The 115,590-nt window shown below is 39.5% G+C and overlaps 1 protein-coding gene and 1 long non-coding RNA gene across 4 annotated transcripts; one reads left to right on the top strand and one right to left on the bottom strand.

The window, feature by feature from the left end:
• Window positions 1-41,421: 41,421 nt before the first annotated feature.
• Window positions 41,422-74,894, bottom strand: C2H21orf91 (chromosome 2 C21orf91 homolog). 2 transcript variants are annotated; one of them, XM_055567781.1, is made up of 5 exons: window positions 74,772-74,894; window positions 73,396-73,529; window positions 48,354-48,890; window positions 47,063-47,125; window positions 41,422-45,635 (listed from the first exon to the last, which is right to left on the bottom strand). In XM_055567781.1, the coding sequence occupies exons 2-5, from the start codon at window positions 73,520-73,522 to the stop codon at window positions 45,469-45,471; spliced, it is 894 nt and encodes a 297-aa protein (XP_055423756.1). In that variant the 5' UTR covers window positions 73,523-73,529; window positions 74,772-74,894; the 3' UTR covers window positions 41,422-45,468. The 2 variants fall into 2 exon arrangements, with proteins under 2 accessions (XP_055423756.1, XP_055423755.1); XM_055567780.1 differs by lacking the exon at window positions 74,772-74,894 and adding an exon at window positions 74,468-74,613.
• Window positions 74,895-74,917: 23 nt separating this feature from the next.
• LOC129643373 (uncharacterized) lies at window positions 74,918-102,593 on the top strand. 2 transcript variants are annotated; one of them, XR_008710252.1, is made up of 3 exons: window positions 74,918-75,055; window positions 75,613-75,745; window positions 102,310-102,593. It is a non-coding gene; the product is annotated as an uncharacterized LOC129643373 (long non-coding RNA). The 2 variants fall into 2 exon arrangements; XR_008710253.1 differs by having other exon boundaries at window positions 74,939-75,055; window positions 75,608-75,745.
• The last annotated feature ends 12,997 nt before the right edge of the window (window positions 102,594-115,590 follow it).

Here is a 115,590-nt window from a genome sequence, read left to right as displayed (position 1 = left end):
CAGACTCTTTTGTTGACTATGATGACTCTTCCATTTCTTGTAAGGGATTCTTGCTCACAGTAGTAGATATAATGGTCATCTGAGTTAAATTCACCCATTCCAGTCCATTTTAGTTCACTGATTCCTCAAATGTCGACATTCACTCTTGCCATCTCCTGTTTGACTACTTCCAATTTGCCTTGATTCATGGACCTAACATTCCAGGTTCCTATGCAATGTTGCTCTTTACAGCATCAGACCTTGCTTCTAAAACCAGTCTCATCCACAACTGGGTGTTATTTTTTCTTTGGCTCCATTTCTTCATTCTTTCTGGAGTTATTTCTCCACCGATCTCCAGTAGCATATTGGGCACCTACCAACCTGGGGAGTTCATCTTTCAGTGTCCTATCTTTTTGCCTTTTCATACTGTTCATGGGGTTCTCAAGGCAAGAATACTGAAGTGGTCTGCCATTGCCTTCTCCAGTGGACCACATTTTGTCAGTCACCTTTGGAAGGCAGAAATAGATAGGAATAAATCAGGACAGGTTGTAGCTATACTGAAATTGTGCAGCATCCAAGTGACATTTGAGGTGCTTACTTCAACCTATAGGCTTATGATATTTTTTTCTTTGTCTTAGTTCAGATTTTTAAATATCATTGAATTGAATTCCCTTAGGTAAAAGATGTACCCTTCAGTTTGCCATGGTCACACGCATTCCTTGTTATATGACAACTGTTTCATTCCTGAAGGCATTTGAGTTTGAGACTTTCTCATTACCTGGGAAACAAAGAACCACAGTCAGCTGAGTGAGTGATGTGAGTGAGTGAGCTGATATAAAAAATAAAGTTTTGTAAGTTCACATGAGATATATCCAAATGTGCGCCATTGCCTCAAAACTAGGGACAGATGACTGCATCCTCTTATTTGCTCAATTAATATCCCTAGTACCCATTTGTCATTTTTTTAAAAATTGAAGTGTAGTTGATTTACAATATTGCGCTAATTTCTGCTATACAGGAAAGTGATTCAGTTATACATCCATATGTTCTTTTTCATATCCTTTTCCATTGTGGTTTATCACAGGATAGTGAATGTAGTTCCCTGTGCTATATAATAGGACTTTGTTTATCCAGCATCTGCTAATCCCAAACTCCCAGGCTTTCCCACCTACCCCCATTTGCCTTTGAAAAAATAATAGGCCTAGAACCTCCTTCTTAAGAACTCAGTTGTTTAAGGACTCCAGCCAGGTTGGTTATATTTGTAAACACCAGAATTTCCAAACACTTATCAGAGACTGATGATTCAGTTGGTTGACAAATTTCTCTTGATGCTTACTTACAGGCTTAAGCACTTCCAAACACAACTGTTGAGGCCAGATTCATCAGCTGCACACTGTGCTGAAACCAGCGCTTTCCCCATCTCCATCAACTTGGTCCAGTTCCTTCACAGACCCCAGGTCCTTCCCTCCAGGTTACTGTCTCCAGGACCACCCTAGTTGATCCAGAGTTTTCTTAACTTCAAGACTCCAGGAGCAGAGTTGGGCTATTGAAACCTCTCCCAGAGGCTCTGGATTCTTTGTATAAAAAGACTTATTTCCTTCCAAGTGACAGCCTCACTACCTGCTGTTTCCTTGAACTAGAAAACCTTGCTTGAAAAACAGAAGCTTTGGGACTTCCCTGGTGGTCCAGTGGTTAAAACTTCCGCTTCCAGTGCCTGGGCTGCTGGTTTGATCCCTGGTCAAAATGTTTAGATCTCAAATGCCTCCCAGCCAAAAAGCTATAACATAAACAACACAAACAATATTGTAACAAATTCCATAAAGACTTAAAAATGGTCCATGTTAAAAAAGTCTTTAAAAAAAGAAAAACAAAAGCTTTATTCCCCCGCACTTTGGAGCCCTTCACCCTCCCCGTGTGGGCCAATTTCCCCTTGTTATTTAACAAAGGCAGACTCCTCAAATGCATCCTAAAACAGAGAAGATTTGCTTCTGGGTGACTTTCTCTAATTAAACTACATCAACCATCCTGTTTCCTCTCTGCTCAGTCTCTCCGACAGCATTCACATTTTTCATATGAAACTTTGCATTGACTCAAAAACTCGAGTATAAAAAAAAAATTTTTATGGAAAGATGATCAGCTCTAGTAACCCAGGCAAGTTCTGTAAAACACCTGAATTATAAATGATGTAAGAGAGACTGTGGAAGCTCAGTTCTTACAAGGCTCTCTTCTACCAAATGTAATAATTCAGTCAATTGCCAGAACTTTGTAAATGCTGAGCTGCTTTCCAACAGGGCCTCATTTATGCTCCTTCCTATTTTATCTGTGATAGTCATTCAGTTGTGTTTGACTCTTTGCGACCCCAGGCTCGCAAATGTAGCCCACCAGGCTCCTCTGTCCATGGGATTTTCCTGGCAAGAACACTGGATTGGGTAGCCATTCCCTCAAGGGGTTGAACCTGAATCTCCTGTATTGCATATGGATTCTTTACCATCTGAGCCACCAGGGAAACCCAAGACAGTGGAGTTACAATCAAACTCATTTTACAAATGAGGCATGGAGTGAGGATGGTCAAATCCATTTTATACACGGGGACATGAGGCACCTGCCCAAGGCCACACTCCCAGCTAGCAGCAAGAGCATCCAAACCAGACAGTGTGCTTCCAGGCTGGTGGTGTGCAGTCGCTAAGTCATCTCCAGCTCTTTGCGCCCCCATGGGCTGTAGCCTGCCAGACTCCTCAGTCCACAGGGTTTTCCAGGCAAGAATACTGGAGTGGGTTGTCAGGACCTCCCCTCTAACCTATGCTCTGTGGGGGAGATGCTCAGTCTTGAAGGATGAATGCAAAGTGATGAAGAGGGGGGGACAGAGTCTTAGTATGGCATCCAACCCTCCAAACCCCACACCTCTTGGGGAACAAGCTGTCCACTAGGGCCACCTGGGAAGCCAAGCCCTGATTTGCATAAGCTTAATAGAGGTTTCTTTTTAAAATTTTTAAATTATTACTTAAAATAGTAATGAATCTTCTTAGTTAAAAATACCTATAAAAATCTACTCTGAGCAGTATCGTTCCTATCCATCATTACTTTCCCTAGCTGGCACACTCTTTCCAGTAGGGTAACCACACTTTTAAAATTAATGCTGAAATTTTTATTATGTTTTATGGGCGGAGGGGGAAGAAATGGAGGAGGGAGAAAGGAAGACGGACACATGGAAATTAGGTTTATTAAGTACAAATGTTATTTTCTGCCCTTTTAATATAAATGGCAGGTAGCATATTATATAAACTCTTTGACATCTTTTTTCATATTAATATTTTTTGCAGATAATTATATAATAGTACATAAATAACTTCATTTGTTTTCTAGTTACAAAATATTTTATTGGATTGTTTCCAATTTTTTGCTATTACAAAAAATGCTTCAGTGAGAACCTGTGTATGTACACCATTTTACATACATATAGGTATTTCTGTAGAATAAAATGTTAAAATTAGAATTGCTAATTGCAAGAATATAATAGGAATTTGTTATTCTTGTAGATGTTGTCCAGTATTCCATTAGGAGTTGTGACAAGTTACAGTGCCCCCAGCAATTCATGAGAGTGCCCATTTTCCTGCAGTTTAATTAATACAGTATATTATCAAACTTCTGGCTTCTTATTATCTGACAAGTAAAAGTGACAGGTAGTTCTGATCCATATTCTTTATGTTACAAGGGAGATTACACATCTTTTCCAGATATTTGAGACACATTTATAATTTCTTTTTGGTGAATTGTCTATCCATACCCTTTATCTGGGGCTTCCCCCATAACTCATTATTAAAGAATCCGTCTGAAATGCAGGAGATGTAGGTTTGATCCTGGGGTTGGGAAGATCCCCTGGAGGAGGGCATGGCAACCCACTCCAGTATTCTTGCCTGGAGAATCCCCATGAACACAAGAGCCAGGCAGGCTACAGTCCATGAGGGCACAAAGAGTCAGACAGGACTGACACTACTTAGCATGAACACACGCACATCCTTGCCATTTTTATTGTTTTTTTTCTTATCTGTTGAAATGTACTTTATATTTTACAAATGTTAGGCCTTTGTCTACAGTAAATTTCAAATACTTTATCAATTTGTCATTGTCTTTTGATTTTGCTTATTAAGATTTTTGGTTTTGATTATCTGATTTGTTTTGTTTTGTCACTTTGATTACATAGTTGGTTATATAGAAATTATCAGTCTTCTTTTAAGACTTTTGCATGTTGGGAGTCATAGAAACATCTTTTCTTGTTTTCTTCTAGTACACTCATACCCTTCTTTTTATAAAAAATTTTATTAAGACTTTTTCTAGTGTACATTGTGAGATTTGAGTTCTATTTTTTTTCTCCCAAATGGCTTCCCAGGTCTCCCACCAACATAAATTAAATTGCTTATCTTTTCTGTATTGATCTTAATTGTCATCTTTAATCCTCCTATGTATTTTGACCTATTTTTAGACATTCCATTCTGTGACTTGGTCTATTTATTCGAGTCAGACAACACTGCTGTAACTGTTAAGGCTTTATAATATATTTCAGCTTACCAGGTGGCCTTAGTGGTAAAGAACCCATCTGCCAATGCAGGAGACATAAGAGACGTGGGTTCGATCCCTGGGTAGGGAAGATCCCCTGGGGGAGGGCCTGGCAACCCACTCCAGTATTCTTGCCTGGAGAATCCCATGGACAGAGGAGCCTGGCAGGCTCCATCGCAACAGTCCATTGGGTTGCAAAGAGTCAGACATGACTGAAGCAACTTAGCTTCAGAGGAAAACAATAATGGAAAAGACTAGAGATCTCTTCAAAAAATTAGACATATGAAGAGAACATTTCATGCAAAGATGGGCTCAGTAAAGGACAGAAATGGTATGGACTTAACAGAAGCAGAAGATATTAAGAAGAGGTGGCAAAAATACACAGAAGGCCTATACAAAAAAGATCATAATTACCCAGATAACCAAGATGGTGTGATCACTCACCTAGAGCCAGAAATCCTAGAGTGCAAAGTCAAGTGGGCCTTAGGAAGCATCACTATGAACAAAGCTAGCAGAGGTGATGGAATTCCAGCTGAGTTATTTCTAATCCTAAAAGATGATGCTGTGAAAGAGCTGTACTCAATATGCCAGGAAATTTGGAAAACTCAATAGCGGCCACAGAACTAGAAAAGGTCAGTTTTCATTCCAATGCCAAAAAGGGCAATGCCAAAGAAAGTTCAAACTACTGCACAACTGCACTCATTTCACACACTAGCAAGGTAATGTTCAAAATCCTTCAAGCTAGGCTTCAACTCTTTGTGAACTGAGAACTTCCAGATGTACAAGGTGAATTTAGAAAAGGCAGAGGAACTGGAGATCAAATTGCCAACATCCGTTAGATAATAGAAAAAGCATGAGAATTCCAGAAATAAACATCTACTTTTCCTTCATTAACTATGATAAAGCCTTTGAGCGTGTGAATCACAAAAAAATGTGGAAAATTCTTAAAGAGATACCAGACCATCTTACCTGCCTCCTGAGAAACTTGTATGCAGGTCAAGAAGCAACAGTTAGAACTGGGCATAGAACAACAGACTGCTTCCAAATTGGGAATAGAGTACTATATATTTTTACCTTGCTTATTTAACTTATATGCAGAGAACATCATGCAAAATGCTGGACTAGATGAAGCACAAGCTGAAATCAAGATTGCCACGAGATATATCTATAATCTCAGATATGCAGATAATACCACCCTTATGGCAGAAAGTGAAGAGGAACTAAAGAATCTTTTGATTAAAGAGAAAGAGGAGAATGAGAAAGCTGGCTTAAAATTCAACATTCAAAAACGATGATCATGGATTCCGGTCCCATCGCTTCATGGCTAATAAATGGGGAAACAAGTGAAAAAGTGACAGATTTTATTTTCTTGGGCTCCAAAATCACTGTGGACAGTGACTGCAGCCCTGAAATTAAAAGACATTTGCTCCTTGGAAGAAAAGCTATGAAAAATCTAGCCAGCGTATTAAAAAGCAGAGACATTACTTTGACAATAAAGGTCTGTATTGCTAAAGCTATGATTTTTTCCAGTAGTCATGTATGGATGTGAGAGTTGGACCATAAAGAAGGCTGAGGGCTGAAGAATTAATGCTTTTGAACTGTGATGTTGGACAAGGCTCTTGAGAGTCCCTTGGACTGCAAGGAGATCAAATCAGTCAATCCTAAAGGAAATCAACCCTGAATATTCATTGGAAGGACTGATGTTGAAGCTGAAGCTCCAATCCTTTGGCCACCTGATGTGAAGAGCCGATTCATTGGAAAAAATCCTGATGCTGGCAAAGATTGAAGGCAGGAGGAGAAGGGAACGACAGTGGATGAGATGGTTGGATGGATCACCGACTCAGCGGACATAAGTTTGAGGAAAGTCTGGGAGATGGTGAAGGACAGGGAAACCTGGAGTGCTGTAGTCCATGGGGTTGCAAAGAGTTGGACATGACTGAGCAACTGAACAACAGAAACAATGTATTTCAACACAAATCAGTCCTCCTGTATTGCTCTTTGTTGTTAGTTTTCCTTGTTGCTTTTGCCTAGTTAATATTTTTAAATGAACTACAGTGTTATCTAGGCTTCCCAGGTGACTCAGTGGTAAAGAATCTGCCTTCCAATGCAGGAGCTGCAGGAGACATGGGTTTGATCCCTGGGTTAGAGAGGTCCCCTGGAGAAGGAAATGGCAACCCACTCCAGTATTCTTACAGGGAAAATCCCATGGACAAAGGAGCCTGGCAGGCTACAGTCCATGGGTTCACAAAGAGTACTGAGTGACTGAGATACTGGGATACTGAGTGACTGGATACTGAGTGACTGAGCACAGTACAATGTTATCTAGTTTTTTTTTTTTTAAGTCATTATTTATTGTATTACAAGGGTTAAAAAAGCATATGGGTAATTGGCATTTATATGATGTCGAATTTTTTTTCAGATTAAATAGAAGCATGCCTTTTCTTTTGATCAATTTTTCTTTTGTGTCCTTCAGAGGGTTTTAAGATTTCCTACCTTCAGTTTTTGTTCATTTCTTGTTAAGATAATTCCTAAGTATTTTATATATTTTTTTCTATTGTAAATGAAACCATCCCTTAAAGCCTGTTGACACATGTAAGGACACAAGTCAAAAGTCAGAGGCTTAATTCTCCTTGTTGAAAAGTAAGGAAAAGATTTCCCTCCCTTTCTTTTTTCTTAGAGCACTTACTTTAGGAATTGTAAGTGGAAGTGGAAGTACTTTCTCGAAATGAATAAATGTTTTTGTGCACTAGATAAACATTTTGTCAACTTTCTGACCCAGGAATGCATTTCTCAGGAACTTGGGAACCATCTTTTTTCCATGTAAACATCCAAGGAAGATAGCTTCCTATCTCCAAGTTTCAGCAGGTGTATAGGAGCCCAACTCTAGCTGACCTTGCTCCAAGCTTCTAACACAAAGATATGAGAAGTTTTTCTTTTACATAAACCCAAGACTCTAACATAGATGAGTATCTCAATACCCAGGTAAATGTAGAATGAATTATGTGAAATAGTGCAGCCAAGTCTTCTGACTTAAGGATTAGTTATTGTTTATCTTGAGAACCTATAGGAAATGGGTCCTATCTGCTTGGTTATACGGGTGAGAGATGGGATTTCTCTCTGTTGTTTTTTTTGCTATTTATTTTTATGTATTTATTTATTTGGCTGTGCTGGCCTTAGTTGTGGCAGGTGGGACTTTAGTTGCGACATGTGGGATCTAGCTCCCCAAACAGGGATCAAATCCAGGCTCTCTGCATTGGAAGTGTGAGTCTTAGCACTGGACTACCAGGGAAGTCCCCATCTCTCTGATTTTTAAAATCTCTTTTTGGATTGCCTGTGTTGGGCATCACATTCTTTAAAAAACATTTTTTTTTTTAGTTGAAGTATAGTTGATTTACATTATTATGTAAGTTTCAGGTATACAGTACAGAGATTCAGTTTTATAGTTATTCATATACATATAGTTATTCAGTTATATATATATATATATATATATATATATATAGATGCTTTTAAAAATTCCTTTCCCTTATATGTTATTATAAAATATTGAATATAGTTCCTAGTGCTATACAGTAGGTCCATGTTGGTAATCTAGTTTATACATAGTAGTATGTATATGTTAATCCCAACCTCCTAAATTATCCCTCTCCCCACTCCCCTTCGTAGAAGGCACTGGCGACCCACTCCAGTACTCTTGCCTGGAAAATCCCATGGATGGAGGAGCCTGGTGGGCTGCAGTCCATGGGGTCACGAAGAGTCAGACACGACTGAAGCGACTTAGCAGCAGCAGCAGCCACTCCCCTTTCTCCTTTGGTAACCATAAGTTTGTTTTTTATGTCTGTGAGTCTCTTTGTTTTGGAAATAAGTTAACCTGTGTCCTTTTTGCTTTTAGTTTCCACATATAAGTGATATCATTTGGTATTTATTTTTCTCTTTCTGATTTACTTCTAGGTTTATCCATCTAGGTTTATCCATCTTGGTGCAAATGACAGTATTTCATTTTTTTTTAATGACATCACATTCTGATGTAATATATATTCAAGAATAAAAGTGTTTTCTTTCTCCACTTCCTTTATGGAGACGATTTCTGGATTGGGAAAAGATTTGTTTTTAATTATATTTTCCCAACACTCACTCTTTCCTCCTCCTGCTACATACTTGGGCATGTTGGCAGAAGTTGCAGCTGCCGTCTTGGACCATGCAGGTCACTTTGCAAATGAAAATCATCCTAGGATGCTAAGGGTGGTTGAGGAACCTTGGTTCCTTGACTACTGAACCACTGTACCAGCCCCGAGCTGCCTATCTTTAGACTTCTTTTACGTACAGAGAAATAAAATTCTCTTATTTCAGTCACTGTTAGTTTGGTTTTCCCATTAAACAAGGCTGAAACTTATTCTGATACAGTGCCAAAAAAAATAAACCTCAAATAAAATATAGCCATATCAGCTTTCTTATTTAAGCATCCTCTAACATTCAACTGGCTTTTGCTTACATGTATGTAAGTCAACTGACTTACAAGTTATCAAGATGTACATTTTGTAATTTGTTTATTTTTGGTCTGTTACCATGAAGCCATTTACTCAAATGTTCTCTCAATACATCTCTGGCTCTACAAAATGACTAAGATGAACTTTCTTTGAAAATTGATCTATTTTTAATTGGAGGATGATTGCTTTACAATATTGTGTTGTTTCTGCTATACATTATTATGAATCATACTTAGGTATACATATGTCCCCTCCATCCTGAACCTCTTTCCCACCTCCCACCCCATCCCATCCCTCTAGGTTGTCCCAGAGCACCAGAGTGAGCTCCCTGTGTCATACAGCAAATTCCCACTGGCTATCTATTTTACGTATGGTAATATACGTTTCCATGATATTCTCTCAGTTTGTCTCCCCCCATCTCCTTCCCCTACTGTGTCCATAAGTCTGTTCTCTATGTCTGCGTCTCCATTGCTGCCCTGCAAATAGGTTCATCAGTACTATAAGATGAACTTTTGATTATACACGTATTTCTCTTTTTCAGGCAAAAATATTGAACTTCAGTCAAGGTTTAAGCATCAGTCCTCCATTCGTGCATATGTTGGAATGGGCCTAAAATGTTCTTAAGGGAAATCTTGACCCTCTTATCAACTCACAGAAGTAGCTAGATCTTCTACTTTTAAAGGGGATGGAAACACTCTTCAGCTTATGTTAAAAGATGTTAATTCAGTGCTTACATTGTTGATGATTAAAACCCATCATTCTGTCCTAAAGCAGCACCTGAAAATGTCCCCAGGCACTTGTCAAGAAGTATAACATTAAATTCCCAGCCACTCAGTATGATACAAAAGTCTGCTGAGGAGAGAGAGATTTTTGGAGGACAACTTTAAAAATATGCAGTCCTCCTTTCCTCAGATGAGCTGAAATCCATGCTTAAGTTAAATGGGTTATGGCAGGGTTGCTTATCTAGATTTCATTGGTTTTTGGTCCTTTGTACCATGGCTTATACTCAGCTATATTTTGTAATTGTGGCTTCTGCCTATTTTTAAAGATATTATAAATAGCAGCACTGTGAGCTTATATTGACTGCTGGAAGGCTACTGTTGGGTCAGTTATTCATCACTTGGCATGGTGTTTTTCTTTATGATGTCACATGCAATGGCTTTCTCTGGCTTCATTACCAAACTCTGTGTGCTCATTGAGCGAGTGACTAATTAATTTGTATTGAACAACTGGTTTATTCTTATGGACTTTGCATTTTTGTGTGGCTTATAATTTGTGAAGTCCAATGAGATCTTTTTCTGAAATGAGGGACATCAAAATAAATACTTGGCCTAATGAATCTTCCTCTTTAACATTTTCATGTGTTTTTCATGATAGCTATTCTAATGACTTTTTTCCTCACTGGCTCATTTCTTTGGCCTTGACTCTTTGGGGTAAGGGTGAAGAAGGAAAATTGGTTTATCCTGTTTTTCTTAGCAGGACATATATATGTTATTTTTAGCATGGAGAAGTTTCATTGAGTTTCTAGAATAAAAAGAGCTTCAAAATTGATAGTGTTTTAGAATGACTATCTTAAGAAAAATTAGAATTTTTTCAGGATAATAATTTAGTCATTTTTAAGAACCTGTTTACAATACTTATTTTACTTATTTTCTTAATTGATACACAGGTCTAAACTCAAAAGAGCTTCATTGGTGGCTCAGATGGTAAAGAATCTGCCTGCGATGTGGGAGACCTGAGTTTGATCCCTGGGTTGGAAAGATCCCCTGGAGAAGGCAACAGCTGCCCATTCCAGTATTCTGGCCTGGAGAACAGTCCTTGAAGAGTCAGACATGACTAAGTGACTTTCACACTTTCACTTTAAACTCAAAAGGAACCAAAGGTTATGAAATGAAATTCTTTTCCATCTCATGTCTTTAAGTTTCTTTAGTTATAGTTGCCAATGTTATTTCTTTTGTTCCCATATTTTTTGTATGCTAAGTCACTTCAGTCGTGTCCGACTCTGTGCGACCCCATAGACGGCAGCCCACCAGGCTCCCCCGACCCTGGGATTCTCCAGGCAAGAACACTGGAGTGGGTTGCCATTTCCTTCTCCAATGCATGAAAGTGAAAAGTGAAAGTGAAGTCACTCAGTCGTATCTGACTCCTAGCGACTCCATGGACTGCAGCCCACCAGGGTCCTCCATCCATGGGATTTTCCAGGCAAGAGTACTGGAGTGGGGTGCCATTGCCTTCTCCGATTTTTTGTATAGATAAATATATAGAAATTCCTTAAAAATTTTTTATAGTAATATACTGATCACAGTGTGCTAGCACATTTGTCAAAACCCGTGTATATTAGAGCCTTCTCCATATCAGTACATAAAGCATTTCTCCCATTCTTTGCTCTGCTTAACAAGTATTTATGGCTATACTTTAGTTAGCCAGTTCCCTATTTATGGTCACTTGGGTTGTTTCTAATTCTTTTAAAAAAAAATATTAATACAAACTATTTTATTGGACAATCTTGTACAGAGCCAATTTGCCTATTTGAGTATACCTGTAAGATAAAGCCCTTGAAATATAATTTTGACTCACATTTTGCATGCACTTTAAGTTTTGATAGGGCTTCCCTGGTGGCTCAGATGGTAAAGAATCTGCCTGCAATGTGGAAGACCCGGCTGCAATCCCTGAAGGGAATGGCAACTCACTCCAATATTCTTGTGTGAAGAATCTCCATGGACAGAGGAGCCTGGCAGGCTATAGTCCATGGGATCACAGAGAGTTGGACACAACTGTACACTTAAGTTTTGACAGGCATTGCCAACATTCTGTTCATAAAAATAGTAGTAATTTACATTTCTTCTGCTATTTTAGTATTGCTCCCGAGGCCCTCAAAGCAGCAAATGACTTTATATCATTCAAGTGTTATTCAAAATTAACCATAGATCCTCTTTGCCCACAAGAACCAACATTCAAAAGAGAGAATTTTTAAAGTATATATATATATACACATATATATATACTATTTGCCTTTTTATAATTTGCCCACAGTTCTTTGCCTAGGCTTATAAAAGTCTAGAAGAGTGATTCTGGAAGAGTGTAATGAAACAGACAGAAACAGCTAGCTAGGTAGTTAACAAATGATAGTCTTCCCTTGCCTCAGAACCCATCATGTTGTCACAGATGTCTCTCATCCCTGGATTTAAAGAGGCCCATGACTACCCATTAGTCCATCCACAGCACCACACAGGAGACGGGAGTGGACGGATGAGCTGGAAGCCTGGTGTCTAAAAGTGGAAGCTTAAACATAGCCTTGTCCAGGATACTTTCCAAACTACAAATTACTCTTGACTTAAAAAAAAAAGTCCTCATTCACCAGGAAGGAATCTGATGTGAAAGAATAAAAAAGGTGACTTACAAATCCTGTGCATTGGCCACAAGAGCCATGAAGAAATATCTAGTCTCCCCAGCAGTGGGTCCAGGAATGTAGCTCTGTCTCCAAATGACTTCGACTCATTCCTGCTCATTCCATTTTTTCCTGTGAAATAGGACAAGTATGCTTTCTCTTTGTCGAAACAGTGTCTCAAGGAGCTTAAGCGCTTTGCTGGTCATCCCAGGTGAAGATGTGGCTGAGATGGAGAAGAACCTGAGAAGCTGGTTCTACTTGCCTCTATTACAGGCCTCGGGACATTGTTCTCACTCATCAGAAGCCAGAACTCTGCCTTGCTCTCAGGACCTTCCCTCCAAAAGCTGACCCCACTCTAGTATTTTGTTTTGCTTTCTCAGATTAATCATTTTCATAGATTCTACACTCTTAATGAAACGGAATTAGATGCTCATTTCTTTTTTTTTTTTTTTAATTTTATTTTATTTTTAAACTTTACATAATTGTATTAGTTTTGCCAAATATCAAAATGAATCCGCCACAGGTATACATGTGTTCCCCATCCTGAACCCTCCTCCCTCCTCCCTCCCCATTCCATCCCTCTGGGTCGTCCCAGTGCACCAGCCCCAAGCATCCAGTATCGTGCATCGAACCTGGACTGGCAACTCGTTTCATACATGATATTTTACATGTTTCAATGCCATTCTCCCAAATCTTCCCACCCTCTCCCTCTCTCACAGAGTCCATGAGACTGTTCTATACATCAGTGTCTCTTTTGCTGTCTTGTACACAGGGTTATTGTTACCATCTTTCGAAATTCCATATATATGCGTTAGTATACTGTATTGGTGTTTTTCTTTCTGGCTTAATTCACTCTGTATAATAGGCTCCAGTTTCATCCACCTCATTAGAACTGATTCAAATGTATTCTTTTTAATGGCTGAGTAATACTCCATTGTGTATATGTACCACTGCTTTCTTATCCATTCATCTGCTGATGGACATCTAGGTTGCTTCCATGTCCTGGCTATTATAAACAGTGCTGCGATGAACATTGGGGTACACGTGTCTCTTTCCCTTCTGGTTTCCTCAGTGTGTATGCCCAGCAGTGGGATTGCTGGATCATAAGGCAGGTCTATTTCCAGTTTTTTAAGGAATCTCCACACTGTTCTCCATAGTGGCTGTACTAGTTTGCATTCCCACCAACAGTGTAAGAGGGTTCCCTTTTCTCCACACCCTCTCCAGCATTTATTGCTTGTAGACTTTTGGATTACAGACATTCTGACTGGTGTGAAATGGTACCTCATAGTGGTTTTGATTTGCATTTCTCTGATAATGAGTGATGTTGAGCATCTTTTCATGTGTTTGTTAGCCATCTGTATGTCTTCTTTGGAGAAATGTCTATTTAGTTCTTTGGCCCATTTTTTGATTGGGTCATTTATTTTTCTGGAGTTGAGCTGTAGGAGTTGCTTGTATATTCTCGAGATTAGTTGTTTGTCAGTTGCTTCATTTGCTATTATCTTCTCCCATTCTGAAGGCTGTCTTTTCACCTTGCTAATAGTTTCCTTTGATGTGCAGAAGCTTTTAAGGTTAATTAGGTCCCATTTGCTTATTTTTGCTTTTATTTCCAATATTCTGGGAGGTGGGTCATAGAGGATCCTGCTGTGATGTATGTCAGAGAGTGTTTTGCCTATGTTCTCCTCTAGGAGTTTTATAGTTTCTGGTCTTATGTTTAGATCTTTAATCCATTTTTGAGCTTATTTTTGTGTATGGTGTTAGAAAGTGTTCTAGTTTCATTCTGTTACAAGTGGTTGACCAGATTTCCCAGCACCATTTGTTAAAGAGATTGTCTTTAATCCATTGTATATTCTTGCCTCCTTTGTCAAAGATAAGGTGTCCATATGTGCGTGGATTTATCTCTGGGCTTTCTATTTTGTTCCATTGATCTATATTTCTGTCTTTGTGCCAGTACCATACTGTCTTGATAACTGTGGCTTTGTAGTAGAGCCTGAAGTCAGGTAGGTTGATTCCTCCAGTTCCATTCTTCTTTCTCAAGATCGCTTTGGCTATTCGAGGTTTTTTGTATTTCCATACAAATTGTGAAATTATTTGTTCTGGCTCTGTGAAGAATGCTGTTGATTGCATTGAATCTATAGATTGCTTTGGGTAGTATACTCATTTTCACTATATTGATTCTTCCAATCCATGAACATGGTATATTTCTCCATCTGTTAGTGTCCTCTTTGATTTCTTTCATCAGTGTTTTATAGTTTTCTATATATAGGTCTTTAGTTTCTTTAGGTAGATATATTTCTAAGTATTTTATTCTTTCCATTGCAATGGTGAATGGAATTGTTCCCTTAATTTCTCTTTCTGTTTTCTCATTATTAGTGTATAGGAATGCAAGTGATCTCTGTGTGTTGATTTTATATCCTGCAACTTTACTATAGTCATTGATTAGTTCTAGTAATTTTCTGGTGGAGTCCTTAGGGTTTTCTATGTAGAGGATCATGTCATCTGCAAACAGTGAGAGCTTTACTTCTTCTTTTCCAATTTGGATTCCTTTTATTTCTTTTTCTGCTCTGATTGCTGTGGCCAAAACTTCCAAAACTATGTTGAATAGTAATGGTGAAAGCGGGCACCCTTGTCTTGTTCCTGACTTTAGAGGAAATGGTTTCAATTTTTCACCATTGAGGATAATGTTTGCTGTGGGTTTGTCATATATAGCTTTTATTATGTTGAGGTATGTTCCTTCTATTCCTGCTTTCTGGAGAGTTTTTATCATAAATGGATGTTGAATTTTGTCAAAGGCTTTCTCTGCATCTATGGAGATAATCATATGGTTTTTATTTTTCAATTTGTTAATGTGGTGTATTACATAGATTGATTTGCGGATATTGAAGAATCCTTGCATCCCTGGGATAAAGCCCACTTGGTCATGGTGTATGATCTTTTTAATGTGTTGTTGGATTCTGATTGCTAGAATTTTGTTAAGGATTTTTGTAGATGCTCATTTCAAAATAAACTCTAAACTTCCCAGGTGGCTCAGTGGTAAAGAATTCGCCCACCAATGCAGGAGAGGCAAGAGATGTGGGTTCGGTCCTTAGGTCGGGAAGATCCCCTGGAAGAGGAAGTGGCAACCCACTCCAGTATTCTTGTCTGGAGGATTCCATGAGCAGAGGAGCCTGGTGGGCTACAGTCCATGGGGTCAAAGAGTCAGACACAACTGAGCGACTGAGCACACAGGCATGCTTGAAATGCACTGTCTTCTTTTTCACTTCTTTTCTTTTTGCTCTTCACATGTCTGGAAGGTTCTCTTTCCCACTTACTACATGTCAAAATTCTAGCTATGCTGTGCATTCATTAAATTTTCCCTAACCCCGCCCCAACATACTATGTCATTTCTGCCTTGGCCAATGTATGCTGCACTTTCTTGAATTTCTCATCCAGCATTCTGGGCAGAGCTATTTATAAATAGCTCTTTATGAATTTGCCTCTTGTCTTCCTCTGCATTAGATTATAAGCTCTTTCATGACACCAACCATTATCTGTATATCCAATGTAGTGCCTGAGTCATCTGAGGGGCTTACATATACACAGAATATATTTAGCAATTATGATTAAAGTAGATGAATGAATAAAACAGTGTAACGTTTCTTTAAGTGGAATGGTGGGGAACATTTTTCATATCGATGCTGTGTATTTTCAACCAAAAGATATCATTTCTTCCATTTCTAATGGCTCCGTGGTTCCTAATGCCATCAGGATCACTTGGATGGATTTCTAAAACTCAAGTTCCTGTCCTTCACCCCCAAATTTGACTCAATGTGTCTGAGATTGTGTATTTCTAACAAATTCCCAGGTTATGCTGATACCCCAGTTTCAGGCATTAGATTTTTAGATCCATTGTAATAAGCACCTGGAAAATCCCGTGGATAGAGGAGCCTGGTAGGCTACAGTCCATGGGGTCACAAAGAGTCGGACACTACTGAGTGACTTCACTTTCACTTCACTTTCAGTCACAGGGTCGGTCAGTCAGTTCAGTTGCTCAGTCATGTCTGAGTCTTTGTGACCCCATGGACTGCAGCACACCAGGCTCCCCTGTCCATCACCAACTCCCGGAGCTTGCTCAAACTCATGTCCCTCAAATCGGTGATGCCATCCAACCACCTTATCCTCTGTCATCCCCTTCTCCTCCTGCCTTCAATTTTCCCCAGCAACAGGGTCTTTTCCAGTGAGTCCGTTCTTTGCATCAGGTGGCCAAAGTATTGGAGTTTCAGCATCAGTCCTTCCAATGAATATTCAGGATTGATTTCCTTTAGGATTGACTGGTTGGATCTCCTTGCAGTCCAAGGGACTCTCAAGAGTCTCCTTCAACACCGTAGTTCAAAAGCATCAATCACAGGCTAGCAACATAATTAAGCCTCTGGTACTTTTGTCCAGTTAGCCCTGATCTGTTTACCCAAGAGGATGGTGGAGAGACTCAGAAACAGTTTGGACTGTGCCAGCGTGTCAGTGGGCTGTGGCTGATGAGAAGACCAACCTTCCTGATGGGCATTGTTTCAGAATTACTGCTCCTTTGAATCTGTGAAGGAATCTAAACAAATCCTTTTACTCTAGGGCTTCCCTGGTGGCTCAGAGGTTAAAGCGTCTGCTTGCAATGTGGGAGACCTGGATTCAATCCCTGGGTTGGGAAGATCCCCTGGAGAAGGAAATGGCAACCCACTCCAATAATCTTGCCTGGAGAATCTCATGGACGGAGGAGCCTGGTAGGCTGCAGTCCATGGGGTCGCAAACAATCGGACATGACTGAGCGACTTCACTTTCTTTCTTCTCTTTAACTCCCAGAGAAAGGACAGTAGCACTCGAAGGCCAGTCACTGTTTAGATATCAGTAAAACTTTCTTGTGATGCAGCGTGGGTGGCCATATACCACAGGAGGGTCATGTGCTGTGCTGACAGAGAACCCGTGTGGTCGTGTTATGGAGTCCAACCTTGTGCTGCTTGCCACATGACAGGCCGATAAATTTGAGAGAAGTATTGGGGGAAAGAACAGAGACTCTATTCAAAAAGCCAGCAGATGGAGACTATGTCAGACTAGTTTCCCAAAGAACCATCTGACCCAAGTTAGAATTCAGGCTTCTTTTATACTAAAAGGTGAGGAAGAGAGTGTATGGCTAGTTGTTACAGACTTCCTGGCCCTGGAATCCTTTGTTATTGCAGCTGTTTGTGAAGGTCTGGTCACAGTGTTCCTATAAAATTCTTATTTTCTGTTCTGCACCTTTTTATTATACCTTATAGGTCAAGCCTGGCAGCAGAGCCTTGAGAATGGGCTATCATGTTTATTTTAGGCTACTGGGAGTCAAGTGTATTCTTCTCTGTTACAGTCCTAGTACCATTTGAAAAGAATGGGGTCACGAGAACATAATTTGTGGGATCCAGTGCAAAATGAAAATGAGGGATCCTTTGATAAAAAGTTACGTAGAATTTCAAGGTGGCAACAGCAGAGCAGAGAGCAAATATGGGGCTCTTCTGAGTGGCCAGGTCACATGTCCATGACATTGGTCTTAGCCTTGGCCACGCAAAGATGCTAGCCATTTTTGGAAGAGAAAACAAATGGCAGGGAAAGACTGAGTGAGGTGTTGTGGGGGAGCTGATGATACAGATATAGATGGTGGAGCAGAAGATTGGTGTTAGAGCTGATTTTCCTGGCCCTTTTTTCTCTCCGTGTTGTTATGGCATGGCTTTTTTATCTCCTTGTAACACAGTGGTGAAGGGTTGGCTTGTCCTTGGGTGTATGTGGACTATGACGGCCTAAGAAAGAATGTTAAGAACACCACGATGTGTCAGTCACCTGCAGTGCCGCAGTGAATAGCTCTGAGAAAGAGGCACCCTGCTGATTGAATGCAAAAGCCCTCCACCAAGAAAGAGAGCTCAACACAGATTAGAGTGGATGCTGTTTTCCTCCTTTACTACATCTTTGTCCTTTTACTTATTTTTTTAAACTACATTTGTTTAAGGAAATTACATTTATTAAAAAAAAAAAAAAGGAAGGAATCTCTATGTTTTCCACTAAACGGTAAACTCCCCGGGAGCCAGTATCTGTCCCATCCATCTTGGTGTCCTTGTTCCCAGCACGGCACTAGATCCCCCAGACAAACAATTATGTTGAAAAATTGAACCAAATTGTTTTTGGCATTGATTCTGGAGCTTCAGATTCTCTTCTAGCATGATGTTATTGTTTAAATATTAAAAAAAGAAAATATCTAATTTTGGCAAACATTTGGTTTATGAGCTAAGGTTTTTACCAAGCTTTATTATGGAATTTTTTTCTTGTTATGATAAAACCCTTTGCTGGATTATGCATCCAAAAATTTTTAAACGCCTTTGAGGAAATGTAATTTGATACCAAGGGGCTTCTCTGGTGGCTCAGATAGTAAAGAATCTGTCTGCAATGCAGGAGTTGTTGGTTCAGTCCCTGGGTTGGGAAGATCCTCTGGAGAAGGAAATGGCAACCCACTCTAGTACTCTTGCCTGGAGAATCTCATGGACAGAGGAGCCTGGCAGGCTATAGTCCATGGGGTCACAGGAAACAGACACCACTGAGCGACTCACATACACACAGCTGTGTGATATGAAGTAGCTGGTTAACAAATGTGGGCCTTATTTTCCTTATGCATTAGTTTATTAATTTGTCACTTAATTGAGCAATCAATTAGTTAATACCCATTTTTTGAATCAGACATTGCTAAGCACAGAGGATCCTTTTTTAAAAAAGTATTTTCTTTTTACTGAGGTAACATTGGTTTGTAGCATTATATAAATTTCATGAGCACTACATGTTCCCTGCCAAAAGTTTAGTTTCCATCCATCATCCTGCAGCTGACCTCCTTTACTCATCACCTTTCCCCCACCTTTCCACTCTGGTAACCACCGCTCAGTTCTTTGTATCAATGTGTTTGTTTTTGGTTTGTCTGGTTTGTTCATTTATTTATTATGATTATATTTTATGTATGAGTGAAATCATATGGTGTTTGTCTTTCTCCATCTGACTTATTTCACGTAACATAATACCCTAAAGGTCCATCCAGGTTGCCCCAAATGACAAGTTTTATTCTTTTTAATGGCTGAATAATATTTTATTGTATTTATAAGCTACATCTTTATTCATTCATCCATTAATGGGCACTTATGTTGTTTCCATATCTTGGCTATTGTAAATAATGCATTGATGAACGTAGGGGTGCATACATTTTTTTCAAATTAGTGTTTTTGTTCTCTTTGGATGAATACCCAGAAGTGAAATAGATGGATCATATTCTGTTTTTAATTTTTTGAGGAACCTCCGTACTGTGTTCCACAATGACAGGACCAGTTTGCACAACAAACACACCAACAGAGCACAACACTCGTTGTTTCTTGCCATTTTGGTGATGGCTATTCTAACATGCGTGCGATGATGTTGCATTGTGGTTTTGACTTGTGTTTCCCTAATAATTAGTGATGTTGATCATCTTTTCATGCAAGCACAGAGGATATAAACACAGAAACAGACATGAGTACTAGTTCATCCCTTCTTATCAACTGGTGCTCATAGACATGTAAAGAAATAATGATGTGGTTGTGACATGTGCTAAGTGGTAGCAACAGAAAGGAGGGCTCTGAGAACATAGAAAAAGAGTCCCTCTCTCTACCTGGGGAGTTAAGACAGATTTCACACAGGGAGGTGAACCTGAGGACTGTCTCCAGAAGTGGTAGATAAGCTTCCCAGAATGGCCTCAATTTTTTCCTTCTAATTTGTCAAGCAGAATGGAAGAGTCTCTATAGGTCTTTCCAGGGCTACCATGTTAAGATACAGTAGCCCTACCTTATCTGTGGGAGATACATTCCAAGACCCCCGGTGGATGCCTGAAATTACGGATGGTACACAACCCTACATGTACTATGTTTTTTATTAGTATGTGTGCATGTGCTCAGTCACTCATTCACGTCCGAGTCTCTGTGGCCCCATGGATTGTAGCCCACCAGGCTTTTCTGCTGATGGAATTTTCCAGGCAAGAATACTGCAGTGGGTTGCCATTTCCTACTCCAGGGATTTTCCCAATCCAGGGATCAAATTCTCATGTCTTGCATCTCCTGCATTAGCAAGCAGATTCTTTATCACTAACGCACCTGGGAAACCTATGTTTTTTCCTACATAACATACATATCCATGATAAAGTCTAATTTATAAATTAGGCACAGTAAGGGAGTAACAATAGTAACTAATAAAAAATAGAAAACTTATATAATAGTATACTATAATAAAAGCTATGTGAATGTGGCCCTTCTCTCTCCAAATATATTATTGTACACATTCAATGCCTTTTCCACCTTAACTAACCATTTCTCATGCGCTGTGGCCCGAACTTCTGCACTTGGAAATACGACAGCAGAACAACAGCACAGATTTCTTTTTCCTTCTTCATAATTTCACGAATAGAAGACTCTTTCTTTCCATAGGCCTTAGGCATATGTTCTTTCATTCCATAGGCAACCTCAGCATACACTTTTTTCCTTGAAGTTGAGAGCTTTCACCTTTTCACTTAAAGGAAGACTTCATGGCTTCCCTTTGGCATATCAAAATTCCTAGTGTCATTACTCTTTCACTTTGGGACCATTATTAAGTAAACAAGGGTTACTTGAACACAAGCACTGTGATGCTGTGACAGCCAGTCTGATAACCCAGTGATTCACATCCCTGGTGGAAGGGAGCAAGACCAATGACAGCTCATCATGCCACTCAGAAGGGACCTATTACTTAAAACTTATACATTACTTAGTTCTGGAATTTTCCATTTAATATTTTTGGGCTGCACTTGACCAAGGGTAACTGAGACCATGCAAAGCAAAACCATGTGTAAGGGGGGACTACTGTGTTAGGATTTAAGAGGTGGCCTAAAAAATGTTTGAGAGCAGTGATTGTTTCTGTATGCTCTTATTTTTTCTATCCGCCACTGTCTTTCTCCCATTCCAAGACGTAACTGTTTTGACTACATGGTTCTATTTGTTGTAGTGAACAGATTACTCTTTAACATTTTTATTAAGGAGCATAATTTCTGTCCTCACCACCCCCATATATTGGTTTCTTTCTTTTCTCCACTTTTTTTTTTTAAGATTGTTGAAAAAGCCTTGTTTTACAGAACCCTCTCAAGCAAGAGCTAATTAGTTTTCTCAGCATAATTGCTAGTGCTGCTGCTGCTGCTAAGTCACTTCAGTCGTGTCCGACTCTGAGACCCCATAAACGGCAGCCCACCAGGCTCCATCATCCCTGGGATTCTCCAGGCAAGAACACTGGAGTGGATTGCCATTGCCTTCTCCAAATTGCAGGTGAATCATCTTCAAAACTCACAGACCTCTTGAACTTGTAGAAAGAGTCTGTTGTCTTCTGATGAAGATTTTTGCTGATGGTCATTTGTTATGCAAACAACTTTGCTAACTCTCCAGAAGGTGGAAGGGAATCTATTTCTAAAGAAACTATGTAAGATTTAAGAATTGTATGACTATATTAAGGAAACATTTTAACTTAACAAAATAAGGTATAAAGTTTAGGCCTCCCAATTCTTTACCACCTGAGACCTTGTTTTAAAGGGAAGTTCCCAAATATTCAGAGCTCCTCTGTGCAAACTGCTGGGGGCAGTTTTGACCTTGAACCTCTCTCTGTTCTCAAAATCGCTACAACAGAACTTTTGAAAGTTTGTGGGCTTGGGAAGAACAGCAAATTCTTAGAACCCTGGATTCTCCAGCGAATAAAACCATTAATTTCCATCCTACGATGCATGATAATGTCACTTCAATTTTCTTCCCTTATGATGGACAGGGAGGCCTTGCGTGCTGCAATTCATGGGGTCTCACAGATTCGGACACGACTGAAGCGACTTAGCAGCAGCAGCAGCAGCTGTGACTAGGTGGAGAGCATTCATATATGAGGTTTTGGGTTTCGTTTTTTTTGCTTTTATAGTGTGACACACACACTGGTGACTGCTTGTGTCATTACTAAAGGAAGCAGGGATATTGAAACAAGCAGAGAAACTACCGAGATTTGTGCTTTACTCTTTGGTAGGAAGTTGCTGTGGCCTTCATTTGTCCAATTTTGCTCCAGCTCTTGGGGTGGAAGTGGCTTGAAAAATTAGAAAGAGTTTTGATGGAAGGCCAATACTCTCAGCCTCCCCAGGAACTACCATTCGCCACACCCCTGCCCAAGCCCCCATAGTCTTTATACTCTTTGGCGCAGAGACTGGTTTTTGTCTGTTTTATGACATTGTACTGTCTCCTTCTTTCTCCATTGACTCTTCCTAAAACTTTTGATCTCCATGAGCAAAAGATGCTGCTGCTAACCTTCCGCAGTTCAAAGACAGCTGAGAAGGCTGGAATATTTAAGTCTGATTCTCTCCCCTGTGTGTTTGTCCACAGTTTCAAAAGCAAAATTCTAAGAGTTCCTGAGACAGGGTTACTTGGTAACTGTCAAAACTGCTAGCACACTGGCATCTTCTCAGCTTACCTTCACCCATGTGGAAACTGTTTGTTTCAAAGATTGCTTCTGTTGCTAAACTAAAGACAAAATAAAGATGAACTGTGGTAACACATTTCCAAGAAATGTTTTATTATTTGCTCGTTCAGACTGAGTTAAAATAGATTCGTCCACTTTAAAAACAAGCCAACAAACAAACAAAAAACCCGACCGTGCTCAGCAAAATTTGTTTTTGTTTTCCTCCTTGTAATTTACTGCCTGGCTGTGGTTTTATAACACAAGGCACTCTAGTCACTGTCCCATAAAACTGGCAGACTGAGAAACAGCTGCAGTCAGATACGTTCCCACTCTGGGTCAAGAAATAAAATCCTAATGTTTAATCTTGGTGAAAAGGGAGTTGGGAAATTATGAGGCAAAGAGAGTTGATCAGACATTTTGGCTGAGATAAGGTTGCTAGACATTTCAGCACTTCCAGACCTGCTAGGGACCTCTCTCGCCCAGCACACTCAAATGCTCTCATGTGGTTTAATTTAATACTAACAGCACTTGCTGGTGCTGTTCATATCAGGTGACGCTATACTTCCAGAGTTATGAATGAGTTAAATAGTGCTTCTAGAGGTTTTCCAGTGAAAGCACTTTTGGGTAACAGAAGGGTTAAATCCACAGTGATTTCAATGTTTCTTACTTTCACTTTGTGGGATTAAAGCCAATGCACGGGGTGATGGGATATAAAATCACTGAATTACAGGAGGTCTTTGTTTATGTGCCTGTTACAAAATGGGGAGTTTTCATGACCTAAAGATAAGTTTATGAATAGGCATGAGAAAGATAGTTGAAGAAACAGCATCTTTTATTAGTTCTCTCCTACTTTTTAAATGAAAAGATCATCTCTGTTGTAGTCTATTTAATTAATATTACATAAATATTTATATAATTTCTCCTCTTAGGTAGATACTCTTTAAGATGAGGGCTGCTTGGAGACAAATCTCCTGATGCTTAGAAACCCAGACAAATGGGAAAAATCGTAAGTGATGAAGCGGTACGTTTTCTAAATAGATACTAGAATTGGGTACTGTCGGAGCTGGTGGCTGCAAGCCCAGACACAGCCAGAATGTATGATCTAAATTCCCAGCTCTACCAGGCACAACTGTGCGGCGTGGTCAACTCAGCCTTGCTGTGCCTGCTTCCTACCTGTAAAGCAAAAGTCCCCTCCTCTTGGGTTGATTAAGAGGAATAATTCATTTAATATATGTAAATATTTAGTAATTATTGTATTAGTTTTTGTGATTATTATTTGTCATGATCATTTATTCCAAATTTCTCTGCTCAGATATTCTGATTTTTAGTCTAGTGTTCTTTCTTTTATGCTACTGCTACCCAGAAAAGAACACAAACTGTAGGTTCAAATGTGCTGGTAAACACAGAGACTGAAAGAGTGAGTGTGTGTGTGCATGTGTGTGTGTACATGTGTGTGTGTACATGTGTGTGTGTGTGTGTGTCCATGTGTCTCTGGGTATGGCAGGCTGGACTTCATATAATAGAACCACTTCAAAGAAGTGGCTTTGTCTCCTTTCATCTAGACTATTATAGATGACTCCTAAGTGACCTCTCCTTAGCCATCTGTCTTGCCCCTCTGTCCCAGAACAAGCTTTCATATAAACATCAGGCTTTTTCTTCAAGTAGAAGTTTTAAGGTCACCAGTGATACAGTTAGCACTTAAAATTCTCAAAGAAACATTTTGGCTGAATAGCTTGTTACAGGCTCTGTTTGTACAAGTCGTCTGTGTGGGACTTAGGAATCTGGCAGTTCATCAGCACTAATGATAGTCAGATATACCAGCCCAAGACCGGGAACATGCCTCCAAAAAAAACTACAGTTTTGTAAGTGATACTAGGTTTTCATCACTGACCACAGTCAGCATCAAATTTACTGTTTTAGTCTTCAAGACTGTTGCTCTGTTCAGAAAATAAAAAAGCGCTTTTACCTTGAGGCCAAAATGTAAATGTGTGACATGTACTTTTCCCCAGGCAACTGACTCACTGCGGATGTAATGACAAGCTATCCTTCAGTTCGATAGTTGATCAGTGAACTGGATGTGCAACTGCAGGAAATTTGCAGGGTTAGGAAATTAGATAAGCATGATTATCACTAAAATAAAACTCTGCTCATTAAAATTATCTACTACTCTGGCCAGAGTTAATGGCCATCAAAATTTGGAAAGAGTATATTCTTAACTTCAACTCACTCCCTCAAAATTAATTTCATGAGCATCTACTAAAGGTCCCTGCACAAGGGTTGTTGTTGTTCAGTCACTAAGTCCTGTCTGACTCTTTGAGACCCTGTGTAGTGCAGCATACCAGGCTCCCCTGTCCTCCACTATCTCTCCACTGAATTATTGATGCTATCTAACCATCTTATCTGTGTAAAGGATGAGGATACAAAGACAAGGAGATATAGTCCTTGCCCATAGGGCATTTTCAGGTTTTGAAGTGAAGTTGCTCAGTCCTGATCCACTCTTTGCGATCCCATTGACTGTAGCCTACCAGGCACCTCTGTCTGTGGAATTTTCCAGGCAACAGTACTGGAGTGGGTTGCCATTTCTTTCTCTAGGGGATCTTCCCGACCCAGGGATTGAACCCAGATCTCTCGCATTGCAGGCAGACACTTGAAGTCTTTCCTACCTTGAGTTTGTGAATATTTGTCTATTTTACCTTCTGGAAGTCCTATTGTTTTGCCTCTAGATAAATTCTCAGGATGGGGGGCAGTGGGGGAATAGGTGGAGAGTGAAGTTTCATTTGTTTCCATGTAGATATATATTTATTGCAGATTTTCTGTACCTACTGCTCTGCAGTAATATTGTTGTAAAGCAAGTATCCCTATGTGTTTCTGGCTTGTCCATTTTATTTCATCCCGCTCATCATACAAGTCCTCTGGGCAACCAAATATCCCTATAAGGAAAAGGAGGTAAGAAAATAGCAGAAAACTTTGCTGATTATATGGCTGAAATTGGTAACTGGGTTAAGATCTTAATTCTGCCACCTACTAGTCCTGTAACATTGGGGTACGTTGTTTGACTTCTCTGGGGCCCCATTTCCCAATCTTTATGTTTAGCTCATAGTGTTACAAGGATTAATGACTGTATATATATATATATATATATATATATATATATATATATATAATGTTTACAACAGTACTTGTACACAGTAGTTCAGTTCAGTTCAGTTGCTCAATCACGTTTGATTCTTTGCAACCCCATGGACTGCAGCACGCCAGCCTTCCCTGTCCATCACCAACTGCTAGAGTTTACTCAAACTCATGTCCATTGAGTGGGTGATGCGATCCAACCATCTTATCCTCGTTGTTCCCTTCTCCTCCTGCCTTCAATCTTTTCCAGCATGAGGGTCTTTTTCAATGATTCAGCTCTTCGAATCAGGTGGCCAAAGTATTGGAGTTTCAGCTTCAGCATCCGTCCTTCCAATGAATATTCAGGACTGATTTCTTTTAGGTTGGATATACTTGCTGTCCAAGGGTCTCTCAAGAGTCTTCTCATATACCACACTTCACAAGCATCAATTCTTCAGTGATTAGTTTTCTTTATAGTCCAACTCTCACATCCATACATGACCACTAGAAAAACCATAGCTTTGACTAGACGGACCTTTGTGGGCAAAGTAACGTCTCTGCTTTTTAATACGTTGTCTAGGTTGGTCATAACTTTTCTTCCAAGGAGTAAGTGTCTTTTAATTTCATGGCTGCAGTCACCATCTGCAGTGATTTTGGAGCCCAAAAAAGTAAAGCCTGTCACTGTTTCCATTGTTTCCTCATCTATTTGCCATGCAATGATGAGACCAGATGCCATGATCTTAGTTTTCTGAATGTTGAGTTTTAAGCCAACTTTTTCACTCTCCTCCTTCACTTTCATCAAGAGGCTCTTTAGTTCCTCTTCACTTTCTGCCATAAGGGTGGTGTCATCTGCCTATCTGAGGTTATTGGTATTTCTCCCAGCAATCTTGATTCCAGCTTGTGCTTCATCCAGTCCAGCATTTCTCATGATGTACTCTGCATATAAGTTAAATAAGCAGGGTGACAATATGCAGCCTTGACATACTCCCACCATGTCCAGTTCTAACTGTTTCTTCCTGACCTCCATACAGGTTTCTCAGGAGGCAGGTCAGGTGGTCTGGTATTCCCATCTCTTGAAGAATTTTCCACAGTTTGTGGTGATCCACACAGTCAAAGGCTTTATTGTAGTCAATGAAGCAGAAGTAGATATTCTTCTGGAATACAATGATGTTGTACAATGATCCAACACATGTTGGCAATTTCATCTCTGGTTCCTCTGCCTTTTCTAAATCCAGCTTGAACATCTGGATGTTCACAGTTCACATACTGTTGAAGCCTGGCTTGGAGAATTTCGAGCATTACTTTGCTAGCAGTGAGAAAGTGAGAAAAGTGCAATTGTGCAGTTGTTTGAGTATTCTTTGGAATTGCCTTTCTTTGGGATTGGAATGAAAACTGACCTTTTCCAGTCCTGTGGCCACTGCTGAGTTTTCCAAATTTGCTGACATATTGAGTGCAGCACTTTCACAGCATCAACTTTTAGGATTTGAAATAGGTCAACTGGCATTCCATCACCTCCACTAGCTTTGTTCATAGTGGTGCTTCCTAAGGCGCACTTGACTGTACATTCCAGGATGTCTGACTCTCTGTGAGTGGTCACACCATTGTGATTATCTGGGTCATGAAGATCTTTTTTGTATAGTTCTGCTGTGTCTTCTTGCCACCTATTCTCAATATCTTCTGCTTCTGTTAGGTCTATACCATTCTGTCCTTTATTGTGCCCATCTTTGCATGAAATGTTCCCTTAGTAGCTCTAATTTTCTTGAAGAGATCTCGAGTCTTTCCCATTCTATTGTTTCCCTCTATTCCTTTGCATTGTTCACTGAAGAAGGCTTTCTTATCTTTCCTTGCTATTCTTTGCAACTCTGCATTCAAATGGATATATCTTTCCTTTTCTCCTTTGCCTTTCACTTCTTTTTTCACATCTATTTGTAAGGTCTCCTCAGATAACTATTTTGCCTTTTTGCATTTCTTTTTCTTGGGAATGGTCTTGATCATTGCCTCCTGTACAATATCACAAACCTCTGTCCATAGTTCTTCATTCAGTCTGTCTATCAGATCTAATCCCTTGAATCTATTTGTCACTTACACTGTATAATCGTAAGGGATTTGATTTAGGTCATAGCTGAATGGTCTAGTAGTTTTTCCTACTTTCTTCAATTTAAGTCTGAATTTGGCAATAAGGAGTTCATGATGTGAGCCACAGTCAGCTCCTGGTCTTGTTTTTGCTGACTGTATGGAGCTTCTCCATCGTTGGCTGCAAAGAATATATTCAATCTGATTTCGGTGTTGACCATCTGTACACAGTAGCACTCAATAAAAGACCTTAAAAGTCTTCATTTGAAGAAAAACATTTTTGTAACTATGTATGGGGACGGATGTTAATTAGACATACTGTAGTCATCCTTTTAACAGTATATGCAAATAGTGAACAGTTATGTTGTACAACAAAGTGAAAATCACTCAGTCATGTCTGACTCTCTGTGACCCCATGGACTGTACAGTCCATAGAATTCTCCAAGCCAGAATTCTGGAGTGGGTAGCCTTTCCCTTCTCCAGGGGATCTTACCAACCCAGGAATTGAACCCAGGTCTCGCACATTGTGGGAAGATTCTTTACCAGCTGAGCCACAAGGGAAGCCTGGTTTTGGTGGAGACTGACCCTAAATAAATGCTTGTCAAAAAAGAGCTATAAGCAAAGTCTTATGGGAGCACAGACACTTGGCTAAATCTTTTCAAAAGATTGGATACTTAGAGTGAGTCTGAACAGGTAAAAGGAAGTTTCTGGAGAGAGAATAGGGGCAGGGCATTCCAGAAATGGCCAGAAAGAATGCATAGGGGCAGAGAGATAGAGGACGTATATCCAAACATTTGTTTGGGGGTGTTGGGGAATTGGCTGGAGAGAACATTTAGAGAAAAGTATAGTGAGAAATAAAGTTAGTAGAAGTAATTGAGAGTCCAAGGGTATGAAGCTTCAAATACCCTCCTAAAGGATTTGAATCCTGCCCTCAGGCAACATACCCTTACATATTTTTAAGTAGGAATATGACATTGATAGGAGAAGGAAATAGCAACCCACTCCAGTGTTCTTGCCTTGAGAATCCCAGGGACGGGGGAGCCTGGTGGGCTGCCATCTATGGGGTCACACAGAGTTGGACACGACTGAAGTGACTTAGCAGCAGCAGCAGCAGCAGCAGCAGCATGACATTGATAAATCTGTCTTTGAAAACTTACTTGGGAGATAGCGTTGAGTATGTATCAGTATGGGGAGAGTCTGTATATCATTTTATATATATGTGTGTGTGTGTATATATATATATATTGTTGTTGCTGTTTAGTCACTAAGTTGTGTCCAACTCTAGGGATAGTATATTAATCAGGCTGTTGTAGCAAATACCATAGGCTGGGTGACTTAAACAACAGATATTTATTTCTCATAGTTCCAGGGGCCTGTAAAGGGCCAAGATCAGTTGCTGGCCATTTGGTTCCTGGTTAGGGCTCTCTTCTGACTTGCAGATGACTACCTTCTCACTTGTGTCCTTGCAAGGCAGAAAGAAAGAGAGAGAGAGATGGAGGGGGAGAGGGAGACGGGAGAGTGCTCTAGTCTTCTTTCCTATAAGGACACTAATACCATCATGGGGACCACTCTCTTGACCTCACATAAACCTAAGTACCTCTCAAAGGCCCTACCTCCTAACACTATCACCCTGAGGGTTAGAGCTTCACCATGTGAAATCTGGGGGTACACGAATATTCAGTGCACAATAGAGAAGAATTAGAGGTCTCCTTAATAACCAAGGCATTAAATAGCAGGGTTAGAGTTAAGGTTGAGATAGTCATGGTGGTAGAGATAGCTGTTACATATGTCATTGCTAGATCTTAGATGACCTGAGGAGGAAAAACACTGAAGGTTAGAGTTTAGGATTAAAACTGTCAGTGTGATTAAATGCATAGGCACAAGAGGGAAACTCCCTGAGTTCATCCCTCTGACTGTGTGATATGGGGCTAGATTTTTAAAGTCTCTACCTCAGTTTCCCCATCTGTACAGTGGGGATAATAATTGTACTCCCCTCATAGCGAAATTGTGAGTTAAACATGATAATGGGTATAAAGCACTAATAAGAGTTTTTCCCCTTCAGTAAGATTGCAGCCATGAAATTAAAAGACGCTTACTCCTTGGAAGGAAAGTTATGACCAACCTAGGCAGCATATTAAAAAGCAGAGACATTACTTTGTCAACAAAGGTCTGTCTAGTCAAGGCTATGGTTTTTCCAGTCGTCATGTATGGATGTGAGAGTTGGATTATAAAGAAAGCTGAGCGCTGAAGAATTGATGCTTTTGAACTGTGGTGTTGGAGAAGATGCTTGAGAGTCCCTTGAACTGCAAGGAGATCCAACCAGTCCATCCTAAAGGAGATCAGTCCTGAGTGTTCATTGGAACGACTGATGTTGAAGCTGAAACTCCAACACTTTGGCCACCTGATGCGAAGAGCTGACTTATTTGAAAAGACCCTGATGCTGGGAAAGATTGAGGGCAGGTGAAGGGGACAACAGAGGATGAGATGGTTGGATGGCATCACCAACTCGATGGACATGGGTTTGGGTAAACCCCAGGAGTTGGTGATGGACAGGGAGGCCTGGTGTGCTGCAGTTCATGGGGTCGCAAAGAGTCGGACATGACTGTGCGACTGAACTGAACTGAAGACTCTACCAGGGCTTCCCACATGGCACTAGTGGTAAAGAACCTACCTGCCAATGCAAGAGAAGTAAGAGACTCAGATCAATCCCTGGGTCGGGTAGGTCCCCTGGAGAAGGGAATGGTAACAAGAACAGAGGAGCCTGGTGGGCTACAGTCCATGGGGTCACAAAGAGTCGGACACAACTAAAGTGACTTAGCATGAATGCATGTTAAGACTCTACAAATGTTAACTAGATAGTATTTTATTACCAACAATAACTCATAATATTTTTCACTAAATTTTTTGAATTGCTTCATTCAAATTGATAACATTTTAAACTCTAAGGATCCGGAGTTTTCTTAAGAGCCATTAAATTGTTTTTTTTTTTGTTTTGGCTTTGTAAAAATTGTTTCATGTTTTTTTTTTTTTTTGGTTTCACATACTATGCTATCATCCAATGGTCATCATTTATAATATTTGTTGTTTATTTTCTGGCTTTCTTAAGACCTAAGAATAAGACCTAAGAAATAACAGATAAGCATTTTTGTTAAAATTTTTCCAATGTAATATTTTTTTATCACAGTTACACATTTATGTTATTTAAAAAATCAATTATACTTTCTTATGAAAAATAGCAGTCCCATGCTTATTCCTATCTTTACCCTCATTCCTGATATGGCTTTATCATTAGATTAAGATCTTTTATTTTTCTTCTCTGTAAATAATAATTATTCGGGGGGAGATAAATTTGAGACGAGGTCGTGAAACTAAGCAGGACTCTGTGGGGCTCGTGGTTATGGTAGCCTTTCTGTCTTCCCCCATTCCTTTTTTCAAGGGAACAAATATCAGCCACTATGACCTTCCTTGAGTCCTGAAGGGCAGATTCAAACAGTTGCTAATCAGGGAAGGGAGGGCAGACAAGGGAGGAGCAGCTAAGAAACAATAGTGCAAACTTGGGGTCCTGGTTCTACTTCAAGGGATACACAGAATAATATACTTGAGCTGTTTATAGAACTAAAACCCCTAGCACATGGACTCAGCATTGTTCATTCTGAAGAGGCCAGAAGGAACCAGAGAAGCTCATTAAGAGATTAGCCGAGCCCAGATTAAATGAGTGCAGGCCCTGCACACGCTCTAATGTTATCAGCAAGCCTGCCCTTGCCTCACTGCTATAAAATGCCTCCCCAAATCCTCCCAGGTCGGGACACATGGTTTCTGAGGCATAAGCCCTCAGTGTCCCTCTCTGCTTGGTAAAGCAATAAAGCTATTCTTTCTATGTCACTCGAAACTCTGTCTCCAAGATTTGATTTGGCGCTGGTGCACAGAGGTCAAATTTTTGGCATCGGTAACTCTCCTATCTCTCACGACGAACTCTCCATTCACTTATTTTTAAAGAAACAGTATGGACACATATTTTTAAATTTTATTCAACTGATTCAACTAATTATTTTGATACTTAAATTGTCTCTTATTTGGTCAGTGCATCCTCTTCAACATAGCTTCTATGTTTTTTGACATGTCCATATCATTTTTTGAGCCCTTTTTGGGGTCAAAAAGGCCCACCTTCTTCTTTCCCTGTGTTTTGCTCTTCGTCCTGTTCACAGTGCCAGCTGTCTTGCTGTTCACACTGCCGGCACTGTTCGCTGAACGCAGGGTAGGCAAGGCATGAGCTGAGGCCAGAAGGCCGGAAGAAGACGCGAGACGCCATGGGAACTGCAGACATGTTTATTCTCTTCTGGCTGGCACGGCAGCCATAGCAGTAGCCATAACGTAACACAACATAACCGCACACACCCTCGCTCCTGGCTGACACGGCAGCCATAAGTCTTCTCTCCTGGCTGACTGCAGCGGCCAGAGCAGTCTTCACGCTATAGTCTCTCCTCTGGTGGCTGACCCAACAGACACAGCCATGATGCAGCGGTGATTCCCGCAGCTTTATGCGTGGAGGTCACATAGGCTTATAGCACACAAAAACCCGTGACCAAGCGAGTACCTCGGGACGCACATGCGCGGTGCTGTAAGTGATCGCAGCAGCTACAAAACGTGCGGCGAGAGAGCCTGAATGTTCCATCTTGGCTAATTTGCTCTTTCCCTATACCCTGTCTCAGCTCCAAAATCATTTCCCCAAAGGGGTGCTGATTTAATGGAGAATGATTTTAGAGAGTAACACTTGAATTCTAGATGTACCCATTGCTTTTGTCTGAGGTCACTCTCTCAGAACTTCTTAGTGAACAAACACAGGTGTGTCCATGGGTATGCATCTGTGTATTTAGGTATCTATTTGAAAATGATGAGTTTACCTTATTATCTTCAATTTCACTTAGATCCACAGGGTTCATTCTAGTTTTTTCCATTTCGAACTCCCTTTCTAACTCCTTCAGGAATGAGAAACCAGGCCCCCATTATCCTTAATATATTTACTTATCTGATCAATCTCTGTGTGTGTGACGATTTTACATTGCCACTCTTTCCTCTCCAGGTGGCCTTTTTAGCCCACTGAGGCTCTGAGCCCCCATATCCAGGCCCTTCTCTCTCCTAACACCCCCATGGTTGCCCTCCTTATCCTTCTGTCAGTCTGACAACCTACATAAGAACCTACTTCAAGTCTAACACCCCCCATCAGCAGTGCCCCAGCGCTGCCCCCGCCCCACCTCCACCCCGCCCCCCGCCCGCTCCCCGCATAGATACCACCCTTGTTTGTCCCACCTAATAGCTCTTGGACTGAATTGTTCCAGAAGGAAAGGAAAAGGGACAACACAAACTTACTGCTCTTTCTTAGGTCATTTTGCTGGTGTATTTCTAGCATCTCTAGTAATGAGATTTTACCTAAGTTGACTGATCAGAACTCAGCACACCGAGATATGTGGCCAAACAGCAGGCTACGGCAGACACAAATTCTTGCTTTCCAGCAGTCTCAAGCAGAGGGTAATTGGATAGGTCCTCCTTTTACTTCTAATGAGCATTAAGTTACTGGAAATGACTAAGAAGAGGGCTATTTAACTAACAGTTTCAGATCTTGTTCAAAGTTTCTTTGTAGCTAACTAGGTTTCCATTTCAAATTCACCTCCATATGAGATTGGAATTAGGTTTCATAATGACCCTTTTTGCTGGGACCCCCTATGTTAGCCTTCTTCTCATTGGTTCTAGGGTATGGTACTGCTGCTGCTGCTGCTGTTGCTTCAGTTGTGTCCGACTCTGTGCGACCCCATAGACGGCAGTCCACCAGGCTCCCCCGTCCCTGGGATTCTCCAGACAAGAACACTGGAGTGGGTTGCCATTTCCTTCTCCAATGCATGAAAGTGAAAAGTGAGAGTGAAGTCGCTCAGTTGTGTCTGACTCTTAGCAACCCCATGGTACAGACGTATGTAATTTCTGCAGAAGAGGTATAATATAACATAATGTAATATATTGGGGGCTTTTACACACTATTAGCATTTCCTTCTGTTGACAGAGGAAATCCCAACACTGTGCACAGTCCCTTGTATGTATGACTATGATAATATATGACTTTATTGCCTCTGCTTTGAAGAAGCAGTCAGGAGCAGTGGAGTGTTTCCCTTTATTTTCTAAGAAAAGCAACGAGCATTTATAAGCTTTGACATTTCCTAGGACTGACTGCTGCTAAAACTGGCTTTTTGATATAAGAAAGGCACTTGCTGTCTTAGGTTCTGATGGGAACTGTCTTTGTAGCCCATCCTGGTTGCGTTCCAGAAGAGGGGCAGATAAGGTCCCCTCAGGATTCACTAGCAGTTGTCATGGTTCAGACTAAACCCTGTTTTGCTTAGCAGGGAAAACTTGCCCCACCTTTTCTTTGCCCTCGGTTTTCCTTTCCTGGCTGTTCCTGTGGTCCCTCAGAGTGTGGAGAAATATCCTATAATTCCCTCAAACAGAAGATCTTGTGTAATAGAAATAAAAGCTAGGAGCCCAGGCAGAGGTGATATCATGTCACAGGAACTCTGGAAATGGAATCAGGAGGTTTGGGGTCCAGTCTTTGCATCTGTGGCTAATAAGGACTGTAGACAGTTTGGAAGTTTCTTAAGCAATTTAGGCCATTTTATGTGGGTGAGACCAGATGAGTTTCTAATGAGTACTTTGTAGCTCCCCAGGCCTGTAGGTCACTCAGAACTGCTTTGGGGGCTCGTGGTGGCAGTTTTGGTGGACTGGGGAAATAGTAACTGAGAAGGATGTGGAGAAGATGTGAAGCAGGCTGTGTTGGATAATCTCCATGGTCTTTCACACAGAGTAGAAGCAGCTCAATTTTCATATATGTTGCAGCTTAGTTGTTCTTAAAGGATTTTTTTTTTTTTTAAGAAAACATTCTCGTAAAAAAAAAAAAGGGCAAATCAAAGAAAAGCTATGAGACCCCTTTAGTGCCACATATTTTGTGGTCTCCTATGACAGCAGACCCCAACTAGACTATGCCAGATTTGTGATTTCCAGACTTATGAGATTCATGGAATATTAAAATAAAAATAGTAACCAACTGTGATGGTTAATTTTATGTGTCAACTGGCCTAGGCTTTGGTGCCTAGTTGGTCAGTGCCAGTTGAGATATTGCTGTGAAAATATTTTTTCGATGTGACTAATATTTAAATCAGTAGACTGTATAAAGCAGATTATGCTTGATAATCTCTGTAGTGTGGGTGGGCCTCATCCAATAAGTTGAAGGCCTTAAGAGAAAAGACTAAGTTTCCCTGAGAGGGAAGGGATTCTGCCTCCAGACTGCTTTCAGGTCCAAGACTGAAACATGAATTTCCAGCCTGTAGCCCCCACAATTGTGTAAGCCAGTTCCCTTAAATCATTCAACCCCTTCCCCAGGCCATCTGTCTTGTCTATCTATGTATCTATCTGGGTTCAATCCCTGGGTCAGGAAGATCCCCCAGAGAAGGGAATGGCTACCCACTCCAGTATTCTTACCTGGGAAATTCTATGGACAGAGGAGGCTGGGAAACTATATCCATGGGATCACAGAGTTGGACACGACTTGAGTAACACTTTCACCTACCTATCTGTCTACCCACCCACCTGTCTACCTATCCTTATTGGTTTTGTTTATTTGGAGAACCCTGAATTATGCACCAACATAAAACTGTGGTTTTAATATTTACCAAGTAAGGACTCAAATTCAAACAAATAAAAATGAAAACCTACCATCTACTGTTATCACTTCATGAAGAAACTTTTCTACTCCCATAATAGAAAAGCTGTAATCTCAAAATAAAGGACAGTTTTATTGACTGAAAAGATCATGTCCTAGCAAACAGCTTCATGCACAGCTTCTCTTCATTTAGTTTTTCATTTTCCAAGCACAGGTGGAAGTGCCTGAGCCAGTCTTTAGGAGCTGTACTGTGGGTGACCCAGCTTTTGATCGTGTGAGAGAAGAGTCTCCCCAAATATTTTCCCCTGATAAAGAAGGTAGGAAAGTAGTGAGGTGTCAAGACTCACAGTCCTTTTATTCTTTCTATAAACAGCATGTAGGGAATTGTAGGGTTGTTTGTGAGCCATGCTCATTCTTGTGTCCTATCTCTTTTGTTACAGATGATCATAGAAATATCTTGCTGTAAAAGCACCTCATGGTTTCTTCTAAATGAAATCACATTTCCTGTGTCCTTTCAGCTCAGCTCTACTGTTCATGCAGAGGCTGAGGAAACTGTCCATCACAGGCTTCTTAAAACTCATTATCCTTACAGAATGTGAGAGCTGAAAGTTCCCCCGAAGATCATCAAGTTCAAGTCCACTTTTGATAGGCAAGATAACAGAGGCCAAGACAGGTAAAGTGGAGCCCAGGAGCGGCAGTGGTGGGTTAGGCCCCAAGTTCCCGAATTTCAGTTCAGCAATGGCCTTGCTCATTTCAGCTTCCTCTTTTGCCTTCATCACTTTCGTTTCACTTGGCTCTTTCCCCCAGAAAAGCCTTTCTCCTTTTACATCTCCTTTCCTTTACTTTGAAGTTACAGATCTGAAACTCTGTGTTTAGCTGTGCCTTGGCTTTCTTCCACGTTCTGTGAGGAGGTTGATGGCCTCTCAACAAACTCCTTTTATCTAGGTTCAAATTTCCCCACTTCCCTCTGCTGAAGCTTGATACCAACTGACCTGTAAGGGCTTGTCCTTCAAAACAGACTTAGGACCTTGCCTGTAGGACCAATTACTGAGAGGACAAGTGAAAATTATTGCTTGCCGCTGATAAGTTGCTTCAGTCGTGTCCGACTCTGTGCGACCCCAGAAACAGCCCACCAGGCTCCCCAGTCCCTGGGATTCTCCAGGCAAGAACACTGGAGTGGGTTGCCATTTCCTTCTCCAATAATTCATTGTTTCCTACATACTATTTATAGGAGCTTTTCAAATGTTTCATTCTCCCCACACTTGAAACTTTATCTATTGGGTAGTGTTTTGTGAATTTTTGAGCCACGAATTTGAGTTTTAGATTCTATTTTCAGTAGTGCTCTCAGTTTACTCCAATTGCAAAAATACTCCTCTGTATTTACAGTAACAAAATCAGAATGCAAATTTAGAGAAATTCAATCAGTGGTGAGTCATGGGTGCCAGTCTCCATTTCATCTAAACAGTGTGGCAACCCTTCCTGTTGTAGCGAGACATTTCTCATTCCTCCAGAAGCAGCTATTTAGCACATCACCACTTCCCTCGAGCTTCTGACCCCATCATCTTTTCCTTTTCTCTCACAGAAAATGGAAACAGCCAGATAGGGACTTTTTCAACTTACTCTCCAATGAAATCACCCTCAGATACGTTCATTTGTGGTTTTAACTTCTCTCCAACGTCAAAGCCTGAGATGATCCTAGACCTCCTCGAAGACAATTCGTTCTAGGTGTGCCGCACTGTTTCAGCACTTCAGTACTACTCTACTCCTTTGATTATTGCTGCCTCTTCATCTTTAGCTCTTCCAGAAGATGTCTTCTCAGTATTTATGCTTAAGTATTGGGTTGCCCAAAAAGTTCTTTCAGGTTTTTCCTGTAACATTCCTAAAAAAATTTTTGGCCAACCCCACCACTTCCCAACATGAAACAAAACCTTGGACCCACTGTCGTGACTTCAACTTTATGGTTAGACTCTAAAGAGCTCATACCCCAAATCTACTATCCTACCTCCCACCCACACTTCATTATGATCTACTTTTGCTCCTATAGGTCCAGCAAAACTGTTCTCATTGAAATCCTGGTGGCTAAATCCAGTAAACCTTTTTTAGTCCTTAGCCTCCAGGCAGACTCTTTTTCAGTTGGCCGATAAAGCCTTGTTGACTTTTATATCTCTCAGACCCTAAGCCTATAGGGTTTGTTGAGTTCCTGGAACACGATCTCAATTTGATGAAATAATTAAAATGGAAAACAGGTGGGAGCCAGGTGATGAAGCCTTCTAATGCTGAGCTGTGAGGACTGATTTTTAATCTCTAGGCAGTAGTAATCTAGAAACGTCTGAGGAGAAAAGTAGTAATGTATCTTTTGTGAAGTAAAGTTGGGCAGTGGATGATTTTGGAGCAGTGGTTTGCAAAATGCCATGTAGATCAGCAGGATCAGCATCACCTGGGAATTCATTAGATGAAATTTTTGGGTTCCACCCCTGACCTAGTCATTGAGAAACCCTGGAGGTGCAGCCGCTTGACATCTGTTTCATGAAGCTCTAAGTTAGAGAACTTACTGGTTTGGAAGGGAAATAGAGACAGAACAAGTGCCAGTCATCAAAGGCTTGAGTCACAGAGATGCTGTGGAGAGTGGGTTGTGTGGAATGTGCAGTATTCAGTCACTGGATGACGGCCTTAGGCATTTATTTATTTTTCCTGTAGCTACTGTCATTGGAAAAGGCCCTGATGCTGGGAAAGATTGAGGGCAGGAGGAGAAGGGGGCAACAGAAGATGAGATGGTTGGAGGGCATCGCAGACTCAATAGAAGTGAGTTTGAGCAAACTCTGGGAGACAGTGAAGGACAGGGAAGCCCAGGGTGCTGCAGTCCATGCAAAGAGTTGGACATGCCTGTGCAACAATGACGACAATTGATATGGAGAATATGCAGGCTTGGTGTGCCTCTGGAGTCTCATCATTCAGTCCTCTATTCAACATATGCTTACTGAGCTGGGGTCATTCACTGTGACCTGAGAGAACACAGGTCAAGCCCAGCACTAAAGTTATGATTAGCATTGTCTCGTATCACTTCCTCCAAGATCCTGGTAGATACAAACATGAGTACTTTCAGTAATTCGTGCTGGAGAATTACTGAGAGAGAGAGAGAGAGAGAGAGAGAGAGAGAGAGAGAGAGAGAGAGAGAGAGAAGAGCTCCAAAGTCACCCTGCCTGTGAACAATCAACACTTTTAACAGGAAAACAGACATCTATGTTACCAAAAGGTTTCTCTTCAGAACCTTCCCATCAGTTGCAGCTGACCCAAAAGGCAGACCATGTGGTCCTGAGGGGCAGCTTAGATAAGGGGTGGTTCTCAGCGGTTCACTTTTAGAAACCAATTTTGAAAGATCTGAGTGGGAGAGCATTGAAGTGAGGCGTAACAGGGTTCTCAGTTGCAAGCCAGAGAAGGCGACTGGTTGATTTAGGCTGAAAAAGAATTGATTCAATGGGCAGAGATTGCCCAGGAAGCTTGGAAACTAGGCAGCAACAAAGGTGATTACTCCGCTACTAGGTTCAAGGTCAAATCCTCTGAACAATGGCTACTCAAGCCCAGATGCCAGGAGCTTACGTGTTGCCTGCACTGGGTATGACACCAGATGTTTTCCCTGTTGCTGGTTAGACGCTGCTGTTCTCATCCTCGAATACCATTTCTTTGCTTCACGAACTAGGTGGAGTGTCCCAGATGCAAGGGAGGTTGGGAGAAATTTTTGCTTCCACAGGTAAAAGTGGTCTGTGCTATCTGAGCACCAGAATAAGATTCAGATGCAGAGCTCATGCCCCTCCCCCCTTCCCCTGAAAAAGTAAAATCCACTGATGTTTATTTGCAAGTCGTGTGGAACCTAAGACAGAAGGGATCTAAGACATCATCTAGATCAGATTCCAAAGATAAAACTTTTAAAAGCCTTTTAACAAATAATTTAGAACACCTATATGTAAACGATGTAAAAGGCGTTGTTCTGCTGGCAGCTCCCCTTTTTTTTTCGTGGAGAGAAGTGCTATCAACATACTTACTGCTACCGGTCAGTCTCTAAAACACCTGTGAAAAATTTGGGGTTCTATAATGACATTTAATAGCAAGGGTGAACAAACCATTTTATAAGTAATTTGAAAATTCTTAAGAAGGCTCAGAACCTGGGCAGGAACAAAAATGATTAAGCAGCATTAGGCTTACATTTTACCAACTGTGTGCTCTAGCTCAGTGAGCTCAGAAAAGTTTATGTGATCAATTTCCCTTAATGTCACAGAATAGTTTAAAGCTAAATAGGAGAGCAGCTTCGCTTGTGGTTTGGTGCTTTTTCCAGTACTTTCTCCAAACCAGACTCTTTTGGTCTTCATTGCCTTTTCTGGAAAACAAAGTGGTCTTAGACTTTGAAGAGAACTTCATGTTTAAGTTCTCAAACACCCGTTATTTTATAATCTACCTCTGATCTCTTGAACAACTGTTTCCTAATTTTAAATTAATACCACAGGTATATAAATTACTTTAAAAATTGTTTGTGGGAAAAGTGGTAATTTGAAAAATATTCATAGTGCTAACCACAAGTAATCTTGAATAATTTGTACTTTAGTATCCTTTTAAAAGCCAATTTAAAATTATTCACAACAGCTTTATTTATAGAACCCTAAATTGGAACAACTCAATGTCCATCAACAGGATGAATGGATAAACAAACCAAAACATACAATAGAAGACTAGTCAGCTAAAAAAAGAGGGAATGAACTACTGATCCTTGCACTAATACAGATGAGTTTTAAAGCAGCCAGTTGAGTGAAAAAAAAAAAAAAAAGCCAGAGGCAAACAAGTACATCCTGTAGAATAACATTTATGTAAAGTTCTAAGGCAGGCAAATGCAAAGTACGGTGACAGAGATCAGAGAACCCTGGAAAGGAAATGGAGAAGGACGAGATATGAAGGGCATCGTAAGAGGGGATGGTTACACAGTTGTATGCGCTTATTAAAACTTTAACACACTTAAAACCTTAAAAAGTTGCACAGGCATCTAGACAGCCACAAGAATCTTATTTTCTGCTTCTGAACTCTTGGGGCAGCGGGAATATTATCAAAGAAAGATTCTCACAAAGAATTAAGAAACTGTTAGATAACCATTCTTAAGTATAGACTTCCTAAACCTGAAAATGAAACTTCTCACTTGGTCAATAATTTAGAGAAAATATACGGACACTTAAAAATAGCCACTAAAGCTAACAGATAATAAAATATTTATTTTATTTTTGTAAAATTAAAAATAGTAGACAAGCATATGTAATTACAGTTCCAAAGCAGAGCAATAGAAATATATAAATTATTGCAGTTTTAAAAGGAAAGTATAACAGCCAAGTAATGTCTAAATAAACTTTTTTGAAACCAACTTGGTTTTCATCACGGCAGCTTCATTTTCTTTTCTCAGACGTCTTAGGCAATTTTGTATGAATTTCTGCTCAAATTTAAAGCAAGGTTAACACACACACACAAATTGTAAAAGTATAAAATAGCATTTAACAGAAGTCACTACTGAACACTTTCTAAAATGCCTCTTTTGGAGGCAGTAGGATGGAAATAAACATTCTATATGTTTGAAAGAAACACATTTACTAAAATTCTTTTTTTGGGTGCAGTTGAGGGAAGCTCCAAGTAACACTTTGTGAAGGGAGGGTGGAGAGCAATACTCACTTGCATGAGTTTTCAATGTTTTAATTTGGTAAGGTTAAAATTGTGGACTAATTCAACATCACTACAATGCATTAATAATCCGAATTCTTTTAAACTGAAAAAGAGTATGAAAACTGTATGTTACAAACTAGGTGTTAAAGATATCTCAGTTTTAGGGACTTGCTATGATCTGGTTCATAGCAAGGTGATCAAGTTGCTTAATAGGTTAGGCTACATTATTAATTAGGGCAGTTATGAAATGATGAAGTGGATGAAAATACCGAGACGCTGGACAGAACTTTGTTATTCCAAGCACAGTATTATAGCTCTTCTCCGAGATACATTTACTTGTGCCAGGGCTTCATTACCTTATTATTTGGTCAATGAACTCTCTCCCATTCCACCACAAATTTCCTCAAATAATTATTTCCACCAACCTAAACTTAAAAATGCAATTGAACACTGAAATCAATTATCTTTGTTTCACAGCCACATCAACAAAAGATACTTGAGTACTAAACTTTTTTTTATTAAGTACTTTAAAAGTACTCAAACATCTTACTTCGGCATAAAAATAACACTACAAGAACTTTACACTGTACCATTTGAAAGTTTTTATGTCACATAACCTAATTTTATGGTCACTAGCCTGAACTGCTTACTGAGCTACACAAATAATTTATTCTTTAAAAGTTCCTACTGAAATTTTGAGCATATACATTTTGTATTACATTTTACATTAATAACACTAGTAGATTTCTTCTAAAACAAAATAAAGCCAAAATTTGTAAACATTAACGCATACACATCTATCCCCCAAAATTCATTAAAAACACACACATAGCAAAAACTGACTGAAGGCAACAGCATAAACACCAAGGTAAAAAAATATATAAACAAAGAAGAATGAGCTCTAAACCCTTTTCAGTGGTAAATGGTAAAATAAAAAACCCGAGAAATCTCAAGATGCCAATATATTTTGACTATATTTCTGAAATCATTTCCCAACATGAAACTTATTTAAAAGTAATCCTCAAATGTATATAAAAGTGGGCACTCTCTGGTGAAATGAACATATAATTTGAAAAACTAAAAACATTTCTTTGCTCCCAACACTGTAAGATGCTACATAATGGACTGGAACACATCTGGCTGCCGGCATGCATCATCTATCACTGGTCTGGTTTGAAAGAGCATGCCTTTCAAAAGACTAATTTGGACACTAAATACTAGGATCAAAGGGTAATAATCGCAAAGTAAACACATTTTTAGCTTAATTAAAAGGCTGACAGCATTTTAAATCTTTAAAAAGAACAATCTTGTGTTGTCAAAATCACTTTCAACTTCAAACTAATTTTTTAAACTTAATTCAACTTGCCTAATTATGAACTCTAAAGTGAAAAAATATTAGTCTTATTTCACTCTCCTTAATCTTATAAGTTATTAAAATGTCAGTAATGGCTGACTGGCAATCTCTTTTTTTGCCATTTTTGAAACTACAAGTATAGGTGAGATTTTCTTCTAAACATCCTCAAAAAGTACTAACAACTCTGCCGAAAAATGGTCAAGTATGGTAACCAATATTTGCAGTATTTCATATTCTCTGAAGGTAGAACTCAACTCTATCCCTTATCCTTACTTTAGCATATAGAATAACTGCATATTCGAGAAAACTAACATAGGAATATAAAATAAGTTTACCAAATATTTGGATAAACTGCTCTGCAAAATACTTTTGTCAAAAAATTTTTTAAACTAGACTATCCATCCAAATCAAGTACTAGTGTGAGTACCAGCACCACAGATGTTTTTTAAGAGCACCGTGCCTTTGAAGAGCTTACGTATAAATATCTAAATGGAGTAAATCAGAGTCTCCAAATAAGACCTTGGTACCTGTATGATCCCATCTAATTGTGCCAAACTCAGTAGTAAAGCTACATATTTGCCAGAAATAAGCAAACACTTTCTTTGGATAACACTGTTGTATTCAGGACTGTACCATGTGCCTGCTGTTCTGGAAACAAGCTACTGCTTCTATCAAAGGCAACGCATCCCCAGTTTTTACGACTGTCCCTAAGTGATCTAAACAGAAGCACAAATGTGTGCAAGCAGCACACTGGCTGGTAACATCCTTAGTGAATTATGCCAAAAAAGGAGAGTGAAGTCAAATTTGAACATCTGTCCATAACAATGAAGCACTGAGATACTTACTGGCATCAGGAAAGATCTCCATTCAACTTACAATTTATAGGGATTTTTGATATTGCACACATTCAATTTAAAGCTTATCAAAACTAAGGCAATGAATTCATTCCCCACTCCTTGGATTTTAAATTCATTTTGGATGACTCAAAGAATCGAGAGAAATGCAAAGTGTCTTTCAAAAGCTCCCTCCAAAAAGCAGTTGTGTCCTATTTCAAAGAAAACAAGACAAAAATCAGTAACATATCATTTAGTATCCTCAGGCAAATTTAACACATTTTACATTTTAGCATGACAAAAACTTGTTTTCTACTAGATGGAGGCGTTTCTTTGCTTGGTCAAATACTCTTTGTGTTCAAGACTAAAATCTGACTGACCCCAGCCAGGGCAGGCTGCCAAATTTAAGGCAGAAGTTATTCATATCTTTGTGTATGAAACTGCCAAGCTAATGGGCTTTTCTGTTGATGCTTTCACGCAAAGGATCCTGTCTCATAAATACATTCTAAGTACCAGCAGCAAACAGAATTTAGAGCCCATTTTAAATCTGCGTCAGTTATAGCATTTACTATACTATATGGTTTGAAAACTTATCTGTTTGAGACAACCTGTTTGTTCAGAACTCTTGGAAACATGAGAAGCAACTAACAAGAATATCTTCTTAAAAAGGAGCTTATTTTTTTGAATTAAGAGTTTTACTTTTCTATCACAAGCAATTTTCTCTTTTCCTTTATATTCTAAAATTTAGAAAATGCTTTCTTTGGGCACGACTATCAATAATGTTAACAGAATTTGGACAGTTGAAGAATTCTTTAACTTTTATCGAGCACACAAAATGATTTTAATTTTTTTCAAAGACAGGACAACAGTTTCACGGCATATTAAATTTGAAGATAGATGCTACATTTGACTTGGAAGTGAGGCTTGACTTAAAATTCTTGTCTAAATTCTAACACATCAAAGTCATTATTGAAAGTAATACTGACTAGAATAGGCTTTTACTTCTATAGAGATGAGCTGACATACAAAAACTAGATTAGTATTTTCTTCCTGAACTCATAATTGCTTTTATTAGAAAAAATAATGTATTTTATTTTCCTGTATACTTGGTTTAAAAAGTTATTAACTCCTCTAGAAGTCAAAACAGTTCAACTAGATAGATTTCTATTCCAAAATACATTTATCTTTGGAAAACAAGATAACAGCTGTAAAAACATTATTAAGAGAATAAAATGCAGTGCTGTGAAATATGGGTAACATATTCACACACGAAGTGTAACTATAATATACAGAGCCATTCAAATACACATTTAAAAAGAGAATGAAAAGGTACCTAAAATAGCATTTTTATATATAAAATTTTCATATTAAAATATTGCTCAATAAATAAGAGGTGATATTATGAATTCCATTTCCCTCTTAAATGTTACCTTCAGTAATTTAGACTAATATAAGAACTGTTAACCTTCCACTGTTTTGACAGGTGAATTACATTAAAACATGTTCAATAAAATCATTGTAACAGTATATTTAAGTAGTCACATGTGGTATAAATTAGGGAGGACTGTTTAGTAATTATGGGAAAACAGATTCCCCAAATGAATCAAAATGATTAACCCTAGCAGACTAGAGTGTACTGGTCTGCTTTATTTGGCAAAGATGTTGAATATTGCCTTAATCTTTGCAAATTTAATGACCATAAAATAATTGACCATAACTTTCTTCAACTTCTTCAAAGTGAATATGCCCAGCAGACCAAAAAATGGCAGAGCATGGGAAGTAAGTGTAAGTTGAGTTCAGTTGCTTATGGGCAGGTGTGACTTCAATCCCGTTCGGCCCATCTGCAGACATGGTAACTTGGAATAGTTCTTGAGAAGCTGTTCGATGGCAACGTGGCGGACATGGAGCTCTGAGGCTAAAGAATCTTTCTCTTGCACTTGGTGGGCTAACTCTTCAAAAACTTCTGTAAAAATTTAAAAGTAATTCTATTTTTAATACACAGAAAGCTATTCTATGATTTATATTTCAAGTACTTTAGCTGAAATGAACACATTGGGCAAATGTTTGTAATGAAAGTAGTTTGAAACCAAGGAAACAGCTGAGTTTTGATCATCCTAGGAAGTTGTACACGTTGCATAGCCAACTGGAATATGGTGTTCTCCCTCTAATGAAACTTGCGAGTCCTAAGCAATGACCCTGATGCACAGCAGAGATGAGTTACAACCACCTCTGAGATCCTTTCCTCACATGGAATACACAGGTTCAATGAATTTCTCATATGATTTATGGACAGTAAAGTGCCTGTTAGTACCCAGGTCTGGAACCTCCTCTAAGAGGCTCTGGAATCAGACTACCTGAATTTTTGAATTTTTGTTCTGACTCTTACGTGTCTCAGGCAAGTAACTTAAACTATGTTTTAATTTTCTCTTATGGAATAACCTCAATAATGAAAGTAAGCACCTCATAGGGTTACTGTGAGGATTAAATAAGATCATACTTGTAAAGTACTTGTCACAGGATAAGTACTTGATAAATGTAAGTTGCTATTATTATGTTATTATCCTGAGAGGCTGTGTGGTCAAGAAAGACCACTACCTTTTGAGTTAAAAGGACAGGAATTAGAATCCTTAATCTGTTGCTTACTGAATGCAAGATCTCTGTAAGCAACTGAAGCAACTGTAAGCAACTTAAGGTTTCTGAAGTGCAGTTTCCTCACCTAAATGAGAATTAATTGTAGGGGAAAAAGAAAAAAAGACAATTTGGGGAATTTGAACACTGTTAACTGTATTAGCATCATACTTGAATGATGTTAACAAACTACTGTTCTTTTTTTAAAAAGATGAGGTTGTGATTGCCTAAAAAAGAATGTTATCTTTTAGAGAAAATTCTAAACTATTACATTTATGGACAACAAAACAAAATATTGTCTGGAATTTGTTCCAAAATAATCCATGCTGGAGGTGGGGGTAGGGGAAGGAAAATGGGTACAAGTAGAGAAGAAGGAAAATTAGCTAGCTGAAATTGGAAAAGAGGGTTTCACTACATTATTCTGACTACGTTTGTGTTTGGAAGAGTTAATAATAATTAAAAAAAAAAAAGGGGGGCCAATACCACCTGCCTTAAAAATCTGCTAAGGAGCACACCTGTGCAGTGCCTTGCACAACAGTAGGTAGTAAAAACATGTTAGTAAGAGATTAAGTTGTAGTCTCTGTTTTCACCAGAAAAAGAAGAATCTACTTCACCAGCAGGTCACAGAGAAGACTAAGAAAAATTCTTTTTGCTCTGGAAACTCTAAGAGGATCATTTCTAAATTTAAATGCAAATAATGCTAATAAGGGATTTTCTGTATCAGAACTGGCACATGTAAAAAGTACTGACATGAGTCTTTACCCTGTATTTGCTGTTGGAGCTCTGCATTCAGTTGCTTTACCTCACCAAGAGTCATCGAATTCACTGAAACATGAAAATACATTCATTACTACCATGACAGCCTGGGAAAATAAGTTATCTACACCATCAACACAACATCCTATTTAAAAAAAGTATCTGCACTTGTTTCTGAACATGACATTTAACAGGACCCTAGGATTCATTCATTAACTCCTAAAGTGCTGGGTTTTCAAATTCTGCCCACAATTCACAACCAGTCTATTCACAACTGGTCTATCTCCACCTGAAATAAAAGGTTCACTGAAAAATTCTTAGCATTAGATCCAGTGGGTTCTGATATTTCTCATGCTGTTACAGTTTTTAAAAAGGGCTAGTTACTACCCATTGAGTTGACTTTGCTAAAGCGCCACACACTTCATGATGTGTAGCTTGAAAAAGACTAACGTACTATGAAAACAGTTTGAAAATCAATTTATCTAGCTATATGTTGTTGTTAAGTCACTAAGTTGTGTCTGACTCTTTTGTGACCCGATAGACTGCAACCCACCAGGTTCTTCTGTCCATGGAATTCTCCAGCCAAGAATACTGGAGTAGGTTGCCATTTCCTACTCTAGGGGATCTTCCCACCCCAGGAACTGACTTTGTCTCCTGAATTGGCAGGAGACTCTTCACCACTGAGCCACGAGGGGAGCACCGTCTACGTATACAACTGGAGAGAACTCAGATGTAGAATCAAGGAGTTATATAAAAATATACCCAAGGGCCCTTCTAGCCCTAAGATCACTTGATTCTAAGGTAATTAAAATTAACTCCGCTCCTGTGTGTTTTTGAAGAAATAGATGCAGACTGAATGAGTCACTTTTTCCAGGTGCACATGTTACCTTTAGCCTTTGGTAAAATGTCAGATTTCTGCTTTTGAAATACCAGCCCCAATTAGTCTTGTAGGGATTAGCAACGTGACAGTGTGTGTTTGTCAATGGTGGAGGCTCTACTTCTAAACTATATGAACCCCAACTTTCTAATTCCCAATCTGTTGATTCCGTTCTGTTAATCATTTGAAATGGCAAAACAAATGATGGGACTGTAGAATTCCAGTGGTTTTAGGACATACTAAGGAATATTCCAAAGAAATGATGGCATTTTTGCTAGGGGGAACCTGTCATTTAAATGCTAAATTAACCAAATCTGTACTTCCACAGCAAAATTCCTGACACATCACATATATAAAACATTAAAAAAATAAAAAAGAACCAACAGAACTCCAATCTTTACCCCTTTTCCCTATACTTACATTCCTCTCTGCTGTAATGTGGATGCTGGGTCTGGACATGAGCCTCTGGACCAGAGATTGTCTTTTCCTTTTTCTGTTCCCGGTTGTGACTATGAGGCCACAGTACACTGTTATGGCATAAAGTGGTACCCGAATCTTGTAACACAGCAAGCCCAAAGTTTGTGTTCTCCTTCTGTTCCAACATTCGTTGTGTACAGTTTGAGAGGCCACCTGCATTTCCTTCTATCCACTTTGCAGAATACTTTGGTACTTGAGAGTCAAACTGTGGGAGTAACTTTTTATCTGGCTTATGCCTGAAGTTAAACAGGTGATGCTGGGGGTTTTTAGAACATTCGGAGTCTGAATCCAGATCCTTATTTTGTGCATATTGTACAATCCAATTTATCTTCTTACTCAAAATAGTTTTAACTTCTTCATAAGTACTTTTTGAAAGCTTAGATCGAGGACAATCCTGGTTTGCAATCAAATGATATTTTTCAAAGCAGTCTTTATGGCCCCTTAATGATTTGGTGTGCAGGAGATCAGATTTTGGTATTCCTAAAGAAAAGAAAGAAGTAAGACTTGACACAATTTTGTTTTTTATAAGCTGCATTAAAAAATACAAATCTTAGTAAAATACCGAGTCACTGATTAATTTGCAAATTAGTGGAAAAATGCTAAAGAATATTAATATTAATAATATACATGTATATATTACAATAATGATATAGCCTAATAATTTATGCTTCAGTTTAACTATATATTCAATAAATTCTGAATAGCAGAAATATTAAATTCTTATGAATAGCAAAGCCTTTCTTAAGGACTTAATGATTCAATTTCAACCTCAGTCCAGAGGCATGTTATTGCATAATATTAAAAAATACCACTGAACCAGCAATCTATACTTACAGAATCTTGACCTGTACATTATAAAGCTTTCTTCACTAGCTCTCCTGAAGTTACACATTTGTAAAAATTTTTGTTATAGGTTTAATAAGAGAAATGCTTCACAATTTTTTCCCTAACAAAAAAACATAGTAAATCATGATTTAAAATTAACTTATATTTTTACTGGGGAAAGATAAACCAGAATCAGAAAAATATACATTAATAAAAGCCTCAAAAAGTCAATGAACTGTTTCGATTTTTTCAAGTAAGAAAATAAAAACATCTAAAATGTTTTTACATGTTTAATACTTCCTAAACCTTTATCAAGATAATTTTATCTCTAGAAGAAATGCACTACACACAGTTCTTATTCACTGAGCAACAAATTCAATCTACCAGGATACAATAGCCAATATAATTCTTCAACTCACAAATGTTCATTACGTACCACAAATCATGGAAAATTTTACACATTTACATTTCCAGCTTTTAGTAGAGCTCAAGTATGCTATCTCTATTGTTTTTTAAAAGAGAGAATACATTTTCAAATATACAACATACTTTGAAATATGGAATACATTGATACATTTTGTAAGTTCAAACTATTTAAAATAAAACAGCAGTGCTTTCATATTGAAGGTGAACATGGGATGTGGAATGGAAAATTAATGGCTGCAAGAATTAACCAGTCTAAACTGCTTAGCTTTGAAAACAGGAAGTTGAGAGCCACTCAGGTGTTAGTTTAAAAAAGAAGTTTTAACTGACTCATCAGAAAACATTACATTCTGTATTCATCCTTTGTTTTAAAAGCTGAAGTTGTAATAATTCACTGACTTGCAAACCCTGGCTAATACTAAAATAGTGATGTATTTGTATTTTAACAGTATTAAATCAGGTGCAAAATACTCACAAATTCTAACTTGTTCTAAAACAACACCACATCAGCCAGTGGTGGGTCCTGCCAAAACCAGTACTAACTGGGCTGTCAGTTCCCTCACAAGTAAGCTATGGGGGTACCCCTCTTAAATACTAACAGTCTAATTAAGTAGACGAGCCTCACCAGGTAAACTCAACTATCTCAGTCTTGTTTCTTCCACTGAGTGTAAAAACCAAACTTAAAACAACTGCATACACATTTTATTTACCCCCTTGGTGCCTGTGCTGCAATTGTGTGTGTATATATTTTTTACCAGTTATTGTCTGGTTAGGTCAAATTTCCTGCAAAATTAAAATATTCAAGCACAAAACTTCAAAGCTCTATTTGACAACACTGTGTATGCCTTCGAAACCTTAACATAAAAAGGAAGTGCACAAATCTTGATTAGAAAGAAACCATTAAAAGTATTTTATAATATTATGTATGTTTTAATATCATAAATAAGACAAAAACATAGTATCAATTACAGATAAAATAAGAAATACTTCCATTCTGCTGTTTGATTCTAATACTGATTGCTAGGCAGAGAGAACCTGAAGCTCGCTTATTTTACTAACTTTGGGAAATTCTTTAAAGAGCTTTCTTACTCTCTTAGGGCTCACTGCCAACAGATAGCTGGCCAATCCCTGAAACCATAAATGGTCTCATTCTCAGTCCATTGCCATAGCACTAATCTATGTAGCCATGGTTTGCTGCTGCTGCTGCTAAGTCGCTTCAGTCGTGTCCGACTCTGTGCAACCCCAGAGACGACAGCCCACCAGGCTTCCCCGTCCCTGGGATTCTCCAGGCAAGAACACTGGAGTGGGTTGCCATTGCCTTCTCCAATGCATGAAAGTGAAAAGTGAAAGTGAAGTCGCTCAGTCGTTCCCGACTCTTAGCAACCCCATGGACTGCAGCCTACCAGGCTCCTCTGTCCATGGATTTTCCAGGCAAGAGTACTGGAGTGGGGTGCCATTGCCTTCTCTGAGCCATGGTTTAGCTGAATCCAAACGTTGTAAATTCTGTTTCTCCTCCTCCATCCATGGGATTTTTCAGGCAAGAGTACTGGAGTGGGGTGCCATTGCCTTCTCCCTCCCTTACTATATATGAGAGGAAATCCTTCTGTGTATAAAAAGGATTGTAAACTAGGCTATGTGCGTTCGCGCTAAGTTGCTTCAGTTGTATCTGCCTCTTTGTGACCCCAAGGACCACAGCCTGTCAGGCTACTCTGTCCCTGGGATTCTTCAGGCAAGAATACAAGAGTGGGTTGCCATGCTCTCCTCCTGGAGATCTTCCCGACCCAGAGATTGAACCCATGTCTCTTATGTCTCTTTCCATTGGCAGGTGGGTTCTTTACCACTGGTGCCACCTGGGAAGCCAAAAGAAAGTCATTATTCTTTGCTGCTAGTTTTTTTTGGGTTTTAAAAATTTATTTGGAATGTTCAGAAGTTGTATTAAAAAAAAGACAAAAAAATGAAACAACAAATTTCCCGATGTGCCCCAGAGTTTTAATAAGTCAATATAATAAATGTTTATTTGAAGAATAATGTGGGCTTTTAAAGTTAACAATTTTTTTAATCCAATCTTTCTTCTTAGTAATTTATGTAATAGAACTTTTTGTTCTCCAGAAATAATTTTTTATTTTAAGTTTTACTTAAATCCCCACCCAAAGGAATGTTTGGAGCCCAGTAAACACATAATTATATGCGTACTGGTAATCATCTGAGATGAAAAGCAAGTCAGAGAACAACAATATTCAATTTACTGTGAAAATATGTAAATGTAAATTTCAGATTCAGACACTCAAGTGAAAAATCCCCTATAAAAGACAAAAAAATGTCATGACAGGAAGAGTTCTGAATGTGGGAGTATTTCTACTTAGATGTCTCATGTGCTTATTTGCTCAGTCATGTCCAACTCTGTGATCTCATGGACTGGAGCCCGCCAGGCTCCTCTGTCCATGGAATGCTCCAGGCAAGAATACTGGAGCAGGCTGCCATGCCCCTAGAGGTCCCAACTGCTCCTTACATTCACCCTGCCTCTTCCTCCATTCTTGCACCCACACCCAATCCCCCTCCAGAGTCTGGCACACCCAACTGCTCAAGGAGGAAATCTGGGTGTCCTCTTTGACAGTTCCTCTTTGCGCCTCATCCCAGATGTTTTACTGTCCACCTTACTAGACTTCTTCACCCTAAAATCTAGCATATTTAATATTCCTTCACTCCATTACCACTCCCACTATGTTATTTGGGTCTTCATCACCATCCCCTCTCTAGTTCTTCCTTCCTCTAAGAAGCCTTTCTAACCAGTTGCATCTCAGCTAATGGCACCAGATTTTAAAATTGCTTCTTCACTGGCCTTTATCTCCTGCTAGAGGTAAATTCTGTGAGAAAGAGCACCATCTGTATTATGTACATCCTTATTATCATAGTGCCTAGCACATAGCAAGTACTCAAGAAAAAGTCATTACATGAATAAAGGAAAATTAAAATTGTATTTAAAAAGCAAACCTAAAACTTATTACCAATTATTATTTGAGGTCTACTGCAATGAAATTTTGCCCATCTGCAAGGTAACTAGGCTGTGCAGCTTTGCAGGCTCTCAGAAGTTAACTGGGCTTCCCAGGTGGCACAGTGGTAAAGAATTCGCCTGCCAATGCAGGCGACCCAAGTTCAATTCCTGGGTTGGGAAGATCCCCTGGAGGAGGAAATGGCAACCCGCTCCAGTATTCTTGCCTGGGAAATCCCATGGACAGAGAAGCCTCGTGAGTTATACTCCATGGGGTTACAAAGAGTTGGATATGACTGAGCGAACACACACACACAGAAGTTAATTAAAGACATCTTCCAGTGAAGTTACTCCTACGTTTGGTTTAATATGACATTAATCCCAAGAACTGATGAGTGGCACTGATATATAGAGATGCATTCCAGTGGCATCATTCAATCTGCCAAATAAAATCAGGAACTTCTACTCAATTACTTACTTTTATTATAAATATACATACTGTGAATATACAAGGCTGTTTTATGTAAACTGTAGCTCATTCATCCAGATCTGTATCTATACCTTCTTTAGCTCACTAGAACTTTAAAACCTGAATCAGTTTTAAAGTTTAATTTGAAAATACTTGCCTTGTAAAGATAGTTTAAAATACCCAATTCATAAAATTTAATATACTGACACTTCATACACTTTTTTACTAGAAAAGAGTGTGAGTAGCCCACTCAATTTGTATCAACAATATATGTGTCATTTTATAAATTCCTGAAGTGATTTTGTTTTTTTCACCTCATCAGTTTGAATTAATATAAGAGAAACAACCACTGCTATTATCAGAGATCCCAGTGAGTTTTCAATTGACTTTATAAATTTTAATTGCATTTACAAGTGTTAACAGCTCTGAGCACTAATTTGTTTCTTCAGCAGCTTTTCAAAGGAAATGAATCTAAATGCAATTAAATGAGTTGGTACTTTTCAGAAACTGAGTTACAAGTAATTTCCAAACCAGTTTCACAAAAACTGTACTACAACTTCCTAATAAAACTTCTGAGGACCAATATAATTGACATCCTGCTGCTGCTGCTAAGTCGCTTCAGTCGTGTCCGACTCTGTGCGACCCCATAGATGGCAGCCCACAAGGCTCCCCTGTCCCTGGGATTCTCCAGGCAAGAACACTGGAGTGGGTTGCCATTTCCTTCTCCAATGCATGAAAGTGAAAAGTGAAAGTGAAGTCGCTCAGTTGTGTCCGACTCTTAGCGACCCCATGGACTGCAGCCTACCAGGCTCCTCCGTCCATGGGATTTTCCAGGCAAATTGACATCCTAAGTATTAGGAAAACTTTAAAACATATCACACAGATGGCTACGTAACTTTGGGTCTTGAGTTCCTGATTAGTAGAGAACCAAGACCTTACTTGGCAACCACAATTGACAATATTTTGGAAATTTATTTAGGTGGACATTTCTGTATGAACAGTGGTATTTTAAAAAATTAAGCTGTTTCTATTCAATAGTTTTCTTTATAACATCTTTCCCCACTTCCATTTCTGATTCTGTTATACCATTCTCACATACTTTGAAAACCCTCCCACTAACCCATCTGCCGTGCTATCTCCATTTCTATTCTTTAAGTTCCTTTCTAGGATCAATTTGCTTTAAGAAAACTTGGTTAAAGCCATAAAGGGCAAAAGCCACTCAAATGTAGACCTTCTTGTTTGCTTATCATTGTCACCCTTTTAAAATGAAGATGTTTCCATGCATATATTTAATATGTTTATTGTAGTAATAGTTTGTCCTCTCACAAGATGATACTCCAAATGGCACTAAAAAACAGCCACAGAACCCCAAACACTTAAGTTTTACGACATGTTCCATCACCTTCTGCTTTTCCCTTTTAGCCTCTTGAAGATCTTATTTATGGGTTGGTGGTAATTAGAGAAGCAAAGCAATCTTTTCCTGCTGGTTCCCCAGCTGGTCCTATCAAACAGTACCATCTCTCAGCCAACTACACTGATGTTACATCCCTTATTTTCACAGGTTCTCGACTCCTATCATCTGACTGCCATATGCATATTTACTCTGCAATTAGTCTTCCTTCTGAATGTGACTGCTATATTTCATTTCTCAGTCAAAGGACTAGCTTCATATAATTTGGTATTCCATAGGTTGAGCAAATAGAATACAACCAACTGTTGGATGTAAAGCTGTAATACCTGTTATCATATCAGCAGGAGACTGGAAAGCTCTAAGGGAGTGAGCATTTTAACTTTTACTACAGCTTCAAAATAAAAAAATAAAAAATTAGAGAACTGGCAGTATTGGTTTTCCAAATGGTAGGTTTGTGTATTCTTTCTTAATTTTAAAGTAAGGTAAGATAATAATTTAGTTATGATTCAAGTTTCAGGTTAACAGGCTGTGAAGAAATTTTAAGCACACTGCCTCCAGACATAACCAACATTTGTGCAACAATTCACAGTACTGCTTCAAAATCTTTTTTTATGGAGGCTCACATTTGCCCAGCATAAAGAGTTTTCCAAGAGTTAAGGTGTTTCTTCTTGTGATGATCTTATCCTGGTTGCTAGGAATGGGAGAACAAGCATCTACATGATTATGTATTGCCCATATTAAGCGATGTTTATGTACATCTTTGTTGTTCCGTCATGTCCGACTATTTGCAACCCCATGAACTGCAGCATGCCAGGCTTCCTTGTCCTTCACTATCTCCTTGCTCAAACTCATGTCCATTAAGTCAATGATGCCATCCAACCATCTCTCCTCTTGCCCTCAAATCTTTTCCAGCATCAAGGTCTTTTCCAATGAGTCAGCTCTTTGCATCAGGTGGCCAAAGTATTGGAGCTTCATTCTTCCAATGAATATTCAGGACTGCTTTCCCTTTAGGACTGACTGCTTTGATATCTTTGCAGTCCAAGGGACTCTCGAAAGTGTTCTCCAGCACTGCAATTCCAAAGCATCAATTCTTCGGCGCTCAGCTTTCTTTATGGTTCAACTCTCACATCCATACATGACTACTGGAAAAATCATAGCTCTAACTATATAGACCTTTGTCAGCAAAGTGATGTCTCTGGTTTTTATTTTTTAATATGCTGTCTAGGTTTGTCATAGCTTTTCTTCCAAGGAGCAAGTGTCTTTAATTCACGGTGGCAGTCACTGTCTGCAGTGATTGTGGAGCCCAAGAAAATAAAGTCTGTCACTGTTTCCACTTTTTCAGTAAGTGTTAATTGTAAAGATGGGAGCAAACAGCTAAACTCTATTGAAGAAAGAAGGAAAGGAAGGAGCTGTTATGCCTTTGTTTCTGAGGACCAACTTTCCATTTCTGAAGAAAGGAATAGAGGAAAAGTTGGGCCTTCCCTGATGGCTCAGATGGTAAAGAATCTGCCTGCAATGCAGGAGACCCAGGTTTGATCCCTGGGTCAGGAAGACTCCCTGGAAAAGGGAATGGCTACCCACTCCAGTATTCTTGTCTGGAGAATTCCATGGACAGAGGAAGCTGGTGGGCTATAGTCCATGGGGTCGTAAAGAGTCAGATATGACTGAGTGACTAACACTTTTCTGGAAGTAGAGGTGGTATGCCCACAGCCTGAAGTCTGGATCCATACTGTAGCAAGTTCTGTTTAGCCTATAAATGTTTTTAAAAAATTTAGATTCACTTACAGTTTTCGATTTCTTGGTTTCCCTTAAAAACAAAATCAGAAGATCTGACAGCAAATGGCTAGTAATGAGAAGCAGCTACTGCCTGAGAATTGGGCAATTGCTCTTCAACAGTCCTTATCTTTCCCTTTGGGAGTGTGCAGGTACCTGTGACTTATTCAGTGGCAAGCACAGCCATGCTGGTTGGTGACTCTCACACTGCACCGAGACTCTGTAATGACGTAGGTCTGGATTGCTTCTGAATAGGTAATGGCTGTCCCAGTAATGGCTGGACACCCCAAGTGACCAGGCTCCTCTGCATTTGATGATCAAGCAGCAGCCAAGCCATGATTCAAGAAGAGTGATCACCTTTAGATCTACTGCCAGTCACAGGAATGCAGTGGGAGGACGCTCAGATTGTCTAGGCTCTTACTAACGAAAGGCAGATTAGCCTGAAGGTGGGAAGCGAGGATGAATAGCTGGGGCACCTGCTTCCTTAAATCTGCAACAGGACAGGCTTCTACCTCTTGGAAAATTTTATCAGTTGTGCTCTGTGCCCAGTGGGTTCTGTGGTTAACGGTGCTCCATTCCCCTCCCCCTCATATCACTTAAGAGTCTGTCGTGTTCAAATACCCAACATACTGTTTAAAGGAACAGGGAATTGCTTATCTCTGCGTTGGAAACAGATGGAATTATTGGAAACTGTACTAAGCCAATACACAGATGGGCTCAGCAACTTGCTTTTCCAAATTTTGAGAATCATTGCCTTAAAGAAAGGTATACCAACAGGTGGACTGTGGACAGCATATTTCAGTTTAGGAGATGTTTATGCCAAAGGTTTTTGGGTGTGCGAAGAGAAGGATTAAGCAGTTAGTCAAAGCAGCTTAATCCAATAAATGAATTATAAGGGCAAATTTCAATCAGCAAAGACTTCAGAAGATTGATGTTAAAAGACAAACCTCAACCTCAAATAACCAAGGAAGCCACAGTAGAACTGAATTCTTGTAATGATGGATGTATAAACTGCAAATAATTTATCAAAAAGAAAACCTTTCTCAGTGAAATTTACTTTTTCATCATAACAGTTGGGAAACTGGAGAAACACACCTACATAACAACTGTTTATTACTAACTGGGTACAAAAAATAACAATCTACACTCAATCCTGCTCTCAAATTTAGTTACCTATTTTAACGAGAAAGGTCCAATAGAACTGTGATAGTGGACGTGTTCTCCTTCTGTGCTATATACAATACGATAGCCACTAGCCTTATGTGGCTACCAAGCATGTGAAATGTAGCGAGTATGACCAAGGAACTATGTTTTACTTTTAACTTTAATTAACTTAAATTTAAATCACTACCTTGTGGCAAGGTTACCAAATTGGACAGGGTAGCTTGTCCATAGATAATTGATGAAGTACAAGGGTATTTGGAAAAAGAATACGAATGGAAGTTATTCATCTTTAGGATACTAAGCTCACAGTAGCACAGAATATAAAAAGCTAAAACTGCTTTTCTAGCACATTAAAAATACTATGTTTAGACTATAATTGTTAAGTGGCACAAAGAATTAAAAGTTATAAAAACTTGTAAATACCCAGTTGGCCTAAGTAACCCTCTACTTATTCCATTTTTCTAAGTAAAACTTTACCCCAAATAGGCAAAGTTAAAAGATACACATTACTTAAACAAAAGGTAAGCCTAGAAAAAAGGCATTCATAATAACATGGATGAACGAGGATAAACCATTATGAAAAAGGAAATTTATGAGTTCAAAAGTAAGAAATGTGATAGCTATGTGAACTCTGCCCTTTATCTCCTGAACTGCTGTCTGCCTAGTTAAGGTTTTGCCTGATTTATTTTCTTACAAGTAAGAAAAACAAAATAAAAGCTGTCCTGCAGCTATTTATAAAACATGTTTTATATCTCAACTTCTTTGCATATATCTGAATCACTGTTCCTGAAATTTTAGTTGACTATTCCTTATATAATGCTTTACAGCAGCATCTAATAGAGATTTACTAGCAAGTGAATTTGAAGTCATTTATAATTCAATTACTACTATAGGTAGTAAATGGTAAAAATTAAAACTGATGGGAAAGCCATTTGATTAAACAAACTCAAGATTTTTCAAAAAGGCAATAATTGATGAATCATACTGAAAAATGCTAAAAAAGATTGTGACTATGTACTATAATTGAATCACAGCATTTCTAGAGTAAAAGGAGCTTTGATTTACAGAAAGGGTTTGGAGAGCTAGTGTCCAATAAAATCGTTCCATGATGAAACAGTTATAAAAATTACAGTCCAATACAGTGCAACCTTTTTTATCCATTGATATGAAAAAGATGTTTCTGATAAATTAAAAGACCAGTTATAAATGGTATATATAGCCTGATTTCATTTTTAAACACAATTTACCATGTATACATGCATACTCTACTGAAGAAAATAATTTATAAAACACCAAAAATATTAAAAGATTATTGGTAGATATGTGGGATTGTAAATCTTAAAATTCTTTTTGCTTCCTGTATTTTGATTTTTCTGTAATAGTTTATTTTTTCAATGAAAATAAAAAGATGAAAAGAGAGAAATTTCATTTCAATGAGAGAAAGAAAATCTTTCATCATTTAAATAGTGAAAATTTAAAACATTTTTTAAAAATCCTATAAAGAAATATTTTGGTTTGGGAAAGAAAACAGTGTGTCTTAGTGCAAGACAAATCAGGTTTTAAGTTATATACTGTATGTTCCAATGTACTAAGTAAAACAAAAAAATTATACTGGAATGATAAAAGATACACAGTCCTAAAATATCCCAACATTCTGAATATTTTTAAGGTTGAAAATTTCCTTAGGCTAACAATGTATCTAGCAAAGGATAACTTTCAAATCAAAGATTCCCCTCCTCTGAAGTCAGATTATAACCACTGCATAGTTTTATCTGGAAATCCTTGTTGGAGACCCAAAGACTTCAAAGGCACTGAGGGAAAAAGACACTGACGTGTGAACACAATTCGTATTGTTGAAAGAAACTGGGGAAAAGATTAGCTTTGATTGTTGCTGTTTAATTGCTCAGTCTTGTCCTAGTCTTTGTGACCCTATGGACAGTAGCCGGCCAGGCTCCTCTGTCCAGGGCATTTCCCAGGCAAGAATACTGGAGTGGGCTGCCATTTCCTTCTCCAGGGGATCTTCCCAGGGACTGGACCCACGTCTTCTGCTCGGCAGGCAGATTCTCTTACCACTGAGCCACCAGGGCAGCTGCTACATGAGGGAAATTACGGGGGCTGGAGCAGAAGAATCTACTGAAAACCAAATCATAAAAAGGTAAACTCAGGGGACTTCCCCAGTGGGCCAGGGGCTAAGACTCTGCACTCCCAATGCAGGGAGCCCAGGTTCTACCCCTGGTCAGGAAACTAGATCCCACATGTTGCAACCAGGAGTTTGGATGAAGCAACTAAGACCCAGTGCAGCCAAAACTGAGGATAAAGTCAGACTTCAATGTATGTAAAACACTGAATTATTTTGGCAATGAAGAGTTGTTCAATACACAAATGAGTCAGAATAATCTTTTCAGAAGACTTCATCTTTTCAGATGAGATGAAAACAAAACACTTCTATATTTTAATTTAAATCAACATGAACAGTTGCACCACATGCTGCTGATGTATTTACCAAAGAGCTCCTCCACTTATTATCTTTTTGTGATCTTTGAAGTGGCCCTGTGAACACTGGCAACAGTGTAATTTATCACTTCTATTTAATATCAATACAGGTTGCTGCTGCTAAGTCACTTCAGTCGTGTCTGACTCTGTGCGACCCCATAGACGGCAGCCCACCAGGCTCCCCCCGTCCCTGGGATTCTCCAGGCAAGAACACTGGAGTGGGTTGCCATTTCCTTCTCCAATGCATGAAAGTGAAAAGTGAAAGTGAAGTTGCTCAGTCGTGTCCGACTCTACGCGACCCCATGGAGGCAGGTGCATACTAGGAGGAAGGCGAAGTCAATTGTGTTTAAGACACAGGGAACTACATAAACAAAGTATGGAAGTGAGAAAGAAATGGAGCAAACTAGAGGAAGGGAGAGACAGTGGGCATGGATGATTGGCTTGTAGAGTGCCTTTGAAGAGGTAATAAAGGTAGCCAGTTAAGTAGATACCTGGTCATGAAATGTCTCATGTGTCATGTTAGGCAGTTAACAGTCTAACCAGAAGAAAATGGTAAGGAATCAGTGAGGAGTTCTAAGAAAATTAATGGCATATCAGATTAGCACTTTCAAGACCCTTCTGGTGATACTGAGAGAACTAGGGGTGTGGGATAGTGACGGGGATGGGGGATCAAGTCTATAAACCTGACTAAGCGGGTCTTGAGGTGGTACTGTAAGAAGGAATAAAAGGCATACAGCTCGAAATGCAGAGCTTAGGTAAGATTTCAGCCACAACCCATCACCTCAACTGCACAACTTTACACGGAAAGTCCTGAAGAAACTGGAACCATCCATTCGCAGGGCAGTTTTTCAAAGTTTGGTCCCAAGACCACCTGCTTAAGAGTCAGCTGGGATTCCTGTTAAAATGCAAATTCTGGGACTCAACTGTAGACCTATTGAAACACAATCTCTGGGGTATTGGGTCTGGAATTCCATGTGAACCAAAGATGAAGGATATAAAAACACATGTGTATATGGAAATAAGGAGATAAATTTAGTCTGAGAAACTTAAATTCAAGATACCTGTGCTGTCGTTCACTCAGTCATGTCTGACCCTTTGCTATCCCATGGACTGCAACATGCTAGGCTTCCCTGTCCTTCACCATCTCCTGGAGTTTGCTCAAACTCATGTCCAGAGTCGGTGATGCCATCCAACCATCTCATCCTCTGTCGCCCCCTTCTCTACCTGCCTTCAGTCTTTTCCAGCATCAGGGTCTTTACTAATGAGTTGGCTCTTCGCATCAGGAGGCCAAAGCATTGGAGCTTTAGATTCATCAGTCCTTCCAATGAATATTCAGGGCTGATTTCTTTTAGGATTGACTGGTTTGATCTCCTTGCTGAACAAGAGACTCTCAAGAGTCTTCTCCAACACCACAGTTCAAAAGCATCAGTTCTTTGGGACTCAGCTTTCTTTATGGTCCAACTCTCACATCCATCGGAGAAGGCAATGGCAACCCACTCCAGTACTCTTGCCTGGAGAATCCCATGGGCAGAGGAGACTGGTAGGCTGCAGTCCATGGGCTCGCTAAGAGTCGGATACAACTGAGCGACTTCACTTTCACTTTTCACTTTCATGCATTGGAGAAGGCAATGGCGACCCACTCCAGTACTCTTGCCTGGAGAATCCCGGGGACGGGGGAGCCTGGTGGGCTACCATCTATGGGGTCGCACAGAGTCGGACATGACTGAAGCGACTTAGCAGCAGCAGCAGCAGCTCACATCCATACATGACTACTGGAAAAACCACAGCTTTGACTATATGGACCTTTGTAGGCAAAGTAACGTCTCTGCTTTTTAATATGCTGTCTAGGTCTGTCACTGCTTTTCTGCCAAGGAGCAAGTGTCTTTTAGCATCTAAAACACCTGTAGAATATCTAAATGGAGAGGCCCAGAAGGTGGTTGGATAAATAGGTCTGGCATTTAAAAGAAAATTGGCCTATGATATGTTTATGGAGTTCCATTAGCTCATAAAGGTATAGCTGAAGCTCATGCAATGAAAGAAACAGATAGTGAAATATGAGAAGAAAAGAAAAACAAGGACAGAATTCAACAAAACAGTATTTCAGGGATCTGCAATAGCTAATGAACTAAAGAAGAAGAAAAGGGGGCAGAAATAAGAGGCCAGAGCTATTTTAACAGAGAACCCAGGGAGCTGAGTGTTTCAAAGAAGAGGGAAATGTTAAATGTCAGATTTTGAAAATGGCAAGGACATGAAACTCTTTATTGTGTTGACAGCTAGGAAGTCACTGGTGAAAGCAAAAGAGGAGGCCAATTACAGGGGCACTGAAGAGGAGGTGGGGAGGAGGGACAGAGGAGACACTGGATGGACACTGCTCTTGCGAGAACTATAGCTTAAGGGACAGAGAGGAAAGCTTTCCCCCTTGGTTTTTTTTCTTATAAATACGGGAGACAGGAGCATTTCCACCATTCTAATCATCTTTTCGGTCAATCTGTCAGGTTATGGAGAAGATAACTGTAAGTATGCAAGATGATGTGTCATTATCCGATAAAACAAATGAAGGCAAGAATAAATGAAGAGTGGGTGGTAGAAAAGAGAGACAGGGTGTAAGAAACATGAAATTAAATTATGCTTTAATTAGTCTTGACTGAGAATTGTGATATTTTAATTTCTTTCCTCAGAAACTTATGACTGCTATTTCATTTGGTTAGCAAATACACTGGTAATCAAAAACTAAGTTTTCTTAAGAACTGTCTTATACATTACAAGGGAATTATTATACTGTATTTGTTCTACTTTGTAGTATAAATACAGCCAAAATGTTGACTGACATTGAACTGAACTTGATTGTTGATATACTGAAATTATTCCAATGAGTCAAAGTAACATGGTCAAGGTTATAAAGGATACTTTAATACCACCAGACTTCCTCTATGTGCGAACTCTGTTTTCACAACAGACTAGCAATTATCATTTGCTAAATTCATGGCAGATATTATTTTATCAGTTATTGTGAGTTTTAGATATTGAAGATGTCATTCAAGTGTATTTGAATAGCACTCTGGTGGTTGGAAGGCGCTTTTACTATTAAATTTAATCTCCATTTCATGTAGGAAATGAACATTAAGTGTGAATTTTAAATAAGGTAATACATGGAAAAATATAACGGCAACTGAATTTATTCTCCATAAAAGGCAAATGACTCTATATTGCCTTCTAATATATCATATAACTTATTCTTGTTAACTGTATTATCCTAAGCTACCAAGCAATTGCTGGCACACAGCAGTTGCTTAATTAATATTTACTGAATGAATGTGTATAAAAATCTCTATGAATATAGCTTTGACATTCAGATTTTCATGGGTGCCACAAATCATTATTTTGCCTTGCTGTTATACAGCTGAGACAGTAATGCCAAAACGCTAACTTAAATAGATACACTAGTTTAAAATTATTTGTAAACAGTCACTGTTTTCCCTTATTACAAACTATAAATCCAAGGCTCAGTGTTTAATGGGCTTATTCCCTTTATCAAAATCCTAATAGATGGTATGCCAAACTGGATTAGAATGATTTAAATTCATTCTAACTAGAACTATAAGTGACAGCATTTTGATAATTCTGCAATGTTACTTAGCCACTTGGATTTCAATTACTTGTTACATTTTCCATGTTAACACCTTATTTGAAATTCACAATTAGTGTTACTATTCTTTACAAGGTAGAAATTAAGGTGCTGGAAAAGTACCTTTGAACATCTAAAGTGCTATATAAAGTTATGCTGTCTTACCACCTACTTCTTTTCTTTCTAGGAAGTATTCCAGGCTCACCTGCCAAAGGAGATAGTGTGTAATTCCAGGCTTGGTGCTGATAATTTCACTTTAGTTTGTACTGTCTGCCTCCACTTACTCAGAACCTATTCCCGCCTGAGGGAGGCTAATCAGGCTGAGCATGTTAGCCTCTGTTACTTGAATGGCTGGAAGGAAGGAGAGCAGTGTCAGAACACTGCCTCATGACGAGCTGACACCTGTACGATTCCATAGCAAATGTCAGTCTACAGCTCAGCTTCCTCGTGTCTTCTGGGCAGCAAGACTGTCATGTGTGTGTCTCTTCTTCCCAGCCCTTCCCTCTTCTCTGATGATCTAATCTATGTGCTGTGAAGACTATATTTTCTTGACAGACTATTTAAGTTACAACCTATATGGAGACTGTATCATCCTACTGTCTTTGGTGATGGAAAATGTCTCCTTTTGGAAATTCCACCAAATGTGTATTAATTAAACAGCATCACAAGTAGAAATAGCTTTTAAAAAGCAAGCACTTCTTGGGACCCAAATTTGCTTCCTTGCTTGAACATTCACATTGGTGTAATTCATCTGTAACTTTGCCTAGAAGTTACTTAGTATTTCTGAGATTTCTTAAGAGTTCATGTAATTTTCGTTGGAAGCAGAAATGATTTAGGCACTTGGACTTTTGGGATCAGGTTTGGACTTCCAAGTGGTGTGATTCTAGATTAGCTTCCCAGACTCTCTCCTTATCGCCCTCATTTATCACATTGGGATAACCTAGCACCTATCTCATATAGCTGTATTAAGAATGAAATAATGCATGTGAAACAGAAGAGCTGATAAATACCTATTATTTAGATAAGTCACTTACCTAAAAGTGTAAATCTCTTAAGTATTTGACAATTGGACTAGCTTCTCCTAACTAGAGAGGCATTATTTCATTTCTTCCTGAGTAGAGAAATTTACCTTTGTCTTCTTTCTTCACAGGCAGTATTATTTCGTATGCAATAGGAAAATTATTTCTGGGCAGCTGATTTCTCTTTATCAGCTTTCTAGTAACAGCTATTATAAAATTATTTCAATCCTGAAAAGTGTATCCCTTTACTGAGAATAGATAATTTTGACCTAACAATTTAAAAGATTTCCAATCTAGATTTAATTTGTTTCTGGATAACTCATAAAACATTTCTTTTCATCTCTGCCAACACACTGGGTAGAAATGAATTATGAATTTGAATCAGAATGTCATTTTTATCTATTGTAACAAATACTTTATTTATAATCGTGATGCTTCTATTAATAAGATACGCTGGTAATATACTGTTTGTTTTCAACTTTAAATCACTGATTTAAAGAGCATACTTTTATCACAGACTTAACAGGCACTCCAGATCATCAAACACCCTGAAGGGGTCATCATCATGAGCAAACACCATTCTGCTGAGGTGTTCAGAATAATAAGATTTGCAGCATGTAAATGAATGTAGAAACTCCCACTCTAAGCACAGTCCTGTTTAAGACTTCTTGCTCTGTGGAGAAAAAATACTGTTTTCTATCCTCCTGACTGCAAAAAAATAACCAGATATTACTGCTAATAGTATTTGTTACATTTTTCTTTTGAATATAATACAAAGTTCTATTAGTAAGAGTCACAAAGCTTTTAGGAGACTCTAGAAAGATCTCAGACAATTCTGTGCAAGGACAGAAAAATAGCAGAAGAGTTTCACTGTGGGCAAGATTAAGGGAAAAACAGAAAAAAAAGACAGTCCTCTGCAGTCTCCTTTAGGCTAATGCACTCATCAATCAAAGATCAAGTACTCATTCATAACTTCTGGCCAATCCTCCTGCTACTGCTAAGTATATACTAGTACATAAAGGAGGCTCAAACTCAATTCCTTATGGAGCCAGAAATGGAGGAGGGGGAGCACAAAGAAACAAAGAAATAAACCAATAGTTACAGCAACAAATTATACCAAGTGCCATGAAGAAAAGGGTGCTAACAGGAAAAGAACATGGGGGTTGACAGTGGTGCTGGGGGGCAGGGAAGGCTGCTTTGAGAAGTATTAATACCTTTTTAAAAGTTAGGGCGGGCACGTTCTTGCTGTGGCACCACCTCTCAAGTATTTTAGCCAGGCATGTATGTCTTCACCTTTTCCATAGTTCACTTCCAACCCCAACATTTTTTATTGCAGGGATGGAGGGGGAATTTGCTTATTTATTCACTCATTCATTTTGAAAAGAAATATATGTAGTATAGGATAATACTTTACCTTTAGACATGCAGTGTGAAGTAGTTATGGGCTATACAAGTGAGGATGTCTACAGATTAGGTGCATATACAGATGTGTAGTTTAGGGGTGGGGAGAAACATTCTGCAGCTTCATTCTGAGTATCAAAAGCAAACAAATAAATCTGAGCACCGTTGCTTATGTTGCCAAGTATTCTTGGAACAAATGGCAACAACTGGAGTTCAGCCTTCTGAATTAGATTCTGGCACAATAATTTCAAGATTAAGAAATGAAAACACAAAACTGCTCTTACTGGTAACATTTGAGAACCAGTATGACCCAATGAACTTAGGTATCTTGCCAAGAAAACCCAACTAGTAAGTGGCAGAGTCAAGATTCAAGGCCAGGTCTGAGTCCAGGGCCCACATGGAGCAGAAGGGGAACAGTGGCAGATGTACCCAGCTGTAGAAAAGCAATCTTCCCTGGAAAGGTGAAAGAAAATTAGAGACACCAAGGGAATATTTCATACAAAGATGGGCTCAATAAAGGACAGAATTGGTAGGGACCTAACAGAAACAGAGATATTAAGAAGACGTGGCAAGAATACACAGAAACTCTACAAAAAAGATCTTCATGACCCAGATAATCACAATGGTGTGATCACTCACCTAGAGCCAGACATCCTGGAACACAAAGTCAAGTGGGCCTTAGCAAGCATCACTATGAACAAAGCTAGTGGAGGTGATGGAATTCTAGTTGAGCTATTTCAAATGCTAAATGATGATGCTGTCAAAGTGCTGCACTCAATATACTAACAAATTTGAAAAATTCAGAAGTGGCCACAGGACTGGAAAAGGTCAGTTTTCATTCCAATCCCAAAGAAAGACAATGCCAAAGAATACTCAAACTACTGCACAGTTGTACTCATTTCACACACTAGTAAAGTAATGCTCAAAATTCTCCAAGCCAGGCTTCAACAGTACATGAACCATGAACTTCCAGATGTTCAAGCTGGATTTAGAAAAGGCAGAGGAACCAGAGATCAAATTGCCAACATCCACTGGATTATCAAAAAGCAAGAGAGTTCCAGAAAAACATCTATTTCTCCTTTACTGACTATGCCAAAGCCTTTGACTGTGTGAACCACAGCAAACTCTGAAAAATTCTGAAAGAGATGGGAATACCAGACCAGCTGACTTGCCTCTTGAGAAATCTGTATGCAGGTCAGTAAGCAACAGTTAGAACTGGACATGAACAACAGACTGGTTCCAAATAGGAAAAGGAGTATGCCAAGGCTGTATATGGTCACCCTGCTTATTTAACTTCTATGCAGAGTACATCATGAGAAACGCCGGGGTGGAGGAAGCACAAGCTGGAATCAAGACTGCCGTTGAGAAATATCAATAACCTCAGATATGCAGATGCAGATGACACCACTCTTATGACAGAAAGCAAAGAAGAACTAAAGAGCCTCTTGATGAATGTGAAAGAGGAGAGTGAAAAAGTGGCTTAAAACTCAACATTCAGAAAACTAAGATCATGACATCTGGTCCCATTACTTCATGGCAAATAGATGGGGAAACAATGGAAACAGTGACTGATTTTATTTTTTTGGTCTCCAAAATCACTGCAGCCATGAAATTAAAAGACACTTATTCCTTGCGAGAAAAGTTATGACCAACCTAGACAGCATATTAAAAAGCCAAGACATTACTTTGCCAACAAAGGTCCGTCTAGTCAAGACTATGGTTTTTCCAGTAGTCATGTATGGATGTGAGAGTTGGACTATAAAGAAAGCTGAGTGCCAAAGAATTGATGCTTTTGAATTGTGGTGTTGGAGAAGACTCTTGAGAGTCCCTTGGTCTGCAAGGAGATCCAACCAGTCCATTCTAAAGGAGATCAGTCCTGTGTGTTCATTGGAAGGACTGATGCTGAGGCTGAAACTCCAATACTTTGGCCACCTCATGCAAAGAGTTGACTCATTGGAAAAAGACTCTGATGCTGGGAGGGATTGGAGGCAGGAGGAGAAGGGAACAACAGAGGATGAGATGGCTGGATGGCATCACCGACTTGATGGACATGAGTTTGAGTGAACTCCAGGACTTGGTGATGGACAGGGAGGCCTGGCGTACTGCAATTCATGGGGTCGCAAAGAGTTGGACACGACTGAGCAACTGAACTGAACATATGTATAATGAGCAGTAGCATTAACCATTATATTTTATGTCCTGAGATGGGTCAGAAACTTGAAAATTCTCATAGGTTTTTTGCAACAAGTTCATATGAGATCTGGTTGTATGCCTATCCTCAGAATACAATGCTTCTTTTGTAAAAATCCATTCCATTTTAAACTCCTGGGTTAGAAGAATCACCGGAGCTTTACTTGTTGGTCTCAGTTGTAGCTCAAATAGTTTGCTTTCAACATAGTAACCTTCAATTACTAGAAAGGCCTCTCTATGGCTGATCTTGGTAGGTGGACACTCAAATGTCTTTCACCCCTTTCTTTGTAAAATACTGATTTTATTTGGAGCAGCTTCTCCTGAAAGGGCAGTGGAATGTATAACAAATTGTTAAGGAGGACTTTAGGAAAAGCTCCTTTATAGATTCAGGAGAGAAGGCTACTATGTACCTTTTGTCAGATGCCCCTTCTATTCTGTCTGAGAATAAGGAAGCAATGGCTGGAGTTCCAGGAGCCATCCTGGCTCATGAGATGACTGTTGATGGCAAATATGTGTTAAAGAAAGTGGATTAGTAAAACAGAAGCAGCTTGAGTCTTTCTGATCATGGAGCTACCACACAGACTCCAGATTCAACTTCTTTTACTATGAGGTATGTAAATATTCATTCCATATCATTTCATCATTATTATTTGGATTTTCTATTACATATAGCCAGATCTAATTTCTAATGGGTATCTTTCCAACCAAAATTCATGTATGATCTCAATTTTAAATTCATCCTAAACTTTAGAATTAGAAAGTTTGAAGTTAAAAAGAGAAAAAATTGGGAGTAACTAAAATGAGACCATCATAAAATTAGGACAGGGAAAAGAATCCGGAACCTGGCTCCTCAGATATGGCTTGTTAGCTTACTAGATGTGGCTTAGCCTAGCTTTATCTTTTTAAAGAAATAGTCTATAAAGTAATCACCAATTAAACCTATAATTTCACTTCCACCCCTCCTAACTCCTGTCCAAATAAAGAGGTTTTACTGTTAGAGCCATTTAAAAAGTGTTCAAATTTATTTAAAGTGGCATTAAAAGGCAGTTAAAAAATTAATTCTTCATCTGTATTTCTAAGTATAAAGACAGCTAAGCTAAATTCAAAAGTCACATCAGGCTTTATATTTAAAAGTACTCTTTTAGCTAATAACAAGGCATGATGCTTGTCATTATGCAAAGTGAGAGAAAGAGGTTAATGCCAGATGGAGTTAGCAACATACAGCCTCCCTATCACAAGTAAAGTGGTGAGCCTTTACTCAAGTGGAAAGATGCTGACGTGTTAGAAGCATGCTGATGTGTTAGAAGCAAGACAAAGGGAAGAGCTGTTGACATGCTTTGGGTAGTTAATAATCAGTCCTGACTTCCAAGCTAAATCACAATATGAGATTCAAGCTGCTCTGTGACTACTGGCCCTGGGAACAATGTTTTGGTCAAAGACTCAGAGAATCAAGGAAAAATGAGATTAAAAGTGAGCACTGGGTCCACCAGTGCCTTAACTAAGAGAAAACATCTACAGACTTCTTGCTGGAAAGATTACTAAGGATCTGAATTCGGGTCTGTTTCTAAAAAAGTTCCCAGAAGGTTCAACCAATTAGGGGAGAATGAACTCTGAGATGGATTTTACAGTCTAGGATGGACTGGTTTGAAATGCTTACTTAACTAGCAAGATCAACTCACACTGAAAAGTTTGGCATAAGAGGAACTGATCTCTGTCTTATAAAAAGCTCCTCTCTACTGAATAAAAAGGAAGTCAATTATTAGAGGAGGAAGGTAAAAATACTAAGGGTTTCCCTGGACACTCGGACAGTAAAAAATCTGCCTGCAGTGCAGGAGACCTGTGTTTGAGCCTTGGAGAATCCCATAGACAGAGAAGCCTGGCAGGTTAGTCCACGGGGTTGTACAAAGTCAGACATGACTGAATGACTAACACATACATAAACAAAAATACTAATTATTCGCACAGTATTTTGGCACAAAATGAAAACTGATACTATGAAGTAACAGACTGTAGCCCTGGATCTCCCCCACCCCCCATCGTTAGTTTCATTTCTGACTGTGCTATATTACAGCTGAGTTTCATGACCGGCTCCTGACTACTCTGGGCTACCTTCTTCCCAGCCTTAATAGCCTAGGGATTGGTCATCAGTAAAGAACTTTAGAAAGATTTGAGTACCATGCACTACGATGCACATTAATGTATTTGATTATACATGCATAAAATGTTTATAGTGTCTTGGCGCCAAGGACAGGTCATAAATATTAAGAAGTTTATGCATCTTTCTCCTACTCCTAGAAGAAGACAAGTAATTCCAATGGTGAATTATATGTCCCCCCCTACTCCTTGCCCAAATCAATTTCCTTAAAGTGTATTTCTTAGGTTCTTGAAGTATATCACCTCTGGTTTGAAAGTATATAAAATGTAGGTACTCATTTCTTTGTAAGTACTGCAAAGACACAGAAAAAAGGCAACTTAGAGCCATGCTCAGAATATGAAATCTTTCCTACAAGATTAGTTTATTTCTTTCTTCTTTCATTTTCATTTTATAAATATATGTATGCAGTTTTAAAAATCTGATTAGCTTAATTTTGATTTTATGCAAGCAACATTTAATTAGGCTAGTTTTGATCTGACATAAGCTACAATCCAGAAGGTGTAAGATATTAATATTTTTGTTTACTATGAATCTGTGGACTCAAAAAATTCCAAGAAAATTTTTAACTAGCCTCTTAGGTGAAAGATAAATAGAAGGCTTTAGAGCAAACTTGGCAATTAGAAAGCTAAGAAACCAAGTGAGAGCAACATTACCACACTACAGAAAGGTTATATCAAAAGTAGGAGAGTTAAATGTCACACTTTTTAAAGTCCCACTTACTTATCAAACATTTATTGATTGGTACTGTGCTTAAAATTTGGTAGGGGACAAAAATGTTCAAAAACATTTTAAAAGGTTTATTGACATCAAGAATATAACTTGTTTCACCTTTTTTTTTCATTGACTTTTAAAAAACTTGTATATTGATATAAAACTTGAAATTTTGTGGGATTCAGGGTTCTCATTTCCCTTCTTTTCCCCTAAGATTTCTAAGATTAAAAAAAAAATCTCATATTAAAATGGTTATAATGCAGAAGCTCATCATTGTGTTAAATATGAAATGTATTATATTTGTGAGACTTAGGAATTGACTTCAGATAAGTTGAGAAAAAATTTAATTCTAAAGTAATTTTCCCTAGGAAAGTTTAATTGGCATTACAAATATAAAACCTTGAGTGTATGTAGAACATAAGGAGAAATAGTTCTAATTCAAATTGAGAATTATTTTTGTCTTTTAAGTTAAAGATAACTATATTTCAACAATGTAGGGCTTATGACAAGCTTATACACTGAGAGAGGTTTATCAGAGATGAAATATTTATAAGGATGGTACCTGAGAAATATCTGTATATTCTCTATACAGTGATGAAGAATCAGTTAAAAGACATTAAAACAACAACAACAACAACAACAACTAGAAAAGCAAATATGAAAGTTTAGGTTTCTTCAGAAAAATCTTACCACAGCATGAACACCACTAATGGTAATGTAGCAGGAAACACTGGCTAGGAAAAGTTGGCTGGCTGAATATCAAGGACAGCAATTAGGATTCAGGAAAATAGGTTTCTATAACCCCATCAACTAAAATAACTATTGACAGTAGATCAATGGAATTAAAAGGACATATGCTAGAACTAGATTGCCAGGCTTCCACAGTCGAGCACTGTCATTCATTGCTGAGCAACTTCAAAGTGCAGTTTCTAGATCTTGAAGGTTAGGCTCCATCAACTTTAAAATGGATAATAGTAGCCATCACAGAGATATTTTGAGTTGAATAACATAATCCACATAAGGTGCTTAGTGCAGGGCCTGGCACGGAACAACGGCCTGCCATCACCAGACAACCCTCAAGAGTCCCGCTACCTGGTTGTGTTTTCCTCAATGTAAACAACTCTGGGCTGAGTCATTTCCAATGTCTCTGTCCATCTAGAACCAAAATTTACAATGGAAAAGAATATACAGGGCCAATAGTGTTTTATGCATTTTATGTAATCCACAGGAAATCCATGTTCTTCCACAGATTAGCATGTTTAGCAACTACACTTCTGAGAGTACAATGGCAAAACTATCACAACCAGTATCTTAAATGGAAAATGAATGTCATATAATTAACTCTACATGTTTTTAATAGTCTATTTATAGTTATAATTTTGACTTTTACTACAGAGTATCTAAATATATTAATTTGGTACCTATAACAATTTCTGAAAAACAAGTCTTAAGAGAAATCTCAAGGTAGATAATCCTATTTTTTTTCAAATGGAAAGAACATCTGTTATCTCCTACTTAATAAACAGAACCAGTAAAGAATAAAAATTAATCTAAAGGTCTAACAAAATCTCTCTACTGGTATGCTATCAGAATATTAAGATCCTTTCTTGTGTGACATAAATATTTAAAAAAATAAGCATTTATCAAGGTAACATAAAGATTAAGGAAACATACCTCACATGTTTCTTGGAGGCAAACTACTGATACCCACAGACTCATTAGCTGTGCATCAACCTAAACACTTTAATAATAGAGATTTTAAAAAAAGGTATTTGGAGAACTCATTTGTGTACTGTTAGAGATACTACTGAGAAATTTTAAAAGCTTTTTTGGTTTAAAAATTATTAAAGGCATGTGTGATCATTGAAAAGTTCTCTAAAAATTTAAAAATGTGCTTCAGATAATGAGCACTGGAGAAAAAATTAAAGCTCACCTCAATTATGTACGCGCATGGTACTGCCAAAACAACATAATTATATTTGCCTATCAACGTAAATGTTTGGTTATGTTAGTTCTTAATATTAAAACAAAACACACTGATCTGTTAAAATCTGACAACTCAATAAGCTCTCAAAACAGAAAAGTTTAGCAGTTAATACTCATTTTTATATTAGTAAAACTGAGTTAATACTGTGGGAGTCAAAAAAAAAAAGTTTCTCTTAAATTCATAGCTGTGCTACCTTCAGTTTCATTTCCAGAAACCTTCATCTTTAACAGATTTCCACTTGACACAATTTGCAATCATTCAAGAAACTAGTTTTACCTTATAACCAGAGTTCAGCATGAAGTAGTTCTGTAAAGTTCACGGCATAAAATGAATCTATCCAGTGTCCTTACCGTCAATATTTAGCTCAAAACAAACGTGGCAGAAGGAGAGTGTTTCTTTGTCTGTTCCCAGTTTACAAACACTGCAGATGTTGTCATCATTCAAATCAATGCTTACAAACTGCTCCTCTTCGTTCATAATGCCCCTATTAAGAGAGAAAAACAAAGTTACACAATTTTAAGAACTTGTCATCACGACAATAGTAGGAACTTCTAGGAAAGAGAAGGATGCTTTTCAGTTTATCTAAGGCAATAGCCTCACGAAACAAGCATCACCACACTAATACTTTTACCGTCCAAGGACACAAAGCTAGAAAGTCCAGCCGCAAGTGACACTATGCCCAAGCGCCTTTTTTGGTCCTGTGTTGTATTTAGTTGAGGGGAGCTGATGAAGAGCAATTTTCGGGTATTCTAGACCGCTTCCATCCCCGACCAGGCGCAGAAAGAGCTTAGCAGCGCGGCCTCTTCAGCTACCGGGGTCTGTCAACCTACTTAACGCTGTTGAAGGGAGGACGAGCGACGCGCTCGGGACACCGCTCTCCTTACTTCATTGTGGGAACCTTAGATGCGTCTCGCTAGCTCGGCGTAGCGAGATCTGCTATTCCAGGTCCGCGGCAGGCAAAATGCACGTGGAAAAAGTGAACACTAGGGAGGGGTCCGCCGCGTCCCCGGCATCCGCACGGAAGGTCGGGCAGCGGCTCAGCAGAGCGGCTCGGGCACGGCCAGACGAGCCGGGATGGCCAAGCCCGGCCGGGGGTTTCGGCGGGGGGAATCCCAGAGAGCCCGGCCGGCGGGAGCGTCGCGTCCGCCCGCCCCGCGGCTTCCTCCCACCCGGGGAGAAGGCGTTCGAGAGCTCCAGCAGCCGGTTCGTACGGACTCAGCGCTTCGGAGAGCCTGGCTCCCGCCCGGCCTCCGGCGTTTGGGGGCGCGCGCCCGCCCCTCAGGGTGCCGCGTCCTTCTCCCCGACCGTCCGTCGGGGCGCCCCGCGCGCAACAGAGACTGGGGCCGCGGGGCTGAGAGGGCAAAGGCGGCGGGACCGCGGAGTCGGGGACCAGGGCGCGGGCAGGGGAAGCGGGAGCTTTACCGTCCGGGTTCGTGCGCCACCGCAGCCGCCGCCGATCCGCGCGGCTCGGGCTCCTCACTATTGTTTCCGGCCGCAGCCCAGCAGCCAGCCCGCGCGGGCCCCGCCCCCTCCCGGGGGGCCCCGCCCCCTCCCGCCGGTGCCATCCTTCCGAGGCTCTGAGGGGAGAACGGTGGGGCGGCGCGGAGGGCTAAGCCGCACGCTCGACCGGCGGCCGCCAACCACCGCAGCTCCCCGGCTGCACCGACGCCGCGGCCTCGGCTCGGATTTCCTCCTGATCCCGCGTCTCCTGGCCCGGATCTCTCACCGTTCGCTGGAAGGTGGCTCCTCACACGCCCCTCCTCGAGGCAAGTAGATAGAGGAATCCGTTGTCACCTCCCCCTTTAGCGTAGGGGAAACTACTGCCCCTGGCGGGGGCCGCGTGGGCCGCCAAGTGACGAGGCTGGGGGACACGGCCAGAGATACGCGGGGAGAACTTTGGGTGAAATCGCTAGAGCGAGGCAAAATAGTATCGCTGAACTTTTGAGTTAGGTGCCGGTTGACGAGTTTAATGGGAGAAAAGTTTGTGTTTCAAGTTTTCGTCATTTATGGGTAATTTCAAATCCAGAAGCTTTATTTTTTAAGATTGTTGTAGAAATGGGGCGCCCCTCCCCTGTAATATGGCGCATTCCTAACACGCCCACGAGGATAATCCCGGAGCCCCACCTCTTATTTTAGGTTCCGCCCCTTTAGAAAACCGAGGTACTCTGGATCTCTTTTGCCCACTTTGCTTTCTGTTTGACATTTTTTCTTTTAAGGTTATGATTCATATAACACTTTGACTTACATTTTCTAATGTAAGACTCACAACAGTTTAGAGAAGAGAAACCAGAAGAGTTCTTATTTTGCCTCCTAAAAATGACTAACCCAGATTATCTGTTGGTTAGAAACAGACGTGGGGACTTGATCACAGGAGTTAGCTGTTATTTTCCAGAACATCATAAACACCTGTACTGTTTTCATAGACGGGATTAGGTTGTCAGTCTACAGGTGACTGGTGATAGGAATGGATTCCGTAGAACTTGGGAACTTCTAGACCAAACTGGCACTTAATGTAAACTATCAGTGCCCCAGAAAAGTGATCTGTGTTTTTGCTACTTGAAGTATAGGAGGTGAGTCAGCAATACTGGCCTGGTGTCTTGTTAGAAGGAGAAGGGGACTACAGAAGATGGGATGGTTGGATGACATCACCGACTGGATGGACACGAGTTTAAGCAAGCTTGGAGAGTTGGTAATGGACAGGTAAGCCTGGCATGCTGAAGTCCATGGAGTCGCAAAGAATCAGACACGACTGAGCAACTGAACTGACTGATCTTGTTAGAAACGTAGAATATAAAGTCTCACCCAAGACATCTCGAATCTGAACCTGCTTTTCACAAAACCCCGAGGTGATTACTGTACACATGAGAATTTGAGAAGCACTAATAGAAACAGAAGGGCCTCCCAGGTGGTTCAGTGGTAAAGAATCTGCCTGCCTATGCAGCAGCCGCGGGCTGGATCCCTGGGTTGGATCCCTGGCAACCCACTCTGGTATTCTTGCCTGGAAATTGGACAGAGGAGCCCAGTGGGCTGAAGTCCATGGATTCTCAAGTGAGTGAGCCATAACTTAGCTGACTGAACAACAACAACCAGATTGAAATAGAAAAGTCTTTGTGTTGCCTATTTGAATTTCACATTTTATGTAAATATGACTGAAATGTCTTACATCTCGGGTTCTACTCATTTTTTTTCAATTAAGTGTTTTCTAAAATCAGTAACGATTTTCTTGGATCGAAGTTATTTTCATTTCTCAGTGTGCTCTCTCTTTCTGTAGCATTTTGCCTATCTACCTCTCCTTAAAACTTTTACCTTGTTTTTTCTTTTAAAATTATTTTTAAAAGTCTACACTTTGGGGTTTAACTTACAGAAATAAAACTTTCCCATTTTAAAAGTACAGTCCCTGAGTTTTGCCAAATGTATACAATAGCATGTCCACCACCCCAATCAAGGTATAGAACATTTCCACAACCTTGAAATTCTCTATGCTCCTTCTCAGTCAAACCCCCTCCCCCATCTGATCTAATTTATATCTCTAAAGATATGGTTTGCCTGCTCTAGAAGTTTATATACGTGAAAATAAATGGTGTGTATTCTTTTGTGATTGCCCTATTCAGCATATTTTTGAGATTCATGGTGCTGTTTTGTAATAGGAGTTCCTTTTTGTTGCTGAATAATATTCTACAATTTGTTCATCCATTCAGCCCTATGCTCTGTGATGACCTAGGTGGGTGGGATGCAGGGTGGGATGGGGATGGGAGGGAGGCTCAAGCAGGAGAGGAATACATGTATATTTATGGCTGATTCACATTGTTGAATGGCAGAAATTAAAGACATTGTAAAGTAATTATCCTCCAATTAAAAAAAAAAAAGACTGGACCCCAGCAGATAGCCAGCTAGGAAATGCGACTTCAGTCCTAAAACTTCAGGGAATTGAATTCAGCCAAAAAACTGAATGGATTTGGATGTTCAATTCAATACCTGTCTGATGTCTTGATTTTAGCCTTGTGAGGTTCTAAATGGAGGGTTAGAATTCCGTTGTACCTGGACTTCTTACCTATGGAATTTAGAGATAGTAAATTGTATGATGTTAAGCCTTAAATTTGTGTCAATTTGTTATGACAGCATTATAAAATGAATACATTTGAATATCCAGGTTTTAAAAGAGTATTGGGCTTTGTTTTGGGAGGCTGTTACTCTAGTAGCTTATTAAACTTTGTGAGCGTCTACACTATCCTTTTGTTACAAGAATTTCAAGTTCTCTTCTTAAGGAGTGGCTTAAGTCTTCTATTGTATGTCATAGGTCTTCCAATAAAGTTTATATTCTCTAGTTGTATAAAAATCAAATGATTACTTTCCTATGAGTTGAAAAGATTGTCAGTTCAGTTCGGTTCAGTTCAGTCGCTCAGTCCTGTCCCACTCTTTGTGACCCCATGGGCTATAGCACGCCAGGCCTCCGTATCCATTACCAACTCCTGGAATTTACTCAAACTCATGTCCATTGAGTTGGTGATGTCATCCAACCATCTCATCCTCTTGTCGTCTGCTTCTTCTGCCTTCAGTTTTTCCCAACATCAGGGTCTTTTCAAATGAATCAGCTCTTCACATCAGGTAGCCAAAGTATTGGAGTTTCAGCTTCAACATCAGTCCTTCCAATGAACACTCAGGACTGATCTCCTTTGGGATGGACTGGTTGGGTCTCCTTGCAGTCCAAGGAACTCTCAAGAGTCTTCTCCAACACCGCATTTCAAAAGCATTAATTCTTCAGCACTTAGCTTTCTTTATAGTCAGCTCTCACATCATACATGACTACTGGAAAAACCATAGCCTTGACTAGACGGATCTTTGTTGGAAAAGTAATGTCTCTGCTTTTTCATATGCTGTCTAGGTTGGTCATAACTTTTCTTACAAGGAGTAAGCGTCTTTTAATATCATGGCTGCAGTTACCATCTGCAGTGATTTTGGAGCCCCCCAAAATAAAGCCTTTCACTGTTTCCACTGTTTCCCTATTTGCCATGAAGTGATGGGACCAGATGCCATGATCTTAGTTTTCTGAATGTTGAGTTTTAAGCCGACTTTTTCACTCTCCTCTTTTACTTTCAAGAGCCTCTTTAGTTCTTCTCTTCCTGCCATAAGGGTGGTATCCTCTGCATATCTGAGATTATTGATATTTCTCCCAGCAATCTTGATTCTAGCTTGTGCTTCTTCCAGCCCAGTGTTTTTCATGATGTACTCTGCATATAAGTTAAATAAGCAGGGTGACAATATACAGCCTTGATGTACTCCTTTTCCTATTTGGAACCAGTCTCTTGTTCCATGTCTAGTTCTAATTGTTGCTTCCTGACCTGCATATAGATTTCTCAAGAGGCAGGTCAGGTGGTCTGGTATTCCTGTCTCTTTAAGAATTTTCCATAGCTTGTGGTGATCCACCAGTAGTTGTGTATGGATGTGAGAGTTGGATAATAAAGAAAGCTGAGTGCTGAAGAATTAATGATTTTGAACTGTGGTGTGGGAGAAGACTCTTCAGAATCCCTTGGACTGCAAGGAGATCCAACCAGTCCATCCTAAAGGAGATCAGTCCTGAGTGTTCATTGGAAGGACTGATGTTGAAGCTGAAACTCCAATACTTTGGCCACCTAATGTGAAGAGCTGACTCATTTGAAAAGACCCTGATGCTGGGAAAGATTGAAGGCAGGAGGAGAAGGGGATGATAGAGGATGAGATGGTTGGATGGCATCACTGACTCAATGGACATGAATTTGGGTAAACTCTGGCAGTTGGTGATGGACAGGGAGGCCTGGTGTGCTGCGGTTAATGGGGTCACAAAGAGTCGGACAAGACTGAGCGACTGAACTGAACTGATCGGAATACAGTCGGAGGCTTTTGCATAGTCAATGAAGCAGAAGTAGATGTTTTTCTGGAACTCTCTTGCTTTTTTGATAATCCAACAGGTGTTGGCAATTTGATCTCTGGTTCCTCTGCCTTTCCTAAAACCAGCTTGAACATCTGGAAGTTCTCAGTTCATGTATTGTTGAAGCCTGGCTTGGAGAATTTTGAGCATTACTTTACTAGCGCCTGAGATATAGCAATTGTGCAGTAGTTTGAGCATTCTTTGTCATTGCCTTTCTTTGGGATTGGAATGAAAACTGACCTTTTCCAGTCCTGTGGTCACTGCTGAGTTTTCCAAATTTGCTGGCATATTGAGTGCAGCACTTTCACAGCATCATCTTTTAGGATTTTGAAATAGCTCAACTAGAATTCCGTCACCTCCATCCACTAGCTTTGTTCATGTTGATGCTTCCTAAGGCCCACTTGGTTTTGCATTCCAGGATGTCTTGGCTCTAGGTGAGTAATCTGAGTCATAAAGATCTTTTTTGTATAGTTCTTCTGTGTATTCTTGCCACCTCTTCTTAATATCTTCTGCTTCTGTTAGGTCCATACCATTTCTGTCCTTTATTGAGCCCATCTTTGCATGAAATATTCCCTTGGTAGCTCTAATTTTCTTAAAGAGATCTCTAGTCTTTACCATTCTGTTGTTTTCCTCTATTTCTTTGCACTGATCCATGAGGAAGGCTTTCTTTTTTTTTTTTTTTTTTTTTTCCAGAAAAACATCTACTTCTGCTTTATTAACTATGCCAAAGCCTTGACTACGTGGATCACAACAAACTGTGGAAAATTCCTAAAGAGATTTCTTTATTTATTTATTTTTTTTTAGTACATCTGGAACATTGGTTTCTTTTTTTTTTTTTAATTTTATTTTATTTTTAAACTTTACATAACTGTATTAGATTTGCCAAATATCAAAATGAATCCGCCACAGGTATACATGTGTTCCCCATCCTGAACCCTCCTCCCTCCTCCCTCCCCATTCCATCCCTCTGGGTCGTCCCAGTGCACCAGCCCCAAGCATCCAGTATCGTGCATCGAACCTGGACTGGCAACTCACTTCATACATGATATTTTACATGTTTCAATGCCATTCTCCCAAATCTTCCCACCCTCTCCCTCTCCCACAGAGTCCATAAGACTGTTCTATACATCAGTGTCTCTTTTGCTGTCTCGTACACAGGGTTATTGTTACCATCTTTCTAAATTCCATATATATGCGTTAGCATACTGTATTGGTGTTTTTCTTTCTGGCTTACTTCACTCTGTATAATAGGCTCCAGTTTCATCCACCTCATTAGAACTGATTCAAATGTATTCTTTTTAATGGCTGAATAATACTCCATTGTGTATATGTACCACAGCTTTCTTATCCATTTTCTTATCTCTCTTGCTGTTTTTTGGAACCTGCATTCAAATGGGTCTATCTTTCCTTTTCTCCTTTGCTTTCACTTCTCTTCTTTTCACAGCTATTTATAAGGCCTTCTCAGACACCCATTTTGCTTTTTTGCATTTCTTTTTATTGGGGATGGTCTTGATCCCTGCCTCCTGTAGAATGCCACGAACCTCTGTCCATAGTTCATCAGGCACTCTGTCAGATCTAATCCCTTGAATCTGTTTCTCTTCAATCTATTTGTTCCGATTGTAGTTCCCTGGTAATTCTTTTTTCTCTGGTGATTAATTTTTGCCCAGCCTTTCAGAGCTTCTTCTCTGTACATGCACAGTGTATTCAAGTGAAGTATTCAAGTGAAGTCTTAAAGCATATTCTGAAATTCTTTTCCGAGTAGTTCTTCCTTTCTGCACTCCTAATTGCAAATTCCAGACATCTCATACTCCCCAAACTCAATTTTTGTCTCTTCATACCAGCTTTGCTAGGATATCCTTATGTGCACTTTGGTCTGAAAGTATCTCCAGGCATAAAACCAGGGCAATTGTAAGGCTTACCTCAGTTGTTGCCGTTTTTTCTGAGATCACATTTTGCTCTGCCTGTGTTTCAGCATCTGAAAATAGGTATATCATATATTTTGTCTTGTTTTCTAACTTTGCAGAGCTATTCTGGTACTCCTTACTCCATCCTGGCTAGAATCCCTTGTTATTTTGTCAGTGGATCCTTCATTTATCAGAACTTCTTCCCAGGTCTCTTTGCTTCCAGTCTAGTTTTTCCAACCCATCTTTCACAGTCCATTATTAAATAAACACAGATGAATTCCCATTCTCAAAAACTTGTTATGGCTTCTTGCCTTTCTTATAACAGTAATACATAAATCTATTTAGTGTTTAGACAGTTACATCAGGCTTTCCAGTTTATTGTCTCATTTAATAAAATTTAACTTATTTACTTGAATAGTCAAGGATTTTATCTTTAACTGCAATCCTTAATAATTTAGTAACTGAGTAAACAGTACAAAAATGTGTTATAAACTGTAAGGGGACATATCAGTACAAAGATCAGTTGTATAACTGGTTCTTGACCTAAAACAGATATTACGTTGATTTTAGGCTTAAATCGGTTTAGGAATCCTTTCAGATGCAAGTAACAGAAAACCTAATTAACAGTATCTGAATCAGGGTAAGGTTTTATCTGTTTAGCCAAAGAAGATCGAAAGAACCAACTGCTGGCTCATTATCTCAGGACCAGCCAGCCCCTCAGAAGTCTATTCTGGCTTTCCCTCTTAAGAGCAGAATGACTGCCCTGCAGTTAGGCAACAAATTGTCTTCCAGGCAAGAAGATAGAAATGGAAGATGTAGGGAGTAGTGGGACGGAAAGCTGCCTTTTCATTTTTGTAAAGAAGAAACAGTTTTCCTGAGAGATCCCAGCAGAACTTATATTGCAACAATGGATTCTAGGGAAGTGACTAGTTTTATCAACCTCTGTAACAGAAGGCAAGGCAAGGAAATTAGGTGTATAGCCAACAATGACTGCTAGAGAATGCATAATTTGCTTTTCTGAAAATCATTTTTATGTCTATTCTGGTGAAGACGACCCTTACTTGTCATTCCAATGAATGTCTGCTACAAAAATTTCTCTGATCTTCTCACTTTTCTGAATCCTTACAACACTTGTTCATGTTATTGCTATTCTTGGTATTTTTTCTGGCATGTTCCTCTTTTAAAGTAAAGGATTCAGTACGCTTTGTGTATCTAGCCACCCATCTCTTACTTTGGCTATCTTTGTTTCTCTCTATGTATTAAGTCATTCTCTGCCACTGGGGACATGTTTCATCCTTTTAGCCTGGAAGATTGGCACATGCATCCCAAGGCTTAGAGCCTTTTAAGACCACCATGACCCCTAGAGGTGTCAGCAGCTCCAGATGTGTGCATAATTGACACATCGATTGTATGCATTATTAATTCCACTTCTTCATGTCCTCCGTCTATGTGACCTCATAGTTCACTATAGTGGGCAGAATATATTTCCCCACCCTAATGGAATATTAATCTGAATGACATGAGTAGAGACCTTAAATTGTGTGATTTAGCTTGACTTGTGCCTCAGCCATATATCACTAAGAGAATTTCACTCAGGTTGTTGCCAGTCCAAGGAGGATGAGAGACGTGGAGCAGACCTTCGTCCCATCAGTAGCCTAAAGCTAGGGAGGCCCAGAAGACCTACAGATCTGTGATGAATGCTTGTTGTTGTAAGCACTGAGTCCTGACCTGTTTTTTATGTGACATCTTGTAGTGATGGTGGTTAACACAGCAGGATTCTAAATGGCCAAGTTTAATTGGCTCGTTTCTGAATCAGTTTTACTGACTGGTACTTTAATTGGCCAGGCTTGGATTACATTCCCACCTCTCCCCTTCACCCCTCCCCCCAAAACAGATTGGCTGAAGAATGGGGCTACAGGGATGAAAATCTAATCTCATAATATGGGAGAGAAACTTCTCTGAAGAAAAGTGGTTGTTGTTACCAGAAGAAGGGAGTTGGTTTGAAAATAGAACAAACAGGCAAAAACAGTCATAATTCACTTCAGTGTTCTTTATACTTCAGTACTGATTGCTAGAACTTACGCTGGCTGTGTGCAAGGAAATCTGCTTCAGTCATTGTATTTCAGTACTTACTTCAGCTTGTGCTTGTGTCAGTTAGGATTAGGTTCACTGCAGTAATATAAAACCCCCCAGTACAAGTGACTTTAAAATATAGGACTATTTTTTTCTCTTGCGTTAAAGTCTGAAGATGGACAGTCTAGGACAGATGTGGTAGCTCTGACCTACAAAGTCCTCAGGAACGAATGCGGGTTCTGGCTTTCTAGTCTGTCATCCCTAGGATGTGTGCTCGTTGTTTTGTGCAAGAGAGAGCCTCTTTCATTAGAGACACATTTTAAACAGCAAGGTGGAGAAAGAGGAGAAGACAGAGCAAAGAATATATACTGGCTGCTTTTTAAGGATATTTCTCAGAAGCTGCTACATAACATTTCTGGTTACCTCTCACCCTTCCAGTCTAAGAGCCAGAATGAAAGGGAGACTTGGGATCAGATCTTTATTCTAACATCCAGGCACCCAGCTAAAAACCAGGACTTCTAAGTAGGGACAGTGGGCTTCCCTGGTGGCTCAGGTGGTAAAGAATCTGCCTGCTAATGCAGGAGACCCAGGTCTGGTCCCTGGGTTGGGAAGATCCCCTGGAGAAGGGAATGGCTAGTATTTTGGCCTGGAAGATCCCATGGACAGAAGAGCCTGGCGGGCTATGGTCAATGGGGTTGCAAATAGTTGGACACGACTGAAAGACTAACACTTTATCTTTTTTCAAATAGGTATAATGGATATTACACTAGGCAATAAACAATCTCTGTCCTAGTACTCAATACATATTTCTTGAATAAATATGTTGATTGAATGAATCATGTATTAAAAATTAAATTTGGTTAGTAAACACTGAAAACTAAGTTTTCAGTCTTAAATTCAATGCCGGCTTAAATAATCTATTTGAGATAAAATACCTATTTAAACTATTTCTCATTTTTAGTAAGCAAAAAAAGAAAAAAATGAGTATTTGCTTTAGAATTCTTTTTGCTTTACACTCAAATTGAATAGTGTGGTAGGCTTATTTCAGTATTGTTGATCCATTTTCTAAAAGTCTAATTTTTATAGGATTCTCGACAGAGTTTAGTGCTTCTCCATTGGAATTCTTAACTCTGAAGAAAACGTCTCTCTTAAAATTATGGGTCCTCTTAAGCTTAGACCAGCATCCCTTTGAAAGTTTGGGCTACAAATACTTGGATTAAATGGATTTACCACCTATAGTTTCAGTAATGCTGACATTATGGGTAAGCTGTCTGCTGATCCGTTGTCCTATTGTGCAAGCAGACAAACCAAACCTATTTCCCGTCTGTGGATAAATTCAACGTTGACATTGCTGGGAGGAGATTGGGAGTTAACTACTAAGCTATTGATTTTTTTTTTTTTTTCCACTGTGGGTCAAATCCAGTTTTTAGTAATATGCACAATTCCTGCTGTTAAATTCAGAGTGGTAAAAGGAAAGTTTAGAGTTGATGTCAAAGTTAGAAGTCTATTTCATAATATTTTACCAAAGGTTTATTTTTATATTTCATTTTATAAATATCAGATGTCTGAGTGTGGAATACTCAAGCTAGAAATTGAAATCCTGACATATTTCTGAGTTAACTATTAGTGTGCCTGTCAAGCTAGATAGGGTATTTTAAATTTCATAATTTTAAATTTTTAGGATTTTCTTTAATTCAGAGAGATTTGTTGATGGGAGATGATAGCATTAATGGTGAAAAAGAATACAACACTTTTGGTTTTTGAGTTTCTACTAAACACGGTACTTTTCCACAAAAGTTAAAACTGATATAATATTTAAAATACTTTTTTTCATTCATTCCATTTATTTATTCATTTAACAATTTCTTATTATTAAATGTTCATTATATTTTTTGAAACTGTTCTGGGTATTAGTTATATAGCAGGAAGCAACAGTGTCCCTACTCTTGAGAAATTTCCCACCTGATGTAAAAGAAAGGCATTAAGTAATTGCTTTTGGAATGGAGTTTTTAATGCATTGGAATATATTTTCATTTTAATTGCTGTAGCACTATAAAAATGTCTAAGTACCACATTGGCCTATATTTTTCTGTGCTTTTTTCCTGCATTATTCTGCTAAATTTTACATGCTAAGTATAGTAATGATTCACTTATCTGTAATCTGTAGGAAATTAGTGGTTCCACCACAGTTTTTTTTTTTTTTTTCATAACTGGAAAATAATAGTTTTTAAAGCTTTAAAAATTTTTAGCTGTTTTGAAAGAAAGTTGAAATAGACTGAATGTTCTCCCCACATTCTTATGTTGAAATCCTAACCACCAATGTGATGGGATTTGGAGGGTGGAACCCTCATGAATAGGATTAGTATTCTTATAAATAAAAGAGGCCTTCCTGAGCTCCCTTCCTCTCCTGCATCATGAGAACTCAGTGACAAGGTGGCTGGCTATGAACCAGGAAGTAGCATCTCACCTGGACACTGAATCTGCCAGCATTACCTCAGTCTTGGACTTCCAGCCTCCATAACTATGAGAAATAAATTTATGCTGTTTATAAGCCCCTTAGTCTAAGGCATTCTGTAATAGCAGCGAAACAGATTAAGACAAAAGTTTTCTACAATGTATTATGTGCTTTTTGGCTATGTAGAATATATATATATATATGTATATGTATATATATATTTATATAAGATAATGGCTACACTAGCTAGGGTGTTATGTTTCTGTTTTAGACTCAGTTGCTGTGAAAATAGACTTAGAAAATCAGTGACCTCGTGAGCAAGAAGGTTATTTCTTCATTATAGAATAACTGAGGGTATACCAGGTTGGGCTTTCCTGGTGGCTCAGATGCCAAAGACTCTGCCTGCAATGCTAGAGACCCAGGTTTGATCCCTTATTCAGGAAGATCCCTTGGAGAAGGAAATGGCAACCCATTCCAGTGTTCTTGCCTGGAAAATACCATGGACAGAGGAGCCTGGAGAGCTGCAATCCATGGGGTTGAAAAAGAGTTGGACATGACTGAGTGACTAACACACACCTGGTTGGTAGTAACTCTGTTCCACATGGCAATTCAGGGATCCAGATTCTCCCATCTTGTCATCTTGTGATGCTTTTATCCTCTAGAACCTTGTCATCAGGTCAAAGCTTGTTCAGGTTTCAACCAATGGAGAGAGCAACATGTGGACAAGGCACACGTCTCTTAAAGGCTGAAGTTTTGAAGAGTCAGGCACATACCACAGCTGCTCATGTATCGCAGGGCTTCCCTGGTGGCTCAGCGGTACCCACTTGCCAATGCAGGAGACTCAGGTTTGATCCTGGTCAGGAAGATTCGCTGGAGAAGGGAATGGCAACCCACTCCAGTATTGTTGCTTGGGAAATCCCATGGATAGAGGAGCCTAGTGGGCTATAGTCCATGGGGTCACAAAAGAGTCGGACATGACTTAGTGACTCAACAACAATAACATGTATCATAGCTGAGATTTTAGTCACGTGGTTACATCAGTCTTCAAGGGAAACTGAGAATGTCACCTAATTATGTGGCAGGAATAAGGGGTGGATGAATACTGGTGGGCAGCTCTCTCTCTCATAGCCTGCAATTCTGACTGCCCAGTTTTTGCATGTGTCCTTCTCACATTCATCCCTTTTCCATGCAAGAAACATAGAGCACACTCACCTCTGTCCCAAGGCAGATGACTCTAAGTTCCATCCAGTTACTGTATCCAGCTTAAATCCAAAGATTTCTGAGTGACATTCAGTCTTTCCACTCAGGTCCAAATATAACTCAGGTATATAAGATCAGAGTGGGCCAGGAAATTAAAACCCCTGTTCAAATAAGAGAAGAATGAGAGACACAGCAGTCATTGGGCCACAGCACTGATGGAGACCAGCTGGACAGGGGTCTCAAAGCCCTCTGCTCTGGCAGTGGAGGAAGTTCCTTGATTGGATCCTGTTTGCTCTTTGGGAGGAAATTCTTACTCATTGCTTTCTGTGGTCCCCTACCCTACTCTCTGGAAGAATCTTCCTCTTCTATTAATCTTCTTGGCCACATCTGAAGTGGGTTGTGGGAATGTGTTCCGCTTAGGGGCTATATGTATTTTGTGGCTGTTTGTAGACCTATAGGTTGTTTAAGACTCAGAGAGACACACAGCTCTTTGGTTCTCAGGCTCATGGATTCTTTACCAACATAGTTTCCTTAGTCTTAGTAAGCCTTCAGTTTGCTTGCTTTCAATATGTCTGTAAGCATAACCCCAATTTTTTTCTGAATATATTCTACACAGTACTTCAGTTTTTGCTTTCTTGTTCTTCTTGTGACATGTTCTTTTATTTTAGTGGCAGCTGTCTTGAGGCCATCTGAAAAGTTTGGGTGGGCCAGAAAGGCAACAGTCTGACCCGCTATTTAATCACTATCACTCCCTCAGGAGGTCTTCTATGATTAGCCTATTTAGAGCCCCATCTCAGTCCCACCTTACCCCAATCTTGAAAAAAAGGAACAAAAATGCATCACTTTAGTATATGTACAAAATATGTATACATGTGATGCATTTATCTTATTTATAATACTTGTGTATTGTCAGTCTTCATCCTGTAGCATGAAAATTTCATGAGATTTGGAAGTCATATTTTGTTCTCTCATGTATCTCAGGGACAGAGAATGTTGTTGTTTAATCACTCAGTTGTGTCCGACCCTTTTGTGACCCCATGGACAGTAGCCCACCAGGCTCCTCTGTCCATGGGATTTTCCAGGCAAAGATACAAGAAGAAATCCCTTCTCCCGGGGATCTTCCTGACCCAGGGATCTAACCTGCATCTCTTGCTTTGACAGGTGGGTTCTTTACCACTGATCCACCAGGGAAGTCCTGGGACAGAGAATAGTGCCTGCCAAATATTTGTTGAATGAATAAATGAATGAGTGATTTGAAAGTGTGGTGACTTTTAGGTATATTATGCTGTTAATGAGCTGTGCATTATAGCTATGGATTATAGCTATTTCCTCTTCTTCCATGTAAACAGAATTCTCAATTTGTTCATTTGGTAGAGGACAGCAGGGAGGATACATCTTTGTTCTCTGTTCTTTAGCCATAGAGAACTCTTCTATGCCAGTTATGGAAATTCCATTCTTCTTCATATTGTCTTATGACAAATCTAAACAGTGTATTAAAAAGCAGAGACATCATTTTGCCAAGAAAGATCTGTATAGTCAAAGCTATGGTTTTTCCAATAGTCACATATGAATGTGAGAACTGGGCCATAAAGAAGGCTGAACGCTGAAGAATTGATGATTTTGAACTGTGGTGCTGGGGAAAACTCTTGAGAGTCCCTTGGACAGCAAGGAGATTAAACTATAGTCAATCCTAAAGGAAATCAACCCTGAATATTCATGGAAGGACTGATGCTGAAGCTGAAGCTGCAACCCTTTGGCAACCTAATGAAAAGAGCTGACTCATTATAAAAGACCCTGATGCTGGTAAAGATTGAGGGCAAGAGGAGAAGAGGATGACAGAGGATGAGATGGTTGGATGGCATCACTGACTCAGTGGACATGAGTTTGAGCAAACTCCGGGAGATGGTGAAGGACAGGGAGGCCTGGCATGCTGCAGTCAACGGGGTCGCAAAGAGAGGGGCACAACTTAGCAACTGAACAACAACAAGCAATATCAGTCTTGGCAATTGAGAGGTAAGCAAAAATGTAGTAGAATGGAAAAAACCTGTGGAAATAAACAAAAATGTGCTTACCCACTTCCTGCTTTGGATATTGTTTACCCTTGTGTTGGTGTGATCTTGAAGCTTTAGCCACCATTTTGTGACCACGAAGACAGACTTCGCTAACAAATGAGGTGGGAAGGGTGGAAGGATAGAAAGAACCCACCTGACATAATTGAATCACTGCACCAACCTTGGATTCACTTTCTTTTTTAAATGAGATAATGTCTACTTCATTTAATCTTTTTTGGTCTGCTATTCTGTTATTTGCCATGAAGTGATGGGACCAGATGCCATGATCTTTGTTTTCTGAATGTTGAGCTTTAAGCCAACTTTTTCACTCTCCTCTTTCACTTTCATCAAGAGGCTTTTTAGTTCCTCTTCACTTTCTGCCATAAGGGTGGTGTCATCTGCATATCTGAGGTTATTGATATTTCTCCCGGCAATCTTGATTCCAGCTTGTGCTTCTTCCAGCCCAGCGTTTCTCATGATGTACTCTGCATATAAGTTAAAGAAGCAGGGTGACAATATACAGCCTTGACATACTCTTTTTCCTAATTGGAACCAGTCTGTTGTTCCATGTCCAGTTCTAACTGTTGCTTCCTGACCTGCATAGAGATTTCTCAAGAGGGTGGTCTGGTATTCCCATCTCTTTCAGAATTTTCCACAGTTTACTGTGAACCACACAGTCAAAGGCTTTGGCATAGTCAGTAAAGCAGAAATAGATGTTTTTCTGGAACTCTCTTGCTTTTTCAATGATCCAGCGGATGTTGGCAATTTGATCTCTGGTTCCTCTGCGTTTTCTAAAACCAGCTTGAACATCTGGAAGTTGTTCAGTGGTCATGTATGGAAGTTGTCCAGTGGTCATGTATGGATGTGAGAGTTGGACTGTGAAGAAAGCTGAGTGCCGAAGAATTGATGCTTTTGAACTGTGGTGTTGGAGAAGACTCTTGAGAGTCCCTTGGACTGCAAGGAGATCCAACCAGTCCATCCTAAAGGAGATCAGTCCTGGGTGGTCATTGGAAGGACTGATGTTGAAGCTGAAACTCCAGTTCTTTGGCCACCTCATTGGAAGAGTTGACTCATTGGAAAAGACCCTGATGTTGGGAGGGATTGGGGGCGGGAGGAGAAGGGGACGACAGAGGATGAGATGGCTGGATGGCATCACTGACTCGATGGGCATGAGTTTTAGTGAACTCTGGGAGTTGGTGATGGACAGGGAGGCCTGGCATGCTGCAATTCATGGGGTCGCAGAGAGTCGGACACGACTGAGCGACTGAATTGAACTGACTGATTCTGTTATTTGTTGATTGCAGCTGAAAACATCCTAACTGATAAAGTAGTGGTATCTTCAGTGTTTGTTGAGACTAATTGACCACCATTCTGTTACTCATTCAACCATTTGTCTGTTTACTCATTTATTTAGTTTATTATATACCAGGCAAAACTTAGAGTAAAGAGATTAAGAGACAGCTCATGCATATCCTTGAGGAATTGACAGTAAAGGTGCAAACAAATAATCACTGAGTCATCTATCTAGCACACTGTTACCACAGAGCAGGTGCTTATTAGGTTTCAAATTCACTATAACTAGTGGAATTTGTTAGTCTTTTAGGCACTTCTAATTGGATAGAGGTAGTCAATCCTGTCATTTCTGCAGTGGGCCCACATGGGGTCTACTCTCAGGCATGATTTGAGAGAGGCTTTTTTCTGTTTCCATAAAGGAGTGACACCAATGTAGGCAATTTGGTCATATTGTTTATTTCTTGTCTACTCAGACATAAACTCCCTGTTGAAGATTATAGGGTTAAGGAATTGAGTGAGTTAGTTTTCTTGTTTTTCCTCCATCTCTACCCAAGATCCTTTTTAAACACCCAGGCTAGAATGTGTTGATCAACTTGTGGCAGCTTAGGTATGTTGCTATAGGCTATTGGTAAAATTTGCATGTATGCCTAGAAAATAAATTAGAATTGCAGATTATTAAACATTTCAGTTTAATCATCTGGAAAGCCATAGTGTTTTTGTCTTTAAAAACAAAGCAAAACAAAAGCCCTGCAGCTATATCATCTAGTCATTGATATATTGAGCTTTTAAAAAAATTTTTTACAGAGTCATTCATGCAAATGGTGCAAATGGTAATGTTAGCTACCAAATGAGGGTGTAGGCTTTCTACCTAGAACTCAGTAAGAGAAGGTGCTGTTTTCATAATTAAAGTTCAAATGACAAATCATGTGTACTCAGAATGAGTCTTAATCTCCCTATGGTAGATCATAATTTTAAGTTCATTGACTTACCTTTTATGTTGGGTTCATTAAAAGTTTATATAGGAAAAAAGTTTATATAGCAAGCTCAAGAAAAGTTAGTGACTGATGGTAGTATACTGATTTCTGATAGACTTAACATGTAGAGTAATTCAAATGGTCATGGGAAACTGTTCAGGAGCTACTCTTAGTTTATTAAAGTTTGTATCAAGTACTTTTAAGTCTAAATATCCTTATTTTTTTCTTTCTGCTTTAGAATGGTTTGGGGATTTTCATTCCATTCTCCATTTCTGTCTACTATTTGGTCACCAACTTCTCTTAATGATATTTGACCCTTTGTTTTCTTTTGGTTAATGATATTTAGGCATAGTTAACCAGATATAAGGAGAGGTTATATTTTCATCTTTGTTACACATAAGCTTTGTTTTTTCAAAAATATTTTTATGTATTTGGGCTTCCCTGGTTGCTTGGACAGTAAAGAATCCACTTGTAATGTGGGAGACCTTGGTTTGAGCCCTGGATCAGGAAGATCCCCTGGAGGAGGACATGGCAACCCATTCTAGTACTCTTGCCTAAAGAATCCCCATGGACAGAGGAGCCTGCTGGGCTACAGCCCATGGGTTGCAAAGAATTGGACCCGACCGAGTGACTAAAGCACCACGTTTATTTGTTTAGCTGACTGTGCCACGTGTTAGTTGTGGCCTGCAGGATCTTTGATCTTCCTTGTGGCATGCGGGATCTTTTTTGTTTAGTTGCAGCATGCAGATTCTTTTAGTTGTGGCATGAGAACTCGTAGTTGCATGTGGGATCCAATCCCTCACCAGGGATCAAACCTGGGCTCCCTGCATTGGAAGCATGGAGTCTTAGCCACTGGACCACGAGGGAAGTCTCCAGTACACATAAACTAAAGAGGAACTACTTATGTATGTATCTGAGAGGAAAACAAAAATAGAAATACATTGTTGGGCATCCCTCTTCAGTAAGACTCTTGCAGCAGTCCTTACATCTGTCAGGGGACTGATCTCTGGCTTCCAAGTTGACAGTTCAGGTGCAAGGAGATGAGACACATGCATGCGGTCCTGATATGAAAGTGTCATATCTCAAATAGGAACCAGTATCTGTTATAACAACATTTGAGGCATAAATTCTGGAGTTCCTGCAAGGGGATTGCCTAGTTATAAGAGTCATCACATACAGGGAGCCCCAAACTTTGGTTTCCCATCAGGTTTTTACAGTTTATATATAGTTTCTCTCCTGCCAAATGCAATTTGTCATGTTTTATCATAAGAAATACTGTCTAGTAACACCACTTCGGTTCTGCTTTTTTCAGGTTTCTAGGGAAACAGTGCTGTAAAGTTACCCAGGGCCAAGTTTGTTCATAAAGTACAAGAGGTTTTGTTAATGCTTTACCTCAGTGATGTAGTCTCTTCTGTACTATAAAGACTGAGCTGGAGTCTTAGCAGATCTTGGTCTCTGATCAAGTGTATACTTGCTCTGGTCCTTGAAAAGATGGAGTGGGTTACATTTACTTTATTTTTATAAAGAAAATCCTGTTATTCCATATTTGATATTTACAATTTTAAGTAGAGATTGAATTTACTCTTGTCACTTGCCCAGTAGTACAGGTCAAACATAGTGGAGAACATAGCCCCACTGTTGGGAATTCCCACTGAGATTAAATGCTGTAATCTAGAGAGAAACAACCTTCAGCACATAATCTGACTCTCAGTTCAGTCCAGTTGCTCAGTCGTGTCCGACTCTTTGCAAGTCCATGAATTGCAGCACGCCAGGCCTCCCTGTCCATCACCAACTCCCGGAGTTCACTCAGACTCACGTCCATCGAGTCAGTGATGCCATCCAGCCATCTCATCCTCTGTTGTCCCCTTTTCCTCCTGCCCCCAATCCCTCCCAGCATCAGAGTCTTTTCCAGTGAGTCAACTCTTCACATGAGGTGGCCAAGTACTGGAGTTTCAGCTTTAGCATCATTCCTTCCAAAGAAATCCCAGGGCCGATCTCCTTCAGAATGGACTGGTTGGATCTCCTTGCAGTCCAAGGGGCTCTCAAGAGTCTTCTCCAACACCACAGTTCAAAAGCATGAATTCTTCGGCGCTCAGCTTTCTTCACAGTCCAACTCTCACATCCATTCATGACCATTGGAAAAACCATAGCCTTGACACTCTACTTACATCTAAAAGGGCACAGACGAAGACAGATCTTCTGAGACATACAAGAGATTCAGGCATTCCCCAAAGGATTTCTCCTAGTTAAACATTTTTCTAGTAGAATACCTGTGACTTTTAATAAGTCATAAAGTGTACATATCTTAGCTGTAGGAAAAATTTATACTTGTGGTTCTAAAATGTAATATGTTTATTTTTGAGGTATAATTTACATGTAAAATACACACATTTCAAGTATATAATTCAGTAACAAATCAATATACCCATGTAATCCACTCCATTGTCAAAATATAGAATATTTCCATCACCTTGGGAAATTTCCTTATACCCTTCCTGTTCAATCTCCTATCTTTCTCCCTACCCCAAGGCAATCAGTATTCTAATTTATATCAATATCAGGATTGATTAATTTTACCTGTTTTGAAATTCACATAATGGAACCATAAAGTATAAACTCTTTTGTGTCTGGCTTCCTTTGCGCATCATTTTTTTAGATGCATCTGTATTATTGTTTGCAGCTGTAGTTCATTTATCATTGTATGAATATACTAAATTTGTCTGCTACCTCTTGTTGAACAATTGTGTGACTTCTAGTTTTATTATGAATATGGCCACTAAGGATTTTTGTATAAACTTCTGATGGACATATTTTCACTTTTCTTGAGTAAGTACCTAGAGTTGCTGGGTCATAGAGTAGGTATATGTTTAACAGCTTAAGAACCTACCAAGCGGTTTCCCAAAATGGTTGTACCATTTTGCATTCTTAGCAGCAAATTATGAAAGATATGGTTGTTCCATATCCTTACCTACATTAGGTGTCATCAATCTTTATTTTTAGACCTTCTAGTGCGTATTTCGGAGAAGGCAATGGCACACCACTCCAGTACGCTTGCCTGGAAAATCCCATGGACAGAGGAGCCTAGTAGGCTACAGTCCATGGGGTCAATAGGAGTCGAACACGACTGAGTGACTTCACTTTCACTTTTCACTTTCATGCATTGGAGAAGGAAATGGCAACCCACTCCAGTGTTCTTTCCTGGAGAATCCCAGGGACAGGGAAGCCTGGTGGGCTGCCGTCTATGGGGTCGCACAGAGTCAGACACGACTGAAGTGACTTAGCAGCAGCAGCAGTGCATATTTTGGAGAAGGCAATGGCACCCCACTCCTGTACTCTTGCCTGGAAAATCCCATGGATGGAGGAGCCTGGTAGGCTGCAGTCCATGAGGTTGCTAAGAGTTGAGCACAACTGAGTGACTTCACTTTGAGTTTTCACTTTCATGCATTGGAGAAGGAAATGGCAACCCACTCCAGTGTTCTTGCCGGGAGAATCCCAGGGACAGAGGAGCCTGGTGAGCTGCCGTCTATGGGGTTACACGGAGTCGGACACTACTGAAGAGACTTAGCAGCAGCAGCAGCAGTAGCAGTGCATATTTATATGAAACTTCTAGAAGAAAGAAGCATGAGGATATCTTTGTGACCTATAGGTAGGTAGAAATCTCTTACAGATAACACTAAGCATGAAAGTAAAAGCTTAACAATTGGATTCATTAAAATTAAAAGCTTCTTCTCTTTGAAAAACATTTAAAAATGAAAAGCAGACTATAAACTGGAGAAAAATATTCACAGTGCATATGTTTGACAAAGGACTTACACCTAGAATATATAAGCAACTCATATCTCAATAGTATAAATACATTAAAAAAAACAAGTTTCAGTTGTGTTCCACTCTTTGGAAATACATACATTTAAATAAAAGAAACAGCTAAAGTACTTGAACAGAAATTAACAAAGGAAGGTTTACAAGTACCCTATGTTCCAGCTAAGTTGCTTCAGTCGTGTCTGACTCTTTGCAACCCTTTGGATTGTAGCCCTCCAATAAGTACATGAAAAATATTGTTGGTTGTCAGTGAAATGAAAAATCAACAAAATATTTCCAATGAAACAATGTTTAGGAGTGTTTTTGAGTTATTTAAGCCACAACATCAGACTCACATGTTGATATTTTGAAAATCTCCTGAGTCTTAGGAGAGGTGATGTTTAGTATGTTGCTAAATTATTAACTGATTTGATTTGTTGTTTATTGGGAAGTAATGTTTCAAGCATTATATGTCCTAATGTGAGAGTTCGTTAATTATTTAAGATTGTTTTACTGAATTTTAGAAAATTGGCCGTGGGTTTGTGGTTGACATATACATTATAATTTTTCCATTTAAAATTGTGGTAGTTAGGTTCATAGAAGTGAAGTATCTTTTCACAGAACTATTCAAGAACAGATTTCTGAAATTAAAGGGGAGATGACCATTTACTGATTAATTGATTCTATAATTAAAGGAGGAAAATATTTAAAGACAGTCTGTACTTTTTATTTAGAAGGTAAAATATTTCTTAAAACAATTGAATGACCATTTTAAATTTTGAACTTTATATTTTTCAAAGATCATTTTGCTAAATGACCCAGTAATTTGTTTCCTGGTACAATAGAAATGATAATATTGAGTTTCTCTTACAGACTTCAAGCTTTCCTTGTGGCTCAGCTGGTAAAGAATCTGCCCGCAATGTGGGAGACCTGGGTTCAGTCCCTGGGTTGGGAAGATCTCCTGGAGAAGGAAAAAGGCTACCCACTCCAGTATTCTGGCCTGGAGAATTCTAGGGACTGTATAGTCCATGGGGTCACTAAGAGTCAGACACGACTGAACAACTTGCACTTTCACTTACGTACTTCTTCCTTTCTCTCTTTTCTGCCTCTCCCCTGATCTTTGTATTTAAATACTCAAAATATAGAATCCAAAATATACAGATGAGTAGATGGTTATCTGTATCTTTCTTGCTCTAAACTATAGCTAGAACTAAGTTTACCTGAATTTTATTATTATTATCATCATGAGGAGCCCTTTTTTAAAAGAAAAGGAATTTTTTTGTCACAATTCTGGAGGTTTTCTCCAAGTTCCTCCCAGAACAAATGATCCCATGAACACATTTTTTTTTTTTTTTTCTGTTAGCGCTTCAAAGTGATCAGTGAGCTTCAAGAGGCTGCCAGGATCCTCAGCGTGGGTAGGCCTCACTTCTAGAGCAGGTCTCTCAGCCGTGGCCTTTTATTTTTTTTTTCTGACCACTGGTTGCTCTGGAGACTGTCTGTGCTTTGTAGGATGTTTAGCAGCATCTCTGGCCTCTACCGTCTAGATGCTCATGGCACCCACCACCTTCAGTTATGACAACCAGAACTATCTCTAGACATTGCCGGCTGTCCCATGGGGAGTAACCCCCCACTCCCCATACACCGTATCCCGCTTCAACCAAGCACTTGCTGTCTCTCCTCCATCTTTTCCATAAAGAACCACTGCTCTAGAGTTTATCTTAACTATCAAGTCATCTTTGTACCTTCATTGCATTTTGTGGGAGCCCTTTAGACTTTAACTAATCCAAGAATGGACTGGAAATCTTTGGAATACCCTGTACTAAAGAATATTGATTCGTAATCCTTATCACCTTACTGATCAAGTTCAATTCAGTCCAGTCGCTCAGTCTTGTCCGACTCTTTGCAACCCCATGAACCGCACGCAGCACGCCAGGCCTCCCTGTCCATCACCAACTCCCGGAGTTTACCCAAACTCATGTCCATTGAATCGGTGATGCCATCTAACCATCTCATCTTCTGTTGTCTCCTTCTCCTCCTGTCCTCAATCTTTCCCAATATCAGGGTCTTCTCAAATGAGTCAGCTGATCAAACCCAGCACTAAATTACAGTCAGACCATGCCTCAGAGTGAAGTCCAGGCAGGAGGAAAATAGCAATTCACTTAAATGTCAATTTAGTGTTGAAGCATTTCAGTCAGTTGTTTATTGTTTTTTTAAATAAAATATGTTATAGTTTCCCAAAGAGAATTATTAATCCTCTTTAAGAATGTAGTAAATTCCTTTATACCTGCTGTAAGTATAATTTTTATGAACCCTGAAATCATATTTTCAAAACAGGTAACATTTTATTTTCCCATTTTTGCATTTATTTCTATTATGCCTTATTTTTCCTGATGCTATAACACTGTATCTAGTCATTTCCAGTTGAATTCAGTCTTTGTCATACTTTTTCAGACAAGCTTAAATTGTGTCAGTTCTGGATTTTACCTTCTTTCCTTCTCTTTAGGGTGGCCCTCCTTTCCAGGGCTGTGTGTGGTAACGACAGGATGGGGGTTGAGATGGGAAGTCAGGGAGAGAGAGTATCTGCTCTCTGGTAGTCATAATATTTGTCACTCTTCTGAAATCTCTGCGTTTATAAAAACCTCAGTTTCATGATTCACACTGGTATTTGGGTTACAAATATAAGCCCCATTGACCCTCAGCTGTCTCCTTCAACTGACATCTGAGCCCTGCTTGGGAAAGTGGGGAAAGTTTATTTGTCCACTTCTCAGTGGTGAGTTTAAGGTAGGATCAGAGCCTCATTGTCCCCTTATGTCGCACCCAGCCATGCCTAACTGTTGGCTTGATATCATTATGGTGTAGAGAGACCCACACCATCACTTCTTCCCTGAAGCTTCAATACCAAACTGAAGTGGTAGATCTCGAACACCATACTTTTCTCCATCCTTCTGTCTCCCCCAGCTACACATCTGGGAAAGTAGGTCATGTTCCAGTCCTGCTTGCATGTGCATTTAACCCCTTTGCTTCTCCCTCGTGACTTCTTTTCATCCTAAACAGAAGGCTCTTATCTTCTGGGCCTGGAAGCTTGAGTGGAGAGGAAGGACGTAGTCTCTTTCTGAAAGTGCTTTTATAGTGTCTTTGTTTTCTTGGAATATTGCTTTTGAAGTTAGGAATAAAGAATATGACATCCTTTTCTGCTGTTCTGTAGTAATTTTTCTTTTCCTGAGTTAGAAAATACCTTTGAATAATGAGGGAAAGTTCTTAGGGCAATTTTTTTTTTTTTTTTAAATAACATTAGCAATGGCACCCCACTCCAGTACTTTGCCTGGAAAATCCCATGGACGGAGGAGCCTGGTAGCCTGTAGTCCATGGGGTCGCTAAGAGTCGGGCACAACTGAATGACTTCACTTTCACTTTTCACTTTCATGCATTGGAGAAGGAAATTGCAACCCACTCCAGTGTTCTTGCCTGGAGGACCCCAGGGACAGAGGAGCCTAGTGGGCTGCCGTCTATGGGGTTGCATAGAGTCGGACATGACTGAAGCGACTTGGCAGCAGCAGTAATTATAGAACATGGATTTCTAATGAATTTCATACTGCTATGAAGACATAAAAACTTCCCTTCCTCTTTTCTTTCTTTACCCAAAACCAGTTTCTAGCATTTTCTTAATTTTATCTTATGATCTGATTTTCTTCCATTACCATGGCTACTACCTTCTATTGGCAAACTCAGCATTTTGCAATAGCCTGCCAGCTAGGCTGCAGTCTCACTTCCACTTTTGCATCTTACATACTGATTCCACATGAATCTTTCTAATAAATAGTACCAAAACCTTCAAGAATGTTATATTGCCTTTGAGATAAATTGCACTGACATCCTGTATAATCTGACACCAACCTATTTTATAAAATTCACTGTTTATTTCTTACTGTAATAAAATCTCTAATTTATTTGTGCAGAAGGAAACATGGAGAACTTACTGTGTTCCAGACACTGGGAAATAAGTAAAAGATTTCATTCACTCAGCCTGAAAGTTTCTTAATGATAAGAACTGTGACCAAAAGGAAACTAAGGAAACAGTGGGAGTACTTATTGCATTGATAGGTTTCATGCCTTTATACATTTTTCTGATTCAGCCAGGATGAATTTCTAATGTAATTTAAAAATTTTAGTAGCCACGTTATAAAAAGTAAAAAGAAACAAGTGAAGTTTATGTCAGTGATACATTTGAAATATTTAACTCAATATATGTAAAATACTTTTGAAGACTCTTGAGAGTCCCTTGGGTTGCAAGGAGATCAAACCAGTCAATTCTAAAGGAAGTCAACCCTGAATATTTGTTGGAAGAATTGATGTTGAAGCTGAAGTTCCAGTCCTTTGGCCATCTGATGCAAAGAGCCAACTCATTGGAAAAGACCCTGATGCTGGGAAAGAAGGAGGGCAAAAGAAGAGGGTGGCAGTGGATGAGATGGTTAGGTAGCATCACAGATTCAGTGGACATGAATTTGAGCAAACTCCAGAAGACGGTGGAGAGCAGAGGAGCCTGGTGTGCTGCAGTCCATGGGGTTGCAGAGTCAGACACAGCTTAGTGACTGAACAACAACAATAAATGTGAAATACTGTGGTTTCAACTAACCAATACGTGATTATTAGTAAGGTAGTTTATATTCTTTTTTTATTCTCAGTTTTCAAAATCTGTTATACGGCTTACACTGTCAGCACCTCTTAATTTGGATTAGTCCTCATGGCCATGTGTCACTAGTGGTTACCATATTGGATAGTTGTATCTAGCACATTATTTTGCAAGAGTCAGTCTTTGATAAGGACTAGGAACCTGATTCATCAGTAGAGGAAATGGCATTTATGAAGAGAGGCAGGGAAGGGAACCATCATGTACCAACCACATATTTTGTACTTGCACTGTTAAAAGCCCTTTAGTTTGTTTTTTCCTCAAAGTGGAGTCTGAGATAAGCGTCTGGGAGAAGGTAATCTATTAGACGGAGAAGGCAATGGCACCCCACTCCAGCACTCTTGCCTGGAACATCCCATGGGCGGAGGAGCCTGGTGGGCTGCAGTCCATGGGGTCGCTAAGAGTCGGACACGACTGAGCGACTTCACTTTCACTTTTCATTTTCATGCATTGGAGAAGGAAATGGCAACCCACTCCAGTGTTCTTGCCTGGAGAATCCTCGGGACAGAGCAGCCTGGTGGGCTGCCGTCTATGGGGTCGTACAGAGTCGGACACGACTGAAGCGACTTAGCAGTGGCAGCAGCAATCTATTAGAGAGATGATTCCAGGAAGCCAATTAAGGGCCCATTATTGAGACAGTTTTGCTGTGGGCAACTGGTACTCATTTCCACTGGGAACCCTCCAAAGAACTGTATAGAATGTCTCTTCAGAAACAGAAAAGAAACAAAAATAGAAGGCATTTGTCCACTGACTCCCATTCCTCAGTGGTTGAGGGTTGCCCCTCTGGTTGTTAATTGCCCCCCTGGTTGTTAATTGCCCCCATGTTTCTGGAATGTTCTCAGAAGGATGAAAAATTTTACTTCTTCAGAACAAGTCCTGAGACAGAAAAGTTGAAAGATAAGACAGATACTTGGGGGTAGAGTTTTGCCATCAGCATGGGAATTATCTACCAGCAGTTGGAATTGGAATCAACAGTGCACCAGGCCCATGGCAAAGCCTCTGCTATGCATACATTGTATCATACTTATAAAATAGACAATATTATTTTCAGTTTAAACATAAGGAAACTGAGAGACAAATTCTCATTCCTATTCAAGATGACATAGCCTTCAAATGATAATGTGTGTTTCTATACAAATATGACTCATAACAAAGTTCACAAAGGGTATATTTTCTTTTTTGGGGGGGCAAAATTGAGAGATTTTTTTTCTTTTATTACATCTAATTTATTATTCCAGAAATTTAGACAAATCTACAAGGTGAGTTTTGATTGAAGTCTCTTTAACCTGTTTTTTTTTTTTTTTTTGAAAGGGATGGATAATAAGCTTTTACATCAGAGTCTCCTAAAAATATGATGTACTATTAAAAATGCACATTTGCTGTTGTGTTTAATATGTTCTCTAACCTTCAGAAAAAAATTTCCAATAAATTTTGTAAGCTCTTTTTTCCATTATTCACTGCTGGATTTCTAGTGCAGAGCTCATTTTCAAGTCCATTATTAGTGCAACAGATCCTCCCTAAATGAAGTGGACCGAACACATCACACACTGGACAGCTCCCATTATCTGAAATAGCCATAAGCGGCTTTAATGTTAGAGATTTGGTTTAAAGGATTGTCCTCTTGGAAGGCTGACTGTGGTTGTTTGTGAGGCAGAACAAATTATAAAACTATTATGGCTTCAGAGATGTATGTTTCTAAACGATTGCTTCACCAGTCCGTAAAATGTCTGCTTTTAAAAAAAACAGGTGAAATATGAGAGCCTTAAGAGATTAGATCACTGGGATATTATTAAAAATGTCTTTATAGAACCTGGATGCAAGGCCACTGGGGTATATAACTTACCAGGAATACTGACAGGAAGTCATCAGCCTAAAGAAAGAAAGGCAAGTTTAAAAATGAAAAAGCAAAGCCTCAACAAGATAGTAATAAAACTAACCTAGAAAAACAATTGAAAAGTGTACAGCCTAAACTGTTACCATTGTTTTCCTCTGCAAAGGGGATACTCAGGGGTGAGAGAGGGGAAACAAAGGAGCCTTTTCTTTGTCTCTATTTTCTTCTGTATTTACTTGAATTTTATGTACAAAAGCATGTATCATGTACAATTTGTGTAATTAAAAATAACCTTAGGCTAGAATGCCACAAACTTTCAGCTTTATTTTGTTTTCACCTCTGATTTAAATTTAATAACTGCAGGAAAACAAAGATGAAGGCAGGGAATCTTCAGAATATTCTATGTTATCAACAATTCCATTTTATAGTTAAGGAATACATTGAAGGTTCTGAATGTTTTCTTCAAAAGTTAAACTTTACTGTTAAATATGATTTTATGCCTGTCAGACTCATTCTGTGCAGTGAAGGACATGGTGCCCTGTACTAATAGGCACTTACAGAAGCTTTTTACGCATTACAATGATGAAAAACCTACCTGAAACAGAGAAGAAATATTTAACAAAAAGAGGAGACTAGATTTTTAATATTTCATGCTCTCCTTTGGTCTCTTCTTTGCAAGTGTTTGAAAGTGAAAGTCTTTCACTCGTGTCTGACTGTTTGTGACCTCATGGACTGTAGCCCACCAGGCTCCTGTGTCCATGGGATTCTCCAGGCAAGGATACTGGAGTGGGTTGCCATTTCCTTCTCCAGGGGATCTTCCTGACTCAAAGATTGAACCTGGGTCCCCTGGCATTGCAGGCAGATTCTTTACCATCTGAGTCATGAAATTTTTAATGTTTCATTATCTACTTTTGGTCTCTTTAGAAGTATTTATTTTAAAGATACTGGTTAAGTCCTATGTGTATTCTTAGAGATATATTTGGAGTCTTGCTTGGCCTGATTCACTGGAGTTACCTCTGTTCCTGACATTGGGAAGAAAGGGGTTGGGTTGTCCTTATATTTTGACCAGCTGACTTTTCATTCCTGGTTCTAGCTGACTGAACCAAACAAGGAGCCTTGATTCAAGCTGAGCCAATCAGTTTGCCTCCTGTGTATCTGAAGAAGACAAAGACTCAGTCAGGTGATGGTGGTCTCTGAAACTATGGGGTGAGACAAAAGTACCCATACTGGAGTCCTGTGCATTGTTCCGCAAGCAGAGGAACTCAAGGGAATGATTCAGAGTTGCAGAAGGAACCATAAGATGCTTGTGCTCATTGAGAATGAAATCATGTGCTCTGTGAGAGCAGGATCAGAAACAATTATTGTCTTATTTTATTGCTTTCAGGTTTAAATTTCATGTGAGATCTGGCCCTGCTTCCTGCCTTTGCTTACATGGGATGGTCCTGAATATTAGCGTGTTTAAAGTAGATTGAATGAGTTTTGATTTTTGCAAAAGAAAATAATACAGAAAAAGTTAAAATTGCCTGTAAAATCATACCTAATGTAAACATTTCCTTTCAATCTGTTTTGTTCCTATAGAGGTACTATAATCAGATTCTATAAAATCTCGTCTCTCTTTTTTACAAAATTGTGAACATTTCCCTCTTTTATTAATCTCAATGCTGGTTGAAGCCAATTCTCCTTTATTAGGACCTACCATCATATGGTTGAACAGGTCTGGAGAAAAACACCACCTTGATGACTGGCCTTACTCGTAACTCAGTATTAACCACAATGGTCACTTAATAACTGACAGTGATACTGCATGTCTCTAGTTCTCCACTTGCTATTGCCCAAAGACTGTTTTCTTCTTTATTTTCTCTCCTCCATGTTTCCTGCCCCACCTTTACTCTCTGCTGAGACCTTGTTTCCTGTTTTACTGGGATAATAAAAGGTCCCAGAACAGTTGTAGTGTGTATCACGTCTACCCAGCTGCATACTCTGTGTCCATATATTCTCTTTCCTCACAACAGGTAAACTTGCCACAGTCTTTTAGCTGAGGCCAGTCCCTTCCACTGGCTCACCAGTTCCCACCCCCTGTCACATGTTTAAGGACCACACATCAGCAGTTGGCTTCTCTCTTCTGTAAAATCATGTTTTCTCTGTTACCTGCTGATTTTCAAGAAACTTATAAAATGCTACTACTTCTTCCAATATAGGCAGAAAAAAAAATTCTGGGCTCTATTTCACTTTAGTTACAGGGCCATTTTTCCTGCTTCTGTGACAAGCACATCTTCTCAATGGTTCTATCTACTTGTTATCTGCAGTTTGCTCATCTCCTATTTTCTAATCAGGGATTCATTCTTGGGACTCCTACAAAACAGTTCTGGTCAAATTTCCATTGAGTTTCACATAGCTAACACCAGTGTTTGCTCTTACTTTTCCTCTCACTTGAGCTCTTGTCAGGATTTGACAGATGATCGCTCTTCCCTTAGGTATTTTCTTCACTTGACTTTTAGGACACTGTACTCTCGGCTTTTCTTACTTTTTTGGCTACTCCTTTTCAGGATCCTTTGCTCAGTGCCCTGTGCTGTGGTTCCTCTATATATCCCCAGCCTCTAATGTTGGCATGCCCTGGACTCAGCCTCAGAGCTGTATATTTTCTACACTCACTTTCTAGGTGATCTCACCTAATACAATGGTTTAAAATACTATCTATATACTAAGGGCTTTCAGATTTATTTTTCAAGCTCAGACCTTTCTCATCTCCAGAGTCACACCTCTAACTCCCTACTCTAAACTTCCTCCTGGATGTCTAATGAATGTTGTGCGTACATACTCACTTGCTCAGTTGTGTCTGGCTCTTTGTGACCCCATGGGCTGTAGCCCACCAGCTCCTCTGTTCATGGGATTCTCCAGGCAAGAATACTGGAGTGGGTTGCCAAGCCCTCCTCCAGGGGAGCGTCCCAACCCAGGGATCAAACTCACATCTATTATGTCTCCTGCATTGGCAGTTGGGTTCCTTACCATCTGAGCCCCCAGGGAAGCCTCTCTAAAAAGGCTCATTAATCCCCAAAATTCTGATGGCTTCAGGATTCAAACCTTGGAACTCTCCTCTGTTTCTTTTCTTTTCTTTCCTTCTTTATTTTTTGGATAGTATTACTGAGCTATAATTCACATAGCATACAATTCAACCGCTTGAAGTGTACAATTCAATGGCTTTCAGTATATTTACAAAATTGTTCTATGCTTACCATAATCAATTTTAGAACACTATCATTGCCCTCAAAAGAAACCCCTTGTCCCTTAGTTTTTACCATCTACTTAGCTTTTCATCCCCCCATTCCCAGCCCTAGGCAACCACTGCCTCTACAAATTTGCTTACTCTGGATGTATGAAAATTTATACTTTCATATAAATGGACTCATGCGATATGTGGTCCTTTGGGACTGGCTTCTTTCACCAGCATAATGTTTTCAAGGTTCATGCACATTGTAGCACATACTTCATTCCTTTTGATTTCCAAACTACATTCCATTGTATGGATATACCACACTTTACCCATTATCAGTTAATAGTTGAGTTGTATCCACTTTTTGACTCTTGCAAATACTCCTGCTGTGATCATTGATACACAGTTGACCTTTGAATATCACAGGTTTGAACTGCACATGTCCACTTATATGTGAACTTTTTTTTTCAATAAACAGGTACTACAGTAATGCCTAATTCATGTTTGGTTGAATCTGAGGATGTGGAATCATGGATATGGAGGACTGATAATAAAGTTATACTTGAATTTTTCAACTGCAGGAGGATCAGTGCCTTTACATGTTGTCCAATATTTTATACGCATGTTTTCATTTCTCTTGGATATATACCTAATAGTGGATTTGCTAGATTATAGGGTAACTCTAGCTTTCCAGGTTACTCAGTGGGTAAAGAATCTGCCTGCAATGCAGAAGACGCGAGTTCCATCCCTAGGTCAGGAAGATCCCCTGGAGGAGGGCATAGCAACCCACTCCAGCATTCTTGCCTGGAGAATCCCCATGGACAGAGAAGCTTGGTGGGCTACAGTCCATTAGTGTCGCAAAGAGTTGGACACGACTGAGCAACTGAGCATGCATGCAGGGTAACTCTAATGTTTAATCTTTGAGGAGTTGCCATATTGCCTTCCAGAGCAGCTTGGAAATCTTTTCTATTGGTGTGCATTCCATTGATCTCATCCAGTCCATGATTTTCAGTATCATCTATATGCTGAAGACTTGGAAATTTCCACCTGCAGCCTAGAGCTTGCCCTTGACTGCCAGATTCATATGACCCATTCATTGACCATTAACACATCCATCACTGAACTCCTAATATTCCCCTTCACCTCATGCTACTAACTTCAAGCTTGTTTTTCTTCTTGACTTTTTCTCAGTGATTATTCCATTCCTCTAGTTGCTCAGGACAAAAACCTCAGAGTCACTCTTGACTCCTCTCTGTCCCAACCCACATCTGATCTGGCAACAAATCTTGTTGGCCCTGCTTTCAAAAACTCTCTCCACTCCTGTACAGTTGGTCCTTTGCTGTGGTCTCAATTCAGATCACTGTTCTGTCTGTTCTGCATTATTGTCATAGCCTCCTAACTGATCTCCTTTCTCCAGCTTTGGTTCCCCTTCAGTCTGTTCCCAGCAGAATATCACAGATGAACTTTTCAAAGACCCTCAGATGGCTTTCCATCTCATTCAGAGCGAAATTCTAAGTCTTTAACACGGCCCATGAGGCTCCCAGCAAGGCAGCCCTCCTTTTTTCTCTGATGATATACTTTCCTTTTGCCTCTATATCCTTAATGAGTCCTTTATGAGGCCTGTCTTGGAGAAGAAAATGGCACCCCACTCCAGTACTCTTGCCTGGGAAATCCCATGGATGGAGGAGCCTGGTAGGCTACCGTCCATGGGGTCGCGAAGAGTCGGACATGACTGAGTGACTTCACTTTCACTTTTCACTTTCATGCATTGGAGAAGGAAATGGCAACCCACTCCAGTATTCTTGCCTGGAGAATCCCAGGGACAGAGGAGCCTGGTGGGCTGCTGTCTGTGGGGTTGCACAGAGTCGGACACGACTGACGCAACTTAGCAGCAGCAGCAGCATGAGGCCTGTCTAAAGGATTTATCTGGCTGAGGGAAGCCAGTTTTCTTCTATCCTGTCATTATCCCTCACTCTGTTACAAAGCTTTAACTGCTGTCACATCCCGGCATACTCTGGGGACCAGTTTAAAAACAAAACTCCGAGATGAAAGAATTCCCACATAAAAATAACTTTGTTAGTTTACATTAAAATTGTATGCATGTGTGTGTGTGTGTGTGGATTCTGAGGGAGTAAGGCCAAAGGGGAACTGATAATTTTAGATCATGTTGATTTTAGCGTGATGGGGACATTAATTGAGATTCTGGATTCAGTGTGCCTCTTCAAGCTGGGAGTAATTCTCATTGTTTGCTTGCTCGGTTGACTAAGAAACAAAGCCTTACACTGTGTTTGTATCAGAAACAACCAGTGGCATTATTATTCTCAAAACCAGCAGATGTTGGGGAAATAGCACAATCTGAACTGATTTCTCCTCACACAAAATTTTTATAATATATGTAGATTGGAAGACTGTAGGGGGAAAAAAAGGAGAAAACAAATGGTGCAAGGAGGAGTTTCTTATAATAAATACATATGAATGAATGAAATCAGACATATTCATTTATTACAATACTGTTTGTTTTCAATTCATTGGAATACTCTCAAACAAAATTTAAAAATTTTTAGGACTTTGAGGGGTAAGATTCATTCACTTGTTCTTTCATTAAAATATTTATTGAATATCCCATATGTTCACAGTTTTCCGGGCACTGGAGACATAGCAATAAACTAAGCAGATGAAAATTCCTTCCTGTAACTGGTAGTCTGATAGAGGAAAATAGAGGATAAGCAAATACACTGAAACACACAGTATATTAGAAGGTGATCTGCGTAAGGAGAAAAATCAGGATAAATTAAGATTACCAGGGTGGGAACTTTTTTTAATTTTATTTTTTCATTAAAAATTGATTTTATTGATTCATTTAAAAATTTTTATTTATTAAAATTATTTTTAGCTGCACAGCATATGTAATCTTAGTTCCCTGACCAGGAATCAAATTTGAGTCCCCTGCATTGGAAACTCAGAGTCTTAATCCCTGGACCACCAGGGAAGTCCTAGGGTTTAACTTTTAAAAAGGTTTGTCAGGGAATGTTGTCACCAAGAAAGTATTGTTTGATCCATGGCCTGAAGTAGGTGTTGAAATAGCTCGTGCATTTCCAGAGCAAAAATATTCTAGGTGGAAATAAGAAGAGCAGAGGTCATGAACAGGACTGGCTTGATGGAGGCAGAGAGTAGCTGGAGTCGGGTGAGCCAAGGTGATAATGGTAGGAGGAGATCAGAAGCATGAAGTTGAGGCAGTTTGGATTATTTCTTTACCAATAAGATGAAGAAAAGAAGTTACACAGTAAGCAGTGAAGGATTTGAAACCAACACTGATGTTAGACATGGCCTGAAGTCCTCTGTCAACAAGTGAAAGCAATATATTCAGGATGAGGTCCATGCAGGTGTAAAGGATAAGAAATAAGTTGCATAAGTAGTTTTAACTCTCACCTTCCCTCCTACTGCTGTACCACACTCCACTCTCATGGGAAAATTACTTCAAATCAACTGACTAAAGAAGGAAATATTTGAATCTGGTTAAAAATAGGTCTTAAAGAGATGGGAATACAGGATCACCTGACCTGCCTCCTGAGAAATCTGTTTGCAGGTCAAGAAGCAACAGTTAGAACTGGAAATGGAACAACAGACTGGTTCCAAATCAAGAAAGGCGTATGTCAAGGAGTATATCAATATACATATTTGAGTATGTCAAATATGTATATTGTCACCCTGATTATTTAACTTATATGCAGAGCACATCATGAGAAATGCTGGACTGGATGAAGCACAAGCTGGAATCAAGATTGCTGGGAGAAATATCAATCACCTCAGATATGTAGATGACACCACCTTTATGGCAGAAAGTGAAGAACTAAAGAGTCTCTTGATGAAAATGAAAGAGAAGCGTGAAAAAGTTGGCTTAAAACTCAACATTCAGAAAACTAAGATCATGGCATCTGGTCCCATCACTTCATGGCAAATTCATGGGGAAACAGTGGAAACAGTGTCAGACTTTATTTTTGGGGGCTCCAAAATCACTGCAGATGGTGATTGCAGATATTAAATTAAAAGACGCTTACTCCTTGGAAGGAAAGTTATGACCAACCTAGACAGAATATTAAAAAGCAGAGACATTACTTTGCCAACAAAGGTCTGTCTAGTTAAGGCTATGGTTTTTCCAGTAGTCATTTATGGATGTGAGAGTTGGACTATAAAGAAAGCTGAGCGCCGAAGAATTGATGCTTTTGAACTGTGGTGGAGGAGACTCTTGAGAGTCCCTTGGACTGCAAGGATATCCAACCAGTCTATCCTAAAGGAAATCAGTCCTGAATATTCATTGGAAGGACTGATGCTGAAGCTGGAACTCTAATACTCTGGGCACATGATAGGAAGAACTGACTCATTGGAAAAGACCCTGATGCTGGGAAAGGTTGAATGTGGGAGGAGAAGGGGATGAAAAAGGATGAGATGGTTGGATGGCATCATCAACTCAATGGATGTGAGTTTGAGTAAACTCTGGGAATTGGTAATGGACAGGGAGGCCTGGTGTGCTGCAGTCCATGAGGTTGCAAAGAGTCAGACACAACTGAGTGACTGAACTGAACTGCACAAATTTGCACCAGCAAGGAGTAGATCACTATAACTTGCTGTCTTAGAAGTGGCCCTGCAGGACAGTGGATACAGAAAATTCTCCTAGTGGACGTAAGTCAAACAATTTATCTTCTTGTTCACTTTATTAGTAGAAAGCCTGAGGGTAAGTATCTATATTGATCAATGGGCAGTGCTAATGATATAATCATATTGTCAGGGACCGAAAAGAAACAGAATTGTAAGACTGACCACAAAGTTTGAGAGAAGACATGACTGAACCTGTTTCAATGAGGTTCCAAAGTGTAACTGAATTTGTTCTGTGTGAATGACCAGCAAAAGGTCACTGTGGATAGGCTTTTAATTCAGGGAAACAAGATGATTTTACTCCATTTACACTGCCCAGCTTTTTTCCCAAGACTACTTAGTATGGATCAAAGTGCATTTGGTGACAGGTATTAAAACGTGGACTCCTCAAAACTCTGACCTGGCTGTACTTCCCAGGAATGGGTACCAGCCTTTAGCTTGCAGTGTCATACCATACCCCAGGGAGGCAAGCTAGCTGCTTGCCATCATGCAGGGGGCTGCTGCTGCTGCTGCTAAGTCGCTTTAGTTGTGTCCGACTATGTGCGACCCCATAGACGGCAGCCCACCAGGCTCCCCCGTCCCTGGAATTCTCCAGGCAAGAACACTGGAGTGGGTTGCCATTTCCTTCTCCAATGCATGAAAGTAAAAAGTGAAAGTGAAGTTGCTCAGTACTAGAGTGGGGTGCCATTGCCTTCTCCGATAGAGGGGGCTGTGATGCTTTAAAGTTTAATTTGCCTTTCCTCTCAACTTTTTTCTTTTAGTATCACTGTTTATGGACTAACTGTTTTTATGAACTGTTACAGTATTCTAGCCAACCTTCCTCTGACCAAGGAAGTTTATTTTATAGTGAAAGAAGTGGGGCAAATAGTGGTTAAGTGGTCTGAGGTACGTCAGGGCCCAGAGACATTCATGGTCTAGCTGGAGTCTTGAACATGGTATAGATGAGATACAATACCTTTTGAGTAGTGGACAGTCTTACAATAATATTCTTTTTAGCTAATGATTAATTTATCATTTATTATTATATTAATTTTAAGACTTTTATTAAATAATAATATTATTATTTATTATTTTAGTATTTCTCCCATATATTGAATATATTGGTTTGGAAACGATAGGATAGAAGTGAGACTAGGTATTCTTCCTATTGTACCTTATTAAAAATGTTTTACCTCCCGTCTCCATTCTTCTGCACTTAGTTTTATAGTATTGAACAGTGGGATGTTTCCACCTGGGATATAGCAATCATTTCATTTAACCTGAAGTTTAGACTGCCTCTCATGCCATTTAAGTTTGTTCATGCCACTGGGTAAATGGGCAAAAAGGAAGTAACTGATGAATCTTACCAAAGGTTTCATTACAAAGTGTGTCCAGAGAGCAGCATGGATAGAATGAAAGCATAATTTCTTCCTAGTACTGCTATGTTCAGTAGTACATTTTAATAAAAGACTGAAGCAACCTTTATAAGCAGAAGTATCATTGTCTCAGAGACAGCCAGACTGAAATGTTGAGCCATCCACTAGTGGAAGAGCCATGACTATCTGGAGTCCTGGTTGGAGGTGTACCATGAGTGAGTCATGGAGGAGGGAGTTCGTAAGTGCTGTCCTTTCTCAGTGGACAGCTATGGAGTTGATCAAGGCCTCTGTTTCTTTGTGGGCCCGAAACTTCAACGTTTGTTCCCCAGCCTCATGAGACTATAGGGAGCTCTGCTCATCTTCTGATCCTCCACTGAGAATTAGCAAATTCCATGAGAGTTACTCTGACTGTCAGATTCACCTCATGAACTTCCCTCTTCTCTTGGATTTTAGCCCCATGAGCTGTCATAGCCTCAGTAGCTTTATGACATATTCATATGGATTTTTAAAATTCCATTTTTCTAGTTTACTTGCTAGGGTGCTTGGTCTGAAACAAGCTAATCTGTGATTAGCAGACTCATAGAACCATATTCCTTTCCTTCTAGCACTAACCTCAGTTTGCAATTATAAACTCATTTCTGTGATAGTTTGCATAATACCTGTCTTCCCCACAACATGGAATTAGATAGAATACCTGTTTTTGCTCAGTGTAGTATTTTTGACCTAGTGCAGTGCTAACCACATAGCAGACACTCAATACTAGTAAGTCAGTGAATGAATTAACATTGGACAGCCTGCTTGTTATTGAAGTCATGTGTGTACCTATTAAGTACAAAACAGCAGAGTCAAGATATGGTGTTACAGTCTAAAAATATTTGATCTCAAATCCTATCATTTATCCTTAAAAACAAAGCAAGGCTGAATCGAGGCTTTATCTTACACAGGCTTTAAATGGCGCAGGAGGGAGTGAGTATGTGCAGAAATCATTGCACAGAGTGAATGACCGTCTCCTGGGTTGGAGAGAGCGCTAAACAGTGACATAGAAACAGCTGGTGGTACCGACTCTAAGCAGGTCAGAGCCTCTCAGAAAATGGGCATTGATAATTGTTGAAAAGTTAGCATTAAATGCCTGTGTAGAGGCCATGTGCTGCCAGTGTCTAGGTAGCCACTAAGTAGAGTTTAAACTGAGCTAATATGATATAAAAATGGCCTGTAGTCACTCTGAGTGGGAACAAGATTAACAAATGGTTAAGTCATCATTAGAAGCACAAGGTATGATACTTGTTAAGTCAGAGACCCAGGATCCAATGTCTGTTTGAAATTTGGTGTGTGTATATATGTGTTGTTTTATTTTATACTGGATAAATGGAGAGACTAAGTGAAAAAGTAATAATTTATATTTTCTATCTACATAAAGATTTATATTTGTGCATGCACATAGATACTTGTAAATACATGATAGTTTATTAATACTTTCTTGGTTATAAATCCTTGAAAGAACTCTAATTACTCTGTCCTTATTTCTTAATGAGGCACTATGAAACCCCCATAATAGTTACTAGCTGTGAATAAGAATACTATAAAAGCTACTCATGTAATTACCTCAGAAACTCCAACTCTACTAAAGCGTCAAGTCAACGAGTTAAATAACAGTTGGAAAAACAAAGTAGCTCACTAACTATTAAAAGTCGCCCAGCCCACGAGTTTTTAGATGAAGCTGAATAGAGTAATACCTTTAAAATTAGAAGTGTGTTCATCCTAGATGGTCCCAATTAAGCATTTTTTCATGATAAATTTTAGTTTTCAGTTGCATCATTTAAGAAGAAACTTGTTTTTAAAAAACCTTTATTTTGTATAGGAGTATAGCCGATTAACAAATGATGTTGTGTTAGTTTCAGGTGAACAGGGAAGGGACTCAGTCATACATATACACATATCAATTCTCCCCCAAACTCCCCTCCCATCCTGGCTGCCGCATAACATTGAGCAGAGTTCCAGTGGTCCTTGTTGGTTCTCTGTTTTTAACACAGAAGTCTGTATATGTCCATCCCCAACTCCCTAACTGGAAGAAGCACAAGCTGGAATCAAGATTGCCGGGAGAAATATCAATAACCTCAGATATGCAGATGACACCACCCTTATGGCAGAAAGTGAAGAGAAACTAAAAAGCCTCTTGATGAAAGTGAGAGGAGAGTGAAAAAGTTGGCTTAAAGCTCAACATTCAGAAAACGAAGATCATGGCATCTGGTCCCATCACTTCATGGGAAATAGATGGGGAAACAGTGGAAATAGTGTCAGACTTTATTTTGGGGGGCTCCAAAATCACTGCAGATGGTAATTGCAGCCATGAAATTAAAAGACGCTTACTCCTTGGAAGGAACGTTATGACCAACCTAGATAGCATATTAAAAAGCAGAGACATTACTTTGCCTACAAAGGTCCGTCTAGTCAAGGCAATGGTTTTTCCAGTGGTCATGTATGGATGTGAGAGTTGGACTGTGAAGAAAGCTGAGCGCCAAAGAATTGATGCTTTTGAACTATGGTGTTGGAGAAGACTCTTGAGAGTCCCTTGGACTGCAAGGAGATCCAACCAGTCCATTCTAAAGGAGATCAGTCCTGGGTGTTCATTGGAAGGACTGTTGCTAAAGCTGAAACTCCAATACTTTGGCCACCTCATGCGAAGAGTTGACTGATTGGAAAAGAGTCTGATGCTGGGAGGGATTGGGGGCAGGAGAAGAAGGGGACGACAAGGGATGAGATGGCTGGATGGCATCACCGACTTGATGGACATGAGTTTGAGTGAACTCCGGGAGTTGGTGATGGACAGGGAGGCTTGGCATGCTGCAACTCATGGGGTCGCAAAGAATTGAACACAACTGAGCGACTGAACTGAGCTGAACTGAACTGAATTCCCTAACTATCCATCCCCACCCTTTTCCCCCTCTACCCCAGAAACCATGAGCTCCTTCTTGAAGTCTGTGAGTTTGTTCCTGTTTTGTAAGTAAGTTCATTTGTATCATTTCTTTTTAGATTCCACACAAAAGGGATGCCATATGATATTACTCTAAGAAGAAATTTTTATTCAGAACTGGTTGCCACTATTGTATTCAGCTTCTAGTAACAAAGACACAGATAGGCTAAACAAAGTATGGACCATAGTCTCTCATGTAACAGAAGTCTAACAGAATGTTATCTCAGGCTTGTATGAAAGCTCCATGGTCGTTCGGTTACCAGACTCCTATCCTTTACAGTATGGATTTGCGTTCAAGGATACATGATGTCTCCTGGAACTCTAGACGTTGTGAACATGTTTCAGGCAAAAGGAGGGGATGAATAAAAGACAAAAGCATCTTTTTCCCAATTGAATAAACCTCTTTTAAAGCCGTTTCCAATTGGTCTTCTTTCTGTCTTAGCAAGAGAAGTTAAGAAAAGTCATCACTGAGCTGGGCACAGAGTTGCCAGGAATAAAATTGGAATTGAGCAGAATAAAAGAAAGGATAAAAATAGATAAAAGGTTCTGCCACAGAGATTCAAACTGAGCACAAACATTACAGTGCTGTAGCAATTTTTAGGTACCTAACGTGTGCCAGGCCGTCTACTACATCCTGGGGCACAAAAACAAATATTATAGTGGGCCAGTTCTCAAGGATTTGATGGTTTAGTGGGAGAGACTGTCTATGAATAGGCAGTTATGTGGTAATGAGAAGTTATGTGGTAATGAGAGGTTTGCTAAGGGTGGTGGGGGGATGTGGGAGAGCAGAGTGAACTAGTTTAAACCAGAGCTTTGGGCTTCCTGGAAGAAATGTTCTCAGAATCTAATCTTGAAGGACGGGTAAGAACTGAGTGACATTTCAGGCTTGAGGACAGCATAAAGGAAGCTAAAGATGAAGGTAACGTCTCTGATAGTAATTGAAAATTGGTGATTATAGAAGGTAGTCATGAGGAAGTAAATAAGAGTCAACTTATAGATGGCCTAGTCTGTTAACTGAATAACAAGGTTGAGGAAAGCCTTTAAGAGCTTTAAGCAGAGAAACTCCATAGTCAAATTGAATTTTAGGTATGTCATTCTGGCTTCTATGTGGGGGAAGCTTCAAAGGAAGGCAAAATTGAGATAAAAAGAGTTATTATTATTAGGAGGCTATGTCAGTAGTCAAGGTAAGAAAGAATGGAAACCTGATTAGGCAGTAGTAGTAGGAATGGGAAGAAGATTATAGAATGATGTGGGAGGAATAATTAGATAGTGAATGAAAAGGTGTGGGTAGACAGGAGTTTAGAATGACTACTAGATTTCTGCTTTGGGAAACTAGGTGGATGATGGCACCATTAACTAAGACTGTAAAAGTTAAGAGTAGGAGGAATAGGTAGGTGTGGGAGTGGGGGAGTGGGAAAAAAATGAGCTTGGTTGGAACATGTTGAGTTTGAAGTATCTGTATAACATCTAGTTGGAAATACTTAGGAGGCAATTAGATATACAAATCTGAAGCTTGTGATAAATGTGTCAGAAATATATTTTTAAGTCATAGCATGAAATAAATATATTTTTAAGTCATAGCATATAACTAGTTAAATCCATGTAAATAGATGGGTTTGCCTTTGAATAGAGGGTAGGCAGAGAGAACCACCAAGTTAAGGTAGAGACTCTGTTGACATCAACTTCTAGGGAAGAAACCCTGTTAAAGGCAAGGAATAAATTTAGACTGGGAGGTTACTGAGCTAAGCAAAACAAAATAAAACAGGATTACTAAGGGGTTCTCATGAACTGAATACTGTACTATGGTTGATAATCCTGCCATGAACATGACAGACAAAGTCTCTTTCTTCATAGGGCTTAGAGTGTAGATCTGTATGTTAAATAGCATTTACCTCCATTATGAAAGACATAAATGAAAAGAATTGTCTATTGGAGCTTAAAAGATGGTGTTTGCAGCTAGTTTGGAAATGGCTTCTTTGAAGAAGTCAAATTTTAGCTAAGACCTAATGGGACGATAAGTGAGGGGAGGTGGTTAGAAATTGAGACAAAAGTATAACAAAGGCCCTAGATCTGTAGAGAACTTGGTGCTTCTGAGCTGAGATGTCAACATGTAGAACATGAGAAAGAGGGGAGAAAGGATATGACACATCTGGCAAGGCAAGTAGAAGCCAGTTCATGCAGAAC

This window comes from Bubalus kerabau, chromosome 2 (genome assembly GCF_029407905.1).
Source record: "Bubalus kerabau isolate K-KA32 ecotype Philippines breed swamp buffalo chromosome 2, PCC_UOA_SB_1v2, whole genome shotgun sequence".
Taxonomy (NCBI): domain Eukaryota; kingdom Metazoa; phylum Chordata; class Mammalia; order Artiodactyla; family Bovidae; genus Bubalus; species Bubalus kerabau.
The sequence above is the reverse complement of the archived record's forward strand: the minus strand, read 5'-3'. Positions and strand labels throughout refer to the sequence as shown.

Excerpts from the sequence above, each read along its gene's own strand:
- C2H21orf91 (XM_055567780.1), bottom strand. The coding sequence starts at position 74,610 with ATGGCACCGGCGGGAGGGGGCGGGGCCCCCCGGGAGGGGGCGGGGCCC. Across the intron at positions 73,530-74,467 it reads GTGGCGCACGAACCCGGACG|GGGCATTATGAACGAAGAGG; the intron begins GTAAAGCTCCCG and ends CTCTCTTAATAG. Across the intron at positions 45,636-47,062 it reads GCTCCAACAGCAAATACAGG|AAGTTTTTGAAGAGTTAGCC; the intron begins GTAAAGACTCAT and ends AAATTTTTACAG.